General features: G+C 38.5%; 3 protein-coding genes and 1 pseudogene across 5 annotated transcripts; 2 read left to right on the forward strand and 2 right to left on the reverse strand.

The window, feature by feature from the left end:
• The first annotated feature begins 48,576 nt into the window (after window positions 1-48,576).
• Window positions 48,577-49,101, forward strand: LOC309835032 (polyadenylate-binding protein 2-like; annotated as a pseudogene). The gene has a single exon. The product of its transcript is annotated as a polyadenylate-binding protein 2-like (transcript).
• Window positions 49,102-52,739: 3,638 nt separating this feature from the next.
• CD53 (CD53 molecule) lies at window positions 52,740-84,089 on the reverse strand. 2 transcript variants are annotated; one of them, XM_082673877.1, is made up of 8 exons: window positions 84,001-84,089; window positions 67,176-67,255; window positions 66,095-66,283; window positions 63,944-64,018; window positions 63,277-63,372; window positions 55,569-55,649; window positions 54,456-54,539; window positions 52,740-53,595 (listed from the first exon to the last, which is right to left on the reverse strand). In XM_082673877.1, the coding sequence occupies exons 2-8, from the start codon at window positions 67,236-67,238 to the stop codon at window positions 53,524-53,526; spliced, it is 660 nt and encodes a 219-aa protein (XP_082530003.1). In that variant the 5' UTR covers window positions 67,239-67,255; window positions 84,001-84,089; the 3' UTR covers window positions 52,740-53,523. The 2 variants fall into 2 exon arrangements, with proteins under 2 accessions (XP_082530003.1, XP_082530004.1); XM_082673878.1 differs by lacking the exon at window positions 66,095-66,283.
• An 11,961-nt stretch (window positions 84,090-96,050) lies between these two features.
• LOC309827444 (olfactory receptor 11A1-like) lies at window positions 96,051-96,557 on the reverse strand (the record flags this gene model as incomplete). Its single annotated transcript, XM_082662087.1, has 1 exon — window positions 96,051-96,557. One exon carries the CDS (start codon window positions 96,555-96,557, stop codon window positions 96,051-96,053), a length of 507 nt encoding a protein of 168 aa, XP_082518213.1.
• Window positions 96,558-103,053: 6,496 nt separating this feature from the next.
• LOC309830575 (large ribosomal subunit protein uL13-like) lies at window positions 103,054-103,598 on the forward strand. Its single transcript, XM_082667185.1, has one exon. The coding sequence runs from the start codon at window positions 103,071-103,073 to the stop codon at window positions 103,572-103,574; it is 504 nt and encodes a 167-aa protein (XP_082523311.1). The 5' UTR covers window positions 103,054-103,070; the 3' UTR covers window positions 103,575-103,598.
• The last annotated feature ends 40,581 nt before the right edge of the window (window positions 103,599-144,179 follow it).

Below are 144,179 nucleotides of genomic sequence, written 5' to 3' on the forward strand. Positions count from 1 at the left end.
TTCACTGGAAATTGGGTAAATGCAAATTAACACCACTCAGCATTTTTCATTAGAATGGAAAATATTTATGAATGTGGAAACATTATTTTGGCAAGACTGTGAAGAAATAGACTTGTTTATACATTGCTGATGGCAATACAAATTGGTACGATTTTTCTGGAGGGAAATTTCATGGTGTCTAACAAAATTACATATGTATTTACCTTTCAACCAATGGGACCAGCAATTCTGTTTCTAAGAATCTATCCTGAAGATATACCTCCAACAATATTAAAATATATATACAGAAATATATTAATTACAATATTGTTTTTAATTACAAAGTATTGGAAACAACCTAAATACCCATTCATAGGAAAGTGGTTGAAAAAACCATGATATGTATACACAGTGGAATGAGGAAGAGCTTTATGAACTGATATGAAGTGATTTCTAAGACATACTATAAAATGAGAAATAGCAAAGCACAAAAGAGTATAGCATGCTACCCTTCATATAAGAAAGAAGAGCTATAAGAAAATACACAAACATCTGTTTATTTGTACAAAAAAAAATACAGGAAGGATAAACCAAAAGCTAACAAGTCTGATACCTAAAGGAAAGGGATAGAAAGAAGAGGGGAATGGCAATAGGTTAGCAAGGATGAAGTAGAGTAACATTTCTCTGATTATATCTTTTTGTAGAACTCTTAGAATGAGTAATGTCTTGCATACTCTTCACATACCCCTAAATAAGCAAATGATTAAAACCAAGCAGGAAATGATGACAACACAAACTGGAATGCAAATACTAACAAATGAAAGTAAATATATTGTGAAAGAATAACATGACCATACTTAAGGGAATGGAAAAGAAACAACTAACCTAAGTAACTTAGAAGCAGTATCTTCAGTGAGCACAAAGCTAAAAACTTAAGCACTGTAATCTAGTTAGTAAATGTTTTTCTCACAGGGATATGAGTTAGCAATCCTGAAACTACATTTGTGTGTATACTAGAATTGAAAAGTAAGTACATATATTGTAGATAGTGAAAGCCAGGCTTCTTACAATTGGAGAAAGACATAAGGAAAGGAAGAAGGCTAAAATAAACCCTGTGGTATTGGATTACAATAAGAGGCATCAGTATAAATTCATGGTTTTTGATATATATTCAGACAGATAAAGAAATATATATATATATATGGGGGGGGGTTAGTATACATTCATATATTTCCTAACTAACTCATTCAATGAGAAGACCTAGAGGCAGTGACACTCCAGAACAATGAGCACACTTAGCACCAGATCTTGGTTTCTAAACACGATTCTCTAACATAAGGAACCAGGGTTTCTTAGATAATTTGATTTCAGGGCAGGCTGGAGCAAAGAAAACACAAGGTGAACCTAAAACATATTGTGAGGTCAGAAGATAAGGAAATTCTCCCCCAAAAGTTGGAGGCTTATCAAAAACAGAGGAGCTAATCTGAAGGAGCATCTTACGGCCAAAACTGGAATAATGTGAATAATAAAAACAGTGTTTGAGTTTAACCCCTAGAATAATATATACCCAGTGAGTCTATGCAAATATAAAAATCAAATGCATAAATGAAGGAGAAGGGACAGCTTTTCCTCACAATTGAATATCAGTTAATAAATGTAGATGGAAAGGGGAAATAGAGAATCATCATTGTAAGTGCCCTAGTAATACCTGTTGCAGACAAGATTCACCAATGGATGCTAAAATGAGGGAGCAAAAGTTTGAGAAGAAACAGGATTTGCAGTCTCAAAGCATCTCCCCAAAGATACTTATTAACTATGAAGGGAAATAAAGTAACTTTATAGGGGAGAAGCCTAGCAGACACCAACCTATCCAAATGATCAAGATAAATATCACCAGTAATAAGACATATCAATATCATGAATCCCTTGATATGATGCATAAAGATATTTTTGTAGGTGGTAGTCTTTCCAAAAATACAAAACCTGTTATAGACTGAATGTTTGTGTCCCTTCTAAAATTCATACATTGAGGAGCTAACCCCCAGTGTGGAGATGGGGCCTCTAAGGAAGTAATTAAGGTTAAATGAAGTCATAAGGATGGGACTTTGATCCAATAGGATTAGTGTCCTTATGAGACTTCAGAATGGTCCCCTCCAACCACCCCTGCCAGCAAAATGCGCTGAGCCAGCATGCTCACACTGAAGATCAAATGAGGACATAGTGAGAATGCTGCCATCTGCAAACCAGGAAGAGAGCTCACACTAGAAACTGAATTGGCTGGAACCTTGCTCTTGGACTTTGAACCTCCAAAACTGAGAGAAATAGATATCTGTTATTGAAACCACCCAGTCTGTGGTATTTCGTTATGGCAGCCTGAGCTAATACTCTTTCCAATGATGAGAAAATATGAGACAAATCCAATTTGAGGGGCATTCTACAAAATTACTGATCAGTATTCTTCCAAAGTGTCAGGGTCATGAAAGACAAGGGAAAGAGTGAAAAACAGTTGCTGACTGGAAGAGACTAAGGAGGAAAAATCAAAACAAAACTGCATGTAATATGGGACCCAGAGCAGGATTCTGGAACAGAAAAAGGACACAGTGAAGGAAAAAATATGAAATTTGAATAAGACCTGTAGCTTAGTTAATAATATTGCACTAGTATTAATTTACCATTTTTGATGTAAAATGTTAACATAGGGGAAGTGGGATAAGGGATATAAGGGAACTCTTTGTACTATTTTTACAAGTTTTCTGTAAGTCTAAAATTAGGTCAAAATAAAAAGTTTATAAACAAGACAAAATATTTAAAAATTGTAAATCAGAACATTCCCTCCACTGTTCAAAGTCCTCTAGTGGCTTTCTATCTCACTCAAATTAGATGCCAAATTCTGCACAATGGTGGAAAAGCCCTACACTAATTGTTCCCCTCCTTCCTGTCTAATTTCATCTCCTACTAGTCTCCCCATCCCCACTGAATTTTAGCCAAACTAACTTTTTGGTGTTCCTTAGGTATAGCAGGTACATTCCCGGCTCAGGTCTTTGCATTTGTTTATTCCCAGATACCACTGGTTGTTCTTCCTTTAGCTAACTTCATGGCCTGCTCTTTCACATTTTTCATCTTTACTCAAATGTCATCTTATCAGTGAAAGTTTCCTCACAACCCTATTTTATTTTGCACCTACCAGCCTCCTGGAGTTCCATATTCTGATATTATTTTTCCTATAGCCCTTATTATCATCATCAATATTCTGCATATTTTACCTATTTAATTATATTATTACACATTGATATACAGCAGAGTTTAAGCTGCACCTAAGTTAAAGTTAGGAAGAGGTCTGACTATTTTGTTCACTGATGTATTGCCAGTGAACATGAAGAGAGAATGAATAGTCATGTGGAGGCTGCTCCATCTCCAATGTCTTATTCCAGTTTCAAGAGCAGGAAAAAAGTGGCAAAAAAGAGATATATTAGGAAAGCAAAAAAACTCTTCATGTGTTATTGGATCACTGGCCAAACTACGTTACATGACAACCTCTAACTGCAATGAAGGCTAGGAATTTTTTTATGGCTAGAAACATTACTGTGTATCTACCACATTTTGACAAAAGGTTTAGGTTAGAAAGACAGAATGAATACTATAAACTATTCAGACAAAAAATATTGCTTAAAAGGTAGCCAAAAACTTTCATAAATTTCTGCTTTTGTTTCAGGAATATTAAGGGAAAAATAAAAACAACACAAATTTTACAGTTCTGAGGGGAAAAATCGTAAATGAAGAATTTTCTACGAACCTAAGTTCTGAATGATATATGATATCAAGAAAAAGATATTCTCAAATATTCAGGAGCCCAGAAAATATACTTCTCATCTTTCCTTCTTGAATAAAACTACTTTAACATGTGCTATTACAGCTTATTTTGTCTTTTTTTTTTTTTTGGCCCCACATCTTGCAAGATCTTAGTTTCCTGACCAGGGGGTCGATCCCAGTCCCCCTGCATTGGAAGCACAGGGTCCTAACAACTGGACCGCCAGGGAATTCCCTGCTCATTGTGTCTTAAGAAAAATATTTCCACCTCTGGTGGCTTTGTACTATGTCAGCTTGGCTAGGCTAAACTACATTTCCCAGAATTCCCTTTTGTATATAGTATTTCTAGTTAGGGTCGACTACAAGAGAGACAGACTCCTGTAGGAGACTTGGAGGGCAAAAGCAAAGCAGCAGCCACTTTGTAGCTCACACACATTGTCTCTGATCTACTGGTGCATCTCATTGACATGAGGTGTGGCCCGATCTGGAACTACTTCATCTTCCCCTGGATTTCTCTTCAGCTTCTCTTATTTGTTGGCCAAGTAATTGTGTTTAGCTCTGTGACAAAGAGGACATGTGTAGCATCAAGGTCACAGACAACAAGAACTGACACAGGTTTCAATCTATCCTGTGTCCCTCAGCTTGGCCCTGGGTGTTCTAGATTGTTCTTCCTCTCCCTCATGCCACATTCATCTATTCTTCCTGATTTCCTGCCCTGTGGACTTGAAGATTCAGGATCAGATAGGGAGAAAATAGATCCTCACAAGGAGGCAAGAAAGTTAGATTCCTGGAACAAATCTTTTTACACATACACAAACACACACACATATTCCACATTCTACTGGTTCTGCTTCTCTGACTGAACTCTGACTTATATACTACCCTGAATTTATTTTTTAAATTCTCTAATAATTTCTGCTAAGAGTTTTAGAATTTTTCCTTTCAAAGACTGGTCTTTAATTCACTTCATATTGATTTTCGTGTATGTATAGTGTGAACAAGGAGTTCAATTCCATTTCTTTCCAAATGATTAACCAATTGTTTCAAGATTCTTAATTGACAAGTTCGTCTTTTCTTGACTAACATGTAATACCAACTTCATCATATAGCAAGTGTCCATATATGTATGGGTTTATCTTCTGGTCTTTCTCTTAGTTTACTTATGTACATATCTTAGTATATCTATAAGCTGTAACTAAGTTTAAGTGAGGGGATATCTATGTCCTAGTGAGTACTTGTGTCTAAATTATAATAGCTTTAATATAAATCTTGGCAAGTACCCTATCTTACTCTTCTTCATCGAGAGTATCTTGGCATTTTTGATCTTTTGCATTTTTATATAAATTTTAGAAATATCTTGTCAAATTCCATAATGTAATCTGTTGGACATGTATTCAGGTTGAATTAAATCAATAAAATGGAGATAATTAACATGTATACAATGTTAATAGATACAATCTCTAAGCATGGTGCCTTTCTCCATTTATTTAAGTCTTCTGTAATGGCTTTCAATTGAGTTTTTTTTTTTAACATCTTTATTAGGGTATAATTGCTTTACAATGGTGTGTTAGTTTCTGCTTTATAACAAAGTGAATCAGTCATACATAAACATATGTTCCCATATGTCTTCCCTCTTGCATCTCCCTCCCTCCCACCCTCTCTATCCCACCCCTCCAGGCTGTCACAAATCACCGAGCCAATATCCCTGTGCCATGCGGCTGCTTCCCACTAGCTATCTACCTTACTACGTTTGTTAGTGTGTATATGTCCATGACTCTCTCTCGTCCTGTCACAGCTCACCCTTCCCCCTCCCCATAACCTCAAGTCCGTTCTCTAGGAGGTCTGTGTCTTTATTCCTGCCTTACCCCTAGGTTCTTCATGACATTTTTTTCTTAAATTCCATATATATGTGTTAGCATATGGTATTTGTCTTTTTCTTTCTGACTTACTTCACTCTGTATGACAGACTCTAGGTCTATCCACCTCATTACAAATAGCTCAATTTCATTTCTTTTTATGGCTGAGTAATATTCCATTGTATATATGTGCCACATCTTCTTTATCCATTCATCTGATGATGGGCACTTAGGTTGTTTCCATCTCCGGGCTATTGTAAATAGAGCTGCAATGAACATTTTGGTACATGACTCTTTTTGAATTTTGGTTTTCTCAGGGTATATGCCCAGTAGTGGGATGGCTGGGTCATATGGTAGTTCTATTTGTAGTTTTTTAAGGAACCTCCATACTGTTCTCCATAGTGGCTGAACCAATTCACATTCCCACCAGCAGTGCAAGAGTGTTCCCTTTTCTCCACACCGTCTCCAGCATTTATTGTTTCTAGATTTTTTGATGATGGCCATTCTGACTGGTGTGAGATGATATCTCATTGTAGTTTTGATTTGCATTTCTCTAATGATTAATGATGTTGAGCATTCTTTCATGTGTTTGTTGGCAGTCTGTATGTCTTCTTTGGAGAAATGTCTATTTAGGTCTTCTGCCCATTTTTGGATTGGGTTGTTTGTTTTTTTGTTATTGAGTTGCATGAGCTGCTTGTAAATTTTGGAGATTAATCCTTTGTCGGTTGCTTCATTTGCAAATATTTTCTCCCATTCTGAGGGTTGTCTTTTGGTCTTGTTTATGGTTTCCTTTACTGTGCAAAAGCTTTGAAGTTTCATTAGGTCCCATTTATTTATTTTTGTTTTTATTTCCATTACTCTAGGAGGTGAGTCAGAAAGGATCTTGCTGTGATTTATGTCATAGAGTGTTCTGCCTATGTTTTCCTCTAAGAGTTTGATAGTTTCTGGCCTTACATTTAGGTCTTTAATCCATTTTGAGCTTATTATTGTGTACCGTGTTAGGGAGTGATCTAATCTCATACCTTTACATGTACCTGTCCAGTTTTCCCAGCACCACTTATTGAAGAGGCTGTCCTTTCTCCACTGTACATTGCTGCCACCTTTATCAAAGATAAGGTGTCCATATGTGCATGGGTTTATCTCTGGGCTTTCTATCCTATTCCATTGATCTATCTTTCTGTTTTTGTGCCAGTACCATACCATCTTCATAACTGTAGCTTTGTAGTATAGTCTGAAGTCAGGGAGCCTGATTCCTCCAGTTCCTTTTTTTGTTCTCAAGATTGCTTTGGCTATTTGGGGTCTTTTGTGTTTCCATACATTGCAAAATTTTTTGTTCTAGTTCTGTGAAAAATGCCAGTGGTAGTTTGATAGAGATTGCATTGAATCTATAGATTGCTTTGGGTAGTAGAGTCATTTTCACAATGTTGACTCTTCCAATCCAAGAACATGGTATATCTCTCCATCTATTTGTGTCATCTTTAATTTCTTTCATCAGTGTCTTATAATTTTCTGCATACAGGTCTTTTGTCTCCTTAGGTAGGTTTATTCCTAGATAGTTTATTCTTTTTGTTGCAATGGTAAATGGGAATGTTTTCTTGATTTCACTTTCAGATTTTTCATCATTAGTATATAAGAATGCCAGAGATTTCTGTGCATTGATTTTGTATCCTGCCACTTTACCAAATTCATTGATTAGCTCTAGTAGTTTTCTGGTAGCATCTTTAGGATTCTCTATGTATAGGATCATCATATCTGCAAACAGTGACAGCTTTACTTCTTCTTTTCCGATTTGGATTCCTTTTATTTCCTTCTCTTCTCTGATTGCTGTGGCTAAAACTTCCCAAACTATGTTGAATAATAGTGGTGAGAGTGGGCAACCTTGTCTTGTTTCTGATCTTAGTGGAAATGCTTTCAGTTTTTCACCATTGAGGATGATGTTTGCTGTGAGCTTGTCATATATGGCCTTTATTATGTTGAGGAAAGTTCCCTCTATGCCTACTTTCTGCAGGGTTTTTATCATAAATGGGTGTTGAATTTTGTCGAAAGATTTCTCTGCATCTATTGAGATGATCATATCGTTTTTCTCCTTCAATTTGTTAATATGGTTTATCACATTGATAGATTTGCATATATTGAAGAAGCCTTGCATTCCTGGAATAAACCCCACTTGATCATGGTGTATGATCCTTTTAACGTGCTGTTGGATTCTGTTTGCTAGTATATTGTTGAGGATTTTTGCCTCTATGTTCATCAGTGATATTGTCCTGTAGTTTTCTTTCTTTGTGACATCCTTGTCTGGTTTTGGTATCAAGGTGATGGTGGCCTCATAGAAGGAGTTTGGGAGTGTTCCTCCCTCTGCTATATTTTGGAAGAGTTTGAGAAGGATAGGTGTTAGCTCTTCTCTAAATGTTTGATAGAATTCGCCTGTGAAGCCATCTGGTCCTGGGGTTTTGTTTGTTGGAAGATTTTTAATCACAGTTTCAATATCAGTGCTTGTGATTGGTCTGTTCATATTTTCTATTTCTTCCTGATTCAGTCTTGGCAGGTTGTGCATTTCTAAGAATTTGTCCATTTCTTCCAGATTGTCCATTTTATTGGCATAGATTTGCTTGCAGTAATCTCTCATGATCTCTTTTATTTCTGCAGTGTCAGTTGTTACCTCTCCTTTTTCATTTCTAATTCTATTGATTTGAGTCTTCTCCCTTTTTTTCTTGATGAGTCTGGCTAGTGGTTTATCTATTTTGTTTATCTTCTCAAAGAACCAGCTTTTAGTTTTATTGATCTTTGCTATTGTTTCCTTCATTTCTTTTTCATTTATTTCTGATCTGATTTTTATGATTTCTTTCCTTCTGCTAGCTTTGGGGTTATTTTGTTCTTCTTTCTCTAATTGCTTGACGTGCAAGGTTAGGTTGTTTATTCGAGATGTTTCCTGCTTCTTAAGGTGGGCTTGTATTGCTATAAACTTCCCCCTTAGAACTGCTTTTGCTGCATCCCACAGGTTTTGGGTCGTTGTGTCTCCATTGTCATTTGTTTCTAGGTATTTTTTGATTTCCTCTTTGATTTCTTCAGTGATCACTTCATTATTAAGTAGTGTATTGTTTAGCCTCCATGTGTTTGTATTTTTTACAGATTTTTCCTGTAATTGATATCTAGTCTCATGGCGTTGTGGTCAGAAAAGATACTTGATACAATTTCAATTTTCTTAAATTTACCGAGGCTTGATTTTTGACCCAAGATATGATCTATCCTGGAGAATGTTCCATGAGCACTTGAGAAAAAAGTGTATTCTGTTGTTTTTTTGGATGGAGTGTCCTATAAATATCAATTAAGTCCATCTTGTTTAATGTATCATTTAAAGCTATTGTTTCCTTGTTTATTTTCATTTTCGATGATCTGTCCATGGGTGAAAGTGGGGTGTTTAAGTCACCTACTATGAATGTGTTACTGTTGATTTCCCCTTTTATGGCTGTTAGTATTTGCCTTATGTATTGAGGTGCTCCTATGTTGGGTGCATAAATATTTATAATTGTTATATCTTCTTCTTGGATCGATCCCTTGATCATTATGTAGTGTTCTTCTTTGTCTCTTTTAATAGTCCTTATTTTAAAGTCTATTTTGTCTGATATGCGAATTGCTACTCCAGCTTTCTTTTGGTTTCCATTTGCATGGAATATCTTTTTCCATCCCCTTACTTTCAGTCTGTATGTGTCTCTAGGTCTGAAGTGGGTCTCTTGTAGACAGCATATATAAGGGTCTTGTTTTGTATCCATTCAGCTAATCTGTGTCTCTTGGTGGGAGCATTTAGTCCATTTACATTTAAGGTAATTATCGATATGTATGTTCCTATTCCCATTTTCTAAATTGTTTTGGGTTCGTTATTATAGGTCTTTTCCTTCTCTTGTGTTTCTTGCCTAGAGAAGATCCTTTAGCATTTGTTGTAAAGCTGGTTTGGTGGTGCTGAACTCTCTCAGCTTTTGCTTGTCTGTAAAGATTTTAATTTCTCCATCAAATCTGAATGAGATCCTTGCTGGGTAGAGTAGTCTTGGCTGCAGGTTTTTCTCCTTCATCACTTTCAGTATGTCCTGCCACTCCCTTCTGGCTTGTAGGGTTTCTGCTGAGAGATCAGCTGTTAACCTTATGGGGATTCCCTTATGTGTTATTTGTTGTTTTTCCCTTGCTGCTTTTAATATGCTTTCTTTGTATTTAATTTTTGATAGTTTGATTAATATGTGTCTTGGCGTATTTCTCCTTGTATTTATCCTGTATGGGACTCTCTGTGCTTCCTGGACTTGATTAACTATTTCCTTTTCCATATTAGGGAAGTTTTCAACTATAATCTCTTCAAATATTTTCTCAGTCCCTTTCTTTTTCTCTTCTTCTTCTGGAACCCTTATAATTCGAATGTTGGTGCGTTTAATGTTGTCCCAGAGGTCTCTGAGACTGTCCTCAGTTCTTTTCATTCTTTTTTCTTTATTCTGCTCTGCAGTAGTTATTTCCACTATTTTATCTTCCAGGTCACTTATCCGTTCTTCTGCCTCAGTTATTCTGCTATTGATCCCATCTAGAGTACTTTTAATTTCATTTATTGTGTTGTTCATCGTTGCTTGTTTCATCTTTATTTCTTCTAGGTCCTTGTTAACTGTTTCTTGCATTTTGTCCATTCTATTTCCAAGATTTCGGATCATCCTTACTATCATTATTCTGAATTCTTTTTCAGGTAGACTGGCTATTTCCTCTTCATTTGTTAGGTCTGGTGCATTTTTATCTTGCTTCTTTATCTGCTGTGTGTTTTTCTGTCTTCTCATTTTGCTTAACTTACTGTGTTTGGGGTCTCCTTTTTGCAGACTGCAGGTTCGTAGTTCCCGCTGTTTTTGATGTCTGTCTCCAGTGGCTAAGGTTGGTTCAGTGGGTTGTGTAGGCTTCCTGGTGGAGGGGACTAGTGCCTGTGTTGTGGTGGATGAGGCTGGATCTTGTCTCTCTAGTGGGCAGGTTCACGTCTGGTGGTGTGTTTTGGGGTGTCTGTGGCCTTATTATGATTTTAGGCAGCCTCTCTGCTAATGGGTGGGGTTGTGTTCCTGTTTTGCTAGTTGTTTGGCATAGGTTGTCCAGCACTGTGGCTTGCTGGTCGTTGAGTGAAGCTGGGTGCTGGTGTTAAGATGGAGGTCTCTGGGAGATTTTCGCCGTTTGATATTATGTGGAGCTGGGAGGTCTCTTGAGACCAGTGTCCTGAAGTTGGCTCTCCTACCTCAGAGGCAGAGCCCTGACTCCTGGCTGCAGCACCAAGAGCCTTTCATCTACACAGCTCAGAATAAAAGGGAGAAAAAGTAGAGGGAATTAGTAGAAGTATGAGGAAAGAAAGAAGGAAAGGAGGGAAGGAAGGAAGGAAGGAAGAAAGAAAGAAAGAAAGAAAGAAAGAAAGAAAGAAAGAAAGAAAGAAGCAAAGAAGGAAAGAAGGCAAGAAGAAAAGAAAGGAGGGAGGGAGGGAGGAGGGAAAGAAGGAAAAAAGAAAGAAAGAAGATACAGTAAAAATAAAATAAAGTATAATAAAGTTATTGAATTAAAAAAGTCTTATTTAGAAAAAAAAAAAGGGACGGATAGAACCTTAGGACAAATGTTGGAAGCAAAGCTATACAGACAAAATCTTACACAGAAGCATACACATACACCCTCACTAAAAGAGGTAAAGGGGGAAAAAATCATAAATCTTGCTCTCAGAGACCACCTCCTCAATTTGGGATGATTCGTTGTCTAAAGGAGGGAAGGAAGGAAGGAAAGAAAGAAAGAAAGAAAGAAAGAACGAAGGTGAAGTATAATAACGTTATTAAAATTAAAATTGATTATTAAGAAAAAAGTTAAAAAAAAAACCATGGACGGATAGAACCCTAGGACAAATGGTGGAAGCAAGACTATACAGACAAGATCTCACACAGAAGCATACACATACACATTCACAAAAAGAGGAAAAGGGAAAAAATATCATAGATCTTGCTCCTAAAGTCCACTTCCTTAATTTGGGATGATTGGTTGTCTATTCAGGTATTCCACAGATGCAGGGTATATCAAGTTGATTGTGGAGCTTTAATCCGCTGCTTCTGAGGCTGCTGGGAGAGATTTCCCCTTCTCTTCTTTGTTCTCACAGCTCCCAGGGCTCAGCTTTGGATTTGGCCCTGCCTCTGCGTGTAGGTCGCTGGAGGGCGTCTGTTTATTGCTCAGACAGGACGGGGTTAAAGAAGCAGCTGATTCGGGGGCTCTGGCGCACTCAGGCCGGCGGGGAGGGAGGGACACGGAGTGCGGGGCGGGCCTGCGGCGGCAAAGTCCGGCATGACTTTGCACCAGCCTGAGGCCCGCCGTGCGTTCTCCCGGCGAAGTTGTCCCTGGATCCCGGGAACCTGGCAGTGGCGGGCTGCACAGGCTCCGCGGAAGAGGGGTGTGGAGAGTGACCTGTGTTCGCACACAGGCCCCTTGGTGGCGGCAGCAGCAGCCTTAGTGTCTCCCGCCCGTTTCTGGGGTCCGCGCTTTTAGCCGCGGCTCGCGCCCGTCTCTGGAGTTCCTTTAAGCAGCGTTCTTAAACCCCTCTCCTCACGCTCCAGGAAACAAAGAGGGAAGAAAAAGCCTCTTGCCTCTTCAGCAGGTGCAGACTTTTCCCCGGACTCCCTCCCGGCTAGCCGTGGTGCACTAACCCCTTCAGGCTATGTTCAAGCCGCCAACCCCAGTCCTCTCCCTGCACTCCGTCCGAAACCGAAACCCGAGCCTCAGAGCCTCAGCTCACAGCCCCGCCCACCCCGGCGGGTGAGCAGACAAGCCTCTCGGGCTGGTGAGTGCCGGTCGGCACCGATCCTCTGTGCGAGAATCTCCCCACTTTGCCCTCCGCACCCGTTGCTGTGCACTCCTCCGCGGCTTCGAAACTCCCCCCTCCGCCTCCCGCAGTCTCTGCCCACGAAGGGGCTTCCTAGTGTGTGGAAACTTTTCCTCCTTCACAGCTCCCTCCCACTGGTGCAGGTGCCGTCCCTATTTTTTTGTCTCTGTTTTTTCTTTTCTTTTGCCCTACCCAGGTAGGTGGGGAGTTTCTTGCCTTTTGGGAGGTCTGAGGTCTTCTGCCAGCCTTCAGTAGGTGTTCTGTAGGAGTTGTTCCACATGTAGATGTATTTCTGGTGTATCTGTGGGGAGGAAGGTGATCTCCGCGTCTTACTCTTCCGCCATCTTCAAGGTCCCCCCTCAATTGAGTTTTAATATATTTTTCAAGAAGCTCTTGCATAACTTTTTAGAAATTTATTTCTAGATACTTATATTTTTGATACATTAAAAATGGTAATTAAAAAATTTTGGTGTAAAATATAACATATAACTTTATAGGTGCTTAATAGAAATATACTGTATATATTTATCAGAGTGCTGTTTTTTCCATCCAATATTACATTTTAAAGAATCATCCTTTAGTTCATTTATTTTCATTGCCATGTAGTATTTCATTGCATGAATAGTCACAATTTATCCATTCTATTGTTGATAGACATTAGGAATTTTCCCAGTGTTTAACTGTTATAGACAATGCTTCTATAAAACAAAAATTTATACTATTTCCCTGTGCATGTAACTATGCATTTCTGTAGGATGCTTATCTAACAGTCGAATTACTGCATCACAGAAAGTGTCACACTGTTGTACAAGGGATTGTATTAATTTATGTACTCATCAGCAGCGTATGAGTTCCCAATATTCCATATCCTATCTAACACAGGAATTAGTCAACTCTAGTATTTATTTATTTACTTAGCCAAAATGATATGTATGCAGTGGTATCTTATTTCCCTGATTCCTAAAGAGTCTGAGTAATTTATCATGTTTACCAGTCATTTGAATTTCCTCTTTTGTGAAGTGCCATTTCAAGTCTTTTGTCCATTTTCTCTATATTGTACTTTTCTTGTCCATTTGTAGGAATTCTTTATCCATTCTGAATAGAAGATTTTTGTTGATTATCTGTGATGCAGATATTCTCTCCTCCTCTGTGGTTTGTCTGTTCATTATTTGGGGATGTTTTTTGATATGTGGAAAGTAATCAAATTCATCAGTCTTTTCTTTCTGTGATTATTGTCATGTTTTTGGAAAATTCCTTATCTACCCCAAGATCAAGAAGAAATTTTCCTATATTATCTTCTAAAAACTTTATATTTCTTTTTATTTCATAGTTAGGTATTTATTTCACCTGGAATTGATTTTTTAAAAATAATTTTAAAAAGTTAGTATAATGTTTATTTATGTATTATTGTATGCTCATTTATCTTTTTATTTTTAAACCATTTTTTATTGACGTGTAATTTGCAATGTTGTATTGGTCTCAAGAGTACAGCCAAGTGATTCAGTTATATATATATATTCTTTTTTCTTCGGATTCTTTCCCCTTATAGGTTATTACAAGATATTAAATATAGTTCCCTGTACTCTACAGTAGGTCCTTGTTGTTTGTCTATTTTATATATAGTAGTGTGTATATGTTAATCAAAATTCCTAATTTATCTCTCCCCCCACCTCTACTATCCTCTTTGGTAACCATAAGTTTGTTTTCCATGTCGAAGTGTCTATTTCTCTTTTGTAAATATGTTCATTTGTATCATTTTTTAGATGCCACATATAAGTGATATCATATGATGTTTATCTTTATCTGACCTACTTCACTTAATATTATAATTTCTAGGTCCATGCATCTTGCTGCAAAAGGTATTATTTCATTCTTTTTTATGACTAGATTCCATTGTATATATACATACACCACATATTTTTATCCATTAATCAGTCAATGGACATTTAGGTTGCTTCCATGTCTTGACTATTGTCAATAGTGCTGCAACGAACACCGGGGTGCATGTTGCTTTTTGAATTAGAGTTTTCTCTGTATATATGCCCAGTAGTGGAATTGTAGGATCATAAGGTAACTCCATTTTCAATGTTTTTAGGAACCTTCATACTGTTCTCCATAGTGGCTGCACCAATTTACATTCCTGCCAACATTGTAGGAGGGTTCCTTTTTCTCCACACCTTCTGCAGAACTTATTATTTGTAGACATTTTCATGATGGCCATTCTGACTGGTGTGAGGTGATACCTCATTGTAGTTTTGATTTGCGTTTCTCTAATAATTTGCAATATCGAGCATCTTTTCATGTACCTGTTGGTCATCTCTATATCTTCTTTGGAGAAATTTCTGTTTAGGGCTTCTGCCCATTTTTTGATTGGGTTGTTTGTTTTTTTGCATTTTAAGCTGTATGAGCTGTTTTTATATTTTGGAAATTAATCCCTTTTTGGTAGCATTCTTTGCTAATATTTTCTCCCAGTTTGTAGGTTGTATTTTCGTTTTGTTTGTGATTTCCCTTGCTGTGCAAAAGCTTTTAAGATTAATTAGGTCCCATTTGTTTATTTTCATCTTTATTTCCATTACTCTAGGAGACAGATCCAAAAAACTATTGCTGCAATTTATGTCAAAGAGTGTTCTGCCTATCTTTTCCTCTAGGAGTTTTAGAATATCCAGTCTTACATTTAGGTCTTTAATACATTTTGAGTTTATTTTTTGTATATTGTTTTAGAGAATGTTCTAATTTCATTCTTTTACATGTACCTGTCCAGTTTTCCCAGCACTGCTTATTGAAGAGACTTTCTTTTCTCCATTGTATATTCTTGTCTCCTTTGTCACAGATTAACTGATCATAAGTGCGTGGGATTATTTCTGGGCTTTCTATCCTGTTCCATTGATGTATGTGTATGTTTTTGTGCCAGAACTATACTGTTTTGATTACTGTAGCTTTGTAGTATAGTCTGATGTCAGGGAGTATAATTCCTCCACCTCCATTCCTCTTTCTCAATATTATTTTGGCTGTGTGGGGTCTTTTGTGGTTTCATACAAATTTAAAATGTTTTTGTTATAGTTCTGTGAAAAATGCCATTGGTAATTTGATATTGCTTGGAATCTGTAGATTGCCTTGAGTGGTATGGTCATTTAAACAGCACTGATTCTGGAACTGATTTTTGTAGGAGTACAATTATTTATTTCCATATTGGTACACAAATGTCACAGCACCATATATTAAGAAATCCATCACTTCTCCAGTGCTCTCTAGTGCCACATCTGTCATATATCAAGTTTTCATATATGCATGAGTGTGTTTCTATATTTTGTCTTCTATTCCATTGGTTGAACTATCTATCCCTATGCCAATATTATCTTCATTACCTTAGCTTAATAATGTGTATATTTCATAGATCAAGTCTCCTACCTTATATCAATAGTTCTTCAAGAGTATCTTGACTATTTCCAGTTCTGTCAACTTCCATTTAAATTTTAGAATCATTGTCAGCTCTTGTCTTACTCATACTCATACACTATTGTGCTTTTGATTGTATTTTTGATAATATAATATTTAAATTATAAATCAATTTTTGGGGAAATGACATTTTTGTCAGTCTTTTCAATCCATGAGATGGGGTGTCCATTTATTTAAACCTACCTTAATTTCTCTCAATAAAGTTTTGTGATTTTCTCCATAATATTCTTCACATCTATTATTAGATTTGTCATCTGATTTACTTAATTAAAAAAAGTTTTATGATATCTGATTAAAATTTCATTTTCTACTAGACACTATTGGTATATCAAGGTACATTTTTTATATTGATGGTATATCTTATTATTTCTAATAGTTTATAAGTAGATTCTTTAGATTTCCTACATACACAGTCACATATCATATGCCAATAATGGTGGTTTTATTTCTTCCATTCTCATCCATTTATTTTCTTTGCCTTATTCTCTTGCTCCAGAATCTCTGGTTTAATATGAAATAATTATTTTTTCTCAATATAAAAGAGAAGAAATTCAAAATTTTCCCATGCAGAATAATGTTTGTTTTTTGTTTTTGTTTGTTTGTTTTTTTTGGTAAATACTCTTTTGTAGGTATATCAGTCAGGGGTCTTAAGAGAAATCAATAGGGTGTGTATATGTGTACATATACATATATGTCTATATATACAGCTGACCCTTGAAGACATGGGTTTGAACTGCAAGGGTCCACTTATGAGTGGATTTTATCCAATAAATATATATTCACCCTCTATATTTACAAGTCTCATATCCATAGATTCAACCAACCACAGATTGAAATTTTCATCTCTAGTTCTTGAACATGCAGATGCATAACCTTCAGATACTGAGGGCCAACTATGAGACTTGAATGTCTGGGTATTTTTGTGTACATAGTGGCTCCTGGAACCAATCCCCTGCAGATACAAAGGGAGGACTGAAGAGACAGAGAGGAAGAAGAGGGACAGAGAGAGAGAGAGAGAGAGAGAGATTTCTTTTAAGAAATTGGCTCATGCAACTGAGGAGGTTGGAAAATCCACAGAGTAAGTTGGCAAGTGAGAGACCTAGGGGAGGTTTTCCATTTAAGTCTGAAGGCAGTCGGCTGGCAGAATTCCCTCTTCTTTGAAGGAGGGCAGTTTTCTTAAGACCTTCAACTAATTGAGTGAGGCCCATCCACATTACCTAGGGCATTCTGCTTTACTCAAAATATGCTAATTTAAATCTTAAGTTCATGCAAAAATGCCTTCACAGAAACATCTAGAATAGTGCTTTACCAAATATCTGGGTGCTGTGACCTAGCAAAGTCCACATAACATCATCCATCAAAATAGGTTACAAAAATTCCCTTCTAATTACTAGTTTATTACAAGGTATTTCATTTTTGTTTTAATACTTAGTGATATAGTTAAATTTTATGAAATGATTTTTCTACATCTATTGAGGGGATAATGTTTTTCTCCTTTACTTGGTCAGCATGGTGAGTTACATTGATTGTATCATTCCTAAGATAAACCTAACATGATAATGATGTTTTATCCAGAAATTTATTCCAAAATTAATTCTGTTAATATTTTAAGATTTTTGCATGTAAATTTATGACTAAGAATGTTTATTAATTTCCTTTCTCATATTGTTCTTTTAGATTTTGGTATCAAGTTTACCTTGAGGAGTATTCAATCTTTTTCTATACCCTGGTTTTTCTTTTGTTTTTGTTTTTTGGAAGATTAAAATAATTTCTTACTTAAATATTTGGTAAAACTCACCAGTGAAGCCATCTTGGCCTAGATTTTCTTTATGAGAATAATTTTTGACTATTGATTCAATTTTATAAACAGTTATTGACTCTTCATGTTTTCTACTTGAAATTGTTTTGATAAATTATTTTCTTAAGACTTTTCCCAGGGAATTCCCTGGTGGTCCAGCGGTTAGGACTTGGCACTTTCACTGCTGTGGGCCTGGGTTCAATCCCTAGTGGGGGAACTAAGATCCCATGAGCCGAGTAGTGCAGCAAAAAAAAAAAAAATTGTCTAAAACTTTTCCCATTTCAACTAGTGTTTTTAATGTATCATCATAAGTTATTCACAATACTCTTAATCTCTCTGGAATTTCTAGGGATAGCTCTTCTCATTCTTCATATTTTTCATTTATGCTTTTTTCTTTTTTTTCCCAGTACAATCTTACCAGAAGTTTTTCGTTTATACTAGATTTTTTCTTTTGGGGGGCAGGGACCCTGCACCATGTAGCATGTGGGATCTTAGTTTCCTGGCCAGGAATGAGCCCATACCTCCTGCAGTGGAAGCACTGAGTCTTAAATACTGAACTGTCAGGAAAGTCCCGATTTATACCAGATTTTTAAAAAGAATATTTCTAGTATTATTGATCCTACCTACTACATATTGTTGCATAACTAATTCTTGCTTATTTTTTATTATTTATTTTGCTTTACTTTCAGGTTATTTTTCTGTTCTGTTTTGACTTCCCGAGGTGAATACACAGATCTTAAATGTTCAATCTTTTTTATCTTCTAATATATGAATTTAGAAATTAAATCTCAGTATAACACTGTTTTAACTCCATCTTGTACATTTAATCTATTTTGAAAAATTCTCAACCACTATCCCTTAAGAGTATGTATTTTTTATTTTCAGTTTAAAAGTTTTCTAATTGTCATTGTTTATTTCTCTAATGCATGTCAGTTTAGGAGTCTACTTCTTAATTCCCAAATATATGGAGATTTTCTGGTTATCTTTTGTTATTTATTTCTAGCAAAATTGCATTATGGTAAAAGAATACCCTGTATGATTTTAATCACTTGATATTTTTGAGACTTGATTTATGATCGTTTATATAGTCAAATTTGGTAAATGTTTATTTATGTGGTAGACTAAATAATGCCCCCCAAATGTTGATGCCTAAATGCCCAGTACCTATAAGTTACCTTAACAATAAAAGGGACTTGGCAGATGTGATAAGAATCTTGAGGTGGAGAATTTATCCTGGATTATCCCTGTAGGTCCAATGTAATCACAAGAAGGAGGGAGGGGCAGATTTGACTGTAGAGGGAATAAGGCAATGTGACAATGGAAGCAGAGTTTGGAGCGATGTGGCCAGGAGCAAAGGAATGCCATAGGCTCTAGAAGTTAAAAGAGGAACATATTCTCTCCTAGAGTCTCCAGAAGGAATCAGACCTGATGGCATCTTGACTTTAGTTCCTTAAGGTCCATTTTAGACGTCGGATATCCAGAACTGTAAGAGAATAAATTTATGTTGTTTTAAGCCACTAAATTTGTGAAATAGAAATAGTAAACTAATATTATGTGTGTTTGAAAACAATCTGTATTGTTCAGATTGGTTGGATAGCATTCTATATGGGTCTGTTAGGTCAATTTTATTTATCATGTTTACTAAATCTTTACTGATTTTTTTAATGTTCTATCTACCACTGAAAGAAGTTTTCTAGAAAATTTCCACTATACTTATTTACTTGCCTATTTCTCCCTATGGTTCTGTCAATTTTTGCTTTTATATATTTTAGGGCTATGTAATTAGGTACATAAAAATATTTAATTTTTTTCTGGTGAAATGAAGTGATTCTTTACCTGTAATAATGTTGTTTTCCTTAAAGTACTTTCTGCCTGATGTAAAGACAGTTTTTGTTGTTATTATTGTTAGGTTAATTTTGTTTTTATCCAATTTAATGATTTTTTTAAAAAAATTGGACCTTTAATGATTTTACATTTAGTTTTTCTATTGAAATAGTTGGGCTTATATTTGCCATTTTATTTGGTGCTTTCTGTTAGTTCCACTAGTAGAAAGGTCCTTTCTTGATATTTTTGGATTGAATAAGTATTTTTTTTAAACATTTTATTTTTTACCTCTACTAGTTTGGCAGCTATTTGTGTTATTTCCGTACTTTCAGTGGTAACCCAACCAATGACAACATGCAAACTTAACTTACTAAAGTCTTAATTTAATTGAAATCTTTACTCATCTCCCAGATTATACAGATTTCAGAACACTTTAACTTCATATATGTACCTCTCATAATTTAAATGTTATTGTTGTCTGACAATTTGAGTATATCTTTTAAGTAAAATTTTAAAATTCCAATAAACACTAATATTATTGTTTCATATATGTTCACTTACATTTGCCCACCTTCTTTTCTCATTAACTTATGCATCTCAGATCTTCTGTCTAGCACCATTTTGTACTTGCTTTAAGCAAATACATCTTTAGAATTTCTTTTTTTTCACCTTTATTGAGGTATAAATGACAAATAAAATTGTAAGATATTTAAAGTGTACAATGATGATATGATATTAATATACATTCTGAAAGAATTACCCTCATCAAGTTAAGTATCACATCCAGTACCTCACATATTTATTTTTTCCTCTTTTAGTGAGAACATTTAAGGTCTACTTTCTTAGCAGTTTTCAATTATACAATACAGTTTAATCAACTATAGATACCATGTTACACATTAGATCCTCAGAACTTATTGATCTTATAACTGAAAGTTGGTATTCTTTTACCAACCTCTCCCTAATTCCCCAGCCTCCCAGACCCTGGCAACCACTTTTATATTGTATTTCAATGAGTTTGACATTTAAAAAAGAAGATTTCACATATAAGTGATATCATACAGTATTAATCTTTTTCTTTCTGTCTTATTACGCTTAACATAATGCCTTCCAGGTTAATCCATCTTGTTGTAAATGACAGGATTCCCTTCTTTTGAGACCAGTAATATTCCAATCTGTGTGTGGGTATCACATTTTCTTCGTCTATTCATTCATAATGAACACTTAGTACCTAGGTTATTCATATGCTTTTGCTATTGCAAATAATGCTGCAAAGAACATGAGAGTACAGATACTTTTCCAAGAGAGTGGTTTTGTCCCGTTTGCACATAGACTCAGAAGAGATATTGCTGAGTCATATGATAGCTCTATTTTTAATTTATTGAAGAACCTCCATACTGTTTTCCACCATGGCTCTACCAGTCTACATTCTCACCAACAGTGCACAATTGTTCCCTTTTCTCTACATCTTCATCAATATTTTTGTCTCTTGTCTCTTGATAATAGACATCCTAACAGACTTGAGGTGATAGATCATTGTGGGTTTTTTCTGTTTTGTTTTGTTCTTTTTTTGTTTTTTAAACAGCTTTATTGGAGTATAATTGCTTTACAATGGTGTGTTAGTTTCTGCTTTATAACAAAGTGAATCAGCTTTACATATACATATATCCCCATATCTCTTCCCTCTGCATCTCCCTACCACCTTCCATATCCCACCCCTCAAGGTGGTCACAAAGGACCTACCTGATCTCCCTGTGCTAAGTGGCTGCTTCCCATTAGCTATCTATTTTACATTTGCTAGTGTATGTATGTCCATGCAACTCTCTCACTTCGTCCCAGTGAATCAACCATATGCGTACATATGTCACCATATCCGCTCCCTCTTGAGCCTCCCTACCATCCTCCCTATCTCACCCCTCTAGGTCATGGCAAAGCACCAAGTTGATCTCCCTGTTATATGCTGCTGCTTCCCACTAGCTAACTATTTTACATTCGGTAGTGTATATATTCGATGCTACTCTCACTTCGCCCCAGCTTCCGACTCCCACCCCATGTCTTCAAGTCCATTCTCTATGTCTACATCTTTACTCCTGCCCTGCAACTAGGTTCATCAGTACCATTTTTTTAATTCCATATATATGTGTTAACATATAATATTTGTTTTTCTCTTTCTGCCTTACTTCACTCTGTACGACAGTCTCTAGGTCCATCCATCTCACTACAAATAGCTCAATTTCATTTCTTTTTATGGCTGAATAATATTCCATTGTATATATGTGCCACATCTTCTTTATCCACTCATCTGTCTATGGACACTTAGGTTGCTTCCGTGTACTGGCTATTGTAAATAGAGCTGCAATGAACATTGTGGTACATGACTCTTTTTGAATTAGGTTTTCTCAGGGTACACACCCAGTAGTGGGATTGCTGGGTTGTATGGTAGTTCTATTTTTAATTTTTTAAGGAACCTCCATACTGTTCTCCCTAGTGCCTTTATCAATTTACATTCCCACCTACAGTGCAAGAGGGTTCCCTTTATTCCACACCCTCTCCAGCATTGATTGTAGATTTTTTTTTTTTTTTGCGGTACGCGGGCCTCTCACTGTTGTGGCCTCTCCCGTTGTGGAGCACAGGCTCCGGATGCACAGGCTCAGCGGCCATGGCTCATGGATCCTAGCTGCTCCACAGCATGTGGGATCTTCCCGGACCGGGGCACGAACCCGTGTCCCCTGCATCGGCAGGTGGACTCTCAACCACTGCACCACCAGGGAAGCCCTGATTGTAGATTTTTGATGATGACCATTCTGTCTGCTCTGAGGTGATAGCTCATTGTAGTTTTGATTTGCATTTCTCTAATGATTAGTGGTGTTGAGCATTCTTTCATGTGTTTATTGGCTATCTGTATATCGTCTATGGAGAAATGTCTGTTTAGGTTTTCTGCCCATTTTTGGATTGGGTTGTTTGTTTGTTTGTTTTTTTGATATTGACCTGCATGAGCTGCTTGTAAATTTTGGAGATTAATCCTTTGTCAGTTGCTTCATGAGCAAATATTTTCTCCCATTTTGAGGATTGTTTTTTCGTCTTGTTCATGGTTTCCTTTGCTGTGCAAAAGCTTTTAAGTTTCATTAGGTCCCATTTGTTTATTTTTGTTTTCATTTCCATTACTCTAGGAAGTGGGTCAAAAAGGATCTTTCTGTAATTTATGTCATAGAGTGTTCTGCCTATGTTTTCCTCTAAAAGTTTGATAATGTCTGGCCTTACATTTACGTCTTTAATCCATTTTAAGTTTATTTTTGTGTATGGTGTTAGGGACTGTTCTATTTTATTCATGTAGCTGTCCAGTTTTCCCAGCACCACTTATTGAAGAGGCTGTCTTTTCTCCATTGTATATTCTAGTCTCCTTTATCAAAAATAAGGTGAACATATGTGCATGGGTTTATCTCTGGGCTTTCTATCCTGTTCCATTGATCTATCTTTCTGTTTTTGTGCCAGTACCATACTGTCGTGATTACTGTAGCTTTGTAGTATAGTCTGAAGTCAGGAGCCTGATTCCTCCAGCTCCATTTTTCTTTCTCAAGTTTCCTTTGGCTGTTCAGGGTCTTTTGTGTTTCCATACAAATTATGAAATTTTTTGTTCTACTTCTGTGAAAAATGCCAGTGGTAGTTTGATAGGGACTGCATTGAATCTGTAGACTGCTTTGGGTAGTATAGTCAATTTCACAATGTTGATTCTTCCAATCCAGGAACATGGTATATCTCTCCATCTCTTTGTATCATCTTTAATTTCTTTCATCATTGTCTTATAGATTTCTGCATACAGATCTTTTGTCTCCTTAGGTAGATTTATTCCTAGGTATTTTATTCTTTTTGTTGCAGTGGTAAATGGGAAGGTTTCCTTAATTTCTCTTTCATATTTTTCATCATTAGTGTATAGGAGTGCAAGACATTTCTGTGCATTAATCTTGTATCCTGCTACTTTACCAGATTCATTGATTAGCTCTAATAGTTTTCTGGTAGCATCTTTAGAATTCTTTATGTATAGTATCATGTCATTTGCAAACAGTGACAGCTTTACTTCATCTTTTCTGATCTTGATTCCTTTTATTTCTTTTTCTTCTCTGATTTCTATGGCTAAAACTTCCAAAACACTGTTGAATAATAGTGGTGAGAGTGGACAACCTTGTCTTCATCCTGATCTTAGTGGAAATGGTTTCAGCTTTTCACCACTGAGAATGATGTTGGTTGTGGGTTTGTCATATATGGCCTTTATTATTTTGGGGTACATTCCCTCTATGCCTACTTTCTGCAGGGTTTTTATCGTAAATCGGTGTTAAATTTTGTGAAAAGCTTTTTCTGCATCTATTGAGATTATCATATGGTTTTTATCCTTCAGTTTGTTAATATGGTGTATCACATTGATTGACTTGCATATAGTGAAGAATCCTTGCGTTCCTGGGATAAAACGCACTTGATCATGGAGTATGATCCTTTTAATGTACTGTTGGATTCTGTTTGCTAGTATTTTCTTGAGGATTTTTGCATCTATGTTCATCAGTGTTATTGGCCTGTAGTTTTCTTTCTTTGTGACATCTTTGACTGGTTATGGTATCAGGGTGATGGTGGCCTTATAGAATGAGTTTGGGAGTGTTCCTCCCTCTGTTATATTTTGGAAGAGTTTGAGAAGAATAGGTGTTAGCTCTTCCCTAATTTTTTGATAGAATTTGGCTGTGAAGCCATCTAGTCCTGGACTTTTGTTTGTTGGAAGATTTTTAATCACAGTTTCAATTTCAGTGCTTGTGATTTGTCCGTTTACATTTTCAATTTCTTCCTGCTTCAGTCTCAGAAGGTTGTGCTTTTCTAAGAATTTGTCCATTTCCTCCAGGTTGTCCATTTTATTGGCACATACCTGCTTGTAGTAATCCCTCATGATCCTTTGTATTTCTGCAGTTTCAGTTGTTACTTCTCCCTTTTCATTTCTAAATCTACTGATTTGAGTCTTCTCCCTTTTTTTTTTTGATGAGTCTGGCTAATGGTTTATCAATTTTGTTTATCTTCTAAAAGAACCAGCCTTTAGTTTTATTGATCTTTACTATTGTTTCCTTCATTTCTTCTTCTCTTATTTCTGATCTGATCTTCATGATTTCTTTCCTTCTGCTAACTTTGGGGTTTTGTTGTTGTTATTCTTCTTTTTCTATTTGCTTTAGGTGTAAGGTTAGGTTGTTTATTTGAGATATTTCTTCTTTCTTGAGGTAGGATTGTATTGCTATAAACTTCCCTCTAGAACTGCTTTTGCTGCCTCCCATAAGTTTTGGGTCATTGTGTTTTCATTGTCATTTGTTTCTAGGTATTTATTTCTAGGATGTCCTCTTTGATTTCTTCAGTGATCTCTTGGTTATTAAGTAGTGTATTGTTTAGCCTCCATGTATTTGTAATTTTAACAGATTTTTCCCTGTAATTGATATCTAGTCTCATAGTGTTATGGTCAGGAGAGGTACTTGATACTATTTCAATTTTCTTAAATTTACCAAGGCTTGATTTGTGACTAAGATATGTTCTGTTCTGGAGAGTGTTCCATGAGCACTTGAGAAAAATGTGTATTCTGTTGTTTTGGGATGGAATGGCCTATAAATATCAATTAAGTCTATTTTGTTTAATGTATCATTTAAAGCTATTGTTTCCTTATTTATTTTCATTTTGGATGATCTGTCCATGGGTGAAATTGGGGTGTTAGGGTCCCCTACTATGATTGTGTTACTTTCAATTTCCCCTTTTATGGCTGTTAGTATTTGCTTTATGTATTGAGGTGCTCCTATGTTGGGTGCATAAATATTTACAATTGTTATATCTTCTTCTTGGATTGATCACTTGATCATTAGGTAGTATCCTTCTTTGTCTCTTATAATAGTCTTTATTTTAAAGTCTATTTTGTCTGATATGAGAATTATTATTCCAGCTTTCTTTTGATTTCCGTTTGCATGGAATATCTTTTTCCATCCGCTCACTTTCAGTTCTGAATGTGTCCCTAGGTCTGAAGTGGGTCTCTTGTAGACAGCATATATCTGGGTCTTATATTTGTATCCATTTAGCCAGTTTATGTCTTTTGGTTAGAGCATTTAATCCACTTACATTTAAGGTAGTTATTGATATGTATGTTCCTATTACCATTTCCTTAATTGTTTTGGGTTTGTTATTGTAGGTCTTTTCCTTCTTTTGTGTTTCCTGCCAGAGAAGTTCCTTTAGCATTTGTTGTAAAGCTGGTTTTCTGATGCTGAATTCTCTTCACTTTTGTTTCTCTATAAAGATTTTAATTTCTCCATCAAATCTGAATGAGGTCCTTGCTGGGTAGAGTAATCTTAGTCGTAGGTTTTTCCCTTTCATCACTTTAAATATGTCCTGCCACTTCCTCCTGGCTTGCAGAGCTTCTGCTGAAGGATCAGCTTTTAGCCTTATGGGAATTCCCTTGTACGTTATTTGTTGGTTTTCCCTTGCTACTTTTAATATTTTTTCTTTGTATTTAATTTTTGATAGTTTGATTAATATGTGTCTTCAGGTTTTGTCCTTGGATTTATCCTGTATGGGACTCTCTGTGTTTCCTGGAATTTATTATCTATTTCCTTTCCCATATTAGGGAAGTTTTCAACTATAATCTCTTCAAATATTTTCTCAGTCCCTTTCTTTTTCTCTTCTTCTTCTGGGACCCGTATAATTCGGATCTTGGTGCATTTAATCTTGTCCCAGAAGTCTCTGAGACTGTCCTCAAGTCTTTTTATTCTTTTTTCTTTATTTGCTCTGCAGTAGTTATTTCCACTATTTTATCTTCCAGGTCACTTATCCATTCTTCTGCCTCAGTTGTTCTGCTATTGATTCCTTCTAGAGAAGTTTTAATTAATTTCATTTATTGTGTTGTTCATCATTGTTTGTTTGCTCTTTAGTTCTTTCAAGTCCTTTTTAAATGTTTCTTGTATTTTCTCCAGTCTATTTCCAATATTTTGGATCATCTTTACTATCAATACTCTGAATTCTGTTTCAGGTAGACTTCCTATTGCCTTTTCATTTGTTTCCTCTGGTGGGTTTTTTACCTTGCTTCTTCATCTGCTGTGTATTTCTCTGTCTTCTCACTTTGCTTCACTTACTGTGTTTGGGTTCTCCTTTTTGCAGTCTGCAGGCTTGTAGTTCCTGTTGTTTTTGGTGTGTGCCCCCAGTGGCTAAGGTTGGTTCAATGGCTTTTGTAGGCTTCCTGGTGGAGGAGGCTAGTGCCTGTGCTCTGGAGGATGAGGCTGGATATTGTCTTTCTTGTGGGCAGAACCACGTCTGGTGGTGTGTTTGGGGATGTCTGTGTACTTATTATGATTTTAGGCAGCCTCTATGCTAATGGCTGGGGTTGTGTTCCTCTCTTGCTAGTTGTTTGGCATGGGGTGTCCAGCACTGTGGCTTACTGGTTGTTGAGTGGAGCTGGGTCTTAGTGTTGAGATGGAAGTCTCTGGGATATCTTTTGCTCTTTCATTTGTTGTTGTTGTTGTTTGTTTGTTTTTGTTTTTGTTTTTTTGCGGTACACGGGCCTCTCACTGTTGTGGCCTCTCCTGTTGCAGACCACAGGCTCCGGACGTACAGGCTCAGTGGCCATGGGTCACAGGCCTAGCTGCTCTGTGGCATGTGGGATCCTCCCGGACCGGGACACGAACCCGTGTCCCCTGCATTGGCAGGTGGACTCTCAACCACTGCACCACCAGGGAAACCCAGCTTTTGCTGTTTGATATTACATGGAGCCGTGAGTTCTCTGGTGGACAATGTCCTGAACTCAGCTCTCCAACCTCAAAGGCACAGGCCTGACAGCCGGCTGGAGTACCAAGTCCCTGTTAGCCACAAGGCTCAGAAGAAAAGGGCGAAAAAAAGAAAGCAAGAACTAAATAAAATAAAATAATGTTATTAAAATAAAATTTAAAAATAATTATTAAAAATAAAAAAATTAAAAAGTAATAAAAAAGAGAAAAAATAAAAGAAAGAAGAGAGCAATGAAACCAAAAAACAAATCCACCAATGACAACAAGCGCTAAAAATGATACTATAAAAACAAAAACAAACGGACAGACAGAACCCTAGGACAAATGGTAAAAGCAAAGCTTTACAGACAAAATCACACAAAGAAATATACACATACATACTCACAAAATGAGAAGAAGGAAAAAATATATATATTGTGGCTCCCAAAGTCCACCACCTCAATTTTTGGATGATTCATTGTTTATTCAGGTATTCCAGTGATGCAGGGTACATCAAGTTGATGGTGGAGACTTAATCTGGTGCTCCTGAGGCTGCTGGGAGAAATCTCCCTTTCTCTTCTTTGTTTGCTCAGTTCCTGGGGTTCAGCTTTGGATTTGGCCCTGCCTCTGCATGTAGGTCACCTGAGGGTGTCTTTTCTTCGCTCAGACAGGACAGGATTAAAGTAGAAGCTGATTAGGGGGCTCTGGCTCACTCAGGCAGTGAAGGGGAAGGGATACGGAATGTGGGGCAAGCCTGCAGAGGCAGAGGCTGGTGTGATGTTGCAACAGCCTGAGGCACCATGTGTTCTCCCGGGGAAGTTGTCCCTACATCATGGGACCCTGGCAGTGGCGGGCTGCACAGGCTTCTGGGAGGGGAGGTGTGGATAGTGACCTGTGTTTGCACACAGGCTTCTTGGTGACTGCAGCAGCAGCCTTAGTGTTTTATACCCATCTCTGGTGTCCACACTGATAGCCGCAGCTCGTGCCTGTCTCTGGAGCTCATTTAGGCAGTGCTCTGAATCCCCTCTCCTCTTGCACCCCGAAACAATAGTCTCTTACCTCTTAGGCAGGTCCAGACCTCTTCCTGAACTCCCTCCCAGCTAGCTGTGGTACACTTGCCCCCTTCAGGCTTTCACGCAGCCAACCCCAGTGCTCTTCCTGGGACCCGACCTCAGAAGCCCGAGCCTCAGCTCCCAGCCCCCACCTGCCCGGTGAGCAGACAAGCCTTTCAGGATAGTGAGTGCTGGTCGGCACTGATCCTCTGTGCAGGAATCTCTCCACTTTGCCCTGTGCACCACTGTTGCTGCGCTCTCCTCCGTGGTTCCGAAGCTTCCCCCTCACCACCACCGTCCCCCGACCCCCCCACCCCACCCTAGTCTCCACCAGTGAAGGGGCTTCCTCGTGTGTGGAAACTTTTCCTCCTTCACAGCTCCCTCCCTGTGGGGCACGTCCTGTCCCTATTCTTTTCTCTCTGTTTTTCCTTTTTTATTTTGCCCTACCCAGGTATGTGGGGAGTTTCTTGCCTTTTGGGAAGTCTGCGGTCTTCTGCCATTGTTCAGTAGATGTTCTGTAGAAGTTGTTCCACATGTAGATGTATTTCTGATGTATTGTGGGGAGGAAGGTGATCTCCGTGTCTCACTCCTCTGCCATCTTGAAGGTCTCTCTAGATCATTGTGGTTTTGGTTAGAATTTTCCTGATGATCACTGATGTTAAACACTTTTTTCATGTACCTGTTGTATTTGTATTTCTTCTTGGGAAAAAATGTCTGTTCAGGATGTAGTACTACTTGCTTATTTTTGCCTTTGTTTGTTCTTTTTGTGTCAAATCCAAAAAGAATAATTATCAAAGCCAATGTCAAGGGGCTTACAGTCTCTTTTCATCTAAGAATTTTACAGTTTCAGATCTTATGTTCAACTCTTTAATCCATTTTTAGTTTAATTTTTGTATGGTGTAAGCCAGGGGTCAAGTTCTTCTCTTTTTCATGTAGCTAACCAGTTTTCTTAACACAATTTATTGAAGAGACTGTTGTTTCTCCTTTGTATATTTTTGGCTCTATTGTTGTATGTTAATTGACCACATATCCATAGGTTTATTTCTGGGCTCTCTATTCTGGTCCATTGGTCTACATGTATTTTTTATGCCAAAATCATTCTGTTTTGATGACCGTGCTTTGTAAAATAGGTTTTTAAAAAAATATTTATTTATTTTTATTTTGGCTGCACTTGGTTTTAGTTGTGACGTGTGGGATATTTGTTGCGGCATGTGGACCCCTTAGTTGCAGCATGCAAACTCTTATTTTCATGTGGGACCTAGTTCCCCAACCAGGGATTGAACCAGGGCCTGCTGCATTGGGAGTGTGGAGTCTTACCCACTGGAACACCAGGGAAGTCCCTGTAAAATAGTTTGAAATCAGGAAATGTGATGCCTCCAGCTTTGTTCTTCTTTCTCAAGATTGCTTTGGCTATTTGAGGTATTTTGTGGTTCCATATAAATTTTAGGGTTGTTTTTCCTATTTATGAGAAAAATGTCATTGGAATTTATAGGAACTATGTTGAATCTGTAGATTGCTTTGGGCAATATGGACGTTTTCTTTCTTTTTTTTTTTTTTGGCTACGTTGGGTCTTTGTTTCTGTGCGTGGGCTCTCTCTAGTTGCGGTGAGTGGGGGCTACTCTTCGTTGTGGTGTGTGGGCTTCTCGTTGTGGTGGCTTCTCTTGTTGTTAAGCACAGACTCTAAGATGTGCAGGCTTCAGTAGTTGTGGCACATGGGCTCAGTAGTTGTGGCACATGGACTCTACAGAGCAGACTCAGTAGTTGTTGTGCATGGACTTAGTTGTTCCACAGCATGTGAGATCTTCAAGACCAGGGCTCGAACCCCTGTCCCCTTCATTGGCAGGTGGATTCTTAACCACTGCACCACCAGGGAAGTCCCCAGTATGGACATTTAATGATATTCTTCCAATCCATGAACAAGAACATCTTTCCATTACTTTGGGTTTTCTTCAGTTTCTTTTAGTTTTCAGTATATAGAACTTAGAACTCCTTGGTTAAATATATTTCTAAGTATTTTATTCTTTCTGATGCTATGGTAAATAGGATTGTTCTCAGTTTCTCTTTCTGATAGTTCAATGTTGGTGTATAGAAACAATTTACATTTTTATATTAATTTTTATCCCGCAACTTTACTGAACTTGTTTGTTAGTTCTAACAGTGTTTTTGGTGGGGTTTTCAGAGTTTTCTATACATAATATTATGCCATCCACAGATAGAAATAATTTTGTGTGTTCCTTTCTTATTTGGATGTTTTTTGTTTCTTTTTATTGCCTGATTGCTCTGGCTAGGAATTTCACTACTATGTTGAGTAAAAGTAGCAAGAGTGGGCATCCTCATCTTGTTCCTGATCTTAGAGGAAATAAATTCAACATTTTACTGTTGAGTATGATGTTAGCTGTGGGCTTATAATTTATGGACTTTATTACTTTGTGATACATTCCCCTGTAGTCAATTCGTTAAGAGTTTTATCATGAAATGTTGTTAAATTTTGTCAAATGATTTTTATGCATCTGTTAATATGATCATATAATTTTTATTTTTCAGTTTGTTAATGTGGTATATCACCTTGATTTATTTGCAGATGTTAAATCATCCTTGTTTCCCTGGAGTAAATCCCACTTGGTTATGGTGTATGATCTTTTTAATGTAGTGTTGAATTTGATTTGCTAATATTTTGTTGAGGATATTTACATCAACGTTTGTCAGGGATTTTGGACTATAATTCTCTTTTCTTGTAGTGTCCTTGCCTAACTTAGGTATCAGGGTAATGATGACCTCATAAAACGAGTTTGGAAGTGCCCCCCCTCTTTTATTTTTTGGAAAAGTTTGAGAAGGATGTATAGTAATTCTTCAAATGTTTGGTAGAGTTTATCAGTGAAGTCTTCTGATTATAAACTTTTCTTTCTTGGGAGGTTTTTGATTACTGACTCAAGCTCTTTACTAGTAATTGGACTGCTCGTATTCTTCATGATTCAATCTTGGAAGGTTTTATGTTTCTAGGAATTTATTGCTTTCTTCTAGATTGTTCAATAAACAAGCATATACTTGTTTTTATGATTCTTTGTATTTCTGTGGCATCAGTTGTAATGACTCTTCTTCCATTTCCAAGTTTATTTATTTGAATCCTTTCTCTTTTTTTCTTGGTAAATATAACTAAAGGTTTGTATATTTTCTTTTTCTTTTAAAAAAACAGCTCTTGGTTTCATTGATTTTTTTTCTATTTTCTTTTTAGTCTCTATTTATTTCCACTCTGATCTTTATTATTTCCTTCCTTCTACTAACTTGGGGTTTAGTTTCTTCTTATTATTCTAGTTCCTTGAGGTTTACAGTTAGTTTATGTCAGATCATCCTTTTTTCTTAATGTAGGCATTTATCGCTCTAGATTTTCCCCTTAGAACTGCTTTTGCTCCATCCCATAGTTTTGGTATGTTGTGTTTCCATTTTTATTTGTTTCAAGTTTTTTTTTAAATTTTTATTTCGATTTCTTCTTTGACCCTTGGTTGTTCAGGAACATGTTTATTCTCCACATGTTTGTGAATTTTCTAGTTTTCTTTTTGTATTTGATTTCTAATTTCATACCATTGTGGTAGGAACAGATGCTGGATATAATATCAATATTCTTAAATTTATTAAGACTTTTGTGGCCTAAATTATGATCTGTCTTGGAGAATGCTTCATGTGAGCTTGAGAAAAATGTGTATTGTACTACTGTTGAATGGAATGTTAAGTGTCTGATATGACCATCTGATCTAATGTGTAGTTAAAATTGAATATTTCTATATGGATTTTCTGTCAGGATGATCTATCCATTATTGAATTGTGGTATTTAAGTTCTTTACTATTATTGTATTGCTGTCAATTTCTCTCTTCAGATCTGTTAATATTTTCTTTATATATTTATGTGCTTCTATATTTGGTTCAGAAATATTTACTACTTTTATATACCCTTTGGTGAATTGATCCATTTTTCATTATAGAAAAACCTTCTGTGTCTCTTGTAGCAGTCATTAGCTTAAAGTGTATTTTGTCTGATATAAGTATAGGTACCCCTGATTTCTTTTGATTTCTATTTGCATTGAATATCTTTGTTCCATCCCTTCACTTTCAGTTATGTGTGTCCTTAAAGCTGAGGTACATCTCTGGTACACAGCATATAGTTGGGTCTTGGTTTTTGTTTTCTGGGTTTTTTGAATCCATGTAGTCACTCTGTGTTTTGATTGGAAAATTTAGTCCATTTACATTTAAAGTAATTATTGATAGACGTGGACTTACTATTGCCATTTTTTTGTAGTGGTATTGTTTGATTCCTTTCTCTTTATCTTCTGTGTATCTACTATAAGCTTTAACTTTGTAGTTATTTTGAGACATATAAAATATATTTATAGCAGTCTCTTTTAAGCTGATCACTTGTCTTTGAATGCATACAAATGTTCTACATTTTTACACTCCCTCTCTCCACATTTGGTTTTGATATCACTAATTTATATCTTTTTACAATGTGTATCCATTAACAAATTGATGTAATTATAGCTGTTTTTTAATACTGTTTTTTATACTTTCATATATTTTTCTGTTATTAATTAGAGCCCTTTTGTTTCAACTTGGAGATGTTCTTTAACAATTCGTGTTAGGTTATTCTATTGGTAATTAATTTCATAAGCTTTTGCTTGTCTGGAAAACTCTTTATCCTTCCTTCAGTTCTAAAGGCACACCTTGCCAGGTAGTGTATTCTTGGTTGGCAGATTTTTGTTCAACACTTTGAATACATCTTCCTGTCTGCAAAGTTTCTGCTTAAATATCTGCTGAAAGTTTATGGGAGTTCCCTTGTAAATTATAAGTTGCTTTCCTCTGGCTATTTAAGATTTTCTCCTTGTTTTTAACTTTTTGGCAAGTTAATTATAATGTGTCTTGGTATGGTTCTTTGGGTTTATTTATTTGGGTCCCTCTCTGGGATTCCTGAACCTAGATATCTTTATCTTTCTCCAGGTTAGGGCAGTTTTCAACCATTATTTTTTAAAAATAAGCTTTCTGCCCCCTTTCTCTCTCTTGTCTCCTTGTGGGACCTCTATAATGCATATATTGGTTGGCTTGATGATGTCTTCTATCATCATCAGGCTATATTCACTTTTTTCATTCTTTTTTATTTACTCATCTGATTGGATGAACTCCACTGCCTTGGAATTCTTTCTTCTACTTGGTCTAGTCTGCTATTGAATGCTTCTAGTGAAATTTTCAGTTTAGTTATATTTTTCATCTCTATGATTTCTTTTTGGTACTGTTTAATATTTTCTATCTCTTCATTAAAATTCTCCCTTTGTTCTTGCATTACCCTACTGATATCAGTGAGCATCTTTATGACTATTATTTTGAACTCTCTATCAGGTAAGTCACTTATCTCCAATTCATTAAGATCTGTTTCTGGAGCTTTATCTTGCTTTTTTGTTTGGTACTTACTCCTCTGTTTCTTCATCTTCTTTGACTGTGTTTGTTTCTGTGCATTAGATAAAATAACCACCTCTCCCCATCTTGATAGAGTGGTCTTTTATAGGAGATTGAACCTCATTGATGGTTTGGCCTGAGCTCCTAGCTGTCTTTCAATCTTCTGTGACTGTCCAAGCCTCCTTCTCCATTTTCAGTGGCTCCCGGTAGTTTAGGGTATGTCAAGACATCTCAGTGTCCCAAAAGGGAGGATTTCAATCAGCACCTAGATGCAGGTTGATTAGAACCTAGATCCTCAGGTAGCAGCTGGGAAAGTATGCATTTAACCTCCTCCAAGGGAGAAACTGGGAGATGACCATTTTGCCTGTTCTGTCTGTACTGATCCTTGATGTACAGCCACAGAGAAGGGGATGCCCCTACACCTGTTAAGAAAGTGTTTCTATATTTGTTACAGTCCTGTGGGACTCATGAATGCAAGCAACACTGGCTATAGAGCCAAGTGATCCAGTGACCCATACCTCATATGGGACCTGCAAATCCTGGGGCACTATATGTGTGTACAAGCTCCTTTCAGGAAGACACTGTCAACTTAATCTTGTTATTGGATCAGGGTGTACATAAGCTTTCTTGGCCTCTGGGGAAGATGGCAGCCAGTCCCTAGTGCCTGCTAAATTAGAAGTCTGACCTTCAGACAATAGTTTTTAAGTATGCAAATAAACCTCTTTCAGGGAAAGATTTGGAGATGTATGATTTTGCCTGCTCCCTTTGCACTAAGCCTTGGAGGATAGCCTGTTAAGAATTGTTTCTTTATATGCTGTATGAGACCTGTGGGACTTTTGAAGGAAGTCTCTTTGGTTATCAGAGCCACGCAATCTGGGGACATTCCCCTTTTGTGGAAGCTCTAAAAACTGGGTTGCACACATGTGTACAATCTCCTTCCAGTCAGATACTAATAATTTGGAATGGGCTGAAGGAGAAGGTGGAATGGGTGTCTGCCATCTTCCCTGGTCTTTGGGGAGAATTGCAGCCAGTCCCTAGTACCTGCAAAACTGGAAGGCTGGCCCTCAGATAGTAGATTTCAAAGTATTCTGATAAGCTTCTTTCAAGGAAATACTAGGAGATGCGTGATTTTACCTGCTTCATCTGTGCTGAACCCTGGAGGGAGAGGCATGGTGAGTTCTCATGTGCCCATTAGGAATTGCTTTTTTGTGTTTTCCATTGTATTGTGGGTCTCTTGGACACAAGCCCCACTGGGTTTCAGAGCTAGGTGTTTTGGGAACCTGTCCCTCTGATGGGAGTCCAAAAGTTGGGATCCAAACTTTTGTGGGGTCCAAACTCTTCACTCTTTGAGAAGAATCTGGGAGTTGGGTGTTCCCTCCCAACTGTATGGTACTGTGCTAAAGGTGGGGTTTATGGTGTAAGAGAGTGTCTCAGTCTTTCCTACCCATTTCAGAGTCAGTATTTTCTCATTAGTCTGTTGTGTAGAAATCACTCAGCTAGTTTCTGGATCTCTTTCAGAGGGAATTTCTATGTGTGTAACTGTACATTCATTGCATCCGTGGGAGGAGGGAAACTCAGGATCCTCCTATGTCAACATCTTGTTGACTCCCAATCTAGAATTTCTTTTAATGAGGTTTTCCTGGTGATAAATGCCTGTATTATTTTTGCCTCAAATTGTCTTTGCTTCACTTTTATTTTTTAGATTGCAAACTTTATTTTTTAAGAGTAGTTTTAGATTCACAGAAAATTTAGCAGAAAGTACAGAGTTTCCATATACTTCATGTCCCCATACATGCACATCCTCCCCCCACTGTTGGCATCCTTCTCCACAGTTGTACATTTGTTAAACTTGATGCACCTACATTGACAAATCATGATCATCCAAAGCCCATAATTTACATAAGTGTTCACTTTGGTGAACATTCTATGGGTTTTGGCAAATGTATAATGACATGTATCAACCATTATAGTATCGTACATAATGGTTTCACTGCCCTAAAAATACTATTTGCTCTGCCTATTCATCCTCCTTTCCCCCAACCCCTGGTGATCACTAATCATTTTTACTGTCTCCATAGATTTTCCTTCTCCAGAATGTCATATAGTTGGAATCATACAATATGTAGCTTTCAGATTGGCTTCTTTCACTTTGAATATGCATTTAAGATTCCTCCATGTCTTTTCATGACTTGATAGCTAATTTCTTTCTAGCACTGAATAATATTCTATTGCCTGGATGTACCACAGTGTGTTTATCCATTCACCTACTGAAGGACATCTTGCTTGCTTCCAAGCTTTTGCAATTATGAATAAAATTGCTATAAACCTGTGCACAGGTTTATTTGTGGGCATAAATTTCAACTCCATTAGCTAGGGTGTCTGAGTGACTTCAGTGAGAAGTGGCCCTCTCCCAATAATAAATATGTAACACAAGCAAGAAATAAATCTGTGTTGTTTTCTGCTACTGTAGAATTATCTAGTTTATTCTAAAGATGGTGCTCTTATTATCTGTTTAATGTCATTGCAGCATCTGTAATGATGTCCCCTTTTCCATTCCTGTTATTTGCCTTTTCTCTCTGGCTTCTCTCTCTCTCTCTCTCTCTCTCTCTCTCTCTCTCTCTCCCCCCCCACCCTCTCTTTCTCCTTTCTCCCCACCCCACCCGAAGTCTCACCACCAGAAGTTTGTCTTTTCAAAGAGCATACTTTGGACTTTGCTTATGCTTGTTTTTTATTTTTTAACTTCTGCTCCTTTGTTTAATTTTCTTCCTTCTGCTTTAAAAAAATGTTTACGTTTAATTATTTTGCTTCTCTTTTTCTAACTTCTTGAGATGTTAGCTCATTAATTCTCATCTTTTCTCTTTTTCTAATATATGCATTTAAGGCTGTAAATTCTCTCCAAATTGCAGTGCCTTCCCATAGATCATGATATACAGTATTAGTGTTATCATTCAGTTCAAAATATATTCTAATTTATATTTAAAAATTTATATGTAATTTATATTTCTTCTCTGTTCTATGGGTTTCTAGGAAGTGTACTTCTTAAATTCTAAATGAATGCAAGTGCTTTTTTGTCTTTCTTTAGTAGATTTCCAGTCTAAATGGATTATGAGCAAAGGACATATCCTATATATTTTCATTCCTCTGAAATTTTAGATATTTCTCTTATAAACAATATATAGTTTAACGTTAAAAAAATTCAGTATGATAATTTGTCCTTTGACTAGTTAATATCATTCATTTACATTCAATTTAATTACTTATAAATTAGAGTTTCTTTCTACCCTCTTATTTTGTCCTTTACATTTATCATATATGTTCACTCTTTTTTTTCTTGACTTTGCTTTAATTGACTAAATATTATTTTATCATTATTATATTCTCTTGGAAGTTTTAAAATGTTATTTCTCCTCTTATGGTGCCTACTCTAGAAATTATAACATGTACACTTTACTTTTCAAAGTCTGAATTTAAAAAATATTTATCTACCTCTTTGATATACAATGAACATTTTAACTCCATTTATCCTCTTCTTGACTTGTTGTTGTCTAGTGTTTTAAATCCATCTCTTTTTCCACCCCAACAATACATTATTATAATTATTTTATATAGAATCAATGGTCATTTACATTTACCCACATATTTACTACTATTTTTTTCTCCTTGATTCTATTTGTATTTCAGACCTTCCATCTAGGATCACTTTCTTTATGCCTGAAATTTATCCTTTATAATTTTCTTTAATGAGCATCTGCTGATGAAAAATTCTCTTGACTTATTTCTCTAAGAACATTCTTATTTCAAACTCAGCACTTTGAAGTCCACTGTCTTTGGAGAGATTTATTACTGATCAATGGTCAATCTGTCATTTCTTCAGAAATAATCTTTCTTTGGCTGCTGTCAAGATTTTTCTGTCTTTGGTTTTCTTCAGTTTTCATATGATAGTCATGACTGTGGATTTATTTTTACTTATCCTTGAAATTAAATGGACCTTTTCAATCTATACATTGGAGCCTTTCAGCAATTCTTAGATATATTCTCTTCAAATATTTCCTTTGGCTCATTTCTCTCTATTCCTTCCAGGACTAAAATCAAATGAACTCAAACTGTATTTTATGTATCTCTTGTCCTCTGTACATTTTCTATATTTATATATATCTATGCCGCATTCTCAATATATTTTTCTCTTCTATCTTCCTGGTCACATATTTTGTCGTTTGTTTGTATTCAATCTGTTACCACATACATCTGTTGAGGTTTTTAATTTCAGTTATTGCCTTTTTTCATTTCTAGATGTTATTTGGTTCTTTTTAAAGTCTGTGTTTTTTTATAGTTTCCTATTTCTGGTAGAAATTTTAACATTTGTGACTTACTTTTATAACATGGTAAACACAATTGATTTAAAACATGTGTCTGAAAAGTTCAACATCTGAACTCTGTCTCTGCTGACTCTGGTTTATGTTGGTTCTTGCTCATGTTATATTGTTGCTTTCTTTTTTGGCTCAGAAACTTTGATTACTTGCTAGCCATTGTCCTTGAAAAATTATTTTGGGACACTTCCTGAGGCATAAGATGGATTTTCCCTCCTCAATATAGGTTTTTGATTTACCTCTCTTAGGTCTCTGAGCATGTTTAGTTGGGACAACTTCAAACCAAATTTAAGTTCTGTGAGTCATTACTCCACCTAGACCTTGCTTACCTAGTGTGCAACAACATGGGAGACTTGTCTGCTGTTATAACCACACAAGTATGTTTCTTTTTGATTTTCCTGTTCTTTTTCCTTTCCTACTTGGTTCAAAACCACAGCAGTCCATTCCACAAATAATCAGAGTTTGAAGGAAATATAGTGGGTCAACCTCTCTTTTGTTATGACTGAGGGTGTGGTTCAATATAAAGGTCTCCCACAAGACTTTTTCCCCACACCCAAAATATCAAAATGCAAGTACTTGTAGCATTAGTTCATACCTTTGGACATAGGCAACTTTGGTGTTCTAATATTATACTTCTGTTTGCCCATTACTAGAACCACAAATTCTATGGCTGTTTTAAAATTCTTTATTTTTACTGGGCGTCATCATGCTATGTCTAGGCATGAGTTTCTATTTTCCCTCATGAAAATAATTCATTGGACTTCTTATTTATTAATTGTATTTTCATCATTTCTGGAATACTCTCAGCTGTTATCACTTCAGGTATTGTGTCTACCATGCTTTGTATCTCCTCTCTCTGGAACTCCAGTTACATTTACGTTAGACTCTCTAATTCAGTCCTCATCATTTCTTAACTTCACTTTAATATTTTTCACTCTTTCTGTGTGATACTGTGTTCATTTGCTAGAGTTGCTGGAACAAATTACCGTAAATTTGGTGCCTTCAAACCACAGAAATTTATTCTCTCATGGTTCTGAAGGGTTGAAGTCCAAAATCAAGGTGTCTTCAGGGTTTGCTCCTTCTGGATGCTCTGGGGAAGAATCTGTTCCATGTCACTCTCTTACTTCTTGTGGTTGTTGGCAATTCTTGGTGTTCCTTGGCTTGTAGACCCATCACTCCATTCCCTGCCTCTGATTTTACATGATCTTTCCTTATGGGTCTTCTCATCTGTATCTGTGTTTCAAATCTTCCTCTCCTTTCTCTTATAGAGACAACAGACATTGGATTTAGAGCCCACCCTAAATTTAGGATGAACTCATCTCAAGATTATTAACAATCACATCTGCAAAAACCCTATTTCTCAATAAGGTCATATTCATAGGTGCCAAGGATTTTCTTTAAGATTTATTTATTCATTAATTTATTTATTTTTGGCTGTGTTGGGTCTTAGTTGCAGTGCACGGGATCTTCACTGAGGCATGCAGGATCTTTCATTGCAGCACATTGGCTTCTCTCTAGTTGTGGCATGTGGGTTTTCTCTTCTCTAGTTGTGGTGCACAGGCTCCAGGGTGCGTGGACTCTGTAGTGGTGCACGGGTTCCAGAGCATGTGGGCTCTGTAGTTTGTGGCACGCAGGCTCTCTAGTTGAGGTGTGCAAGCTCAGAGGTCGTGGCACGTGGGCTTAGTTGCCTCATGGAATGTGCGATCTTAGTTCCCTGACCAGGGATTGAACCCATGTCCCCTGCATTTTAAGGCAGATTCTTTACCACTGAACCACCAGGGAAGTCCCAGTACCAAGGATTTGAACATATCTTTTTTGGGGACACAATTTAACACACTGCAGCTACATTCTGATTAATCTACTTGTATAAATCTTCCTGTTTATTAATCTATCTTTAGTTGAATCAAATTTGCTGTTCAATGTATTCATTTATGTTTTAAAATTTTCAATTATTAAATTTTCATTATTCAAAATGCTTAGTCTTTTAGATTCTTCTCTGCACATTTTGAAAACCAGTCCTTAATTTTTGTAAATATATAATAACATGACTATCTATATTTTGTGTCAAGTTACTGCAATATCTGGAGTTTCATGCATCCTTTCCTATTTTGTTGTTTCTCTTGGTTAAGAGTGCCTTGTTTTCTCATGTGTTTAGTGAATTTTGTCTGAGTAGTTCAATTTCATTGAAAATTTGCTTTTAAAAATTCATGGAGACCTGGTATTATGTGGGTTCCTTCAGAAAGTGTGTGCATTTTGTTTCTGCCAGAGCTAAGGATAACATTTTATTTGGAGCTACATTAAATTTTTAGTTTGAGAGTTTAAGAATGATTCAGACACTATAAATTTGCACCTTAAGTGCAAATTTAATCTCACACCTTAAGCCAGATTATGAATTCAGTGTTTTAGGACTGTTGCTTTCCTCTGCTAAACTGCCAAGTTTCAGACAGATTTTCATGTAATCTTTGGTGAAAGTGAGCAGTATTTCTAGTTCTCTCTTACATTAAGGTGAAACCCTTTGGGGTCTTTGACTTAAATGGGGAAAGATCTCTTCTTATACTCTCCATTTTGAGCAGATCACAAAATTTTCCTCCTGTACTCCATGTGCCATGAGACTATGAAAACTGATACCCAAGTTCACCTAGTTTAGCAAAGGCCCTCAAATTCCTTTTACCTACCTGGTTCACACCATCACTATATCCCTGGATTGAGAATTTCTTACTTTCTTTGCTGCTCAAAAGTGCTTTTTTTTTTTTTTTAATATGGAATGCTTCACAAATTTGTGTATTATCCTTGTGCAGGGGCCATGCTAATCTTCTCTGTATCATTCCAATTTTAGCATGTGTGCTGCCAAAGCAAGCATTCAACAGTGCTCTTAATAAAACATTTTAAAGTTTTTATCTAGCAGCTTAGTTATTTAAAATAAGAAGTTTAGTCTAGTAATATTGTCTGTTGTCTTATCAGAAACAGAAATCCTCTTTTTCGTTTTAATCAATTTGGATGATTTCTATTATTTTAGAAAATTATCTCCACCACATACATTTAAAAAATTGATTGGCCTAATTTTTTTTTTTACTATATTCTCTCAAGGGCTGTAAAATTTTAACTATATCTTTGGTTATGGCCCAATTTTTATTTATAGTTAATTTTTACATTTCCCCTCTCTTTTTCTAATGTGATCAGGCCAATATAATTAATATAGACAAATAGTTGATTAAAAAATGTGATAAGAACTATGGAATTTCTATGAGTGTGTTGTGGAGGTAAACACAAGAGACATTTTGTCAAGACTAAATAGGAATATGTATGTAAAGTTCTTAGCACACTGTCTCATACTTGATAAAACCTCAATAGATATTGATGCTGAAAGCTCAGCCTCTGTGCACCAATGCCAAATCGAATCTTGGAGACAGAGTTTTGGTTGAAGTAGAAAAGAATAGCTTTATTGCTTTGCCAGGCAAAGGTGGACACAATGAGCTCCTGCCCCAACAACTATGTGTCCCAACAGGGAAGGATTTGATGAGGAGTTTTATAGCAATGGTTCAAGGGTGAGGTTGCTGATAAGATTAGTGTGTGTGCAGGGCCTCTACTCCTCTAATCTGATCTCAGGTAATCTTCTTGATGAGTTTCTCTGGTTCCTTTAATGTAGCCTCAGGAGGCCTTTCTCTGGTATGAAGAATAATGACATGTTAAAGAGCTTAAAGACATTGTTATGTGCATCCCTTGAGGTGGAACCAGGACCATGCCTTAAGGCTGCACTATTGTTTCCTGGCTGCCCCTCCCTTTTCTTTGCATCCCTTCCTTTCCCAGGTTAGCAACTGTTGGAATCTGCCCTTTGGAACTCAGGGAAGGTCATGGAGACAGAGTCAAGAAACAGGAGACAGAAAGGATTTTGTGCCCAGGAGCCCCTCAGGGGTTCTGCTCAATTTCAATATTAAACTTTACAGTATTAAGGAAAGCTTTCTTAGAGAAAGCAGAGGGTAAGAATTGTCCAGACAAAGGGTATCAGTGGATGAGTGGGAAAAGTTTAGTACTGATAAAACTTAGAGCAACTAAATAAATTTTAACATAATTAAAGCATAGAATAAAAGAGTGGCAATGGCAGGGGTTGAGGTTGAAGACCTAAGAGTAAAGCATATCATGTAGAGCCTGGTAGGCATAATAAGGAATCTGGACTTTATTCTAAGAGAAACATAGTTATTGAAGGGTTTCAAGCAGGAAAGTCTCCTGATTTTTTTTAAAGTAATTTTTTAAATTGTGGTAAAAGTCACATAATATAAAACACATGATTTTAACCATATTTAACTGTACAGTTCAGTGGCACTAAGTACATTCACATTGTTGTGCAAATCTCACCATCATTCATCTCCAGAATTTTTCAACTTCCTAAACTGAAATTTTGTCCTCATTAAACACTAAATCCCCATTCCCCCTCCCCAACCCACCCCTCACCCCTTGGTCCCTGGCATCTTTCAATGTACATTCTGACTCATGAATTTGACTATTATAGGTACCTCGTATAAGTGGAATCAAACAGTATTTGTCTACACCTAGTGTATATTAGAATGTATTTTTAAGGTTACCTTAAAATATGTCTAACAAACATATTGTGTCTTCTTTTTCTTTTCCCCTGTGCTATACGGGAGGTTCTCATTAGTTATCTATTTTATACATAGTAGTGTATATATATCAATCCCAATCTCCAAATTTATCCCACCCCCCCACCCTTTCCTCCCTTGGTGTCCATAAGTTTGTTCTTTATGTCTCTGTCTCTACTTCTGCTTTGCAAATAGGTTCATCTTTACTATTTTTCTAAATTCCACATATATGTGTTAATACGATATTTGTTTTTCTCTTGCTGACTTACTTCACCCTGTATGACAGTATCTAGGTCCATCCATGTCTCTGCATATGGCACAATTTTATTCCTTTTTATGGCTGAATAATATTCCATTGTATATATGTACCACAACTTCTTTATCCATTCCACTGTTGATGGATATTTAGGTTGCTTCCATGTCCTGGCAATTGTAAATAGAGCTGCAATGAATATTGGGGTGCATGCATCTTTTGGAATTATGGTTTTCTCTGGGTATATACCCAGTAGTGAGATTGCTGGGTCATATGGAAGTTCTATTTTTAGATTTTTAAGGAACCTCCATACTGTTCTCCATAGTGGCTGTATCAGTTTGCATTCGCACCAACAGTGTAAGAGGCTTCCCTTTCTCCACACCCTCTCCAGCACTTATTGTTTGTAGAATTTTTGATGATGGCCATTTTGACCGGTGTGAGGTGATACTTCATTGTAGTTGTGATTTGCATTTCTCTAATAATTAGTGATGTTGAGAATCTTTTCATGTGCCTCTTGGCCATCTGTATGTCTTCTTTGGAGAAATGTCTATTTAGCACTTCCACCCATTTTTTGATTGGGTTGTTTGTTTATTTGATATTGAGCTGCACGTGTTATTTGTATATTTTGGACATTAATCCCTTCTCAGCTGCTTCATTTGCGTATACTTTCTCCCATTCTGAGGGTTGTTTTTTCATCTCATTTATGGTTTCCTTTGCTGTGCAAAAGATTTTAAGTTTCATTTCATCCCATTTGTTTATTATTGTTTTTATTTTCATTACTCTAGGAGGTGGTCAAAAAGATCTTGTAATTTATGTCAAAGAATGTTCTGCCTATGTTTTCCTCTAAGAGTTCTGTAGTGTCTGGTCTTACCTTTATGTCTTTAATCCATTTTGTGTTTATTTTTGTGTATGGTGTTAGAGAGTGTCCTAATTTCATTCTTTTACATGTAGCTGTCCAGTTTTCCCAGCACCACTTATTGAAGAGGCTGTCTTTTCTCCACTGTATATTCCTGCCTCCTTTATCAAAGATAAGGTGACCATATGTGTGTTGGTTTCTCTCTGGGCTTTCTATCCTGTTCCATTGATCTATATTTCTGTTTTTGTGCCAGTACCCTACTGTCTTGATTACTGTAGCTTTGTAGTATTGTCTTAAGTCAAGGAGTCTGATTCCTTCACCTCCATGTTTGTTTGTTTGTTTTGTTCTGTTTTGTGTTTTTCTCAAGATTGCTTTGGCTATTTGGGGTCTTTTTTGTTTCAATACAAATTGTAAAATTTTTTGTTCTGGTTCTGTGAAAAATACCATTGGTAATTTGATAGGGATTGCATTGAATCTGTAGACTGCTTTGGGTAATATAATCATTTTGACAAACTTGTTTCTTCCAATCTAAGAACATCGTATATCTCTCCATCTGTTTGTGTCATTTTTGATTTCTTTTAGCAGTATCTTATAGTTTTCTGCATACAGGTCTTTTGCCTCCTTAGGTAATTTTATTCCTAGCTATTTTACTCTTTTTGTTGCAATGGTAAATGGGATTGTTTCCTTAATTTATATTTCTGCTAATTCATTGCTAGTGTATAGGAATGCAAGAGATTTCTGTGCATTAATTTTGTATCCTGCAACTTTACCAAATTCATTGACTAACATCAGTAGTTTTCTGGTGGCATCGTTAGGATTTTCTATGTATAGTATCATGTCATCTGCAAACAGTGACATTTTACTTCTTTTCCAATTTGTATTCCTTTTATTTCTTTTTCTTCTCTGTTTGCCATGGTTAGGATTTCCAAAACTATGTTGAATAATAGTGTCAAGAGTGGACATCCTTGTCTTGTTCCTGATCTTAGAGGAAATGCTTTCAATTTTTCACCATTGAGAATGATGTTTGCTGTGGGTTTGTCGTATATGGCCTTTATTATGTTGAGGTAGGTTCCCACCATGCCCACTTTCTGGTGAGTTTTTATCATAAATGGGTGTTGAGTTTTTTCAAAAGTTTTTCTGCATCTATTGAGATTATCATATGGTTTTTATCCTTCAATTTGTTAATATGGTGTATACGTTGTTTGATTTGCATATGGTGAAGAATCCTTGCATTCCTGGGATAAACCCTACTTGATCATGGTGTATGATCCTTTTAATGTGCTGCCTGATTCTGTTTGCTAGTATTTTGTTGAGGATTTTTGCATCTATATTCATCAGTGATATTGGTCTGTAATTTTCTTTTTTCATAGTATCTTTGTCTGGTTTTGGTATCAGGGTGATGGTGGCCTCGTAGAATGAATTTGGGAGTGTTCCTCCCTCTGCTATATTTTGGAAGAGTTTGAGAAGGATAGGTGCTAGGTCTTCTCTAAATGTTTGATAGAATTCTCCTGTGAAGCCATCTGTTCCTGGGCTTTTGTTTGTTGGAAGATTTTTAATCACAGTCTCAATTTCAGTGCTTGTGATTGGTCTGTTTATATTTTCTATTTCTTCCTGGTTCAGTCTTGGAAGTTTGTGTTTTTCTGTGAATTTTTCCATTTCTTCCAGGTTGTCCATTTTATTGGCATATAGTTGCATGTAGTAGTCTCTCATGATCCTTTGTATTTCTGCAGTGTCAATTGTTACTTCTTTTTCATTTCTAATTCTATTTTTCTGAGTCTTCTCCCTTTTTTTTCTTGATGACTCTTGTTAAAGGTTTATAAATTTTGTTTATTTTCTCAAAGAACCAGCTTTTAGTTTCATTGATCTTTGCTACTGCTTCCTTTGTTTCTATTTCATTTATTTCTCCCCTAATTTTTATGATTTCTTTCCTTCTACTAACTTTGGGTTTTGTTTGTTCTTCTTTCTCTAGTTCCTTTAGGTGTAAGGTTAGATTGTTTATTTGAGATTTTTTTCATATCTTGAGGTAGGATTGTATTGCTATAGACTTCCCTCTTAGGACTGCTTTTGCTGCATCCCAGAGGTTTTGGATGGTTGTGTTTTGTTTGTCATTTGTCTCTAGGTATTTTTTGGTTTCCTCTTTGATTTCTTCAGTGATCTCTTGGTTATTTAGTAATGTATTGTTTAGCCTCCAAGTGTTTGTGTTTTTTAAGCGTTTTTTCCCCCCTGTAATTGATTTCTAATCTCATAGCATTGTGGTCAGTAAAGATGCTTGATAAGATTTCAATTTCCTTAAATTTACCGAGGCTGGATTTGTGACCCAAGGTGTGATCTATCCTGGAGAATGGTCTGTGTGCACTTGAGAAGAAAGTGTAATCTGCTGTTTTTGGATGGAATGGCCTATAAATATCAATTAAATCTATCTGGTCTATTGTGTCATTTAAAGCTTGTGTTTCCTTATTCATATTCTGTTCAGATGATCTGTCCATTGGTGTAAGTGAGGTGTTAAAGTCCCCCACTATTATTGTGTTACTGTCAATCTCCTCTTTTATAGCTGTTAGCAGTTGCCTTATGTATTGAGGTGCTCCTATGTTGGGAGCATATATATTTAAAATTGCCATATCTTCTTCTTGGATTGATCCCTTGATCATTATGTAGTGTCCTTCTTTGTCTCTTGTAATAGTCTTTATTTTAAAGTCTCTTTTGTCTGATATGAGTATTGCTACTCCAGCTTTCTTTTGATTTCTATTTGTGTGGAATATCTTTTTCCATCCCTTCACTTTCAGTCTGTATGTGTCCTTAGGTCTGAAGTGGGACTCTTGTACACAGCATATATACAGGTCTTATGTTTGTATCCATTCAGGGAGTCTGTGTCTTTTGGTTGGGGCATTTAATCCATTCACATTTAAGGTAATTATCGATATGTATGTTCCTAGTACCATTTTCCTAATTGTTTTGGGTTTGTTTTTGTAATTCCTTTTCTTCTCTTGTGTGTCCCGCTTAGAGAAGATCCTTTAGCATTTGTTGTATAGCTAGTTTTGTGGTGCTGAATTCTCTTAGCTTTTGCTTGTCTATAAAGCTTTTTATTTCTCTGTCAAATCTGAATGAGATCCTTGCTGGGTAGAGTAATCTTGGTTGTAGGTTCTTCCCTTTCATCACTTTAAATATATCCTGCCACTCTATTCTGGACTGAAGAATTTCTGCTGAAAAATCAGTTGATAACCTTATGGGGTTTCCCTTGTCTGTTATTTATTGCTTTTCCCTTGCTGCTTTTAATATTTCTTTGAATTTAATTTTTGTTAGTTTGATTAATAGGTGTCTCAACATATTTCTCCCTGGATTTATCCTGTGTGGGATTCTCTGCCCTTCCTGGACTTGGATGGCTGTTTCCTTTCCTATGTTAAGGAAGTTTTTGGCTATAATCTCTTCAAGTATTTTCTCAGGTCTTTTCTCTCTTTCTTCTTCTTCTGGGACCCCTATAATTCGAATATTGGTGCATTTAATGTTGTTGCAGAAGTCTCTGTGACTGTCCTCATTTCTTTTCATTCTTTTTTCTGCTCCTAGACAGTTATTTCCACCATTCTGTCTTCCAGCTCACTCATTCATTCTTCTCCCTCAATTATTCTGCTATTCATTCCCTCTAGTGTATTTTTCATTTCAATTATTGTGTTGTTCATCACTGATTGTTTGTTCTTTAGTTCTTCTAGGTCCTTGTTAAACATTTCTTGTATTTTCTAGACCCATGCCTCCATTCTATATCTGAGATTTTGGATCATGTTTACTATCATTACTCTGAATATTTTTTTAGGTAGATTGCCTATTTCCTCTTCATTTATTTGGTCTTACAGGCTTTTGCCTTGCTCCTCTATCTGTAACATATTTCTCTGTCATCTCATTTTTGTTGATGGGTGGGGTTTTGTTCCTGTCTTGCTGCTTGTTTGGCTTGTGGCATCCAACACTGGAGTTTGCAGGCAGTTGGGTGGAGCTGGGTCTTGGTGCCAAGGTGAGGATCTCTGTGAGAGCTCACAGAGATTAATGTTCCCTGGTGTCTGAAGTTCTCTGTTAGTTCAGTGCTGCCACCACAGGCGCTCAGGCTCAACTTCCAGCCTGGAAACTAAGATCCCACAAGCCATGAGGTGCAGCAAAAAGAAACAAAAAAAGACAACAAGCAAAAAAGAGCAGAACAATAACAAAGAATGAAAAATAAAATAAGAAAAATAAAAAATATATTAGGAAAAATAAAAATAAAAATGAAACAACAAAACACAACAGCCAAAAAAATTTTTTTAACTCTAGGGTGATGGTGGTGGTGGTGGCGGTGGCAGCAGCAGTGGAGGCTGTGGGCGGTTGGGGCTCTGGGCTGGGGCGGTGGCACCATCTTTTGCCCAGGGCTGGTGGGGAGGCCAGGGAGGGGGTCCTGGGGGGCACAGGGTACTATGGGAACGGCTTGAAGTCTGAGGAACTGGAGCCTGAGGATCTGCTGCTGGAGCCTGAGCCAGAGCCCGAGCCCGAAAAGGAGCCATCCTGGCCCCGTGCCCCCCTGGGAGCTCCAGGACCTAGGCCCGGGTGGGGAGCCCCCAGCAGCCAGGAGGAGGAGAAGCCAGGACTGGTCGAGGGTGACCTGAGGGATGGCGCCATTGAGGACCCAGAGCTGGAAGTGATCAAAGCTCAAGTCAGGGAGATGGAGGAAGAAACTGAGAAGCTAAAGGAGCTACAGAACAAGGTAGAGAAGCAGATGAATATGAGTCTACCTGCAGGCAATGCTGGCTCAGTGATCATGTCCACTGAGGAGAAGATGGAGGCCGATTCCTGTTCCATCTATGTTGGCAATGTGGACTATGGTGCAACAGCAGAAGAGCTGGAAGCACACTTTCATGGCTGTGGTTCAGTCAACTGTGTTACTATACTATGTGACAAATTTAGTGGCCATCCCAAAGGGTTTGCATATATAGAGTTCTCAGACAAAGAGTCAGTGAGGACTTCCTTGGCCCTATTTAGAGGAAGACAAATCAAGGTGATCCCAAAACAAACCAACAGACCAGGCATCAGCACAACAGACTGGAGTTTCCCGCAAGCCTGATACCGTGCCCAGACCACCAACTACAACAGTTCCCGCTCTCGATTCTACAGTGGTTTTAACAACAGGCCCTGGGGTCATGTCTACAGGGGCCGGGCTAGAGCGACATCATGGTATTCCCCTTACTAAAAAAAAGTGTGTATTAGGAGGAGAGAGAGGAAAAAAAGAGAAAAGAAGGAAAAAAATGAATTAAGAAAAAAAAGAAAAGCAGAAGATGACCTTGATAGAAAAAAAATATTAAAAAAAAAGGATGGGGCTTCCCTGGTGGCGCAGTGGTTGAGAGCCTGCCTGCTGATGCAGGGGACGCAGGTTCGTGCCCCGGTCCAGGAGGATCCCACATGCTGTGGAGCGGCTGGGCCCATGAGCCATGGCCGCTGAGCCTGCACATCCGGAGCCTGTGCTCCACAATGGAAGAGGCCACAACAGTGAGAGGCCCACGTACCGCAAAAAAAAAAAAAAAAGATATACTGTGGAAGGGGGTAACTCTAACTGCTGAGGAGGGACCTGCTTTCGGGAGTAAAGGAAGGCCCAGGGAGTGGGGCAGGGGGCTGCTCATTCACTCTGGGGATTCGCCATGGACACGTCTCAACCGCGCAAGCTGCTCCCCCTGTTTCCCTGTCCCCCTTTGCCCCCTTGCGGGCTGCTCAAGGGTAGGTGGGCATGGGTGGTAAGAGGTTTTTTTTTACCCAGGGCTCTGGAAGGACACCAAACTGTTCTGCTTGTTACCTTCCCTCCATCTTCTCCCTAGCTTTCACAGTCCCCTCCTGCCTGTTCCTGTCCTGCCAGGTCTACCACCCACCCCACCCCTCTTTTCTGGCTCCCTGCCCCTCCAGATTGCCTGGTGATCTATTTTGTTTCCTTTTGTGTTTCTTTTTCTGTTTTGAGTGTCTGTCTTTCTTTGCAGGATTCTGTAGCCAGAGGATCTCCTATCCACTCCCAGTGGCTCCAGTGTAATTTCCCCTTTCCCCTGGGGAAATGCACTACCTTGTTTTGGGGGGTTTTGGGGGTTTTTTTGTTTTGTTTTATTTTCCTTTGCCTTTTTTCCCCTTTTGTTTGGAGGGAATGGGAGGAAGTGGGGACATGGAGGTGGGAGGTAGATTTTGTTTATTTTTTTAGCTCATTTCCAGGGTGTGGGAGTTTTTTTTAATATGTGTCATGAATAAAGTTGGTTTTGAAAAAAAAGTTTTTTTAATTAAAAAATTAAAATTCCCTGGTGCTTCTGCTATCAGTTTCATTGCCCCCACAGTGAGCTACATCCAACCCCTGCCTCCCCAGGAGGGCCTCCAACACCTTTAGGTAGTTATCTGTACCCTCTGTGTCAGCCCCACTTCTGCGTGTGTTTCTTTCACCAGTGTCTGCTCCTGAAGTTGACCCAGAGCACATGTGCTCATGCAAGCCAGCTTGGGGGCAGGTTTCCATGGGTGTGTCCACAGGGGCCATCATGGCTTGAGGAGGCTTTGGAAAATGGTGGTGCTCGACCTGCCTGGACCCTCACAGCCCTAGGAGGGGCTTTGTCAGGGGCGGCACATGGGCCACCAGGACCTGCGCAGCCTTTGTAGGCTTTGTGGGGGACAGTCCTCAGGTCCACCAGGACCCGAGCAGCCCCCAGAAGCCCTGGGGGGTGTTGTACTTGGGTCCATTGGGACCTGAGAAGCCAGAGGAGGCCTCAGCAGGGGCAGGGCTCAGGCATGGGACCTATATGGCCTGAAGAGACCTCCATGAGGTTAGGGCTCAGGCCCAGCACCCTAGCAGGCTTGCTGGGGCCTCAGTGGTGGGGGGAAACCCTGGTTTGAGGGGTGGTTGAGCCTGCTTAGGTGTGTGCCCCTGCCACTGCCCAAGGAGGCCAGGCTGGTGGGCAGAGAAAGGTGTTGCAATGGTGGCCTTGCCCTCTGTGCATCACTCAACAATTGCGTCCCACTTTCCTGGTGGCCTGGGCCTCCTCCACCAACCTTCCTGGCTGTGGAACACTTCCTCCTGCCACCCCACGTCATCTCCCGACCTCCCACAGTGGTCACCTCCCACAGTGGTCCCCTCCCTGGGTCCACCCTCCAAACCCCACTGTCCAGCACCCAGCCCTTCTCCCCACCAGGGGACACACAACCCAGGCTGGGGTGTGTAGGGGCCTGGCACAGACCACACACACACAGGCCCCACCCCGTCCCTACCCCCACAGACCTTTGCAGGGCACCCCTCTGACCCCCCACCCCTTGAAGGTCCCCCCTGTCCCTGCTGATCCCCCTGCCACTAGTGTGTCCCCCTGAGTGCTGAAACCTCTCTTCTCCCCCAGCCCCTCCCCTTAGGGGTGCCAGCCCTGTCCTGTCTCCATCACTCTTCCCTCCCTCCTTCCCTCTCTCCTCCCCTCCCATGTCCCACCCAGCTGCACAGGGACCCCTCCTGTCCCCCAGGTGTCCAAGGTTCCCCATCAATGCCTAGAAGGTGCTCGGCAAGAACTGTTCTGATGTACCCCTGCTGTACCTGTGAGGAGATGCAAACTCCACTTTCTCCTACTCTGCCATCTTGACCCAGGGTTCGAAAGTCTCCTGATTATATTTATGTTTTAGAAATATTATTTTGGCTACTGTATGGAGAATAGCTTAGATGGGGTCAATAGTGGGTACTAGGAGAACAGATAGTAGACAACTGAAGGAATATAGGTAAGAAATGAAATGGGGAGAGTGGATGAATTAGGTATTTTGTAGCTGAATCCTTAGACCTTTATGACTGACTGGATGTTGGGAGTGAAGGGCAGGCTAGAGTTAGGACAAAGCCCAGGTTTCTGGCTATGGCAACCAGAAGGTGGTCTTATCACTCACTGATATGGGGGAACAAAGAAGAGAAACAGGCTTGGAAGATATAATAAGTTTTATTTTGTGCATGTTGAATGTGAGACATGTTTGATACTTGTGATAATCATGAGAATGTCTCCTCTGCTCCTTTGCCTCAGGAAGGTGCAAAAGATATACATTTCCCTATAAACTACTATGAATTTGACCAATTTTCCTAAAAGAAAGTTGGAGATCCCACACAAATCTTTGAGAATAGAAACCAATTCTGTCACCCCTTTCTTTAACTTCTCTACATTTGACTCTGTATTAGATGTGGTCTGATCTTTTGCTTTCAAAGTATGGTTATCATATAGACAATTAAATTTAGCTTCTCCTGACCCAAGAAACATGGTGTAGTTGACCACCTCTAAGATAGCCCCCAGTGATCTCCACCCCATAGTATCTACACACTTGTGTAATTTCCTCCCCTTGAGTGTGAACTTTTCAACTTACTTCTAAGGAATAGTATACAGCAGGACTGATGTGATGGCACTTCTGAGTTAGGTTATAAAAGGAGTGTATGGCTTGTTTTGGGTGCTGTATTTCATGCTGTCTCTTGAATACGTTGCTATGGGGAGAATCAGCTTCCATGTCATAAGGCAGTGCTATGGAAAGGTGCATGTGGCAAAGAATTGATGTCTATCAGGAGCCATATGAGAACTTGGAAGTGTATCCTCTTCTAGTTGAGACTTGAGATGACTGCAGCTGACATCTTGATTGTAGTCATGTGAGCGATCACGAGCCATAATCACCCAATAAAGCTGCTCCCAGATTCATGATCAACAAAAACTGTCAGATAATAAATGTTCATTGTTCTCAGCGACAAGTTTTGGAGTAATTCATTATGCAGCAATAGATAACTAATATCCCTAACTTGCTGGCAGGGCAATTAGGCTGAGTCATGGAAATTATATTTGAGACAAAGGAATGAGAATGTAGTGATTGACAGAGCATAAGCTATTTTATTTATTGAAGAATTAAAACAGTACATTAACAAAACCTTATCTGAAAGAGAAATAACACCAGAACTCTTTTGAATGTAATTATTACCTAAACCACCAGAAATACCTATCCTGCTGAATTCCTTCATAGTTATGTAAATCAAAGGCTAAGAGATTGGCTGAAATCAGGGTGTGAGTCATTGGATAGTTTATTTTGGAAAGACTTAGATGAATCAATAAGACCCTTTAATAAAGAAATTGAAATGAAACCTAACCTTTGGAGAAAGGGTACTCTGTCATTCCTGTAGTCAAGGCCCCCAGTCAAAAGGAAACAGGATTGTGACAATGATCCAATGAACCTGGCCCCAGAGCTCCCTTAAGCTTATCTCTTGGTTGACTTTGGAGAGTGGACTGGGCATGATTTAGAGGCCAGAGACTTGTTTGACAATGGGAAGATGCAAAAACCCAAGCTGCAGACCCATCCTTTGATCTTGAGCCATTAGTACCACAGGTTCTCTTGGACTTTCATGTCTGACAAATGTTCAGTTATTAATGAGTGACAAGGCTGCTGCCATGAATGATAAAGGATTGTCTTGCTATCTGAGATGGGAAGTGCCTGACCAACACCCTCTTCTCTGGTTGTATGAGACAGGGACTCAACAGGGAAGAGGTGGGAGGGGGACAAAGACACCAGTTCAGGAGTTGGTCATTTAGAGCTTCATGTTACAAGTGGTTTTGGATTTCCAGTGATGAAACAAGTCTTTCCAGCACAAGGCAGCCACAGGTCATAATCCTAGGACCTGGCTGGTTTTGTCAATCTGGCAGTTCAACGTCAGTGCAAAGGACATCCCCAATACCTGAGGAAACAGTTGGGAAAGTGTGAGGTCTTTACAGGTGGAAACATCTCACCCACAGTCCCTGGAATCAGTCTCAGAGAAAAAGAAATTGTCCATCACACTGAGACTACCCTTCCTACTCTCACTTCTAATTCTTTCTCAGGAGTTTTCTCCTTTAGCTTTAGAATGGCAGTGGGGAGACAAGTGGGGGTAATGATGGCAAGACAGTAGAGTATAAAGTGTTGGGACATCTTTTGTCTCCTTAATAAATCACAGAAGTCCTGCTGCTGGTATAATCAAGCTCTGCTCATGTCAATACTTTGTGCAGTGAGTGATCTTTACCCTTGCCTTAGGCCTCCTTGGTTTTCAAGTAGAGAAAAATCATTTCTCTCTGAGCTTCTTGATTAGATCTTAGCTAATCTGTGATATACTCAAGAAACTTGGGTATAAAAATGGTAGAAATATCACATAATAATAATAATAAAAAAAAACTATCACCCATTCACCCCTGACTTGTCAAACTAAGCAGAGAAGCAATGAGGAAATTGATTACAGTTTTCATCACCAACTCCTGCTTAGCACACAAGGCCAATTTTTCAAGCAGAATGCTTTATTCATCACAGGCTTTTCCAGACCAGCTCTGTGAGGGACCAAAGTAAGGTTCTGCTTGGTGGCTTTTAATTTGACAATGAAACACTCATTTCTCTTAGGGATAAATTGACCAGATAGATCTTACAGCATATTTTCTGTATGCCTTAAACTGGAAATAACATCATTTTCTACTTTACTGGGGGAGCTCATATTTTTGTACCTGGTACCATTCTAAAAATTACATGACATCTCATTTAATCCTCAAAGTAATCCTCTGGTTAAGCTCTTACCTGGATTACACATACACAGATAGTGATGATTCCGATATACAGGAAATTGGAGTGAAACCACAGTTTTGCTTTTACATAGCAACCCTAGAAAAAATTACAAGTACAAATGACGCTACTATATTACTCAACTTTATCAGGAGGTTTATTTGGGAAGATAGTTTGTATTTTGCCTTATGCCAAGAGACTTAGGCCAGGCATTATATTTTTATTATTTTTATATGGATGAAGAAATGGGCATAAAATAGAAAACATTAAACTAGAGACTTTTCTGGTATTATTATCATTACAGTGTCATCTAAAGTAGAAGTCTTAGATCTTTACACACTGAGTTAAACTAGATCCTAAGAGGCAGGTCAACAACATATGTCTTTGTGTTTTTTGAATATTCATTAGTGTCTTGGGATTGGCAAATGGGAATATAGGCTATGCAATCCTAGGACTGGTTGCATTTCAGCTTCTGCTTCAAAAGCCAGTAAACATAATAGGCCTGCCAAGCTGCAGGGCAGTTGCTGGTTGGTAGGTGTCCCAGTCCTTCTTCACAGACCCTCCCAAATTCCAGAGATTTCCAAACAACCTCAAGTGAGGACCTTAGGGACTTAGTCTATTTGAAAGTTGATTTGGGCTTCTTCTCTAGGTCTAGTCAGAAGTTCTGTCAACTCTCTCTTCCCCAACTCCTCACTCCTTCACTTATGATGCATTCTGCTAAAGAGTTGGATGCTGCCATCTCCAAGGAAGGAGAGCAGGGAAACAGGTAGAGAGAAGCTTTTCTGCTTCAACCTTACAATTTCACTTTCAACCATAAGAAGACCTAATTCTTGCTCAAGAAAAATCTAGACATAGTCTTCTGCCACTATCACATAAATTTTCCCCTCTAATGTAATAGTTTAGAGTAGCAAGATTCTTCACGGCATCTCTAATCTAGATGAACTTATTTTTTTCTTGTTTGTTTTTCTTATTTGTCTAGTTATATGAGTTGTTTCCCTGGTCTCTCTTTTGTTTAAGGTTTCCTGTTTCTGGCTGGGAGGACTAGGTCCTGTACGACTGGAGTTTCTAAGGTAATTAAAAGTTTAACCACAGTGACCAATAGCAGAAAAGTTTCTGAAAATAAATTACCTTAACTTGTGGGTCTGAGGGACAAGATGCTGGTGGGCTGCCCATCCAATCACTTGTGCCATTTACACCACAACATTGCAGCTGAAAGCCAAACCCCAAACAAGTGTTGGTTAGTAAGATAACAGAAAGAAAACCATGGGCCTTGGAGAAACGGTAGGCCCTTCAGATCTGACTCTCTAGCAGAAAATCCAGAATTGGCCTGACTACTATGGCTCCTTAGAACTAAGTACTTTCAAACCTGTGATACCATTCCCTTCACACAAAACTTCTTGAAGTAGAGAGGGCATATTTAATTTATTCACATTTTACAAATAAAAAATTAGGCACACAGGAGACTTTATAATGGAGGGATCAGGCTGACCACACCTAGACCCACTGTATGGCTGTTAGCATAGCTGATGCTATCTTGGGCCCTTACAGTTTCTCCTGTCCTACCGCTGACCCTACCCAGGGTACAATAAATCACTTCTATGTCATAAAGAGCTTTGTAATTAATAGATATTGTGGCCTCTATGCTCTGTTAGTCCCCAAACAATGGTGATAACATTTGCTGATGTACTCCCAGTGCCCACAAGACTAGTTACCATTCATTCTGACTTAGGAATGAATGTCCTGTTTCCAAGCATCTACCTCCATACCCTAAGTTAACTATAAAATTGTCCCAACGGCTCCTTGGCAGTGTGGAGTGTAGCTGCGAATGCTTCCTGATCGTTGTCCTCCAGATCCTAATACTACCCTGTGAGTAAGTTACCCTATAATAAACTGATCCAGTGATTATACGGAGCTGCCTGCCTTGTTTTTTGGTCTCAAGATGCCTCCTCAGTTCACTGGGCACTTTTTGTTCCCTCCATCCTTGGACAATTGGCAAGCCAGGCAGGAGACTGAAAATAATGCAGGAATGGGTGAAGGGGCCAAACAGGGAAAACTTGTTGTCTGTGGGGGAAATTCCAGGCTGGCCAGCCATTTCCATGTGGGGTGATCTGGCTATATTTATGGAACACTTCAGGCTGGTGCAAGAGTAGAGGGATACCCTGAAAACACCAAAGGGCATACTAGATATATTAACCAAAGAGGTAGCAAAGCAAAAGTGGGGTGAAAAAAAAGTGAGCAAGCTATTGCAACTGTTGCATGGTCTTTGTTATGTACTCTAAATATTAGCACAGAAAAGAAATTACAGTTCACCTGGGAACTAGAGAAGACTAAAGAGGCGCTGGCACTAGAGAGGACCGTCTGGATGGCATGTTCTGCAACTTAGGACATTATGTCAAAGAAAATACAACAAGAAGAAGAACATATTGAAGTGACAAAATGTAAGATGGTTAATCTTGACTTAGGAATGCACGTCCTGTTTCCAAGTATCTACCCCCATACCCTAGGTTACCTATAAGACCATCCCAATGGCCCCTTGGCAGTGTGGAATACATCTGCAAATGCCTCCAAATCATCTGCCCACTCCCAATCCCACTCTGTAAGTTACCCTATAATAAGCTGATCCATTGATTATATGGAGCTGCATGCCTCACTTTTTGGTCTCAAGATGCCTTCTCAGTTTGTTGGGCAGTTTTTGTTCCCTCTGTCCTCCGACACTCACCAACAAGTCTTAAGATCACAAAAAGTAGGACAATCAGATATTCTGTGCCTGCTTACGTGATGCTGTAGGAAATATGTATGTTAGTCTCACCACAAATGGAAACTTTATCAAGCCTCTAGATTCACAAGTATGGGAGACAGAGACTCCCTGATGCTAAAATCCTTTGAGAAGCAAATAGCCAAATCCAGAAATTGGGGAATTCTATAGGACAAACAACCTAATTTATTTCCACAAGTAAATAGCACGAACACAGAGAGATATTATCATAAATTAAAAGAGATTTAGAAACGTATTATCCAAATATAATATGTGGACCTTGTTTGGATCTTGGTTGGAAGAAACCAATTAAAAATAATATTTTTAGATAAATGATTATAGACATTTATTAATGATATTAAAGAATTATTGTAAAATTTTAGGTGTATTAAATAGACCTTATTTTACAAGAAGATTAAACAACACACTTCTAAATAACACATGATCAGAGAAGAAATCTCAAGAGAAATTTAAAAATATTGGAAAATGTATACAAAAATGAAAACACACGTGAAAACACAACTTATAAAAATATATGGGATGCAGCAAAAGCAGTGCTTAGAGGGAAATTGATACACTGAATAAAAATATTAGAAAAGAAGAAAGATCAAAAAATCAATAATCTCAGTGTATATCTTAGAAAACTAGAAAAAGAAGAGCAAATTAAGTTCAAAGTAAGAAGAAAAATAAATGAGAATTAAAGCAGAAATCAATGAAATTGAAAATAGGAAATCAATAGAGAAAATCATCAAAATTAAAAGGTGGCCTGGAGAGATTGATCAAGATGGTGGAGTATGAGGACGTGAAGCTCACCTCCTCCTATGAACACATCAAAAATACATCTACATGTGGAAAAATTCTCACTGAGGGCTTCCCTGGTGGCGCAGTGGTTGAGAGTTCACCTGCTGATGCAGGGGACATGGGTTCGTGCCCCGGTCCGGGAAGATCCCACGTGCCACAGAGCGGCTGGTCCGTGAGCAATGGCCGCTGAGCTTGCGCGTCCGGAGCCTGTGCTCCGCGACGGGAGAGGCCACAACAGTGAGAGGCATGCGTACCGCAAAAAAAAAAAAAAAAAAAAAACTCACTGAAAACTAACTAAAAACTGGCTGAAGGAATCCTGTACAACCAAGGCTGTAAAAAAATACACATATAATTGGGTAGGAAGGGGAAAAAAGTGATTAGGTCAGGACCTGTGCCCCTGGGAGGGAACTCAGAGTAAAAGGGAGAATGCATGGGTGGGATACCGATGCTGGGGAGTGAGTGGTGAGAACCCCAAATGTGGAGCCCCAGTCGTGGGTTCCTATGCTTGGGAGAAAAGGTACCTTGTCTGACTGGAGTACTGGTTGGATCAACAGGAGGGCTGTGGAAGCCTGGACTCCACTCGTGAGGAGTGCATGCATGCTGGCTTGCCTCCAAGGCAGGGTGGAGAGATGTTTGCTTTAACAGCTGCCAGATTTCTTGCAACCACCTGCTCACAGGTCCTAACCCAAGCCAAGCAAATGCTCTGGCCCCATTCATTCCATGTCACAGTGCAGCACTTGATCTGGGGTGGCCATGACCAAGGAGAAGATGGAAACCATGGGACACAGAGGTGACCCAGTATCGGGGCGGAGCCTGGGTGGAGCAGCAGCTGCCATTGTTGGTGTTTACTCAAGCAGTGCATCAGAAACATCCTAGATCTCTGATGGAGGCTGTTCCACCACCTTCCCCCCGCCCACCATACACTGAGAGTTCATGCGGACCCCACCTGCCCTGAGGTGTGGCTCCACAACAGGGCAGGGGAAGCAGAGGCTGGGGGCAGTGATTGGCTGTGAGGGACAAGGGGATTTGCACCCAAGGCTGCTTCTGAGCAGAATGAGGGAAACAATTGCAGGTGTCTGTGAAGCAGCACATCAAAGACAGCTCAGAGGCCTGTCTTCAGCTGACATGAGCCAAGAGCCCACAGGGGTCCCATTTGCTTCAGCACTTCCTCTTTCTGGGTCAAGGGCCCCCGTGCAGGCAGAGGGGAAAACACACACTTAAAGGGAACAGAGCCAGTTCAGGTCTGACTCTCAGGGCTTTGGCTCCAGCAACTGGATTAGACCCTGCCACTGATAGGGCAGTGATGATCACTGAGCAGAGGGGAAGTTCCACCTTACATCTGGCTCTAGATCTAGCCCTTCCATCTCTAGCCCCACTCGCCACCAAGGTGATAGCTGTCAGCACACACTAAGGAAAGATGTGACTTGCATCCACATCAAATCCAGGTCTCCCACCAAAGGCTTTGGGCATGCATAGTCTATACAGGGACACTCCCACATAACAACACCCCTTCAAGACTGCAATAGGTAACTCTTTCACCTAAATTCATAGAGGCAGAGAAAGTTAAGCAAAATGAAAAGGCAGAGGACCTGCTCTCAATTGAAAGAGCAAAAGAAAACCTCTGAATAAATAAATAATGCAATAGAAATAATTTACAGATAAAGAATTCAAAATATTGGTAATAAAAATGTTAACTGAATTAGGGAAAATAAGAGATGTACACAGTGAAAACTTTAGAGAGGAACACAAAAATATAAAAAAGAAAGAAAGAAAGAGTATACAGAGTGGGAAGGAAGACATAAAACTGTTTTTGTTCACAGGTGATATGATCATCTATGAAGAGAATCTGAAAGAATTGACATAAAAAAATCCTGGGACTAACAAGCAATTATAACAAGGTTGCAGAATATAAAGTTAATATACAAAAGTCAATTGCTTTCCTATATTACAACAATAAATAAGTGGAATTTGAAATTAAAAACACAATACCATTTACACTAGCATCCCCCAAAACGAAATACTTAGGTATTCAATATAAATCTAACAAAATATGTACAAGATCTGTATGAGGAAAAAACTCATAAAACTCTGATGAACAAAATCAAAGAAGAACCAAGTAAATGGGGAGATATGCCATGTTCGTGGATAGGAAGACTCAATGTTAAGGTATCAGTTCTTCCCAACTTGATCTATAGATTCAGTGCTACCCCAATCAAAATCCCAGCCAGTTATTTTATGAATATGAACCAACTGATTCTAAAGTTCATATAGAGAGGCAAAAGACTGAGAATAGTTAATACAATATTGAAGAAAAAGAACAAAGTTGGGGGACTGATGCTACCCAGCTTCAAGGCTTACTATAAAGCTACAGTAATCAAGACAGTACGGTATTGGTGAAAGAATAGACAAATAGATTTACAGAGCCCAGAAACAGGCCTGCAAAAATATAGTCAACTGATCTTTGACAAAGGAGCAAAGGCAATACAATGGAAAAAAGATAGTCTGTTTAACAAATGGTGCTGGAACAACTGGATATTCACATGCAAAAAAAAAAAAAAGAAAGAAAGAAAGAAAGAAAATATCTAGACTGAGACCTTACACCCTTCACAAAAATTAACTCCAAATAGATCATAGACCTAAAAGTAAAACACAAAACTATAAAAATCCTAGAAGATAATACAGGAGAAAACCTACATGACCTTGATTATGAAGATATATTTTTAGAAGAAACACCAAAGTTATGACCCATGAAAGAAATAATTGATAAGCTGGACTCAGTTAAAATTAAAAACTTATATTCCGCAAAAGACAATATCAGGAGAATTAGAAGACAAGCCAGACTGGGAGAAAATATTTGCAAAAGACACATCTGATAAAGAATTTTTGCCTAAATATTTAAAAAAAAAAACCTCTTAAAACTCAACAATAAGAAAACAACCAACCTGATTAAAAAATGAACCAATGACCTTAACAGACACCTCACCACAGAAGATATACAGATGGCAAATAAACATATGAAAATCCGCATTATACGTCATCAAGGAAATGAAAATTAAAACAATGAGCTAGCAGTACACACCTGTGAAGGTGGTCAAAATCTGGAACACTGACACTAAATACTCATGAGATGTGGATCAACAGGAACACCCATACATTGCTGGTGGGAATGAGAAATGGTACAGATGCTTTGGAAGACCATTTGGAGGCTTTTTACAAATTATACATACTTTCACCAAATGAACCAGCAATCATGTTCCTCAGTATTTATCCAAAGGAGTTGAAAAGTTATGTCCACAGGAAAAAAACTGCTCATGGATGATTATAGCAGCTTTATTCATAATTGCCAAAACTTGGAAGCAACCAAGATGTCCTTCAATAGGTGAATAAATAAGTAAACTGTGGTATATCCAGAAAATGGAATATTAACATTAAAACTAAATGAGCTATCAAGCCATGAAAAGACATGGAGGGATCTTAAAAGTATATTAGTAAGTGGAAGAAGCCAGCTTGAAATGATTATATACAGTATGAATTCAACTATACGACATTCTGGAAAAGGCAAAACTATGGAGACAATAAAAAGATCAGTGGTTGCCAAGGATGAGGGTAGGAGGAGGTATAAATAGGCAGAGCACAGAGGATTTTTAGGGCAGGGAAACTACTCTGTATGATATTATAATGATGCACATATGTCATTATAAGTTTGTTCAAATGCATAGAATGTGCAACACCAAGAGTGAACCCTAATGTTAACTATGGACTTTGGATGATAATTATGTGTCGATGTAGGCTCATCCTTCATCTAAAAAAATGTACCATTCTGGTGAGTGATGTTGATAATGGGGGAGGTTATGCATTTGTGGGAGTATATGAGAAATCTCTGTACCTCCCTCTCAGTTCTGTTGTAAACCTAAGACTGCTCTAAAAATATAAAGTGTTTGGGGCGTCCCTGGTGGATCGGTGGTTGAGAGTCCGCCTGCCGATGCAGGGGACGCGGGTTCGTGTCCCAGTCCGGGAATATCCCACATGCCGCGGAGCGGCTGGGCCCGTGAGCCATGGCCGCTGAGTCTGCGCGTCCGGAGCCTGTGCTTCGCAGCGGGAGAGGCCGCAGCGGTGGGAGGCCCACGTACCGCAAAATAAATAAATAAATAAATAGTTTGTTAAAAAGGAAGTCATTATCTTTATATTTAATTTTAAATGATATAATATCTATTATTTGCTTTAATAAATACTAGCAAAAAAAAGTATAGAGGGTTAGCTAAAACAACATTGGCAAAATGTTGACTATTGAAGCTGGGTGATATGTACCCAGAGATACATTTTTCTATTATTCTCTTTTCTTTTGTATAAGTCTAGAAATTCTATAATAAGAAGGCTTCTAAACAGGAGTTTAAAAAAAAAAAAAGAAAGAATTGGGGATCCAGAAAGGTTAAGTGACTTTTCCAAGACTACCCAATCCTGGTCTCTGGGTTTTAATTTCTGTGCTATTTCTTTCTTTTTTTTTTTTTTTGCAGTACACGGGCCTCTCACTGTTGTGGCCTCTCCCGTTGCAGAGCACAGACTCCGGACGCGCAGGCTCAGTGGCCATGGCTCACGGGCCCAGCCGCTCTGTGGCATGTGGGATCTTTCCGGACCGGGGCACGAACCCGTGTCCGCTGCATCGGCAGGCGGACTCTCAACCACTGCGCCACCAGGGAAGCCCTGTGCTATTTCTTTTACTCCACACTAAGCAGGCATAGCAGGGCCACAGGCGGCTCCATGTGGTCATAATGGTATTGTCTGAGACACAAGCTATGCCAGTGTCATGCTGACCCCCTGACCCCAACACACCAAGGCAGGAATACCAAGTTAATATATATGTTTGTTGGTGGGTTAGGGTATGAGGAATGGGGTGCTGGTGAGCTAGATAACAAGAATGGTTTGGGCTACTCAGGACTTCAAAAGAGATTTCTTGCATTAACCAATTTCTGTTTTCAGAAAAATTTTGGAAAATACATAAACGAATCCAGTATAACATGTTTGGGTCTTTCGTACATCTTAGTAGGGCTTAAAAAATGAGCCTGAGTGGATGAAGTGTAAAAGAGAATGTAGACAACTTTGTACCAATCAAGCTGATTCCTGTGCTCTCCTGTTTGTGATAGCCAAGCATTATTCTTAACCTAGGAGCTGTGGACCTTAGATTCTGAAACTTTCATGAAAGGAAGACCTGTCTAGTCCCCAGGGACTGAGGTTGGAAAATTATGTCTGGGCTGAGCCGAGGAGGATTCCACTTGTACTCACAAATGACTGGATGGAGTCCCATGCCGCCTTGGTGCTGTTGTCTGAGTAATATTTCTGGATGCTGTCAGTCAGACCCTCAGCCACATAGTCATTCAGCTGGGTGGGGCACATTCCAGCAGAGAAGACATTGTAAAAAGCAAGTGAGTTCAAGGAACAAGGAATTTCTAATGTAGGCTAATAAAATAGTTCCATCTGCTCCTCCCTTCCAAATGGTCTCCTCAGAGCTAGGAAGTGAGGGGAGGGAGCTTATATATAGGAAGAAATGCTGAGGATGAGATGGCATTGAAGGAAGAAGTACACAGTGGTCTCTTGTCCTTCCAGAACTCTGGTTTTACAAAGGAGGAAAATGGACAATCAAAGCATGAGTTCTCTTAGGCACTGAGACAGATATTCTGTACTGCCAAACACATGGAGAAAAGTAAATAGGTAAATAAGAGGAAGATAAACTTGCTTTTTTACTGTTCTTCCTATTCATCCTTCAAAACACCATTCAAATGCAATCTCCTTCATGATTTTTTTTCTCTCCCCAATTGCAATTAATCCTTCTTTCCTTCATCCTTCTACTTTGATTCTAACTCTATTATAGGATTTATTTTGTGCCAATTTCTTCTCCACTGCACACTACCCACTCTTAGCAATACAACGAGTTTGATTCTCTATAACTTACCTTCTGTTCATACACGAAGAGCAGGATGGCCAAGGTCACCTCAGCAAGGAGGATAATCAGCAGCAGGACAAAGAACTGGGGCAAAGAAAAGAGATGCTCACAGCACTGATCCTCATTCCTCCCCCACTTCTACTCCATCCTGGGAGCATCCAGGCATGTCTCTGCACATGTGCAGGAGGTTCTGTTCCTGCCTGTTTGAGCCTTCATAAGCTTTCTCTTGTTTTGTGAGGAATATTTGTTCTTTTCCTACAACTATACTCCAAGACTCTAGAGGGCAGATCAGCTGTCTTCTACCTTTGTTCTCTTCTTCGCATTGTGCTTCTACCCATTGTGCCCACTGAGCTCCATGTGCATAATGAATAGGCAATACCATTTGTTGACTCAATGAAGAAGTTTTAGCATCAGCCTATTGAAACAACTGAGCAAAAACTAGTAAACTGAACCATGTGTCTTTAGAATTTGGGGCCTGGTCCTTTCTGCAAGCAAAGGGCTATTTTAGGGTAGAGGAAGGTAATGGTAGAGGTTGAGAGGAGCCCTGTACAGATGGGGAGAAAAGGTGCTCTAATTATGATCTTAACTCATATTTATCTCCAACTCTAGGTGCTTATGCCAATCACAATTAACAGAAAACACATTTTCACTTATTCACTTTCCTTCATTTTTTACCCCAACACAAATTTTGACTACTTAAAACCTTTTTCCCAAGTCTATAATCTTCCATCTTTTGCCACTAGTCTGGGAACTATCTGAGAACAAGGACTTTCTTATTCTATCCCCCCTTTTTATTCTTTTTTAATTAATTTATTTATTTTTGGCTGTGTTGGGTCTTCGTTACTGTGCACCGGCTTCTCATTGCAGTGGCTTCTCTTGTTGCAGAGCATGGGCTCTAGGCGCATGGGCTTCAGTAGTTGTTGTTCGCAGGGCTCTACAGTGCAGGCTCAGTAGTTGTGGCACATGGGCTTAGTTGCTCTGCGACATGTGGGACCTTCCTGGAGCAGGGCTCGAAGCCATGTCGCCTGCATTGGCAGGTGGATTCTTAACCACTGTGTCACCAGGGAAGCCCTCTTATTCTATCTCTTGACTCCAGTTTAACAGTTGACCCATAATGGAAAGAAGATTAACCACATAACTTGAGGAAAAAGAAAGGTGATTGGGAACCCATATTTATGGATAGAGTGGCACTGTTATACCAAGCTCTGTTCTGAGCACACCAGAGGAATGAAGAGCTCTTCCTCCATAGATCTTACAGGAAAAACCTAAGTCTAAAGGTGCTCCTTAGGATAGGTAACTGACAGGGAGCAAGTGAAAAGCTCTAGCATCTCTCATGTTAGACCTCAATAGCTGCAGCCTAGGCCTTCACCCATTTGGGTCACTCAAACTATGGTGTATCTAGTGCAGATATCAGATAGGTAAGCATCCTCTGCCATTTTAGGAGGGTTACAGCACTCAGAAGAATCTAGAGACTATATTTTCCATCAGTTAGTGACTCTGAGTCAGATCCTGGAAATATATACTAATGTGAGGAGGATTTAGGCAGATGGATGACAGTTGATTTCAACCAGATATAAATAAGAAATGGGGGGAGATAAATTGGGAAATTGGGATTGACATAGAAACACTACTATATATAAAATAGATAACTAATAAGAACCTGCTGTATAGCACAGGGAACTCTACTCAATACTCTGTAATGGCCTACATGGGAAAAGAATCTAAAAACAAAAAAAGAGTGGATATATATTTATGTATAACAGATTCACTTTGCTGTACACTGGAAACCAACACAACATTGTTAATCAACTATACTCCAATAAAAATTTTTAAAATAAAATAAATGATGAAATCTATAGGAAAAAGAAAGAAGAAATAAAAGTTATGAAGGCAAATTATAATGATAAGTTCGTCATTAACAGTGTAAAATGGATGTCAAGGAGGATAGCAATGCCCTCTCTTATCTATCCCTAGGACTGCAGTCAAGAACAAAATACTACTGGTCTAGACAGAGTGGACTGACCTGAGGTGCCAATTTTATGTTCCTATGATTTCCCTGCACTAATAGGTGAGTTGCCAGAAAATATCTTGCTTGTGGCTTAAGCCAAGGCATCATGTCGCCCCACTTAGGGCACCACATCAACTGTGAGAGTAACTCACCGACATAAGCAGGCACTTATTCTCCTTGATGGATCCCATGCAGCCCAGGAAGGCAACCACCATGATAATGGAACCCACGATGACAAGCACATTGCCCAGCGTGAGAGAGGGGAGGTTATGGAAGAGCACTCCAAATTTGTTATGGATCAGGAGGTAGATCCCAAAGCCCAAAATGCAACAGCCACAGAGCTGAAAGGAAGAATCACATAACATTCTGAAATAAAATGTGGTCCTTGAATATCTCCTCATACTCACTTACATGAGATTAGAATCACCTTTTTCTATTGGTTCTACACAACAAACTATTTACCCAGATTTCCCCATGCCCTTAGAAAAAAAGTTATCATCTCCTGTGATGTCCCACTCATGCCTCATCCTACCCATATCAGATACCAGGGAAAGCTCATTCCTATGGGTAACACAGTATCTTCATGCTTCAGATTCCCACTCTTGCTTCCAGATCTTCATGATTCAGATCCCTACTCCTTGTTCCCTCAACTACTTATATATGGTCTTCCCTTTGGAAACCACAACCATGTAAAGGGAATACCCTGGTTGAGAAGTTCATCTTTCTTGGCAGAAAACTAGAGAAGCCAAACTTTTAAGAATCTTCTCATAGAAACATGAGTACCAACCTATCCTATGTCTGAAATTCAATTGCTTAATCTGGTATAGTGACACCTCCCCAGAAAAGGTGACTTCCTTTTCAATCATCTATTCTTTCCAAGGGGTTAGGTTTGGGCATCGGGGGAGCAAGAAGAAAAGAGCCATTAAATACAGGGAATGTAGAGTCTTAGGTTTCTGACCCATAGATGTCAGCAGTGAGCAGTAATAGCCTAAAGCTCCCAGAGAAACAGTATCCTCTACTGCACTGGTATCTTTCAATTTTGCAGGCTTATATTATGGCAGGATGGAAAGAGGGGAGAAAATTATCATCCCCTTCTTCTTAGGCTGTGTATACTGCACCTGACCTGGGCATGTGTGGGTTCCACTCCACACCAGGCTCTTCAGGAGAGGAGAGAGAAGTAGAGTGTAGCTAGGAAGAGGTGAGTTCAACCATGCTCAGAAGAGACAGACTTACCCAGAAGATCAAATTGAAGAAAAACAGGACATACTTCAGCAATTTCAAGCTACTTATGCCCATGCTGAGATATTCTTGCCCTAAAATGTAGAAGGAAGAAAAGAGGACATAAGTGACCTGGCTCTGCAAAGTGGCACCAGAGATCAGAGGACACATATGTCCAGGGTTCAAGGATCTCCAGCATCACCTTGGGTTTGAGCTGTGAATCTTTTCTGGAAAGTTTCCCCAAACTTCTTGCTCTTTTAGTCTCTGAACTGAGGAACCAATTGGTTCATCTTGGACACCACATTTGTTTCAATTCAGCAAGCTAAAGATGCTTAACATTGAATTAAGCACTCTAGAAGTAAGTAATAGAGCCATTCTTAGAGGAGGCTGAGTCAGTGACACATACCATGTCAGTGCTCAGGGACTGAAGGAAGCCCTGGGATCAGGGATAGGCTGGTCAATCAGCTGTGGAGAAGGTCAGTGACTTGATCTACCAGTTTCTTATATACCCTGAGTTGCATATACACTCTACATTTGGTCTATGAACTTCTCCACATGAAAATGTGGGAAACATATCTATGCCTCATTCATCCTTCTACTGAAGAAACATATATGGTGTTTTCTGTTCTAGGTGCTGTGGGAGATATAAACATGACTAAGCAATAGCAATCCTCCAGAAAATGTCAACCTTACAGCAGAGATAATATTGAGCAACAAATATCCAGTGAAGAAACAAAAAGAGATTACAATGAGAGCTTGAAATTTTTAAAAATATAATTTTGTTTTTCAGTGAGGACATCAGTATCCACAGTCTGGTCCTCAATTCTAGAGATCCAGATACACAGTTTTGAATTTTCTCTCAGGAGTAATGAGTTTCTGTATAGTGACTCATATTTTAAAACTGCACATAAGACTGATATACAAAGCAATAAAGTCAATTTTTGTTTTTTCTCCCATTAGAACTATGCTTTTTCTAGTGCATAGATTGCTTTTATAATCCATCATACCCTCATTGCAGTGTCAAGATACCCAGAAACCAGATGGTCTTAAGTGATAGTTCATTCAGGCTATAAATAAGCCTGATGTACTATTGTGTTGGCCAAAAAGTTCTTGCGGGCTTTTTTATAAGGTTTTATCCAGATCAATACAAAGTTACAGTAATCAAAACAACATGGTATCAGCCCCAAAACAGATACATAGATCAATGGAACTGAATAGAGAGCCCAGAAATAAATCTATGCACCTATGATCAATTAATCTATGGCAAAAGAGGCAAGAAAACACAATGGAGAAAAGACAGTCTCTTCAAAAAGTTGTGCTGGGAAAACTGGACAGCCACATGTAAAACAGAGAGGTTAGAACATTCTCTCACACCATATACAAAAATAAATGCAAAATGGTTTAAATACCTAAATGTAAGACCAGAAACTATAAAACTCCTAGAGGAGAACATAGGCTGAACACTCTCAACATAAATCATAGCAATATTTTCTTGCATCAGTCTCCTAAGGCAAAAGAAATAAAAGCAAAGATAAACAAATGAGACCTAATTAAAGTTTTTGCACAGCAAAGGAAACCATCAACAAAATAAAAAAACAACCTATGGGATGGGAGAAAATATTTGCAAATTATGCAACCAACAAGGGGTTAGTATCCAAAATATATAAACAGCTCATACAACTCAATATCAAAAAACCAGATAATCCAATCAAAAACAGGCAGAAGACTTGAACAAATATTTTTCCAAAGAAGACATGCAGATAGATGGCTAACAGGCACATGAACAGATACTCAGCATCATTAATTATTAGAGAAATGCAAATCAAAACCACAGTGAGGTATTACCTCACATCTGTCAGAATGGCTGTCATCAAAAAGTCTACAAATAACAAATGTTGGTAAGGATGTGGAGAAAAAGGAATCCTTGTACACTGTTGGTGGGAATGTAAATTGGTGCAACCACTAAGGAACTATGAAGGTTCCTCAAAAAACTAAAAATAGAACTACCATATTATCTAGCAGTTCTACTCATGGTTATATACTGAGAAAAACCAAAAACTCTAATCCAAAAAGATAATTGCACCCTAAAGTTCATAGCCTATTGGCTATTGAAAATAGCCAAGACATGGAAGCAACCCAAGTGCCTATCAACAGACAATTGAATAAAGAAGATATTGAATTGAATAAAGAAATACATATATAAATATATATATTAGCCATAAAAAAGAATGAAATACTGCCATTTGCAACAATGTGGATGGACCTAGCGAATATTGTGCATAGTTAAATAAGTCAGAGAAAGTCAAATACTATATGATATCACTTACATGTGGAATCTAAAATATAATAAAAATAAATGAATATGCAGAACAGAAACAGATTCATAGATATAGAAAATAAACTTGTGTTTACCAAATGGGAGAGGGAAGATGGAGGAACAAATTAAAGGTATGGGATAACAGATACAAATTACTATATATAAAATACATAAGCAGCAAGGATATACTGCATAGCACAGGGAATTATATGCATCATCTTGTAATAACCTATAATGAGTATAATCTGCAAAAATACTGAATCACTATGCTGTACACCTGAAATAACACAATATTATAAATCAACTATACTTAAATAAAGAAAGAAAATCCATAGTTCTTCTGTGTATTAGCAACAAATATTCAGAACTCAATTTTTAAAAAATATATTTACAATAGCATCAAACTATGAAATATTTAAGAATTAATCTTACAAAAGATGTGAAACACCTACACACTGAAAACTAAAAAACAAACATAAATAAACAAAAAAACATTGCTGAGAGAAATTGAAAAAGATATAAATAAATGGAGAGATATACCATGTACATGGGCTAAGAGACAATGCTGTTAAAATGTCAATTCTTCCCAAATTTATCGATAAATTCATTGTAATTGCAATCACTGTCACAGCAGACTTCTTTGTAGACATTTGAATATTGATTCTAAAATTCACTTGGGAATGCAAAGGTCTTAGAATAGCAAAAACAAATTTGATAAAGAACAAAGGTGGAGGACAAGCACTACCTGATTTTGCTACTTTCTATGAAGTTACAACAATAAAGAAGGCACAGTATTGGCATGAAAATAAACAAATAGATTAATGGAACAGAATAGAGAACTAGACATATATGAACAATTGGCTTGCAACAAAGATAAAAAGTTAATACAACAGAGAAAGGATATTTTTTTCAACATGATACTGGAAAAATTGGATATTGCAAATATGCAAGAAAATGAATTTGGATACATATATCTCAAAAATTAAGTAAAAAATAGGTCATAGACCTAAATATAAAACCTACAACTATAATACTACAGAAGAAAATATAGGAGAAAATATTTGCAACCTCGATAGGCAAAGAATTCTCCGATAAGGCACTAAAAGCACAATCCATAAAAGAACTGATAAATTAGATTTCTTTAAAATTTTAAAGAAATTCTGCTCTTCAAAAGATACTGTTAAGAGAAAGAAAAGACAAGCCACAGATGAGGAGAAAATATTTCCAAATCACATATGAGATAAAGGGCTTCTATCCAGATTCCAAAAAGAAGTTATGGGAACCTCTGACTTATAGGAAGGAGGTCAGAAGCACAGGTTACAACCTGGGCTTGGGACTGGTATCTTAAATGGAAGGAAGTCTTGTGGGACTGAGCCCTTTACTCATGGAATATGATTCTATCTCTGGGTAGACAGTGTCAGAATTGAGTTGAATTCTTGGACACTCTGCTTGTCTCCAAGAATTGCTTGTTAGTATGGGGAAGCCGCCTCACACACATATGTTGGAATTAGGTCCAGGAAGCTAATTTAGAACCTAGAGCTCTAACAACAGGTGAATGGATAAATAAAGAGTGGTATAACTATATAATGGTATACTACTCAGCAATAAAAAGGAATGAACTGTTGGTACACTCTAGAGCATAGATGAATCTCCAAATGATTAAGGTGAGTGAAAGAAGCGAGACAAAACAGAAGTACCTAATGTGTGATTACAGTTATATAACATTTTAGAAAATGAAAACTATAGCAACAGAAAGCAGATGGATGATTGCCTGGAGACTGGGGTAGAGGAGTATGGCATGGGGTAAATAGAGGGGGAGCAGGGAAGGACAGGAAGAAGAGATCACAAAAGACCATGAATAATATTTTGTGAGTGATGAATATGTTTGTTACTTTGACTGTAGTGACGGTTATTTTATTTTATTTTTTTAGGTAGCTACTGCATGCGGTTGGTATTCTTTTCCTATTGCTGTCACAACTTAGCATCCTTCTTTTAATTTTTGAATTTTATTTTATCTTTTTATACAGCAGGTTCTTATTAGTGATCAATTTTATACACATCAGTGTATACATGTCAATCCCAATCACCCAATTCATCACACCACCACACCCACCCACCCGTGGCTTTCCCCCTTGGTGTCCATCTGTTTGTTCTCTATATCTGTGTCTCAATTTCTGCCCTGAAAACTGGTTCATCTGTACCATTTTTTCTAGCTTCCACATATATGCATTAATATACAATATTTGTTTTTCTCTTTCTGACTTACTTCACTCTATGACAGTCTCTAGATCCATCCATGTCTCAACAAATGACCCAATTTTGTTCACTTTTATGGCTGAGTAATATTCCATTGGATATATGTACCACATGTCTTTACCCATTAGTCTGTCGATGGGCATTTAGGTTGCTTCCATGACCTGGCTATTGTAAATAGTGCTGCAGTGAACATTGGGTTGCATGCGTCTTTTTGAATTGTGGTTTTCTCTGGGTATATGCCCAGTAATGGGATTGCTGGATCATATGGTAATTCTATTTTTAGTTGTTTAAGGAACCTCCATACTGTTCTCCATAGTGGCTGTATCAATTCACATTCCCACCAACAGTGCACGAGGGTTCCCTTTTCTCCACACCCTCTCCAGCATTTGTTGGTTGTAGATTTTCTTATGAAGCCAATTCTAACTGGTGTGAGGTGATACCTCATTGTAGTTTTGATTTGCATTTCTCTAATAATTAGTGATGTTGAGCAGATTTTCATGTGCTTCTTGGCCATCTGTATGTCCTCTTTGGAGAAATGTCTATTTAGTTCTTCTGCCCATTTTTGGATTGGGTTGTTTGTTTTTTTAATATTGAGCTGCATGAGCTGGTTATATATTTTGGAAATTAATCCTTTGTCCATTGATTCATTTGCAAATATTTTCTCCCATTCTGACGGTTGTCTTCTCATCTTGTTTGTGGTTTCCTTTGCTGTGCAAAAGCTTTTAAGTTTCATTAGGTCCCATTTGTTTAGTTTTGTTTTTATTTCCATTACTGTAAGAGGTAGATCAAAAAAGATCTTGCTGTGATTTATGTCAGAGTGTTCTTCCTATGTTTTTCTCTAAGGGTTTTATAGTGTCCGGTCTTACATTTAGGTTTCTAATCCATTTTGAGTTTATTTTTGTGTATGGTGTTAGGGAGTGTTCTAACTTCATTCTTTTACATGTAGCTGCCCAGTTTTCCCAGCACCTCTTGTTGAAGAGACTGTTTTTTCTCCATTGTCTATCTTTTCCTTTGTCATAGATTAGTTGACCATAGGTGCATGGGTTTAAATCTAGGCTTTCTATCTTGTTCCATTGATCTATATTTCTGTTTTTGTGCCAGTACCATATTGTATTGATTACTGTAGCTTTGTAGTATAGTCTGAAGTCAGGGAGTCTGATTCCTCCAGCTCTGTTTTTTTCCCTCAAGACTGCTTTGGCTATTCAGAGTCTTTTGTGTCTCCATACACATTTTAAGATTTTTTGTTCTAGTTCCATAAAAAATGCCATTGGTAATTTGATAGGGATTGCACTGAAATTGTAGATTGCTTTGGGTAGTATAGTCATTTTCACAATATTGAGTCTTCCAATCCAAGAACATGGTATATCTCTCCATCTGTTGGTATCATCTTTAATTTCTTTCATCAATGTCTTATAGTTTTCTGCATACAGGTCTTTTTTCTCCCTAGGAAGGTTTATTCCTAGATATTTTATTCTTTTTGTCACAATGGTAAATGAAAGTGTTCCTTGATTTCCCTTTTAGATTTGTCAGCATTCGTGTATAGGAATGCAAGAGACTTCTGTGCATTAATTTTGTATCCTGCAACTTTACCAAATTCATTGATTACCTCTAGTAGTTTTCTGGTGGCATCTTTAGGATTCTATATGTATAGTATCATGTCATCTGCAAACAGTGACAGTTTTACTTCTTCTTTTCCAATTTGTATTCCTTTTATTTCCTTTTCTTCTCTGATTGCCATGGCTAGGACTTCCAAAACTATGTTGAATAATAGTGGTGAGAGTGGACATCCTTGTCTATTTCCTGATCTTAGAAGAAATGCTTTCAGTTTTTCACCATTCAGAATGGTGTTTGCTGTGGGTTTGTCATATATGACCTTTATTATGTTAAGGTAGGTTCCCTCTATGCCCACTTTCTGGAGAGTTTTTATCATAAATGGGTGTTGAATTTTGTCAAAAGCTTTTTATGCATCTATTGAGATGATCATATGATTTTTATTCTTCAATTTGTTAATATGGTGTATCACATTGATTGATTTGTGTATATTGAAGAATCCTTGCATCCCTGGGATAAATCCCACTTGATCATGGTGTATCATCCTTTTAATGTGTTGTTGGATTCTGCTTGCTATTATTTTGTTGAGGATTTTTGCATCTATATTCATCACTGATATTGGTCTGTAAATTTCTTTTTTGTAGTATCTTTGTCTGGTTTTGGTATCAGGGTGATGGTGGCCTCATAGAATGAGTTTGGGAGTGTGCCTTCCTCTGCAATTTTTTGGAAGAGTTTGAGAAGGATGGGTGTTAGCTCTTCTCTATATGTTTGATAGAATTCACCTGTGAAGCCATCTTGTCCTGGACTTTTGTTTGTTGGAAGATTTTTAATCACAGTTTCAATTTCATTACTTGTGATTGGTCTGTTCATATTTTCTCTTTCTTCCTGGTTCAGTCTTGGAAGGTTATAACTTTCTAAGAATTTGTCCATTTCTTCCAGGTTGTCCATTTTATTGGCATAGATTTGCTCGTAGTAGTCTCTTAGGATGCTTTGTATTTCTCCAGTGTTTGTTGTAACTTCTCCTTTTTCATTTCTGATTTTATTGATTTGAGTCCTCTCCCTCTTTTTCTTGATGAGTCTTGCTAATGGTTTATCAATTTTGTTTATCTTTTCAAAGAACCACCTTTTAGTTTTATTGATCTTTGATATTGTTTTATTGTTTCTATTTCATTTATTTCTGCTTTGATCTTTATGATTTCTTTCTTTCTGCTAACTTTGGGTTTTGTTTTTTCTTCTTTCTCTAGTTCCTTTAGGTGTAAGGTTGGACTGTTTGTTTGAGATTTTTCTTTTTCCTTGAGTTAGGTTTGTACAGCTATAAACTTCCCTCTTAGAACTGCTTTTGCTGCATCCCATAAGTTTTGGATTGTTATGTTTTCATTGTCATTTGTCTCTAGGTATTTTTTGACTTCCTCTTTGATTTCTTCAGTGATATCCTGGTTATTTAGTAACAGAGTTTTTAGCATCCATTTGTTTGTGTTTTTTATGTTTTTTCCCCCTGTAATTCATTTCCAATTTCATAGCATTGTGGTCAGAAAAGACGCTTGATATGATTTCTATTTTCTTAAATTTACTGAGGCTGGATTTGTGACCCAAGATGTGATCTATCCTGGAGAATATTCCGTGCACACTTGAGAAGAAAGTGTAATCTGCTGTTTTTGGATGGAATGTCCTAGAAATATCAATTAAATCTATCTGGTCTATTGTGTCATTTAAAGCTTCTGTTTCCTTATTTATTTTCATTTTGGATGATCTGTCCATTGGTGTAAGTGAGGTGTTAAAGTCCCCCACTATTATTGTGTTACTGTCGATTTCCTCTAACAGTTGTTAGCAGTTGTCTTATGTATTGAGGTACTCCTATGTTGGGTGCATATATATTTATAATTGCTATATCTTCTTCTTGGATTGATCCCTTGATCAATATGTAGTGTCCTTCCTTGTCTCTTGTAACATTCATTATTTTAAAGTCTATTTTATCTGATATGAGTATTGCTACTCCAGCTCTCTTTTGATTTCCGTTTGCATGGAATATCTTTTTCCATCCCCTCACTTTCAGTCTGTATGTGTCCCTAGGTCTGAAGTGGGTCTCTTTTAGACAGCATATATATGGGTCTTGTTTTTGTATCCATTCAGCAAGCCTGTGTCTTTTGGTTGGAGCATTTAATCCATTCACGTTTAAGGTAATTATCGATATGTATGTTCCTATGACCATTTGCTTAATTGTTTGGGGTTTGTTTTTGTAGGTCCTTTTCTTCTCTTGTGTTTCCCACTTACAGAAGTTCCTTTAGCATTTGTTGTAGAGCTGGTTTGGTGGTGCTGAATTCTCTTAGCTGTTGCTTTTCTGTAAAGCTTTTGATTTCTCCATCGAATCTGAATGAGATCCTTGCCAGGTAGAGTAATCTTGGTTGTAGGTTTTTCCCTTTCATCACTTTAAGTATATCATGTCACTCCTTTCTGGCTTGTAGAGCTTCTGCTGAGAAATAAGCTGTTAACCTTATGGGAGTTCTCTTGTATGTTATTTGTCATTTATCTCTTGCTGCTTTCAATCATTTTTCTTTGTTTTTAATTTTTGCCAAGTTGATTACTATGTGTGTCAGCATGTTTCTCCTTGGGTTTATCCTGTATTGGACTTGCTGCGCTTCCTGGACTTGGGTGGCTATTTCCTTTCCTATGTTAAGGAAGTTTACGACTATAATCTCTGCAAATGTTTCCTCTGATCATTTCTCTCTCTCTTCTCCTTCTGGGACCCCTATAATGCAAATGTTGTTGCATTTAATGCTGTCCCAGAGGTCTCTTATGCTGTCTTCATTTCTTTTCATTCTTTTTTCTTTATTCTGTTTCTCAGCAGTGAATTCCACCATTCTGTCTTCCAGGTCACTTATCCATTCTTCTGCCTCAGTTATTCTGCTATTGATTCCTTCTAGTGTAGTTTTCATTTCAGTTATTTTATTATTCATCTTTGTTTGTTTGTTCTTTAATTCTTCTATGTCTTTGTTAAACATTTCTTGCAGCTTCTCGATCTTTGCCTCCATTCTTTTTCCGAGGTCCTGGATCATCTTAACTATCATTATTCTGAATTCTTTTTCTGGAAGGTTGCCTATCTCTGCTTCATTTGGTTGTTTTTCTGGGGTTTTGTCTTGTTCCTTCATCTGGTATATAGGCCTCTGCTTTTTCATCTTGTCTATCTTTCTCTGAATGTGGTTCTTGTTTCACAGGCTGCAGGATTGTAGTTATTCTTCCTTCTGTGTCTTCCCTCTGGTAGATGAGTCTATCTAAGAGGCTTGTGTAGGTTTCCTGATGGGAGGTACTGGTGGTGGGTAGAGCTGACTGTTCCTCTTCAGTTTTTTTTTTTTAGAGGAAAATTTACAACTTTATTTATTTATTTATTTATTGTATTGTTAATTTACAGTGTTTGTAGTTAGGTTTTATGCATGTATACATATGTTAAAAGGTCCTTCCTAATTTCCTCCTGTCCATCTCTCCAAATTCATAGCAACGTTCTTGGTCTTATACTTTAAAATCTAGCAAGTAACATTGAATACTTTTCTCCATTCTTCCTTCCTTACCTTTGCTCAGAGGTCCTTTGCTGGAATTTGCCCCTTTCTTTCCCTGTGACCCCTTAATTAGGTTAGCTACTAATCATCCTGAGTCTAGGCTCACTAGACTGTCAGCTTCTTGAGGGATTCATCTTTGAATCCTCGAGGCCTAACACAGTACCTAATTACACTAAAAAAGTAAGATGGTTGAATGAACAAATGACTGGAACTTTGTTCATTAACTCTAAATTATCTTGTGTAGTGGAATGAACATGACACTGCAAAGTGAGGAGCTTCGGGCTTGAGATTTATTGTGCCATTAATCTAATCTTTTAGACATTGAAAATAACTGACCCAGAAGAAGACTGGGCCAGATGCCTCCTAGAGTCATCTCATGTCCAATATCTTCAGATCCTGTGACAGCTGCTTCAGGACCCTGTAATCTAATTGTCCACAGAGCACCAACTAATGAGGTGCCCACAAACCTGCGGATAGCCCCACTGATTCTTTCCTTCACAGACAGGAAAAAGAACCTCTTTCTCCTTCCTGATTTTCCACTTAGACTTGCACCAAACGGAAGGAGAAAAGCCGCCCATTTTGTGAAGATCATTACTACTTTTACCATATGCAACAATGAACCCAGTTTTTACATAAATCAAGAGAGAATTCCCCTTTCCTTTCTTCACTGTAGCTGGTCAGTTATTGAGTTTCCACCCCTTCCAACCCCACTGGAAAAACTGACACCCCTCTGCAGTCAAAATCTGTGACTAATGTGGCCCTGTGAAGAAAGCCCCTGACGTCAGTTTCCAGGAAACCTCCGTGACTGAACTGCAGTTAATTGCAGCACCTCCCACACCCAACGTGGAGGCCAGGGAGGAAGTTCACCCTTTACTAATTTTCCTCCAAGCAAAGAGCTCAGGCTGATAAGCTGTCTCATGGATTTCTAGTTCAATCTCTTTCTTTTCTTTAACCCATACTTGCAGGTCATCTAATACAGTGTTGAAGGTAATCAAGCTTAGAAGTGGCTAAAGTTGGACAGAAGTTTCAAGAAACTATCAATTCTTGCTCTCCAGCCTTATCTGATCCAATTTTAGATTTGGAGCCACAGCAAGACAGCTTTGGTGTTACACGGACTATTAGATTTATGAGATGTTAATAAATATTCCTCAAACAAACAAACAAAACCAAACAAAACCATAGGGAATGAGAGATATCCATGGTCAATAATTTTGGAAGTGAGATTAAATAAAAATAAAACATAAAATAATGAACAGTTTTTTTAATGAGTGACTTCTGTGAAAACTGATATGTACTAATGTACATTGTGGGTGTCTAAGAGAAAAGTCTACTTATATAACTACAAACCTATTCATATATTACAGGTTACTTATTAACAGCTCAGAGAACATAGTGTTCCATGGAACACAGTTTGACAAACACTAGTAACGGATGCGGGCAAGTTTAGTTTTGAATTCTAGCAGTGGTACATACCAGAAGTATGGCCCTAGGCAATTTCCTTAATCTCTCTAACTTTTCCAATTTCCTCATCTTTAAAATGGTGATACATTAATACATACCTCATAGGTTGTTCTGAGAGTTAAATGAGATAATATTTCCTGGATGGTTCAGTATCAGAGTGCCTGGTTCAGTGAAAACTGAGGAAAAGATCAAGTTCAGAGCTTCCCTAACAGTCAATTCCTAAGGGTGACTCTGAAATTTCTGCTAGATTTTCAGGAATAAAATACATTGGGTGCCAGAACACCTTTTTAGTAATCCTTTGCTTGTTTCATTTTTTGTAAATATCTTTTTTAAAAAGTTTTGTGTGTTCTTGTGAAAAAATTTAAACCATAAAGAGAGTACAAAGAAGAAAACATAAAATCTTCTGAAACTCCACATCCCAGAGATAACCACCATTAACATTTTTGGTGAACATCTTTCCAGACGTTTCTTGATATACAGATCTATTTGGTAATTTACATAGAAGAACATGTAATGTTCTTACATCCAGCAAGGTAAGTATTGGCTTCCCATTTATTCCTACACAGAGTCTGTGGAGGTCTTTAATTCATCACTGAACAATATTGGGGCCATTATTAACATAAGTTTTTTTCTAAATAGGAAAGGAAATCTGTTCTCCATGAGGGTTCCCAAATTATGGCTGTCTTGACAAATTAATTTTGATAAATGATATAGTTCACTGAACTCTGCAAAATGCCAAGCTCTTCGTAAATAAATTTTATTTATAATCCTCATATCAACCTCATAACTTAGGTGTCAATAGCCCCACTTTTCAAACAGGAAGTCCAAGACTCAGACAGCCTATGTAACTGGCACAAGATCACCCAGCTAATAATCAACAACGACAGGGCACAGGCCAAGGTCTTTCAGTCTCCCAAGCCTACGTTCCTTTCATTGTCCCAGGTTCTGAGTTCTTACCTCCCACTTCCCAACTCAACTCCCCCCACTGCAACGTGATGAGCCTCCAGGAGGACTCCTTCCATCTTTCAGTCTGAACCCCTGTGAGCAGTGACTGAGGTAGGATGTGGGTTTTGCATTTCTGTCTATTCATGGAGTAATAAGTAGTTACAGGGGAAAGGGTGATACTAAAATTAAACCAAATCAAACCATCAACTCTCATGTATTAGTTTCCTCTCACCTCTCCATCACTTTGTCAAAGGAATGTGTCTGTCATCTTATTCTTCCCTGAAATTGTGTTCAGGTGAAAATTTCCTTTCAAGGCTGTCCTCAAGGGAGAGGAATTGGTGATTTATAAAAGAGAGAAAGAAACAAGAAGCAAAGAGAAGAGAAGAAATTGAGGAAAAATAAATCCAGATTATCTTGGGGGTCTCATTTTCCTCCATTTGGGAGCTTAGGAAGATCATCACTCAACAGAAAAATCATAGATGCTCTTAGCAGCTGAGCTGAGACAGGGACTTATATAACAAGGGCTCTCTGTAAATCAGGAACAGTTACAAAAAACAGTTACCATTGTTCCAGAGTCAGTGGACTAGTGGTTCTCTTTCCTTAGCATAAAATATGTAGAATTTTGCTGTGGAGGGTCCCTGTCCTAGAGACCTGTCCATGGTGTGTTCAGGCAAGCTATGCCCATGGTGGACAAGGCTCTCTGTGGGATAATGAAAGCCGTTTCTGTGATATTCCTAACAAAAGTTGGAATAGCCTGAATCTAGTCACAAGGAAACATCAGAAATACCAAAATGGAGAGACAGTCTAGAAAATACTTGCCTGTACTCTTCAAGAATATCAGCATCATGAAACACAAAGAAAGACTCAGGAACCGTTCCAGATAGGAGACTAGAGAGACGATGGTGTAAAACAATGTATGATCAGAGATTTCCCTTTGCTGTAAAATATATTAGTAGGCAATTGGTGGAATCTGAATAAAATCTATAGAGTGGTAATAGTATTGTATCAGTGTTAAAATCTTGATTTTGATATTGTAAAGTGGATATATAGGAGGATGTTTTCGTTTGTAGAAAATACACACTAAAACACTTAAGGGGAAAAGATATCACGTCAGCAATTACTCTCAAATGAGAAAGCTGGAGAAGGATAAAGAAAATGTGATAAAACGTTAATATTTGAGAAATCTGAATGAAGGGGGTTCAGAAATTCTTGGTATTGTTTTTGTAACTTTTCTGTAAGTACAAATTTTTGTCAAAATAAAAAGTAAAAAAAAAAAAAACAGTTGAACATAAGTAAATGATCTGAAGGATACCTATCTTGAAATCATTACGATTTAAGTCCCTCATGGTATAAATACTGTGATTCTACAATAACTATGTTTAGAAGAATAAACCATGGGATAATTCTTTAAGGCCTCTATTTGTTTGTAATATAGAGTAAATATTAAGCCATGAGTTCAAATTTACTTGAATAAATTTTAAAAGATGTGAGTTATCAAAATCATTTCTCACCTTTATTCTTTAGTTCTCCTGAAATATAAAATGTCAAACAAAAGTTTGACAAATTAAATAGATATTAAATACTTGATTTGTTAGCATATTGATTTCAGATCATCTGGATTTATAGTTAAGTGTATTTTCTGTCTACCTATGTTAAAAAACACTGGAAACTTCTTTATGTGAACAAATAACACAGTTTAATGATGCCTATTTAAAAAGAAGTCTATAAGAAAAGGTGTATAATGTAGTGTGGAGAAAAGAACATTTCACAGAGACTCAGGAAACATTCTAGATAACTAGTTAAGTAATTTTATGACTTTGGACAAGTCATCTGACCTGAAAAATATACAGATTGGAATGTTATAATAGCAAAACAGGGCTCCCACTATGAGTTGGACAATTTATTTAAGCTTAAATAATCTCTAAGTTCCCTTTAAGTGTCAACATTCTAACACTTGGAATATAGTGCATTTATTTTAAATGTTTGTGGAAATGTATCCTTGTGGCTGAACAACTTTTGGCCATAGCTAGGATGTATTGTTGCTACTGCTTGGGTAGGAACTCTACTGTGAAATGGGAAATGAATAGAGGAATTGCCTCTATATCCCAACACAGAGATGGATGGCCTGAGGGCTCACCCACTGGCTTTGGAAAAATGTTATCTTCCTCTTTCAGAAGGCCTACTTCCAGACGGCCTTCCCAAACTGACCACCCAAGCACCAGTTGCAATCCTCTCCTCCTCTGTCCCAGCAGCCACCCTGGAGACCCACTCTGCAGAGCTGTCTAATGTCTCTGCATTAGACATTCAGTGCTCTGCACCTGCAGTGGCAGCTGGGTCCTGGAGGTTCCTGAAGGCAAGTGTCCAGTCTCTAGGCCCATGGTGATCTGCACACATTGGATGCTCACTCGGTACAGGAAGTACTGTAGGCTGACTATTTCAGGAACATAAACCAAACCACCATGACTAAATCAACAGAGCATTTCCGGAAACAGAAGCTGAGGGAAAGAGAATGTCTGTAACCTTGCAAAAAGCTCCACCTTTCACTTAAATCTAGGGGGAAAACCTAGGTTGAAGAAGAAGAAATCTGACTCTCACCCTCATTTCAAGCCACATTCCATCAAGCCTGTCAAGTGGAGGTTTCAGGCGTAGCTCCATCCAAGGCTGGGCTTGGGACCCTCCTGGTTAGAGATCTTGTCTTCCACTTTCAGGTGTTGGGGTTCTAGAACCAAGTAGGAGAAATTTCCTACTTCCTGTGGTCCTGCAACCATGGTTTGTTATAGTCCAATCTCATTTTCTTACTCTCATTTCTAGCATGCCTGGGTGTTCACATTTCTTTGAGTTTGCATATACTGTGTCTTGTCTGAAATGCCATTACCCCCAGTCTCCATAGCAAACTCATCCTTCCCTGAAAATGAACCCAAGCAGTCACCTCTCCCAGGGAGTCTTTGGCACACTCCTGAACTCCTACATTTTGTGCACACACTTGCTCCATTATAGAAAAGTTCACATTGTGTCATATTTTTGTATTGCTGTGTCTGTCCTTCATGTTACTCTACAAATGCTTTGAAATTGATAACCACATCAGTTATCCTTGGGTCTCCAGTGTTTAGCATATGCCTAGCTGCTGGCATGTTGCAAAGTAGGAGTGAGGAAGTTTAAACAAACCTCAGGTCCTAGTCTGAAGCCCTCTGCACGGTCAGAAGCAACCTGAGGACATAAGAAACTAAAGACCAACAGAGTTTGAGGTTTCCAGCGTGTGTCTCTTGTCAATTACCAAATGCAAGGTCACTTAGATAGTAGTAGATGTAAAAGGCTGGGCTTTGAATCATTCCTTGCTGGTATAAAGGTGTCCAATCCTTTCATTTAAAGGTTAAATACTCTAACTGGCCTACACAGGAAACATCACAGGAAATCATGTTTCAGTTCAACCTCTGCTCTAATTCAACCACAATTTCAAAATAGTGCAGATTCTGGTAGAGATTGAGAAAGCAAAACTTCTTTGTTTAGCCAGCAGCTAAGATTCTGCTTTTGTTCAGTTTTCTTCCAAAGCCCTTGCATACATATCTGATATTTCTTATCTCCCAAGGGAGTTCCTTAAGGGCAAGATTGTTTTTTGGACAAATATCTTCCTTCTACTTTGCCCCTTCCTCCCAGGCACAGTGCCTGGCCCTAGGAGGTACTTAACATCTGATTATTTTTTAAATTCAAAGTGCAATAGTCCCTGAGGTGCTTTGGGAATCTACAGCCCTTTTCCCCATTCCCATGCCTCATTGTTAGGTGGGTGAGTGTGGTTCTAGGGGACTTTCCTCTCCATTCCCAGTAAGATCCTTGCAAATATTGGAAGGAGAAAGCTTTCATCTAGAGTTCCCTGTGGTAACCTTACCCCCAGTGACTATAGTGGTTACAGAAAGCCAGGACCAAAGCTTAGCTATCACTTTCTGAGTCCGTAAGACCTCAGTTATTAGTTATGGGGCCTGAATTAGAAATCATTGCAATATCAAGTTTGTTTTGCAAGTCATGCAAAGTTGGTGCACGTCATATTATATTTATCAATATTCTTGTTTTGAATACTAAGGATACTTTTATTTGGGGGAAACCTGAGGATCACAGTGGTCTTCCTGCCCTTTAAAAACAACAAATCTAAGCATCTCTTAGTGGTGTCTAGCTTTTACTTCTCGAAATACAGGTTCTGAGCATGTCCTGTGTCCTTGACTCTGAGTTGGGTATTGTGATTTATATCAGTCCTTCTGTTTAGTGTCTCTGAGGAATCACAGTGGGAGTCACTAACTTTACTTTTGAAAATTTCTCAGATGAAGAAGATCTGCATCTCCCAGCTACCTTTTAAAATAACTATGACTGTTGGTTCTCTGCTCACTTTAAAATCACAAGACAAATCTTCTGAAGATCAGCACATGTAGGAAATCTCCCCAGCTTCATCTTGTACAGATGGCTCTGGTCAACAGAAATGACCAGACCCAAATTCAAGTTCTGAAGCAATTTAAGCACATAAATGCCCTGACCCAAAGTGATATCAGATAATGGGAATCCAGTTAATTGAAACTCCTTCCAGCCTGATTGCCTTTTGAGGGTCACTAGAATCTTGTTCATAATTTTACTACCTGCAGTAAATATTTGCAAAAGTTTCAGGAAATTGTAGTTACTAGAGAGGTATATAGAGACTTCTGAGAAGATACCCTAGCCCACATAATATGGTTCAGGTCTCTGCTCTCAAACAAGGTTAAAATATCACCAATCTTACCTTTTGCAGGCTCTTTTCCTCAGTCCTTTAGGCAGAATTGGTGATTATCAATGAGGCGCCGAGACAAGGCTGGTAACACGGAAGTTGGGGCTATTTGTGTAAAAGGAGAAGTGAAGGGGGAATAAATGTGATCACACTGTGATGACAGGAAGCCCAGATGAGGAGACAGAGGAAGTGGGGCTGGGCCTGCCCTCTTTAGCCTCAAAGATACAATCCTTCCCCTGAGGCTTTTTAGAAGCTTACTCCACAACCCACCCAAATGTCTAAACCAGTTTCTCTGCAACTCAGGAAAATCTCAACGACCAAGTTGGTTCAGGTAGAAATCCGTGAGAACTGGTGGGTTCTGGGGAGATTTTGACATTGTTTTTTGTCTAGAAAAGGGCAGTGCTTCTCAATCAAGGTGACATCTCAGAATTACCTGTGGATCTGTTCAAGGATAAGTAGGCCTGACCCCACCATACTTCTCCAGTCCCATTCAGGTAGACAGACTGGAGTGGAACCCAAGAATCAATATTTTAAGAAGTTTTCTAGGACTGACACTTAGGAATGTCCCTTAAGCCATTCCACCTTCTCTCCACCCTCCCTCCAACTACCTTCCAGAAGATCTGTAGTCTCCAGTTTGATTGGGTCACTATTTTCAGATTTCCATGTCTCAAAAGTTGGACTGTCCTTATATAAGGGTACTTTCAGGAGCAAACTCCAAGGCACAATCCAGCGGGAACTAGTAGAAATGATTTGGTTAGTAGAGGGAGCTCCAGGTTTAGAGTCCCAACATCTGGGTTTCAGTCTAACCTTTATTTCTGTTAGCTGTGAGATACTGAGAAACTCTCAACCTCTCAGCTTCAGTTTATTAATAGTAACATCCAATAATAATTCTACTATCTTCCTTTGCCCTGAGACATTAAGATTCTGGAATAACTTCTGGCCAGGGTTGGCTCATGGGGAAAGCTGAGTTAAACAAAGGAGAAAATGTTCTTTATTGCAGACTGTGCTGTGTCAGTCCTTAATATTCTCTTAACATTCCCTAAATATGTAGCTTTTCCCAAACTTGTTAGATCATAGAACAATGTGTGTGTGTGTGTGTGTGTGTGTGTGTGTGTGTGTGTGTGGTATTTCTCAGGGAACAATTTTTCAGTGTAATTGTACTTCAGGAAATGCTGTTATAAACTTTCCTCTCTTCAGCTGGCATCACTCTGAGAAATCACTGCCCCTCACCCGAGGCTGCTGAAGTGGAGTAATTGAGGAAAGACTTCTTGATGAGTTTGATTACTATGTCTCTGTGTCAAAGATTCACATCTCTATGTGCAACCTGGTCTCTCACTTGAGCACCACACAGGAACCTCAAGTACAGTATCCAAAATTCAGCTTAGTAAACTCAACTTCCTCCCAATCAGCCTGATTTCCACCCCCTCACCCCCATTACCATCTCAGGGAAAGATTGACTAAACTCTCAGTTGCCCAAGTCAGATTCAAAGCATCCTTTTAGGCTACTCTTTCTCCCACACTACCACATATTATTGCTAAAAAATGATTAAAGAAGACAATTTTGGTGACAGGAGCAAATTTTATTTAACACTTCTTGAAGTAGACAGTCTCCATTCAGAGAACTGCAAAGTGGGGCAGAAAGCAGGAAGCTTTTATAGAATAGAAAATAAAGAGCAAAGAAGAGAAAAAGAGAAAAATATCTGGTTGACTGGGGCCACATAGTCAAACTTGCTTGGGGTGAGAAGGAACAAGGAAATAAGTATAGAGCCTAGAGTTGATGTGTTGACCAGTCAAGCAAAGCATTTACAAGGACACAAAAGTTATAAAAAATTTCAGTTTGCTGACATGGCACCTGGGGCAGGAGCATCTCCATCTTGGGCCTAAAGAGTTATGTCAATGTTATCAACCAAAAAGTGTTTTAAATTATACCTTTGCCTAAATGTTTTTCAAATCAGGCTACTTCTTATCACTCCAGGGCCATTACACTAATCCTTATCTCTCTCCTGGGTCACTGGATACCAGCCTCCTTCAAGATCAGCTTGGATGTTTTCTGCCTCAGTCCTGAACAGCGCTTTTAAAAATGCATATTTAATCATGTCACTCCCCACTTTAAAACTCTTCAATGGGACAGACTCTGGGAGGGCTCACACCAAGGAGTACATCCCAGAACTTCTGCTGCCAGTGTCCTTGTCCCACAGTGAAACAGAGCCACTCCCGGCCTCTGCAGGAGACCCTCCAACACTAGCAGCCATTTCAGGGGAAATGTAAGCAATCTGTCCTGTTCCTCTGATCTTAGCCTGGAGTTCTGGTGTCTGCAAGCACTTTTCATCTCTTAGAAAGCTGCCCCTCCAAGAGCAGAGGCAGCAAGAGGATGTGTGTGCATGGGTCCGCATGGGGAAGCAGTAGAGACAGAGCCTGGAACCACCTCCTGGTTCTCCCTCCAGAGAAACAAGGAAAACAAGAACTAGCAAGAGCTTGACAAACGCCTGGCTTTGAATTGGAGACAATTCACCTGCCTATTGCTTCATTCCTGGATTTCACTGCAACTAAGTAAGGAAAAAAAAATACCTGAAAGAAAGAAAGCAAAGAAAAATATACCCAAGAAATCCTAAAGAACACCGTGTGGATGAAAGGCTCTTGGTGCTCCAGCCAGAAGTCAGTGCTGTGCCTCTGAGGTGGGAGAGCCAACTTCAGGACATCAGTCCACAAGAAACCTCCCAACTCCACTTAATATCAAATGGCTAAAATCTCCCAGAGATCTCCATCTCAATGCCAAGACCCAGCTTCACTCAATGACCAGCAAGCTACAGTGCTGGACACCTTATGCCAAACAACTAGCAAGACAGGAACACAGCCTCATCCATTAGCAGAGAGGCTGCCTAAAATCATAATAAGGCTACAGACACCCAAAAACACACCACCAGACGTGGACTGGCCCACCAGAAGGACAATATCCAGCCTCATCCACGAGAACACAGGCACTAGTCCCCTCCACCAGGAAACCTACACAACCAACTGAACCAACCTTAGCCAATTGGGACAGACACTAAAAACAAAGGGAACTAAGAAACTGCAACCTGAAAAAAGGAGACCCCAAACACAGTAAGTTAAGCAAAATGAAAAGACAGAAAAACACACAGCTGATGAAGGAGTAAGTTAAAAACCCACCAGACCTAACAAATGAAGAGAAAATAGGCAGTCTACCTGAAAAATAATTCAGAATAATGATAGTGAAGATGATCCAAAATATTGGAAATAGAATAGAGAAAATGCAAGAAACATTTAGCAAGGGCCTAGAATAAATAAAGAAGAAACAAACAATGATGAACAACACAATAAATGAAATTAAAAATACTCTAGAAGGGATCAATAGGAGAATAACTGAGGCAGAAGAACGGATAAGTGACCTGGAAGATAAAATAGTGGAAATAACTACTGCAGAGCAGAATAAAGAGAAAAGAATGAAAAGAACTGAGGACAGTCTCAGAGACTTCTGGGACAACATTAAACACACCAACATTCGAATTATAGTGGTCCCAGAAAAGAAGAGAAAAAGAAAGGGCCTGAGAAAATATTTGAAGAGATTATAGTTGAAAACTTCCCTAATATAGGAAAGGAAATAGTTAATCAAGTCCAGGAAGCACAGAGAGTCCCATACAGGATAAATCTGAGGAGAAACATGCCAAGACACATATTAATCAAACTATCAAAAATTAAATACAAAGAAAGCACATTAAAAGCAGCAAGGGAAAAACAACAAATAACACACAAGGGAATCCCCATAAGGTTAACAGATGACCTTTCAGCAGAAACTCTGCATGCCAGAAGGGATTGGCAGGACATATTTAAAGTGATGAAGGAGAAAAACCTGCAACCAAGATTATTCTACACAGCAAGGATCTCATTCAGATTTGATGGAGAAATTAAAACCTTTACAGTCAAGCAAAAGCTGAGAGAGTTCAGCACCACCAAACCAGCTTTACAACAAATGCTAAAGGAACTTCACTAGGCAAGAAACACAAGAGAAGGAAAAGACCTTCAATAACAAAGCCAAAACAATTAAGTAAATGGGAATAGGAACATACATATCAATAATTACCTTAAATGTAAATGGATTAAATGCTCCCACCAAAAAACACAGACTGGCTGCATGGATACAAAAACAAGACCCACATATAGGCTGTCTACAAGAGACCCACTTCAGACCTAGGGACACATACAGACTGAAAGTGAGGGGATGGAAAAAGATATTCCATGCAAATGGAAATCAAAAGAACGCTGGAGTAGCAATTCTCATATCAGACAAAATAGACTTTAAAATAAAGACTATTACAAGAGACAAAGAAGGACACTACATAATGATCAAGGGATCAATCCAAGAAGAAGATATAACAACTGTAAATATTTATGCACCCAACATAGGAGCACCTCAATACATAAGGCAAATACTAACAGCCATAAAAGGGGAAATCGACAGCAACATATTCATAGAAGGAGATTTTAGCACCCCACTTTCACCAATGGACAGATCATCCAAAATGAAAATAAATAAGTACACACAAGCTTTAGATGATACATTAAACAAGATGGACTTAATTGATATTTATAGGACATTCCATCCAAAAACAACAGAATACATATTTTTCTCAAGTGCTCTTGGAACACTCTCTAGGATAGCTCATATCTTAGGTCACAAATCTAGCCTTGGTAAATTTAAGAAAATTGAAATCGTATCAAGTATCTGTCCGACAAAAACACTATGAGACTAGATATCAATTACAGGAAAAGATCTGTAAAAAATACAAAAACATGGAGGCTAAACAATACACTACTTAATAACGAAGTGACCACTGAAGAAATCAAAGTGGAAATTAAAAAATACCTAGGAACAAATGACAATGGAGACACGACGACCCAAAACCTATGGGATGCAGCAAAAGCAGTTCTAAGAGGGAAGTTTATAGCAATAGAAGCCCACCTTAAGAAACAGGAAACAGTTATGGGGCAGAAACTAACACACCATTGTAAAGCAATTATACCCCAATAAAGATGTTAAAAAAAAAAAGAAACAGGAAACATAAATAAACAACCTAACCTTGCACCTAAAACAATTAGGGAAAGAAGCACAAAAAACTCCCAAAGTTAGCAGAAGGAAAGAAATCATAAAAATCAGATCAGAAATAAATGAAAAAGAAATGAAGGAAATGATAACAAAGATCAATGAAACTAAAAGCTGGTTCTTTGAAAAGATAAACAAAATAGATAAACCATTAGCAAGACTCATCAAGAAAAAAAGGGAGAGGCCTCAAATCAATAGAATTGAGCTATTTGTAATGAGGTGGATAGACCTAGAGTCTGTCATACAAAGTGAAGTAATTCAGAAAGAGAAAGACAAATACTGTATGCTAACACATATATATGGAATTTAAGAAAAAAAATGTCATGAAGAACATAGGGGTAAGACAGGAATAAAGACACAGACTCACTAGAGAATGGACTTGTGGATATGGAGAGGGGGATGGGTAAGCTGTGACAAAGCGAGAGAGAGGCATGGACATATATACACTACCAAACGTAACGTAGATAGTTAGTGGGAAGCAACTGCATTTCACAGGGTGATCAGCTCGGTGCTTTGTGAGCCTGGAGGGGTGGGATAGGGAGTGTGGGAGGGAGGGAGATGCAAGAGGGAAGAGATATGGGAACATATGTATATGTGTAACTGATTCACTTTGTTATAAAGCAGAAACTAACACACCATTGTAAAGGAATTATACTCCAATAAAGATGTTAAAAAAAACCAAACAAACTCTTTAATGGCTTCCCATAGGTTTTAAGCAGGTCCTATTAACTCCTCACACTCAGCTGGCCAGTTCTTCCCCACACCCACCCCCACTGTACTGCCATACTGGTTATTGAATTCCTTTTAATTGCTTGAACAAATCACTCTAGTTCTCTCTCTTTCTCTCTCTCTCTCTCACTCTCCCTCCCTCCCTCCCCTCTTGTCTTTGGAATATTCTCTCACCTGTAGACTCAAAGCTCTGTAAACCTCTGTGTTGCTCTGTGTATGTTGAACAATTGTGTCTGGAACATAAGAGGTGCTCTATAAATGTTTGAATAACTTCAGGCCTGAAACTTAGGAGAACTGGAGATTTGGGAAGGGAGGAGAAAATAAGAGAAGGATAGAGAGATAAGTAGAGTGAACATCTGTGGAGAGAGAAGTGGTTATTAGAGAGAGGATTTTAGGAATATCAGGAAGAATACCTCAAGACAAGAGTTCCTCATAGCAGAAATGAATGATCATTTTGATGGAGAAAATTTATTTAATGTACTCCTCTCCTTCATCCCAATTGCTGATCCAAGTGCTTGACAACCAGAGGCAGCTGTGTCCTGGGAGTCAGGGAAGGGTAGAGAGCTCTATACCCACTCACACCCAAACCTACAAGATTTCATTGAGAACTTAATGTTGTTTCTGACCATTAGATATTTACAATCCATTTGGAGGAAGAAGAAAAAAAATGGAGAATAAGACAATGTCAGGGCAGCCCATGTTTTTGAATAATCCAGAAGAAAGCTCAAAAACTATGAGAAAAACTAAATTAGAAAAAGGATATAGCAGAAGGTCAGACCCATGGTTTGGTTTTCTCAGTGCATGTTATTGATCAAGTATGGTAGGTGATAACAGAATCTGGGTGTTTAGGAGACCTGAAGTTGGCCAGATAAGGAGTGGGAACACAAAATATTGATGCTGCGTTATCATGCAGTAGTACCTGCCAAAATGCCTCCTGAATGGACAAAACCTCACATAGACATGGAGAAATCACTGGGTTCCCATTTAAGCCTTCTTTTTTTTTTTTTTAAGATGAGTGAGTCTGTTTTTATTATTGGAAAATATTGAAATATGAGAAGAATACAGATAAAATTCCAAGCTGAGGGTAGAGAGCATTTTTTTTTAATTCCAGCTATAATAACCAACAATGATACTGCCTTGCTTTTAAGGCATAATCCAATGTGACATTGGGATTGGGAAACCTGCATCCAAAGCAGCCCCCTACTCGCATCATTGTCCCAGATACCATACTGCCAAAAAGTTTGGCACTTTTTTTTTTTGGCTGCGTTGAGTCTTCATTGCTGCATGCGGGCTTTCTCTAGTTGTGGCGAGCGGGGGTTACTCTTCATTGTGGTGCACAGGCTTCTCATTGTGGTGGCTTCTCTTGTTGCAGAGCATGGGCTTTAGGCACGTGGGCTTCAGTAGTTGTGGCATGCAGGCTCAGTAGCTGTGGCTCGTGGGCTCTAGAGTGCAGGCTCAGTTACCCACGGGCTTAGTTGCCCACGGCATATGGAATCTTCACAGACCAAGGCTCCAACCCGTGTCCCCTGTGTTGGCAGGCGGATTTTTAACCACTGTGCCACCAGGGAAGTGCCTGGCACTTTTTAACATAATGTCTATGATATATTATGCCTACCTGATTTAGGCCCTAGGAGTGATACGGGCTGTAGAAGTACAAATACAGTGCTGTACGCTGAAACTTATAGTGTTATAAACCAATGTTATCTCAATAAAAAATAAATTTAAAAAAATTAAAAAGTACTGTCTTAGTATGTTCAGTCTGCTATAACAAAAATACCATAGATTGGGTAGCTTATAAACAACAGAAATTAATTTCTTGTAGTTCTGGAGACTGGGAAGTCTGAGATCAAAGTGCCAGCAGGTTTGGTGTCTGGTGAGAGCTTGCTTCCTGGTTGATAGAAGGTCGTTTTCTTGCTGTGTCCTCACAAGGCACAGAGGAGAGATGGAGAGCTCTGGGGTCTCTTTTATAAGGGCACTGATTCCATTCATGAGTGCTCCACCCTTATGACCTAATTATTTCCCAAAGGCCCCACCTACTAATACCATCACATTGAGGATTAGGTTTCAACATATGAATTTGGGGAACACTTTCAGTTTATAGCACATACCCAGAAGAGAAGAACTGAATTATGGAAGTCAGAGCTAGGAGTACACTGTAAAGGAAATAACAGAGGGTTGGAAATCAAAAGGCATTCAGAGAGATACTTTAAGGAAGTCATTTAATATCTTTGAGTCTTAGTTTCTTCATCTGTGCTGTGGGGATCGTTTCTACTTTATAGCCAAATGAGGACCAAATGAGAAACTATGTGAAAGAGCTTTATAAAATTTAAAGTATGATATGAATGTTACTTGTTATCCTCAGCATATTCCTTGGAAAACACTTAGCCAATCTTCCCAATTTTTCAGATTCAGAGCCTAAAACCTAAAGTGCTGAAGAGACTTGCCTCAGGTCAGCTAAGAAAGAACTAAGCAGATACCACAACCTTCTACTCTTTCAGTGGTTAGGGGTGTGGTCAGACCCCAGGAGCATGCACAAGGAGTGGACCCCTTGTGCTGAAGACTCTTGATTTCTGCCTGAAAGTTGTGACTCTCTCTTACTAAGGTCCCAAATTCTTTGAGCTTGAGCAGGTGTGGACCAGTGAGAAACCACCAAGATTGTATATGGGTTTTCTTGCCCTCCTGCCTGAGATCAGAGAGAGCAGGGTGGCAGGTCTCTGTGGAAACACAGCTACTCCCTATGATGGCAGGAGTGGCTATGACCTTTTCTTCTGACTCCATCTAGTTGGTTGTACATCTATATCCCTCTCATCTACCAGTAAAGGCCTGCACAGCCCTGGGACAAGAATCAGAAATTTACAGGTCATCGTGTAACCTTCCCTTCACTTCTCCTAAGAAGGAATCTAAGTCTGTGAGTGACAAAAGGTTTCTTTTGCAGACTAACCCACTTCTGAGCCTAAAGGCACAAATATGTCAGGGTGTGGTCATGCTACCTGGAGGTGTCCAGTGTCCCCCAAGGACAGGCATCCCTGATAAACCTGGGAAAGTCACTGACAAGTGTTGCTTCAACCTGGTAGAAGTCAGTTACAGAGATTCAGAGGCTTAAAAAATACAGTGCAGGTAATTGACATACAAAATTTCCTGCAGAAATCATCATCCTAGAAGCTGTGGTCTTCTCTAAATACTTTCTATGTCTTGTCCTCTTAGTCAGGGTACACCAACTGTCCTTGACTTTATGGGACGTAAACTAATCCAAACATGACCTTCATGTTTTTGTATGTTTTTCCAGCAGTGAAAATAAGGGAAGCTATAATGGAAGGAAAGGTCTAATAAAAAAAAAAAGTGTGTGTGTGTGTGTGTGTGTGTGTGTGTGTACACATATTTAGCAGCAAAAGTCTTTATTCAAATGAAGTTTTAAATGGAATAAATAAGATACATCAAAACAGAATTGCTTAGTGAGTGCAGGAATGGGGCTTAGAGACTGCTCAACCTCTTCCTCACCTTTGGTGGCTTCTCAAGCACCTTTGCCCAGCTCTAAGGTCAGAAAACCACTGGTTTGGGTGAGATGAGACTCCTGGGTTCTTTGGCAGTATTGGGGCTTATTTTCAGTTGTGGGAGCAGGGCTGTGGCTGCTCCATTCCTGCAGCCCTCACTAACTTGGAAGAGACTCCCCAGGCTTCATGTTTCATTGCCATGTCTCAGTGGAAATAGGAAGCCAGTTCTACCCGCAACATGTCCCCTTCCCCATTTGAGAGGTTGAGAGCTGTGGCTTCCTGCAGAAGGAGTAGTGGAGAAGTTTCTCCCAGTTGATGGCAATTGTGCTGGCCACAAACATTCTGAGGCTTTGTTACCTGAGTGGAGCTGCAGGCTTGTAGGAGATGGAATGTAAGACTTGGGGCTGGAGGGGGAGTTCCATGGCTCTGGCATGTGCTGTGATACACTACACTCTCTCCTAGCCAAGTATAACCAGTGATGCCGGCATATACAGAAATGTTCCTTATGTGTCCCTAGGCAAGGAGAAAACCTACTGAGTTGGTAGGTGGTGTGGTATAGGGGAGAGAGGACAGGACTCAGATATAGAATTTCTGGATTCTAGTCTGTGTTACCTGGGGAAAGTCCACTTAATCCCTTAGGAGATCACTTCTTGTGAAGAAGATGTTGTGTAATCCATACATTCTCTCTGGGCCTTAAACATTCTGAATATTTATTACTTTGTAATGTCAAAATGAAATTTGACTACATAATAGTTTTGGCTGGGATTTGGTACAGAAGGTGGAACCTAGAAGAAGAGTTACAAGAGCTACCATTTACTGAGCACTTGCTATGGGCCAGACAGGCAGTGCATGTTCTCACTTAGGGACAGTGTGAGATGGGCATGGCATGTCCTCCTTTACAGATGAGAAAGACTAAAATTGGTGAGTTTAGGTAACTTTCCCAAAGCACATTACAAGAAAGTGGCAGAGCTAAAATTAAAAACTTTCCCATGACACAAAAGCCTGCTCTCCTATCCAATTTCCTGCAGAGCTAGTCTGACATTAACCCTGGCTCCCAATGAGCCACCTGTGGATAAATGAAAGCTGACAAGTTTTACTTTTACTGGGAGTACCCTAAGATGATCACACAATATTTTCCTAGTTTACAAGAGGAGCAAGAAGAGGGCAATTCTCTCTTCATAAAGCAAGGTCTGAGAATGTTTTCAGATACCCAGCATAGTCTCATATGTGCTGTTTCCAATCCAAGGTTCTGAGTAACACCCACGCATGGTGAACATAATCTCTTTGCTTAACTCAAAAAAAGAATGTTTCAGAAGAAAGTTTAGGCAAGAGATAATCCTAACCTCAGCACTAGGGGCGCATAATTTGTAGGAGCCAGAAAAGAAGTCAGGCAGCATCTGAATGTGCAATGTTGACCTCAGCTTTTCTACTCAGAAGTCAACTCAGCTCTTTAGAGTTGCAAAGAGCAAAAAACACATGCCCACCACACCCTATGCTCTAACTTACTAAGAACATGTGCCAGTAGGAGAGGGAGCAAGTGCAGGCAAGAGCCTGGTAGAGGGCCTGGCAGGAAGAGGTGGAACTCAATAAATACAATGTCCCAGCTTCCAACTGAGCCTGCTACCATAATAGCAGGGGAGATAGAGAATCATAGATTCATCATGGGTCCTCTGCCTAGCCCTCATTTCCCCAAATCTTTGTTTCCCACTTCTAAGTCTTGAGTGCAAGACTGGCAACCACTGATCTTTTTACTGTCTCCAAAGTTTTGCCTTTTCCAGAACATCATATAATTGGGATAAAACACTATATATCATTTTCAGATTGACTTCTTCCACTTAGTAATATGCATGTAAGTTTCCTCCATGTATTTTTATGGCTTGATAGCTCATTTCTTTTTAGTGCTGAATAACATCCCATTGTCTATGTAGCACATTTTATTTTTCCATTCATCAGCCGAAGGACATCTTTGTTGCTTCCAAGTTTTGGCAATTATAAATACAATTGCTACAAATAGGTGCAGTTTTTTGTGTGAACATACGTTCTCAACTCATTTGGGTAAATACTAACTGGTGTGATTGCTCAAACATATGGTAAAAGTATGTTCAATTTTGTAAGAAATGCCCAAAATGTCTTCCAAAGCATTTGTACTGTTTTGCATTCCCACTAGCAATGAATGAGTTTCTGTTGCTCCATATCCTCACCAGCATTTGGTGTTGTCAGTATTCTGGACTTTGGCCATTCTAATAGGTGTGTAGTAGTCATCTTATTATTTTTAATTTTGAATCACAAGTGTAATTTTATATGTGTAGTTTTACACTAGTTATTTGATTAACGTTTGTCTTCCCCCATGACTGTGAATTTAGTGAGAGCAGGGACTTCCTCTGTTTTTGTTTATTTTGCACTTATATTTTGTACAATGCCTTGAACATAGTAGACCCTCAATGAGTATTTGAACAAATGAGTGGCCAGCATTACCAGTTCATTTTGGAGATGAGCTTCTACACAAGGATCCTGGAGCAGAATGGAGCAGAATCTGACCTGCTTAGACCGTTCCTGGAACACCAGTTCACTGTCAGAATTCAGCAGTGTCCACAGCCATACTCATAGGCATCTGGTCATCAGTCTTTGGTAGCTAATAGTTTAGGTAATTGCCTTTTATGTTAACTCTAAATTACTCAATCCAGTTTATGAACCATTGAACAAATATAGTTCTTTTCCTTTTTGCATCATCTAAGGAAACCTGGCTTCTTACTCAAACACTTCTTCAGGGCTTCATGGATATCTCTGTTTCTCAGGCTATAGATGATGGGGTTGAACATGGGTGCTAGGATGGTATAAAGTAGAGAAAATCCTTTGTGCAAGAGTTGGGAAGAGTTGGCTGAGGGCATGAGGTATGTGGCAATCAGTGTCCCATAGAACACCATGATCATGGTGAGGTGAGAGAAGCAGGTGGATAAGGTCTTTTGCCAGCCTGTGCCAGATGGAATTCTTAGGACAGCAGCAAGAATGAAGGAGTAGGAGGTTGTGATGAGAGGAAATGGGATCAGAGTCACTGCAGAAGAGGTGGCATAGGCAATGGTCTCGGTCAGTGAAGTGTCCATGCAGGAGAGATGGACCAGAGGTGTGAAGTCACAAAAGAAGTGATCAATTTCATTGGGTTCACAGAATGTTAGTCTAGACAGTAGGACCATCGTGATTGCTGTGAGAAAGAAGCAGCAGAGAAATGTGGCCATTTCTTTTGCCACATCCTGCAGTGTGTGAGCATGTAATTGTGTGAGTAGTTAAGCTCGTCCTGCTATCACTTATCATACAAAAGCCTTCAATACATTAATCCCATTTTAAAATTGACCCAGTGTCCTAGGTACCATTTTGTGGAGATCTGGTTCCAGCTTTTCAAAGGGGCTCACAGAACTAACCTGGAATCTGTACTGACCAAAATTCCTGGTGCCCAGAAGATGTCCAGCAACTGGCCAATCAGACTGAGCTCATTCAGTGGAGCATGGAGAAGGCACAAAGAGAGAACTTCTCTCAATCCCCTGCAAAGTGCAAATAACAACCTGAGATCTCAGAGAGAAGGCTTCGGTCTGACAGAATACAACCAAACTCCAGAATGTTACTGCTTGTTTCTGCTAATGATGATGTTAGGACTTGATCCCAGGTACTGTCCTAAGTGCTGAAAATATGTAACCCACTTAATCATCACAACAACCCTATGTAGTGAGTACTCTTATTATCTTTACTTTCCAGATGGAGTCACAGAGAAGCTAAATAACTTAACCATGGTCATCAGCTAGAAAGTGGAAGGGGTGAGATTCAGACTTGCTCTGGATCTCTCACTCCTAACCATGAACACTGCCTCTCATGGGGCTTGGGTACATGGCTAGTTTGCATTATCTCACAGAGGTGGGAAGGAGAAGGGTTCCACAAGGAAGCCTCTCATCCAAGTTTTAACTTCAGGGAAGGTGAGACTTGCTTTGTCAGTTGGTGAGGGAACAATTCCATAAAGGGTTACAAACTCTGACAACCTTCTCTACCTGTCTCCTGTACTTGTTTTCACACTACTACTTTTATGTCCTTTCTTTATTACCTTAAAAATAAATCTAACATTTTTTGGATATGTGCATAGGAAATTACTACTTTCCCTCTACCAGGCAATTATAGAGCTGCTGCACTACCTTGATGCAGTACAGGAAGGCATGATAGAGAATAGAAAGCAGGTGAAAGGTATGAGATAACTGACTAGAAAGGCAGTGGAGCCTGGTTAAGAGCACAGCCTCTAAAATTAAACTGGCCTAGATTCAAATTCCTGCTCAACCACGAATATATGTGAGCGAAACCATTTTATAACCTTTAAGGGAAGAGCAACTCTGCTGCCTCTAGGTCTGAGAAGATGAATCTTTTAAGGGCAGCAGAGAGGTTGATGATACTAATCCCCCACCTCTGACCCTAATATACAACTACTATCTCTCCCTCTATCTCCCTCGCAGAAGCGAGGAAATCAAAAAAGGATATTATTAAAAAAGATAGAGATGTGGACTCTGCTAACACGCTCCTGTGTTAACTCTGCTCATGCACACTGCTGGACTATAGAGCCACAACCCCAAATCACATGATATGTCTGTGCTTCATGTCTGCACAGAGCTGGGTCCAGAGTAAGGGCTCAATAAATTGTAGCACATTCCACCCCTCCTCTCTTCTTCATCTCTTTCTCTTCCACTCCTTCCTTCCTCCCAAGTATGCCAGCCCATTTAATGCTATCTATAGGTAGATGAGCTCTTATGCTAAAAGAAAAGCATCTGCTTCCCTTCATTGGAGATATTGAGAGGACAAATTATAAAGACAAAGAGACTAAAGCACTGGAGAGTTATTTGGATTTGATGATTTTTAACATCCCTTCCAAACTTGAATGTTTTTCCTAATTGGGACACATTCCATTCCCTCAGGACACACACATAAAGCAAGCTTGTGGGAAAGAGAAGAGACATCACAAAGCAAAGTAAAAACACAAATACTCAGTAAATAATCAGAGGTTTTATATCTTCCACTAACAAAAATCAAGGAAAGACATGAAATGACTCAGGTGCTATCTGAAAAGGAGCCATTCTCTTAACTGAATTCAGTGGTTAATGAATTAACCAATCAAGTCAGCCAACATTTGGCTTATTGATAAGGGCTGTTGTCTCTTGCCAGCTGCTGGTTAATTCAGCTGAACAATTGGTCTACCAGACAGACAAATAATTTGATTTTCTCACTAAACTGATAACTGATTTAGTATGCCAGGGAATTGTATCTCTCTGACCTCATCTAGTAAAGGACAGATTTAAAATAGGGAAAACTGAAGCATACACCAGCAGAATAGATAAGTTCTACTTGTCAGTGCCTCAGAGGGGTCCACATCAAATTTGGGGAGTCAGGCCACAGAGACAATGCATGTAAATCTCCCCTTGATTCATAGAACTGGGCTAGACAGCTGGAATCCTGCTTTTATCCAAAAATACACCTCCCTGTGCAATTGACAAAAACAAAGTTGGAGCTGTCTTTCCACATGAACCTTAGGAGGCCAGTTGACTTTTGGCCCCATCTTTCAACCTCCTTCCTCTGTGTAAACTTAAGTCCCTCTGTGGGCAAAGCCATAACCTCCTCTGATATTGGTGCTCATGGGCATTTCCCAAGTGACATTTGTGGGGAATTGTTCTTATTTTGGAAATAATATGAAACCAAGTTACCTTAGAGGAAATATCTTTTTCCCCTTGCTTTGTGTTAAGTTTCTACTTTAATAATGACTCTGTATTTATATGACCTTTGTAAAGAGCTTTAATTTGTAAAGAGCTATTGAAAATGTATCATTATGTTATGTTTTGGTAGAATGGATTAAAGTAACATTTTGAAGGAAATATTCAATTTTTTTCTATCCTCAGGAAGAAAAATTACTGTGCACATCTTTATTGTGTAGGTTTGGTGGAAACTGAAGCAAGTATCTGTGATAGTAAACATTTATCACCAAAGCCATTAATTAGGATTCTAAAGAACTTGTGTTGTCTTGGATTCTTGTTATTGATTAAAAATAGTAAGCAAGGCTAGTCCTGTTCTGGGAAGTGTACATTTGTGAGTGGAAACCTTACGGAATTAAAGTTATCATTTACTGATAGACATTAACAAACTGGAGAGCTATTAGCTCAAACTAACATATTAATACAGCTATCCAATAAGTGTAACAAATGAAACAGTAATAAAATAATCAATGAATTGAAACTACCTCATTTGTTCTTTAGAACTGAAATATTTTCCTCTAATGAACTATCTGAATACATGAGGCCTCTGGGTAGGATATCCTTACTGAAATCTACTAAGTAACCACCATATGCCAGACATTGTGCTAAGCCTATGCTATTATCTATATTCCGCACAACGCTTCTTACATATTGCTTATTTTACTCATGAGGAAATCCAGGCTTTTAGAGGTGATATGACTTGTTCAGAATTACCCAGCCAGAAGAATGTGAGGGAACTGGAAATGGACTAAAAGCTCCATGAGGACAGAGAATGTCTATTTCAGCCACTACTCTATCTACCTCAGAGCCTGGCACATAGTAAGATTTCTAATAAATATTTATAAATCAATGAATGAATAAATACGTGAGCAAATATCTGACTTCATATAAAGTGTTCTTTCTGTTTTATCAAGCCCCTTCCTCCAACCTTCACAAAATGATACTGTAGCCCTGTTAAGTTAAAGGAAGGGCTCTAAAACCTGAATTGAAGTTGACTAGGTAATGGAAGCAGTTACTGATGCTAAAAAACTTTTAATGGCAAATTATACCTTAAAAAAAAAGCAAAGATTATTTTATTTACAGCAAAGTCATTTAGGAGAAGCCTGATTCAGTAATTAAGCCAGTTAGTTATTTTTCAGAAAGGCTACTTCTCAATTTCTAAGAGGTTGTGAAACCATTTTCTACTCTTAAAAATAAAAGATATTTATTTTTTGGAAACCAAGCCACTGATGCAAATTTATTTAAGATTACATGCTTCAGATATGTTCTGCAGCTGGTACATATTCCAGGTAAACACTTTGGACTCTCAAGCCATATACCACAGTGCAACAAGCAATTATAACTCTGTTCCTTTGGCTTCAAGAAGAATTTAAATTATAATGTCTACATACTGTAAGTCTAAAAAAGGTAAAAATTTCTAAAAAGAAAATAAAAAGTGTTAAAATAATAGCATGTTTGAGCCTAATGTGTTAAGTTCAGTTATTCAAGACGATTGGGAAGGTGACTTTGTGGATATAATGGAAAGTTCACTGTATGTTTGCCTATTACATCTTCTCTTTTACTCCCTTGTCCCCAGCCCTTAAGAACCTCAAGCCCCCTTCTATCTCAGAGACTTTGTAATTGTTGACTCTGTCTAGACTATGCCCTGTTTCTATTTCTTTGTGTCAGGTATCACTATTTCATTTCATTTTACTTGTTTACTTGGTTGTTGACCATCTCCCCCTTAAGACTATAATCCTACAAGAGCAGGGATGTTTCTATCTTGTCTGCTACTATATCCAGTGCAGATAGTCTGTGTGTCTCCACACAGTAGGTAATAACTGGCACATAGTAGACAATAACTTTGCAGGAAATAATGAAAACAAAAATCTATAGTGTTACCATGAAATTTGCAGTTATTCTAAGTGATTGGATTTTCAGCCCCTTTAGGGACTGGTTATTTTCTTTAGGGACTTTGCCTTCAGGGGGAAAATGGTACTTGTGTGACTATTGTGACTTTGTTAAATGAGCATTTGTTAAGTAGAGCCCTGGGTATCTGGTTGCTGAGCCATAGTTCAAGAAAAGGAATTGAAATAGAGAAGTTTATTACTCAGAGGTCCTGGAGGAGGTGCACTGCATGCCTCATGGGGCCATGAGAGGTCAAGGCAGGGTACAGGCAGAGAGAGCATGGCAGGACCTGGGGCATATGCCTTTATTAGGGTCTACAGGTGGAATACGTTGGTGTTCCCTGGCTAAGTCCAGATTGGTTAATTCAAACCAAAAAGAGTGGGATTTTGGTGAACTTTGTGGGGCATCTTATTTAAGGGGTACGCAAGGAGAAGGCCTTGGCAGGCACGGGAGAGTAATTATCCAAAGGTGGCTGGGGTAGTCATATCAGGATCTTACATTTACTTATGACTGTAATGGTGTTATCTAGGGCATGCACTCACAGGATGGGAGCCAGTCAGTTCAAGTCCCCTGCAGGCTGCTTGGCCACACAAATGGATGCTGGGGCAGCAATATTATCGAGTAGTCTAGCAAAACTCTCAACAATGACTAACCAGTCAAGATTCTTCACATGCAGACCACAGACAGAGGAAATGTCGACCACACAATCCTACTCCTTAGCCATATTTTAAAATAGACATGTGAATAGTAAAGAAATAAATTACTTGCATTGAAAAAAATTTAAGTGAAGATAAAGATTTTAAAAATATATATATAAACTCCAGCTCCAGTTCCTCATAGGTTATTTTATTTATTGTCTGAGCCTCATATCAAGGTGAATTTTTGCGTAAGACCAGAAGCACTGTGGAGAATGTGGACTGCTCCAGAACCTGAGCTTCAGGGTCTGTTGATAGGTGGCTCTAGTCCAGTCTTACTTCCCTGTTCATAACCTGTGAGAAGAGAAGATATTAATTTACCTTCTTAGGACTTTTAAGTGACTTGTGAACAATAGTTAAAAGATGGGAGGGGCATCGCTTTTTGCTTTATAAGGTTTTATTTCAAAGTTCCTCTTCATCTTTATTTCCTACTATTTTTCTTATAAAATGGAAGAAGAAACATAACTGTTTCTCAGAGTGACTTCTTGAGCCTACATAAATTGTTTGGTGGTTCCCTTCCAATCATGAAAGGCTTTCTTGGCAACCATGGCTCTAATTCACTCATTCCAAAGTTGTCTTGCTCAAACTGTTTTCCAGATATCATGCCTGAAGGTTCAGAAGGAAGGGACCTATTTACCTACATAATTACTAGGCTTCCTGGTTCCATTTGGTTTATGTCTTTGTTCATTAATTGACTATGTATTCTGTGCTAATTTGGTAATGCAGACTGGAAATTATGAAGGTACACGCCCTGCCTTCATGTTATTTTGAGTCCAATTAGGGAGGTTGAGTACAAACAGATAATGTCAATAAAATGAGATATAAATAAAACTACTTTAAAAGAAGACTGAGGGAAAGAGGGGTCAGCTGAGATGATGACAAAGGAGGCTTCTAACCCCACTTCTCCCATGGACACAATGAATGTTCTGCTACTACACAGAGAGCAATTACCTCTGAAAGAAATCCAGAAGCAAGTTGTGTGACTCCTACATATTGGGTGAATAAGAAAATACCCACAGCAAAACAGGTAGGAAAGCAGAGTGAGACATGTTTGGCATAAGCCCCATGCTCAACACAGTGTCATACAATTGGGAGGAAATGCCCAATTCCAAACTTCTACATGAGGAATTAAAGTTTGGACCCCATATTTAGGGCCCCAACTTTTAAGACTCCAACTTGAATGACAGGCTCCCAAAACACCTAGCTCTGAAAGCCAACAAGGTTTGCATCTGCAAGACCCACAAAACTATAGCAAAGAAAGAGTTGTTAGCAGGTGCAGGCACACATCATGGCTGTCTCCCCAGGGTTCAACAGAGAGGAAGCAGGCAAAATTGCTTCTAGTCTTTCCCTGAGAAAGTTCTATCTGAATACTTTTCCCAGGCGGCTGCCGAAGATGGCGGAGGGGCAGGTCCTGGTTCTCGATGGCCGAGGCCATCTCCTGGGCCGCCTGGCGGCCATCGTGGCTAAGCAGGTGCTTCTGGGTCGAAAGGTGGTGGTCGTGCGCTGTGAGGGCATCAATATTTCTGGCAATTTCTATAGAAACAAGTTGAAGTACCTGGCATTCCTCTGCAAGCGGATGAACACCAACCCCTCCCGTGGCCCCTACCACTTCCGAGCCCCCAGCCGCATCTTCTGGCGGACAGTGCGAGGCATGCTGCCCCTCAAGACCAAGCGAGGCCAGGCCGCTCTGGACTGCCCCAAGGTGTTTGATGGGATCCCGCCACCCTATGACAAGGAAAAGTGGATGGTGGTCCCTGCCACCCTCAAGGTTGTTCATCTGAAGCCTACATGGAAGTTTGCCTACCTAGGGTGCCTGGCTCATGAGGCTGGCTGGAAGTACCAGGTAGTAACGGCTACACTTGAGGAGAAGAGAAAGGAGAAGGCCAAGATCCACTAGCGGAAAAAGAAGCAGCTCATGAGGCTATGGGTCAGGCTTCTAATATAGCATGCATCTGGGAGCTGGCTGTGGTCCTCTCCAGTTTCTGTGGAAGATACTGGACACTCTTTTCCCTTTAGCCCACTCCAAAGTCACAAGTATCTCCCTGGAAAGAGCTTGTACACATATCTGGCACCTCAGATCTTGTGGCTGCTGAGGGATGGGCCTCTGGATTGCCTGGCTCTGATAGCCAATGGGGTTTGAATTCACAAGTCCCATAGTACTATAGCAAAGAAGCAGTTCTTAACAGGTGCAGGAGAACCCCTCTGCAGCTATACACTTGGACCCAGCACAGAGAAAACAGACAAAATCAACTATCTCCCAATTTCTTCTTCCTTGGAAGGAGCTTAACTATATACTTTCTCAGTTGCTGTCAGAGGATGTGATTTCCAATCAGCCTGCATCTAGGTGCTGAATGTAATCTTTCCTTTGGGATGCTAATGGGCCTTGGTACACCCTCAGGTATGGGGAGGTATTAAGAATAAGCTTGGACAATCAAAGATTTGAGAGGTAATCAGGAGATTTGGCTGGACTGATAGATAAAGTTCATCTCCTACACAGGACCACTCTGTCGAGATGGGGAGAGGTGGCGTTTTAATCTGATGTATAGAAACCAACACAGAGAGTTGAGGAAAATGAAGAAAAAAAAGAAATATATCCCAAATAAAAGAACGAGGTAAATCTACAAAAATATATCTTAATGAAACAGAGATAAGCAATTTACATGATAGAGAGTTCAAAATAATAGTTGTAAAGTTGCTCACTTAGGTCAGGAGAGTAATACATGAATAAAGTGAGAATTTTGATGAAGAGATAGAAAATATTTAAAAGTACCAAAGCAGAAATCACAGAACTGAAATATATGATAACTGAATTGAAAAATTAAATAGAGGGGTTCAATAGAAGACTAGATCTAGAAGACTAGATCAAGCAGAAGAAAGGATCAGTAAACTCAAAGACAGGACAGTTGAATTATCCAATCAGAGGAGAAAAAAGAAAAAAGAATTTTAAAAAGTGAAGGTAGCTATCAACAATAGAGACAGAAAAATCAATTTTTCCATACAGAAAAATCAATAAGGAAACATTGGGTTTAAACTACACTTTAGGGACTTCCCTCGTGGCACAGTGGTTAAGAATCCACCTGCCAATGCAGGGGACACGGGTTCAAGCCCTGGTCTGGGAAGATCCCACATGCCATGGAGCAACTAAGCCCATGCACCACAACTACTGAGCCTGTGCTCTAGATCCCCTGAGCCACAACTACTGAAGCCCATGCACCTAGAGCCCATGACCCACAAAAAGATAAGCCACTGCAGTGAGAAGTATGCACACTGCAACAAAGAGTAGCCCCTGCTCACCGCAACTAGATAAAGGCTGTGTGTAGCAAAGAAGACTCAACACAGCCAAAAATAAATAAATAAAAATAAATAAATTTATTTAAAATAAATAAACTACACTTTAGATCAGATGGACCAAAAGACATTTACAGACCATCACATCTAACAGCAACAGAATATACAATCTTCTCAAGCACACATGGAATACTTTCCAGGATAGATTATATTTTAGGCCACAAAATAAATCTTAATAAATTTAAGATTGATGTCATATCCAGCATCTTTTCTGACCAAAACAGTATGCAACTAGAAATCAATTACAAGAAGAAAACTGTAAAATTCACAAATATGCAGAGATTAAACAACATGCTCCTGAATAACCAATGAGTCAAAGAAGAAATAAAAGAGAAGGTAAAACTATCTTGAGGCATATGAAAATGAAAATACAGCATACCAAAACTTTGGGATGCAATGAAAGAAGTTCTAACAGGGAAGTTTATAGCAATAAATGCCTACATTAAGAAAAAAACCCTAAATAAACAAACTACCATTCTACCTCAAGGAACTAGAAAAAGAACAAACTAAACCCAAAGTTAGTAGTAGCAGGAGGGAAATAACAAAGATCAGAGTGGAAATAGAGACTAAACAGATAATAGAAAAGATCAAGGAAACTAAGTGTTAATTTTTAAAAAAGATTAAAAATGTAGACAAACTTTTGATGGATTTACCAAGAAAAAGAAGAAAAACTCAAATAAATAAAATTCTAAATGAAAATTAATATAATTGATCCCCACAAGTTTGAAGATTATAGAGATTACTCTGAACAATCATATACAAATAAATTGAACAGCCTAGAAGAAATTAACAAATTCCTAGCGATGTACAACATATCAAGATTAAACCATAAAGAAATAGAAAATCTAAAACTCCAATTACTAATAAGGAGATTGAGTCAGTAATCAAAACCTCTCAGAAAATAGAAGTCTGTGACCAGATGACTTCACTGGTGAATTCTACCAAACATTTAAAGAACAATTAATATTAATCATTTTCAAACTCTTCCAAAAAATGAAGACCAGGAAACATTTCCAATCTCATTTTACAAGACCAGTATTAATTGATACCAAAGCCAGACAAGGACAGTACAAGAAAATTTAATTACAGACCAATATCTCTGATCAACCTAGATGCAAAAATTTATTAAAATATTAGCAAACTAAACTAAACAATACTTAAAAGAACCATATACCATGATCAAGTGGGATTTATTCCAGAGATGCAAGGATGGTTCAACATCCACAAATCAATTAATGTGATACACCACAGTAACAAAATGAAAGATAAAAATTATATGGTTATCTCAATAGATGCAGAAAAAGCATTTGTCAAAATTCAACATCCACTCCTGATTAAAAAAAAAAAAACTCCTAAAAAACTGGGTATAGAGGGAATGTAACTCAGCATATTAAGGCCATATATGAGAAGCCCACAGCTAATACCATGCTCAATAGTGAAAACCTAAAAGTTTTTCCTCTAAGATAAGGAACCTAGCAAGGATACCCATTCTTGCCTCTTTTATTAAACATAGTACTGGAAGTCCTAGACTGAGCAATTAGGTAAAAAGGGGGGAAAAAAAAAAGACATCCAAATTTGAAAGGAAGAAGTAAAACTGTCCCTGTTTGCAGATGACATGATATAATAGATAGAAAACGTTAAAGACACTACACAAAACAAAACAAAACAAAAAACCTGTTAGAACTAATAAATAAATTCAGTAAAATTGAAGGATATGAAATCAATTTACAAAAAAAAGTTGCTTGTCTATACACTAAAAAGAGCTATTGCAAAGAGAAAATAAGAAAACAATCCCATTTATACTTGCATCAAAGGAATAAAATATCTAGGAACAAATTTAACCAAAGAAGTGAAAGACCTCTACACTGAAGATATGGAAGAAGGTACAAATTGATAAAAGAAATGGAAGAAATAAATACAAATAAATAGAAAGATATTCCATGCTTTTCTGATATACTACAAAGCTACAGTAATCAAAGCAGTATGGTATTGGCACAAAAACAGACACATAGATCAATGGAAAAGAACGGGGACCCAAGAAATAAACCCACACACTTATGGTCAATTAATCTACAACAAAGGAAGCAAGAATATACAGTGGAGAAAAGACAGTCTCCTCAATAAGTAGTGCTGGGAAAACTGGAAAGCTACATGTAAAAGAATGAAATCAGTACATTCTCTAACACCATGTACAAAAATAAACACAAAATGGATTAAAAACTTAAATGTAAAACCAGAAACTGTGAAACTCCTGGAAGAAAACATAGGCAGAACACTCTGACATAAATTGTAGCAATATTTCTTTGGATCTGTCTCCTAAAGTGAAGGAAATAAAAGCAAAAATAAACAAATGGGACCTAATCAAACTAAAAAGCTTCTGTACAACAAAGGAAGCAATCATCAAAACAAAAAGCAATCTACTGAATGGGACAAGATATTCAAAACATTATATCTGATAAGGGGTTAATATCCAAAATATATAAGCAGCTCATACAACTCAAATGAAAACAAAAACAAAAACACCCTGATTAAAAAATGGGCAGAAGACCTGAATAGACATTTTTCCAAAGAAGACATACAGATGGCCAACAGGCCCATGAAAAGATGCTCAACATCATTAATCATCAGAGAAATGCAAATTAAAACCACAAAAATATATCACCTCACATCTGTCAGAATGGCTATCATCAAAAAGATCACAAATAACAAATATTGGTGAGGATGTGGAGGAAAAGGAAACTGCGCACTGTTGGTGGGAAATATAAATTTGTAGAGTCATTATGGAAAGCAGTATGGAGGTTTCTCAAAAAACTAAAAGTAGAACTACCATATGATCCAGCAATTCCAATGCTAGGTATGTATCCAAAAGGAAACCAAAAACACTAATTCAAAAAGATACATACATCCCGATGTTCACAGTAGCATTACTTACAATTGCCAAGCTATGGAAGCAACCTAAGTGTCCATCAACAGATGAATGGGTGAAGAAGATGTGGATTCCACATACAATGGAATATTACTCAGCCATAAGAAAAGAATGAAATTTTGCCATTTGCAGCAACATGGATGGACTTGGAGGGCATTATGTTAAGTGAAACAAACCAGATGTCAAATACCTCTCTGACACTCCTTCCTGTCTCCTCCTTATAAGGAAATTGTGATTACATTGGATCCACCTGTATAATTGAGGATTTTTCCACCTCAAGATCCTTAACTTAACCACATCTGCAGAGTCTCTTTTGCCATTTATGGTAACATATTCACAGGTTTCAGGGATTAGGACATGGCTGTCTTGGGGGTTTGGGGGAGACATTATTCTACCTACCACATGATTGATGAAAGGCTGTGGTTAGGAATTTTAGATTACCCTACTTTCCACTCAGATAGTCTTTGCTATCTCTTTTTGACAGAATTGCGTATTTTCTAATCCACTCTTTCACTGAACATATAGGACATGTAGAGTCTCGGCTTTAAACTGAGGCTTAAATTCAACTATACGGCATTTGAGCCCAAAGCTTTATTCCCTGGCCTCATGTAGCCAGTTAGAAACAAGTGTCGGGCTTCCCTGGTGGCGCAGTGGTTGGGAGTCTGCCTGCCGATGTAGGGGACACGGGTTAGTGCCCCGGTCCGGGAGGATCCCACGTGCAGCGGAGCAGCTGGGCCCGTGGGCCATGGCTGCTGGGCCTGCATGTCCGGAGCCTGTGCTCTGCAATGGGAGAGGCCACAGCAGTGAGAGGCCCGCGTACCGCAAAAAAAAAAATAAAACAAAAAAACAAGTGTCTTGTCTTCTGAGATTGGTAAATGACCCAAAGGTGACTGTGACTTCAGCACTCACTCACTCCCCTAGTTTTTGCCTTCTCTGCTTTTTTCCTCTTCCTCTCTTTGAGCTCAGTCACGCATCTGAAAGACATTGTTGTTTTAATCTAGAATTTAGGCATTTCTAGACATTTTTAGGTAGAAGATCTTTCAGATTACCTACTCTACTATATTTCCACTTCTTTAATGTGTTATTAGTTAAGATATTGGAAGTGGAATTTCTGATAATTACAATCAAAAGTGTCTTAACTTAATCGCCATGTCCTAAGGTGATCATATCTATCTTTGTAGATGTTTGATCTCAGCTGTTTAAAAATTTCTGGCAGTTAGTAACTTCAGGGGGGATAGTGGTACCTATCCCGAACTTCCCCAAAATAACCAGTGTAGAGATAACCTGAGTTACTATCTTCTTTTCTAAGTGAACAAATTCTTTATCCTAACATAGTGCTGTAATTTGTGTCCTGGCTATTCTTTTTTCTTTTTTTTTTTTTTGGCTGCACCACATGGCCTGAGGGATCTTAGTTTCCCGACCAGGGGATTGAACCTGCATTGCCTGCAGTGAAAGCATGGAGTCTTAACCACCAGACCACCAGGCAAGTCCGTGGCTATTCTATTTTAGTCCTTGAATCTTGGTCTGGCCACTTGATTTGCTTAGGCTCATGAGTTGTTAGCAAATAGAGACTTCAAAAGTTTTTGAGCACTTGAGTTTACCCTTGCTCTTGTATCTCTGCAACTAACATGAGAACATTCCAAAGCTATTGTGTTGGAGGATGGTAAACAGGTAGAGACTCACCGAAGCCAACCCATGTGAGGCGTACTAGATCAGCCAAGAAACAGCCCATCCTTGGATATGTGAGCAAGCCCAACCAAGATTAGCAGAGCCACCTAGCCAAATTCCAGTAGGCTCCAGATTCATAAGCAATAAATGTTTCCTATTTAATGCCACTGAGGCTTTATTGTCATTTGTCATACAGCATGTTTATAATAGCAATAGATAAATAATAGGTAGCAAAATCTGTTTCTGCTGAAGGAAGTTTATCTTGTCTCTTTTTCCTCAGTGAGAGTTACCTTCTCTTTGCTCTTTCATGAATCAGTTAGGAATAGTGTTTAACTATGAGTAACAGAAAAGTTATCTATATAATGGTTAAACACATTTTGGATGGTAATTTTCTCATGTAACAAGAAGTGTTAGTTAAGCAGATACTGGCATAGGTTTGATGGCCCAGAATCTTAGGACTGAGGTTTCTGTAATGATCTTGACTTTTCCCTCATTATTCCAAGGTGGATATGTAGCCCAAATCCTCACATTCATAGTCTTGAAAAAAGGAAATAGGAAAGAAGAGGGAGAAGGAGAAGGTAATATCAGGAAAAGGAGAAAGTGAAAGCAAGCAATTTCCTTTTAATAATTTGACAAGGAAATTGAACACATTACTGCACTTACATCTTTGGAAATGTCAACTCTAATTTGATAGTCGTTTGTCCTGCTGAAATTTTTTTGGCAGGAGAGAAAGTTCTGTAATTATTAGGAAAAAAGGGAGAATGTCTACTAGGAGACCTATATTTGACACAGCAACACTACTAGTTGAGCTGTTTAACTTCATCTTTTAATTCTGAGCATCCAACAAAGTAGATCCAACTGCTATTTTATCTTCTTTATTGTGCATTATTCTTGTTTCCATCCTTTCCAATAGAATTTTTTTTAACATTGGGAGATAATCTTGAAAAGCTAATCATTAAAAGACTGGTGAGAAAGAACATTTTTCAAGAACAGAGGTGAAAACACTACACAAAAGACATTGTGGATAAGATGTTAAAGTGAAGCATAATAAGTTGAGCAACAAGATAACAATTGAAATCAAGGCTGTCATCATGTCAAACAGCAGTCAACATCATTATATTCAAAATCACTACCAGTAATCAAGAGCATCAAACTACAACATCCAAAACCAAGCATTATTGAGTGTTTACTATGTATCTCGTTCAAAAGAAAATTTTAAAAATTTATAAATAAAAAATTAAAATTTTATGCCCCCAATAGAAAACTATTGACTAAAGGAAAGCATTAAGATATATTTAACTGCCTATAGAAACTAAAACTCTGAACACCAATGTTGTGTGAAGAGTTAAGCTCTAAATATTGTTGAAGATTTTTACAGTGTAAATTTTATTAAGTCATTAAAGTTTTTCCTTTGTTTTCCCAATGGAAAAATGAAACAATACAGAAGAAGAGCTTTGTAAACTATAAAGCAATGCAAATTATGATGATAATGATGGTGAGGATATGCAGAAATCAGGTGACAGTAGAAAGTCTGAAAGTCAGAACTGAAGCTAGGGGGATTCAGAACTTAGCATTGGCTTGACCTGTGTAACACAAAGTTTCACCCCATCATTATGCAAAATAAAAAATAAATTGTGAAGTCAAAGATCGACTGAAAACAGACTGTTTTTAAAATGTTTATTTTTAAGAAGAAAATAAATTTACTACATCCCATCACCTAAAAATAACTGCTATTAATATTTTGATGTATATCTTATCATATTTTTTCCCCTTTCTCTCTCTTCTCCCTTTCTTAGCTCACACACACTCACATACACACCTCACATTCTTTTTTTTTTTTTTAACATCTTTATTGGGGTATAATTGCTTTACAATGGTGTGTTAGTTTTTGATTTATAAAAAAGTGAATCAGTTGTACATATACATATGTTCCCATATCTCTTCCCTCTTGCATCTCCCTCCCTCCCACACTCCCTATCCCACCCCTCCAGGCAGTCACAAAGCACCGAGCTGATCTCCCTGTGCTATGCAGCTGCTTCCCACTAGCTATCTACCTTACGTTTGGTAGTGTATATATGTCCATGACGCTCTCTCGCTTTGTCACAGCTCACCCTTACCCCTCCCCATAGCCTCAAGTCTGTTCTCTAGTAGGTCTGTGTCTTTATTCCTGTCTTACCCCTAGGTTCTTCATGACATTTTTTTCCTTAAATTCCATATATATGTGTTAGTATATGGTATTTATCTTTCTCTTTCTGACTTACTTCACTCTGTATGACAGACTCTAGGTCTATCCACCTCATTACAAATAGCTCAATTTCATTTCTTTTTATGGCTGAGTAATATTCCATTGTATATATGTGCCACATCTTCTTTATCCATTCATCCGATGATGGACACTTAGGTTGTTTCCATCTCCAGCCTATTATAAAGAGAGCTGCAATGAACATTTTGGTAATAACTCTTTTTGAATTATGGTTTTCTCAGGGTATATGCCCAGTAGTGGGATTGCTGGGTCATATGGTAGCTCTATTTGTAGTTTGTTAAGGAACCTCCATACTGTTCTCCATAGCAGCTATACCAATTCACATTCCCACCAGCAGTGGAAGAGTGTTCCCCTTTCTCCACACCCTCTCCAACATTTATTGTTTCTAGATTTTTTGATGATGGCCATTCTGACCGGTGTGAGATGATATCTCATTGTAGTTTTGATTTGCAATTCTCTAATGATTAATGACGTTGAGCATTCTTTCATGTGTTTTTTGGCAGTATGTATATCTTCTTTGGAGAAATGGCTATTTAGGTCTTCTGCCCATTTTGGGATTGGGTTGTTTGTTTTTTTGTTATTGAGCTGCATGAGCTCCTTGTAAATTTTGGAAATTAATCCTTTGTCAGTTGCTTCATTTGCAAATATTTTCTCCCATTCTGAGGGTTGTCTTTTGGTCTTGTTTATGGTTTCCTTTGCTATGCAAAAGCTTTTAATTTTCATTAGGTCCCATTTGTTTATTTTTGTTTTTATTTGCATTTCTCTAGGAGGTGGGTCAAAAAGGATCTTGCTGTGATTTATGTCAGAGAGTGTTCTGCCTATGTTTTCCTCTAAGAGTTTGATAGTTTCTGGCCTTACATTTAGGTCTTTAATCCATTTTGAGCTTATTATTGTGTACCGTGTTAGGGAGTGATCTAATCTCATACTTTTATATGTACCTGTCCAGTTTTCCCAGTACCACTTATTGAAGAGGCTGTCCTTTCTCCACTGTACATTCCTGCCTCCTTTATCAAAGATAAGGTGACCATATGTGCATGGGTTTATCTCTGGGCTTTCTATCCTGTTCCATTGATCTATCTTTCTGTTTTTGTGCCAGTACCATACTCTCTTGATTACTGTAGCTTTGTAGTATAGTTTGAAGTCAGGAGCCTGATTCCTCCAGCTCCGTTTTTCGTTCTCAAGATTGCTTTGACTATTCAGGGTCTTTTGTGTTTCCATACAAATTGTGAAATGTTTTGTTCTAGTTCTGTGAAAAATGCCAGTGGTAGTTTGATAGGGATTGCATTGAATCTGTAGATTGCTTTGGGTAGTAGAGCCATTTTCACAATGTTGATTCTTCCAATCCAAGAACATGGTATATCTCTCCATCTATTTGTATCATCTTTAATTTCTTTCATCAGTGTCTTATAATTTTCTGCATAGAGGTCTTTTGTCTCCTTAGGTAGGTTTATTCCTAGATATTTTGTTCTTTTTGTTGCAATGGTAAATGGGAGTGTTTTCTTGATTTCATTTTGATATTTTTCATCATTAGTGTATAGAAATGCAAGAGATTTCTGTGCATTAATTTTGTATCCTGCAACTTTACCAAATTCATTGATTAGCTCCAGTAGTTTTCTGGTAGTATCTTTAGGATTCTCTATGTATAGTATCATGGCATCTGCAAACAGTGACAACTTTACTTCTTTTCCGATTTGGATTCCTTTTATTTCCTTTTCTTCTCTGATTGCTATGGCTGAAACTTCCAAAACTATGTTGAATAAGAGTGGTGAGAGTGGGCAACCTTGTCTTATTCCTGATCTTAGTGGAAATGGTTTCATTTTTTTCACCATTGAGGATGATGTTGGCTGTGGGTTTTTCATATATGGCCTTTATTATGTTGGGGAAAGTTCCCTCTATGCCTACTTTCTGCAGGGTTTTTATCATAAATTGGTGTTGAATTTTGTCAAAAGCTTTCTCTGCATCTATTGAGATGATCACATTGTCTTTCTCCTTCAATTTCTTAATATGGTTTATCACTTTGATTGATTTGCGTATATTGAAGAATCCTTGCATTCCTGGAATAAACCCCACTTGATCATGGTGTATGATCCTTTTAATATGCTGTTGGATTCTGTTTGCTAGTATTTTGTTGAGGATTTTTGTGTCTATGTTCATCAGTGATATTGGTCTGTAGTTTTCTTTCTTAATGACATCCTTTTTTGCTTTTGGTATCAAGGTGATGGTGGCCTCATAGAATAAATTTGGGAGTGTTCCTCCCTCTGCTATATTTTGGAAGAGTTTGAGAAGGATAGGTATTAGCTCTTCTCTAAATGTTTGATAGAATTCACCTGTGAAGCCATCTGGTCCTGGGCTTTTGTTTGTTGGAAGATTTTTAATCACAGTTTCAATATCAGTGCTTGTGATTGGTCTGTTCATATTTTCTATTTCTTCCTGATTCAGTCTTGGCAGGTTGTGCATTTCTAAGAATTTGGCCATTTCTTCCAGGTTGTCCATTTTATGGGTATAGAGTTGCTTGTAGTAATCTCTCATGATCCTTTGTAGTTCTGCAGTGTCAGTTATCACTTCTCCTTTTTCGTTTCTAATTTATTGATTTGAGGCTTCTCCCTTTTTTTCTTGATGAGTCTGGCTAATGGTTTATCTATTTTGTTTATCTTCTCAAAGAACCAGCTTTTAGTTTTATTGATCTTTGCTATCGTTTCCTTCATTTCTTTTTCATTTATTTCTGATCTGATTTTTATGATTTCTTTCCTTCTGCTAACATTGGGGGTCTTTGTGCTTCTTTCTCTAATTGCTTTAGGTGCAAGGTTAGGTTGTTTATTCGAGATGTTTCCTGTTTCTTAAGGTGGGCTTGTATTGCTACAAACTTCCCTCTTAGAACTGCTTTTGCTGCATCCCATAGGTTTTGGGTTGTTGTGTATCCATTGTCATTTGTTTCTAGGTATTTTTTAATTTCCTCTTTGATTTCTTCAGTGATCACTTTGTTATTAAGTAGTGTATTGTTTAGCCTCCATGTGTTTGTATTTTTTACAGATCTTTTCCTGTAATTGATATCTAGTCTCATAGCATTGTGGTCGGAAAAGATACTTGATACGATTTCAATTTTCTTAAATTTACCAAGGCTTGATTAGTGACCCAAGGTATGAGCTATCCTGGAGAATGTTCCATGAGCACTTGAGAAAAATGTGTATTCTGTTGTTTTTGGATGGAGTGTCCAATAAATATCAATTAAGTCCATCTTGTTTAATGTATCATCTAAAGCTTGTGTGTACTTATTTATTTTCATTTTGTGTGATCTGTCCATTGGTGAAAGTGGGGTGTTAAATTCCCTTACTATGAATGAGTTACTGTCGATTTCCCCTTTTATGGCTGTTAGTATTTGCCTTATGTATTGAGGTGGTCCTATGTTGGGTGCATAAATATTTACAATTGTTATATCTTCTTCTTGGATCGATCTCTTGGTCATTATGTAGTGTCCTTCTTTGTCTCTTGTAATAGTCTTTATTTTAAAGTCTATTTTGTCTGATATGAGAATTGCTACTCCAGCTTTCTTTTGGTTTCCATTTGCATGGAATATCTTTTTCCACCCCCTCACTTTCAGTCTGTATGTTTCTCTAGGTCTGAAGTGGGTCTACTGTAGACAGCATACATATGGGTCTTGTTTTTGTATCCATTCAGCCAATCTGTGTCTTTTGGTGTGAGCATTTAGTCCATTTACTTTTAAGGTAATTATCTATATGTATGTTCTTATTCCCATTTTCTAAATTGTTTTGGGTTCGTTATTGTAGTTCTTTTCCTTCTCTTGTGTTTCTTGCCTAGAGAAATTCCTTTAGCATTTCTTGTAAAGCTGGTTTGATGGTGCTGAACTCCCTCAACTTTTGCTTGTCTGTAAAGCTTTTAATTTCTCCATCAAATCTGGATGAGATCCTTGTTGAGTAGAGTAATCTTGGTTGCAGGTTTTTCTCCTTCATCACTTTAAATATGTCCTGCCAGTCCCTTCTAGCTTGCAGAGTTTCTGCTGAAAGATCAGCTGTTAACCTTATGGGGATTCCCTTGTGTGTTATTTGTTGTTTTTCCCTTGCTGCTTTTAGTATGTTTTCTTTGTATTTAATTTTTGATCATTTGGTTAATATGTGTCTTAGCATATTTCTCCTTGTATTTCTCCTGTATGGGACTCTCTGTGCTTCCTGGTCTTGATTAACTATTTCCTTTCCCATATTAGGGAAGTTTTTAACTATAATCTCTTCAAATATTTTCTCAGTCCCTTTCTTTTTCTCTTCTTCTTCTGGAACCCCTATAATTCGAATGTTGGTGCATTTAATGTTGTCCCAGTGGTCTCTGAGACTGTCCTCAATTCTTTTCATTCTTTTTTCTTTATTCTGCCCTGCAGCAGTTATTTCCACTATTTTATCTTCCAGGTCACTTATCCATTCTTCTGTCTCAGTTATTCTGCTATTGATCCCATCTAGAGTATTTTTTATTTCATTTATTGTGTTGTTCATTGTTGTTTCTTTCATCTTTATTTCTTCTAGGTCCTTGTTAAATGTTTCTTGTATTTTCTCTATTCTATTTCCAAGATTTTAGATCATCTTTTCTATCATTTTTCTGAATTCTTTTTCAGGTAGACTGCCTTATTCCTCTTCATTTGTTAGGTCTGGTGGGTTTTTATCTTGCTCCTTCATCTGCGGTGTGATTTCCTGTCTTCTCATTTTGCTTATCTTACTGTGTTTGGGGTCTCCTTTTTGCAGGTTGCAGGTTCATAGTTCCTGTTGATTTGGTGTCTCTCTCCAGTGGGTAAGGTTGATTCAGTGGGTTGTGTATGCTTCCTGGCGGAGGGGACTATTGCCTGTGTTATGGTGGTTGAGGCTGGATCTTGTCTCTCTGGTGGGCAGGTCCACGTCTGGTGGTGTGTTTTGGGGTGTCTGTGGACTTATTATGATTTTAGACAGCCTCTATGCTAATGGGTGGGGGTGTGTTCCTGTTTTGCTAGTTGTTTTGCATAGGGTGTCCAGCACTGTAGCTTGCTGGTCGGTGAGTGAAGTTGGGTGCTGGCGTTGAGATGGAGATCTCTGGGAGATTTTCGCCATTTGATATTATGTGGAGCTGGGAGGTCTCTTGTTGACCAGTGTCCTGAAGTTGGCTCTCCCACCTCAGAGGCACAGCACTGACTCCTGGCTGCAGCACGAAGAGCCTTTCATCCACACGGCTCAGAATAAAAGGGAGAAAAAGTGGAGAGAAAGAATTAGTAGAAGCAGGAAGAAAGGAAGAAAGAAAGAAAGGAAGGAAGGAAGGAAAGAAGGAAGGAAGAAGGAAGGAAGGAAGGAAGGGAGGAAAAAAGAAAGAAAGAAGAAAGGAAGGAAAGAGGGAGTGAGGGAGGGAGGGACAGTGGGCGGAAGGAAGGAAGGAAGGAGGGGTGAAAGGAAAAAAGGAAGAAAGAAAGAAGATAAAGTAACATAAAATAGAGTAAAATATAATAGTTATTAAATTAAAAAATAATTATTAAGAAAAAAAATTTAAAAAAAAAGGACGCATAGAACCTTAGGACAAATGGTGGAAGTAAAGCTATACAGACAAAATCTCATACAGAAGCAGACACATACACACTCACACAGAGAGGAAAAGGGGAAAAAATCATAAATCTTGCTCTCAAAGTCCACCTCCTGAATTTGGGATGATTCGTTTTCTATTCATGTATTCCACAGATGCAGGGTACATCAAGTTGATTGTGGAGCTTTAATCCACTGCTCCTGAGGCTGCTGGGAGAGATTTCCCTTTCTCTTCTTTGTTCTCACAGCTCGCAGGGGCTCAGCTTTGGATTTGGCCCCACCTCTGCATGTAGGTCACCGGAGGGCGTCTGTTCTTCGCTCAGACAGGACGGGGTTAAAGGAGCAGCTTCTTCGGGGACTCTGGCTCACTCAGGCCGGGGGGAGGGAAGCGTACGGAGTGCAGGGCGATCCTGCGGCGGCAGAGGCCTGAGTGACTTTGCACCAGCCTTAGGCGCGCCATGTGGTCTCCCGGGGAAGTTGTCCCTGGATCCCGGGACCCTGGCAGTGGCGGGCTGCACAGGCTCCCTGGAAGAGGGGGGTGGATAGTGACCTGTGCTCGAACACAGGCTTCTTGGCGGTGGCAGCAGCAGCCTTAGCGTCTCAAGCCCGTCTCTGGGGTCCACACTTGTAGCCGCGGCTCGCGCCAATCTCTGGAGCTCCTTTAAGCAGCGCTCTTAATCCCCTCTCCTCGCACACCAGGAAACAATGAGGGAAGAAAAAGTCTCTTGCCTCTTAGGCAGGTCCAGACTTTTCCCGGACTCCCTCCCGGCTAGCCGTGGTGCACTAACCCCCTGCAGGCTGTGTTCACGCTGCCAACCCCAGTCCTCTCCCTGCGCTCCGACCAAAGCCCGAGCCTCAGCTCACAGCCCCGCCCGCCCTGGTGAGTGAGCAGACAAGCCTCTCGGGCTGGTGAGTGCCGGTCAGCACTGATCCTTTGTGTGGGAATCTCCCCGCTTTTCCCTCCGCACCCCTGTGGCTGCGCTCTCCTCCGCGGCTCCGAAGCTTTCTCCCTCCGCCACCCGCAGTCTCCGCCCACGAAGGGGCTTCCTAGTGTGTGGAAACCTTTCCTCCTTCACAGCTCCCTCCCACTGGTGCAGGTCCCGTCCCTATTCTTTTGCCTCTGTTTTTTCTTTTTTTCTTTTGCCCTACCCAGGTACGTGGGGAGTTTCTTGCCTTTTGGGAGGTCTGAGGTCTTCTGCCAGCGTTCAGTAGGTGTTCTGTAACAGTTGTTCCACGTGTAGATGTATTTCTGGTGTATCTGTGGGGAGGAAGGAGATCTCTGCATCTTCCTCGTCTGCCATCTTCCCCTCGTCTCACACCACACATTCTTACAGGAATCAGGTAGTACTGTTCACTCTTCTTTATAATTTAATGTAACACTTATAACCTACATATTAATAAATATATTTCAACTATATTCTTATTGTCTGATTTTATTTCATTGTATGTCTTTGGGAGGTGATTAGGTCATGAAAGAGGAGCCCTCATGAATGGGATTAATGTCCTTATAAAAGAGACCCCAGAGAACAAACTTTCCCCTTCTACTGTGTGAGGACACAGCCAGAGATGATCATTTATGAACCAGGAAGTGGGTCCTCACAAGACACTGAATCTGCTAGGGCCTTGATCTTGGACTTCCTAGACTCCAGAATTGTGAGAAACAAAAACTGTTGTTTATAAGCCACTCAGTCTGTGATATTTATGTTATAGCAGCCCAAATGGACTAAGATAACCACAGTAAGCATGGCATTAGTAGAGAACCATATTTTGCTTAGAGAAATTCACAATGATTTAAAGCATGAGTCTAAGGTCTTGGGAGAGAAATATTTTCCTTAGGAAATAGCTGAAGATGAGACATATGTCTCAGGATAGATTACCAAAAAATAAATAGAATAATTGACAGGAAACTAATGGTTTCCAGAAAAAACTAGATGGAGTCTCCAATGAAAATGAGGTTTATAAAATCCTTTTGTACATCTGGCCGTTTCAGTTTGCATACTCATACCCATAAAGTATGCAATCCAAATTTTAAAAAACAAATTATAATTTTATAAGAATCTCCAATAGCAACCAATATTATGGTCTCTTTGTTTTATATGAACTTCCTAATCTTACAACATTAAACCATGAGAAGTTCAGAACTAAGTGTAGTGCACTCCTCATTTCCATTTCTTTCTCATTGTGTAACTGTAGTATGGTTAGAGAAAGTAGTTCTACTCTGGGACTGGGCCCTGATTAAGTCAATCATGCTTATTTCCCTAGGTTGGAATCGTCATGTAAGTCACTTATTCCAAAGCATTCTCTACTAACAGTTTTTGGTCCAGGGGTAGGCGTAGGACTTAAGTTGGTCCAGACTGGAGAGAACAATTCTTGTTGTATGGTGTAGGTAAAGTTACTCTTCCTCTGTCCCTCTGCATGCGTACAAAGAAGCACATTATGGCTATCTTAAGCCTGTGAAGAAAGTCAGTCTAAAGATGGAAACAACACTGTGTACAGCAGATCCATGGACAAAATTACTCTGAATCTTTGATGCAATCACAGTACCACTAAATCAAACCACCCTGAAAATTGTCCAACCTCTGTACTTCCTGTTATGTGAGTTTATACATTGTTTTTTAAAGAAAACTAAAATATATGCATATATATACAGATATTAACAGGAGCATTTTGTAAAGTAAAAAACAAATAATAACAATAGGACATTATTTAAATAAGTCTCTATTTGTTAACAACTCATGAGCCTAAGCAAATCAAATGGCCAGGCCCAGATTCAAGGACTAAAATAGAACAGCCACGGACTTCCCTGGTGGTCTGATGGTTAAGACACCATGCTTCAAATGCAGGGAGCACAAGTTCGATGCCCTGGTCAGGGAACAAAGATCCCACTTGCCACATGTTCCATTTTTTAAATGTGAGTAGTTCTATGGGTTATCTATTTCCATCCTTGTATTTTTATACTTTCTGTTTCTAATGTATCTCATAAATAGAATTCCATTAAAATTCTTCAGTCTACCACAACAAACTGTTTTTAGCTTTACCAAATTTGTAATTAATTTTTTTTTGGATTTAAATCTACTATTTTATTTTGTTTTTGTATTTGCCTTTTGGTCTAGGTTTATTTTTCTCTCCTTTCTTGGCTTCTTTTGGACTTTCTGACTTCATATTTCCATCCCCCTCTTACTAGATTACAAGTTATGCTTTCTATTTCTACTCACTTAGTGATTGCTACATAAATTAAAACATCCACATTTAATTTATTCAAATATAAAAATTTTCAATATCTTTATCCACATCTAGGTAATACAGAAGTCTTAGAACATTTTAACTTCACTTTTTCTCATTTCAACTAATACTTATTTTGATTATCTTAGTTCTATTATTTTAACTCCATTAGAAGTTTTATATAGTCAATATTTATTTTTACTCATACACATATTTACACATTTTTGGCTCTTTGTTCCTTCTTGAATCTCAAACCACCAAACTGCCTAAACTGAAGTATAGCCATAGAGTTTATTCTAGTAAAATACTTCTGGTGATAATAATCCCAGTTTTTATTGTTTGAAAATGTTTATTTCATCTTCATTCTTGAAGAATATTATTGCTGGGTATAGAATTATAGGTTGACATTTTTTAACCCATTAAATATGTCATTAACATTATCTTCTTGATTTCATTGTTTTTGCTGATCTAACAGCTGTCAGTTTAACTGTTATTCCTTTTGGTACTCTGAATTTTTCTCTCAAAGCTTTTAGGATTTTATGTTTGTCTCAGATTTTCTGCAAAAAAAAAAGTAGTGATGTATCTAGGTGTGGATTTCTTTTCATTTGTAATAACTGGAATTTGTTGAACTTCTTGAAGATCTGTAGATTGATGTATTTTTCAGTTTGAGGAAAATTCTCAGCTTTTATCTCCTCAGATATTACAGAGTCCCTATTATCTACCTCCTCTTCACCTGGGACTCTAATCAACTATAGATTTCATCTATCATAATTCTTAATCTCTCTTTCCTACCTTCAATATCTTTTTGTCTATATATGCTGCCTTTTGCATAAGTTACTTCAACTCTGTTTCAATTTATCAATTATTTCTTGATCTATCCTAATCTGCTGTTGAGTACCTGAATTTTAAATTTGGTTATTATTTGTTTCTAGAAGTTTTATTTAGTTCTTTTTAAACAGTTGAATTAATTTTGATAGTTTCTTCTTCCCTAATGTTATTTTCAGCTCTTCTTTTATTTCATTAAACACAGTTTTATTAAATTTATTTATTTATTTATTTTTTGGAGGTGGGGAACTGCGTTGGGTATTCATTGATGTGCACAGGCTTTTTCTAGTTGCAGCTAGTGTGTGCTAAACTTCATTGCCGTGCATGGGCTTCTCATTGCGGTGGCTTCTCTTGTTGCAGAGCATGGGCTCTAGGCGTGCAGGCTTCAGTAGTTGTGGCACAAGGGCTCAGTAGCTGTGGCTTACAGGTTCTAGAGTGCACGCTCAGTAGTTGTGGCACACGGGCTTAGTTGCTCTGTGGCATATGGGATCTTCCCGGACCAGGGATTGAAACCATGTCCCCTGCATTGGCAGGCAGATTGTTAACAACTGTGCCACCAGGGACGTCCCCAACACTGCTGTTTTATACTCTGGGTTGAATGATTGCAATAACTGATGGCTTTGTGTGTCTTTTCCCTTTGTTTACTGTTTTTTTCCTATTTTTTTCTTTATGCATTGTTTTTCTTTTTTTAACATCTTTATTGTAGTATAATTGCTTTACAATGGTGTGTTAGTTTCTGTTTTATGACAAAGTAAATCAGCTATACATATACATATATTGCCATATCTCCTCCCTCTTGCGTCTCCCTCCCATCCTCCATATCCCACCACTCTAGGTGGTTACAAAACACCAAGCTGATATCTCTGTGCTATGTGGGTGTTTCCGACTAGCTAACTATTTTACATTTGGTAGTGTAGATAGGTCCACACCACTCTCTCACTTCATCCCAACTTGCCCTTCCCTGTCCCCATGTCCTCAAGTCCATGCTCTATGTCTGTGCCTTTATTCCTGTCCTGCCCCTAGGTTCATCAGAACCTTTTTTTTTTTTTAGATTCCATATATATGTGTTAGCATACAGTATTTCTTTTCTCTTTCTGACTTAGTTCACTCTGTATGGCAGACTCTATGTCCATCCACCTCATTACAAATAACTCAATTTCATTTCTTTTTTATGGCTAAGTAATATTCCATTGTATATATGTGCCAAATCTTCTTTATCCATTCATCCGTTGACAGACACTTAGGTTGTTTCCATGTCCTGGCTAGTGCAATGAGCATTGTGGTACATGACTCTCTTTGAATTAAAGCTTTCTGAGGGTATACGCCCAGTAGTGGGCTTGCTGGATCCTATGGCAGTTCTATTTTTAGTTTTTTAAGGAACTTCCATACTGTTCTCTGTAGTGGCTGTATCAATTTACATTCCCAACAACCGTGCAAGAGGGTCCCCTTTTCTCCACACCTCTCCAGCTTTTATTGTTTGTATATTTTTTGATGATGTTCATTCTGACTGCTGTGAGGTGATACCTCATTGTAGTTTCGGTTTGCATTCCTCTAATGATTATTGATGTTGAGCATCCTTTCATATGTTTGTTGGCAATCTGTATATCTGCTTTGCAGAAATGTCTGTTTATGTCTTCTGCCCATTTTTGGATTGGATTGTTTATTTGATATTGAGCTGTATGAACTGCTTGTATATCTTGGAGATTAATCTTTTGTCAGTTGCTTTGTTTGCAAATATTTTCTCCCATTCTCAGGGTTGTCTTTTCATCTTGTTTATGGTTTCCTTTGCTGTGCAAAACCTTTTACGTTTCATAAGGTCCCATTTGTTTATTTTTGTTTTTATTTCCCTTTCTCTAGGAGGTGGATCAAAAAGGATCTTACTGTGATTTATGTCATAGAGTGTTCTGCCTATATTTTCCTCTAAGAGTTTTATAGTATCTGCTCTTACATTAAGGTCTTTAATCCATTTGGAGTTTATGTTTGTGTATGGTGTTAGGAACTGTTCTAATTTCATTCTTTTACATGTAGGCATCCAGTTTACCCAGCATCACTTACTGAAGAGGCTATCTCTTCTTCATTGTACATTCTTGCCTCCATTATCAAATATAAGGTGACCATATGTGCGTGGGTTTATCTCTGGGCTTCTTATCCTGTTCCATTGACCTATATTTTTGTGCCAGTACCATACTGTCTTGATTACTGTAGCTTTGTAGTATAGTCTGATGTCAGGGAGCCTGATTCCTCCAACTCCATTTATCTTTCTCAAGATTGTTTTGGCTATTCGGGGTCTTTTGTGTTTCCATACAAATTGTGAAATTTTTTGTTCTAGTTCTGTGAAAAATACCATTCGTAGTTTGATAGAGATTGCATTGAACCTGTAGATTGCTTTGGGTAGTATAGTCATTTTCACAATGTTGATATCTCTCCATCTATTTGTATCATCTTTAATTTCTTTCATCAGTGTCTTATAGTTTCCTGCCTACAGGTTTTTTGTCTCCCTAGGTGTGCTTATTACTAGGTATTTTATTCTTTTTGTTGCAATGGTAAATGGGAGTGTTTCCTTAATATCTCTTTCAGATTTTTCATCATTAATGTATAGGAATGCAAGAGATTTCTGTGCATTAATTTTGTATCCTGCTATTTTACCAGATTCATTGATTAGCTCTAGTAGTTTTATGGTAGCATCTCTAGAATTCTCTACGTATAGTATCATGTCATCTGCAAACAGTGACAGTTTTATTTCTTCTTTTCTGATTTGGATTCCTTTTATTTCTTTTTCTTCTCTGATTGCTATGGCTAAAACTTCCCAAACTATGTTGAATAATAGTGGTGAGAGTAGGCAACCTTTTCTTGTTCCTGATCTTAGTGGAAATGGTTTCAGTTTTTCACCATTGAGAATGATGTTGGCTATGAGTTTGTCATATATGGCCTTTATTATGTTGAGGTAGTTCCCTCAACATAATAGGTAGGTAGTGCCTACTTTCTGGTTTTTTTTTTTAATCATAAATGGATGTTGAATTTTGTTGAAAGCTTTCCCTGCATCCACTGAAATGGTTTTTCTCCTACAATTGTTAATATGGTGTATCACATTGATTGATTTGTGTATATTGAAGAATCCTTGCTTTCCTGTGATAAACCCCACTTGATCATGGTGTATGAACCTTTTAATGTGCCGTTGGATTCTGTTTGGTCGTATTTTGTTGAGGATTTTTGCATGTATGTTCATCAGTAATATTGGCCTCCAGTTTTCTTTTCTTGTGACATCTTTGTCTGGTTTTGGTATCAGGGTGATGGTGGTCTCGTAGTTTGAGTTTGGGAATGTTCCTCCCTCAGCTATACTTTGAAAGAGTTTGAGAAGAATAGGTGTTAGTTCTTCTCCAAATGTTTGATAGAATTCTCCTGTGAAGACCTCTTGTCCTGAGCTTTTGTTTTTTGGAAGATTTTTAAACACAGTTTCAGTTTCAGTGCTTGTGTTTGGCCTGTTTGTGTTTTCTATTTCTTCCTGGTTCAGTCTTGGAAGGTTGTGCTTTTCTAAGTATTTGTCCATTTCTTCCAGGTTGTCCATTTTATTGGCATATAGTTGCTTGTAGTAATCTCTCATAATCCTTTGTATTTCTGTGGTGTCCATTGTTTCTTCTCCTTTTTCATTTCTAATTCCGTTGATCTACATCTTCTCCCTCTTTTTCTTGATAAGTCTGGCTAATGGTTTATTAATTTTTTTTATCTTCTCAAAGAACCAGCTTTTAGTTTTATTCATCTTGGCTATTGTTTCCTTCATTTCTTTTTCATTTCTTTCTGATCTTTATGATTTCTTTCCTTCTGCTAACTTTGGGGTTTTTTCGTTCCTCTTTCTCTGTTTGCTTTAGGTATAAGGTTAGGTTATTTATTTGAGATTTTTCTTGTTTCTTGAGGTAAGATTGTATTACTATAAACTTCCCTCCTAGAACTGCTTTCGCTGCATCCCATAAGTTTTATGTCATCATGTTTTCATTGTCATTTGTTTCTAGGCATTTTTGATTTCCTCTTTAATTTATTCAGTGATCTCTTGTTTATTTAATGGTGTATTGTTTAGCCTCCATGTGTTTGTAGTTTTTACATTTTTTTTCTGTAATTGATACCTAGTCTTATAGCATTGTGGTCGCAAAAGGTAGTTGATATGTTTTCAATTTTCTTAAATTTTCCAAGGCTTGATTTATGACCCAAGACATGATCTACCCTGGAGAATGTTCCACGAGCACTTGAGAAGAAAGTGTATTCTGTTATTTTTGGATGGAATGTCCTATAAATATCAATTAAGTCCATCTTGTTTGATGTGCCATTTAAAGCTTGTGTTTCCTTATTTATTTTCATTTTGGATGATCTGTCCATTGGTGAAAGTGGAGTGTCAAAGTCCCCTACCATTATTGTGTTACTGTCGATTTTCCCCTTTATGGCTGTTAGCATTTGCCTTATGTATTGAGGTGCTGCTATGTTGGGGTCATAAATATTTACAGTTGTTATATCTTCTTGGATTGATCCTTTGATCATTATGTAGTGTCCTTCTTTGTCTCTTGTCATAGTCTTTATTTTAAAGTCTATTTTGTCTGATATAACAATTGCTACTCCAGCTTTCTTTTGATTTCCATTTGCATGGAATATCTTTTTCCATCTCCTCACTTTCAGTCTGTATGTGTCCCTAGGTCTGACGTGGGTATCTTGTAGACAACATATATACAGGTCTTGTTTTTTATCAATTCAGCCAGTCTATGTCTTTTGGTTGGAGCATTTAATCCATTTACCTTTAAGGTCCTTATTGATATGTATGTTCCTATTACCATTTTCTTAATTGTTTTGGGTTTGTTTTTATAGGTCTTTTCCTTCTCTTGTGTTTCCTGCCTAGAGAAGTTCCTTTGTCTTAGAAGTTCCTTTTTTGTAAAGCTAGTTTGGTGGTGCTGAATTCTCTTAACTTTTGCCCTCTGTAAAGGTTTGAATTTGTCCCTCGAATCTGAATGAGATCCTAGCTGGGTAGAGTACTCTTGGTTGTATGTTTTCCCCTTTCATCACTTTATATATGTCCTGCCACTCCCTTCTGCCTTGCAGAGGTTCTGCTGAAAGGTCAGCTGTTAACCCTAAGGGGATTCCCTTGTATGTTATTTGTTGCTTTTCCCTTGCTGCTTTTAATATGCTTTCTTTGTATTTAATTTTTGATAGTTTGATTAATATGTGTCTTGGCATGTTTCTCCTTGGATTTATCCTGTATGGGACTCTCTGTGCTTCCTGGACTTGAATGAATATTTCCTTGCCCATGTTAGGGAAGTTTTCAACTATAATCTCTTCAAATATTTTCTCAGACACTATCTTTTTCTCTTTTTCTTCTGGGACCCCTATAATTGTAACATTGGTGCATTTAATGTTGTCCCAGAGGTCTCTGAGGCTGTCTTCATTCTTTTTTCTTTATTCTGCTCTGCAGTAGTTATTTCCACTATTTTATCCTCCAGGTTACTTATTTGTTCTTCTGCCTCAGTTATTCTGCTACTGATTCCTTCTAGAGAATTTTAAATTTCATTTATTGTGTTTTTCATCATTTTTTCTCTTCAGTTCTTCTAGGTCCTTGTTAAACGTTTTTTGTATTTTCTCCATTCTGTTTCCAAGATTTTGGACCATCTTTACTATCATTACTCTGAATTCTTTTTCAGGTAGACTGCCTATTTCCTCTTCATTTGTTTCATCTGGTGGGTTTTTACCTCGCTCCTTCATCTTCTGTATATTTCTCTGTCATCTCATTTTTTTTAACTTACTGTGTTTGGGGTCTCCTTTTCAGAGGCTGCAGGTTCATAGTTCCCATTGTTCTTGGTGTGTGACCCCAGTGGGTGAGGTTGGTTCAGTGGCTTGTGTAGGCTTCCTGGTGTAGGGGGCTGGTGCCTGTGTTCTGGTGGGTGGGGCTGGATCTTGTTTTTCTGGGGGGCAGGGCTGTGTCCGGTGGTGTGTTTTGGGGTGTGTATCAAATTTTTATGATTTTAGGCAGCCTCTCTGCTAATGGGTGGGTTTGTGTTCCTATCTTGCTAGTTCTTTGGCATGGGGCATACAGCACTGGAGCTTGCTGGCCATTGAGTGGAGCTGGTCTTAGCACTGAGATAGGGATCTCTGGGAGAGCTCTTGCCAATTGATATTACATGGGGCTGGGAGGTTCCTGGTGGTCCAATATCCAGAACTCAGCTCTCCCACCTTGTAGGCTCAGGCATGACACCAGGCCAGAGCACCAAGACCTTGTCAGCCACACTGCTCAGAAGAAAAGGGAGAAAAAAGATAGAAAAGAAATTTTTTAATAAAATTTTAAAAATTATTAAAATAATAAAAATAAAAGAAGGGAGCAACCAATCAATAAAGAAATCCACCAATGATAACAAGTGCTAAAAACTAAACTAATATAAACATAAAAATCAGAAAAAAATCAGTCACAGACAGCAAACCCCAAGTCTACAGTTGCTCCCAAAGTCCACTGCCTCAATTTTGGGATGATTCGTTGTCTATTCAGGTATTCCACAGTTGCAAGGTACATCAAGGTGAATGTGGGGATTTAATCTGCTACTCCTGTGGCTGCATGGAGAAATTTTCCTTTCTTTTCTTTGTTCTCACAGCTCCAGGTGTTCAGCTTTGGTTTTCGCCCCACCTCTGCATGTAGTTCACCCTCAGGCATCTGTTCCCCGCCCAGACAGGAGAGGTTTAAAGCAGCAGCTGATTAGGGCACTCTTGCTCACTCAGGCTGTGGAGAGGGAGAAGTATGGTAATCATTACTGGAATGTGAGGCAAGCCTGCAGCCGCCCAGGCCAACATCACGTTGCAACAACCTGAGGCATGCCGTGTGTTGCCCCCAGGAAGTTGTCCCTGGATCATGGGACCCTGGCAGTGGTGGACTGCACAGGATCCTTGGGGGGGGTGGTGGGGGTGGGGGTGTTGATAGTGACCTGTGCTTGCACACAGGATTCTTTGTGGCAGCAGAAGCAGCATTTGCATTTCATGACCATCTCTGGGGTTCAAGCTGATAGCCGTGGCTCACGCCTGTCTCTAGAGCTCACTTAGGCAGTGCTTTGTCTTCTGTGGGCATATGGGGAAGGAATCCCCTCTCCTCACACACCCTGAAACAATGGTCTCTCACATCTTTGACAGGTCCAGACTTTTTCTCGGACTCCCTCCCAATTAGCTGTGGTGCACTAGCCCTCTCAGGCTGTCTTTACGCAGCCAACCCCTGTCCTCTCCCTGGGGTCTGACCTCCAAAGTCCGAACCTCAGCTCCCAGCCCCCACTCTCCCCAGCAGGTGAGCAGACAAGCATCTCAGGCTGGTGAGTGCTGGTCAGCATCAATCCTCTGTGAAGGAATCTCTCCGCTTTTCCCTCTACACCCCTGTTGCTGTGCTCTCCTCCATGGCTCTGAAGCTTCCCCCACAGCCACTCCCCATCTCCACCAGTAAGGGACTTCCTAGTGTGTGGAAACTTTTCTCCTTCACAGCTCCCTCCCAGAGGTGCAGGTCCCATCCTATTCTTTTGTCTCTGCTTTTTCTTTTTTCTTTTGCCCTACCCAGGTACATGGGGATTTTCTTGCCTTTTGGGAAGTCTGAGGTCTTCCGCCAGCGTTCAGTAGGTGTTCTGCAGGAGTTGTTCCACATGTAGATATATTTTTGATGTATTTGTGGGGAGGAAGGTGATCTCCATGTCTTAATCCTCTGCCATCTTGAAGGCCCCCCCATGTCTTGTTTTCTTGTATGCCTTGTTATCTTTTACTGTGTGCTGGTCATTGTTATTGAATAAATATTTGTAGAAATAATTTTATGTATAGGATAAAGTTGCCTTCCTCCAGAGAGAATTTGCATTTGTTTCTGCCTAGTGCCTGGGTGTATTACCAGTATGGGGACTACCTTGAACCAATTTCAAATATTTATATTTTCCTGACCAACTGAAGTGATGTGAAGCCAGCTGAAAAAAAAAAATCTGTGTAAGGGCAAATTTTCTTCTGGTTTGGTCTTTCCCAGAGAATTGTACCTTTTGAAATCCTGACTCATTGAAGAGAGGGTATTTGTAAGACTTCTTATTGGTCTAATCCTGGAAATGGATTTCTGTATCCTCTTGCCTCACAAGACTCCTAAAGTTAAAGTTTAAATTTGCCAGGGTTGGCAAGTATTTTCAGGGTAAAAGAGGATTTAATGTTCTGCTTAATTCTATGAGTTCCCTTTTTCCCTTCACTTTTGGCTCTTCAGTGTTTTTCTTAAATTAAAAAATATTATTCTGCATTTTTAGTTATTTTCATGAGGGAGTTTGATCCATATAACCTAAACCACCACTATGAGAAACTATTAGTCTTTTTCATATGTCATTGTGCATTTTGCCTGATTACTTGGTTTGGATATGTTCCTAATACTAAAATTTCTGGATGAAAGGGAAAACATATTGTTAAGACTTCTGATACACATAGATACAAAATAAAATGAAAACATCTTTCCTTGTCTTATAACTCTTAGTATTTACTTGCTTAACAACTTTCATATATAACATATAGCAGTGTTAATTATATTAATTAGGTTGTACATTACATCCCTAGTACTTATTTATCTTATAACTGGAAGTTTGTTCCTTTTGATCATCTTCATCCAATTCCTCCTCCCCCCACTCCCCACCTCTGTAACCACAAATCTGATCTTTTATTCTATGAGTTCATTTGTTTATTTGTTTTTGAAGTATAATTAACCTAAGCCACTATGTTAGTTTCTGGTACACAGCATAGTGATTTGATATTTCTATACGTTATAAAATGATCACCTCTGTTTGTTTTTTTTTTAATGTTTTCTATCTCTTTGTTGAACTTCTCATTTTGCTCTTGTATTGTTTTCCTGATATTATTAAATTGTTTATCTATGTTCTCTTGTAGCTCTCTGTATCTTTAGAGAAATTATTTTGAATTCTTTGTATGGAAATTCTTGGATCTCCATTTCTTTGGGACCAATTATTGGAGGTTTGCTATATTCCTTTGGTGGAGTCATATTTCTATGATTCTTCATGATCCCTATAATCTTGTGTAGGTGTTTGTGCATTTGAAAAAGGAGTCACTTCTCCCAGACTTTATGGACTGACTTTAAAGGAAGACTTTCACCTGTGGTTGGGGGCATGCTGGATCAAGAGTCTAGTGGTACAGGGTACCAAATGTGGAGTTTTTTGGTGGCCCTTGGTCCTGGGGGCATGATATCTCTTTAGCTCAAGTCACTGGAGTCCACAGCATCAACAACTGTGTGGTCCTTGGTAAGCACTGCAAAGTGTCCACTGTGGCTGCAAGGACTGTTGGGGTCCTCAGTAGTACCTCCTGGTCCAGTAGCTAGGGACCTGGGTAAGTAGCAGTGGTGGCCAGCAGTATACACATACTTGGCTCTGGGGACCAGATGCAGATTCCTAGTAGTTGCACAGGCCAATTGCTGACACACACAATGGGGGCCAGGGCAGGTGGTAAGGGCCAGGACCAACAGTGGCAGCTGCAAAGGCCCTGGCTATAGGCATACTCTTCCTGTGGCTGCACACTCTCCCCCTGAGTGTATACAACACAGTGAAAACTAGTGATAAGGGTCAGGATGGGAGCATGAGGTGCACAGCTGGTGAGACTTGCTACAGGTGGGCACAATGGTACCAGCCAATGACAGAAGACAGGAACTGATCTGGGACCACAAGCAGCTGTGGGCAACCTGGCTGCTGGTGTGTTAACCTGTGAATACACACTCTCTTCCTGGGCATGCATGCTGCAGTGGAGGCTAGTGACAAGCCAGTGGGTGCAGGTGTCCAGCTGGAGGGGCTATCCAAGAGCGTGACCATGAGCAAAAATGTGAGGGTCAGCTTGGGGAATCCTGGCTGAAGTCTTACATTCATGCAGTCACAGAGGCCTTGGATGGCTGCTGGTGTGGTTCCTAATGTCCAGCAAAGGCAAGGAGGGGAGAAAGCGAGGAGGGACTCAGGCAGCTGGCATCAGCAAGTGTGAATACCTGTGGGGCAAAAGCTGGTGAAATCTGCAGGGGATCTGTGGTGGCTGTGTTGGCCATTGCTTTGTCAGTGGCAAAATGTTCCGAGTTTGTCTGCAGAGCAGGTCTCTCTGAACTGCAATCACTCCCACTGTGTGTCTGCTAATAATAGCCTCTGCTTTTCTTCCTTATTCCTAGCCAGCTTTGTATGTCTTAGCTTTGACAGTCTGGGTTGGGTGAAACCAAAGTGGGATTTTTACATAGTGCCCTGAAAGGCTGGAGAAGCTGGTCACTATTCCACTCTTCCTTTCCTTGTGAGAGAAATTCTTTCTAGCTGGGAAATTAGTTCTTGGTGCTGAACAATGCTGACTTGTGGAAAGGGGTGATCAAGACAAAATGAAGCTGTCTTCCTTCTCTTCTGTGTAATTATTCTGAGGTTTTTTTGTTCCACTTTGTTGCTAAAACTTCTTAAGTGGACTCTGGAGATCTTCCAGAGCTCTTTTATTTGTGGATAGCTGTCCAATTTTTCATCTTTGTCAAGGAAAGGGGAAGCTAGGTTCTTCTACATCACATTTTCCCTGCCTCCACAATCTTCATCTTAATTCAAGTTTCAAAATATGTCTGTGTGTGTTTCTGAGTTCTTTCTCTTGTTCTGTTAGTCTATTTCTCTATCTATGACCCAATATCAGGGCCTTATCGACAGTAGATTTATGATAAATCTTGACATCCAATGGAGCAAATTCTTCCACCTTATTTCTATTCTTTAATAGTGTCCCAGCTATTGTTGGCCATTTGCATTTTTGTTGAAAAATACATACATAATTATATTATCTATGAACAAAGACAAATTGTTCCTTTATTTTTATATACACTTCAATATTCTCCCTCTCTCTGTCTCTCCCTTCCTCTCTCTCTCTTTACCTTTTTGTAATGGCTTGGATTTCTGGTACAATATAGAAAATACTGATGTTAGCAGGAGCCTATTTTGCTCCAAATCTCAAATGGAAAAATATTAATATTTTTCAATTAAGGATGATTACAGTAGATTTTTGAGGCTATCTTTTTCAGAGTAAGGAAATTCCTTTCTTTTTTGAATTTACTTAAAGTTGTTATAAATGTTAGTTGAATTTTGTCAAATGTTTTTTCTGCATCTATTGAGATATTCATATAATTTTCCTCTTTTTAACTATTAAATCAGCCTTCCATTATTGAAATAAACTCAACTTGATTGTTATCTAATATAATCCCTTATATTGCTGTATTTGGTTTACCAATATTTGTAAAAGATGTTTGCATCCATATTCATAAGCAAGATTGTCCTTTCATTTTCCTTTCTTATATTTTCTGAAGGAGAAATGTTAATAAAAACTAGTCTAAAGTCTGTAAGTTCTCTAGATATTCCACACTCTACCCTGGATTGAACCATACCAGCAAAGCATTGTTTATCTGACCCTCCTTCAAAACTTTGACTTTGCATTTTGGTGTGTTGTCATTGATCTCTCATAAATAACAAACCTTCATTGTGTTTATTATAAAGATGGTGCTAAGGACATGGTTCATCATGTTGGTTTTAGTCTCCTTTTGAGGACCCTCAGGAGAAATTTCTCTCATACCTTAACATTAGAATGGTATTGCTTTTCCTGAACTATTTGTTTTTTGTCAAGGGTCACAGTTTTCCAGGACTATGCATTTTTATCAGGTTTAAAATTGTTATTTCTCTTAGCAAGTGACTGCATAGAATGCATTTTCAGTTCTCTGTCCTAAGGAAACTATACTAAATATTGGATATTGAAAAAATATTTAGTACAAATCTATTTATTATACAGTAGTCTCCCTTTGCTCATAGGGGATATGTTCCAAGACACCCAGTGGATTCCTGAAACTGTGGATAGTAGTGAATCTTATATATAGTATGCTTTTTCCTATACATACATACCTATGATAAAGTTTATAATTTATAAGTTAGGTATAGTAAGAGATTAACAACCATAACTAATAAAATGGAACAATTATGGCAATAAACTGTAACAAAGGTTATGCGAGTGTTGTGTGTGTGTGCCTCTTTCTCTCTCAAAATGTCTTATTGTAGAAATGTAATGTCTTTTCCATCTTAAATAAGCACTTACCACACACTATGACTGTAACTTTTTCAGTTTGAGGTGCAACAGCAAAACTAACATGAATTTCTTTTTCCTTATTCAAAATTTCATAAAGATTTGTTCCTACCATAGATCTTAGCAACGTCAGCATACAATTTTTTTTCTTTCCTTTTTAAGTCGAGAACTTTTACCTTTTCGCTTAAAGAAAGCACTTTATGGTTTCTCTTTGGCATATACTAAATTGCCAGCATCATTTCTCTTGTGCTTTGTGGTCACTATTAAGTAAAATACATGTTAATTAAACACAAGCACTCTGACACTGCAACAGTCGATCTGATAACCCAGATAGCTACTAAGTGAGTCATGGATGGAATACTCTGGACAAAGGAATGATTCATGTCCCAGGCAGGACAAGTCCGGACAATGAGGATTTCACCATGCTACCCAGAACAGTGTGCAACTTAAAACTTATGAATTGTTTATTTCTGGAATTTTCCATTTAATATTTTCAGACCATGGTTGATTGCAGGTAACTGAAACCGTGGAAAGTGAAACCACAGATAAAAGGGAGGTCTACTGTAGTTCTATAAATAATATTTATGATAACAAATAATATCCAATTACACCAGGATGAGTTGGTCAATTATGGACCAGAACATGATGAAATGTTACACATCTACCTAAAAAGGTGAATTCAAAGAGTTTAAAATAACAAGAAATACATGTGCCACTATTAAAAAAAAAACAATGTGAAGATGTGTATCGTATATTCAGAATAGCCTTAAATATGTAAAGCTACATATTCTACATATGAATGTAGAATGTAGAAAACTGCAAATACGTAAAACCAGATATTATTCATAACTGGAGGTAATGGATTTATGGGTGATCTTTTCCTTTTTTAATCTTATAATCAGAAGACAAACTTTACCTTAAAAGTTTTTTTTTTAAATTCAATACTGTATCTTCGTGTAACTAGAACAAGCACAAAGATGGAAGATTCTGCTATACTGTATCACAGAGAATTAAGGGAAGAAGAATTTCAGTACCCTGGACAGCTCACTAGAAGTGCGGCTGTTCTGGCTGTGTAGAAAACAGCCTTCATCCTAAGAATGTGAAATATATGTAGTTGGCTATATCTAAGTAAAACTTTATTTTGAGCATTCTTGCCTACTTTTTGCCAGCTTTTGCCCCTTGGAGCTATGGAATCAACTTCGTATTTTCAAGCTCTGCTTGGAAGCCGGGGCCAATTTTGTAGACAATAAACGTCAGAGGCAAGGACATTAAACCAAAGGAAGATGTTGGAAAATATCAGCTATCATCTTGGAGAGTAGGGTAAATTTGCAGGAATTTATCTCACTTGCCTTAGCCCAAACACACAGCTCAGATTTGTTGTTTTTAATCAGAAACTATTCTAGATGTCATAAGCTAGTTTAACCTTGGTTATTTATGATCTTAGAATGTTATTCAGACTTCAAAAACAATTTTAATTAAGATTTACTTTCTTTTGTTTCATAATAAATACTATTTATTAAAAGACATACAAGTGAAAATACAAGTTACAGATCAGAAGAGAATTTTTGTAACTAATTGTACTCAAAGTATATTAAAAAAAAAAAACTTTTAGAACTTAGTAAGAAAAAACCCCATGAAGTAGGAAAATGGGCAAGAGACTTAACAAGCAATTCACAGAAGAAACCAAATTGGGAATCACAAGATATTCAGCATGATTAATAATTGAGGAAATGCAAATAAAGACCACAGTACCTTTTTATACCCCCTAAATTGGTAGAAATTTAAATGTCAGATACTACCAAATACTAATAAGAATATGAAGCAGTGATAACATTCATACTCTGCTATAGGAGTGTAAATTGCTGCAACCACTTTGGAAAACAATCTGGTATCTTATGAAGTTGAAGTGTATACACCCCATGACCCTACTCCTAGGTCTTGTTGCATGTGTGTACCCCCAACTCCAGCCATAGGCAATCACTAATCTACATTCTGTTTCTATAGTTTTGCCTACTCTGGACATTTCACGTAAATAGAATCATACAGTATGTGAACTTTTGTGACTGGCTTCTTCACTTAGCATCATGTTTTCAAGGTTCGTCCATGTTATCGTGTGTATCAGTACAGTTGACACTTGATCAAGGTGGGTTAGTGGTGCTGACCCTCCATGCAGTCAGATCTGCCTATAAATTTACAGTCAGTCCTCCACATCCTTGGATACACCATGTATCGTGTAGTACTGTGAATATTTTAATGGAAAAATAAATCCATGTATAAGTGGACCCATGCAGTTCAAACCCACGTTATTCAAGGGTCAATTATACTTCATTCATTTTTTCATTATTATTTTTTTTACATCTTTATTAGAGTATAATTGCTTTACAATGGTGTGTTAGTTTCTACTTTATAACAAAGTGAATCAGTTATACATATACATATGTTCCCATATCGCCTCCCTCCTGCAACTCCCTCCCTCCCACCCTCCCTTTCCCACCCCTCCAGGTGGTCACAAAGCACCGATCTGACCTCCCTCTGCTATGAGGCTGCCTCCCACTAGCTATCTATCTTACGCTTGGCAGTGTATATATGTCCATGCCACTCTCTCGCCTCATCACATCTTACCCTTCCTCCTCCACATATCCTCAAGTCCATTCTCTAGTAGGTCTGTGTCTTTATTCCTGTCTTACCCCTAGGTTCTTCATGACATTTTTTCCCTTAAATTCCATATATATGTGTTAGCATACGGTACCTGTCTCTCTCTTTCTGACTTACTTCACTCTGTATGACAGACTACAGGTCCATCCACCTCATTACAAATAGCTCAATTTCATTTCTTTTTATGGCGGAGTAATATTCCATTGTATATATGTGCCACATCTTCTTTATCCATTCATCTGATGATGGACACCTAGGTTGTTTCCATCTCTGGGCTATTGTAAATAGAGCTGCAATGAACATTTTGGTAATAACTCTTTTTGAATTATGGTTTTCTCAGGGTATATGCCCAGTAGTGGGATTGCTGGGTCATATGGTAGTTCTATTTGTAATTTTTTAAGGAACCTCCATACTGTTCTCCATAGTGGCTGTACCAATTCACATTCCCACCAGCAGTGCTAGAGTGTTCCCTTTTCTCCACACCCTCTCCAGCATTTATTGTTTCTAGATTTTTTGATGATGGCCATACTGACTGGTGTGAGATGATATCTCATTGTAGTTTTGATTTGCAATTCTCTAATGATTAATGATGTTGAGCATTCTTTCATGTGTTTGTTGGCAGCCTGTATATCTTCTTTGGAGAAATGGCTATTTAGGTCTTCTGCCCATTTTGGGATTGGGTTGTTTGTTTTTTTGTTATTGAGCTGCATGAGCTGCTTGTAAATTTTGGAAATTGATCCTTTGTCAGTTGCTTCATTTGCAAATATTTTCTCCCATTCTGAGGGTTGTCTTTTGGTCTTGTTTATGGTTTCCTTTGCTATGCAAAAGCTTTTAATTTTCATTAGGTCTCATTTGTTTATTTTTGTTTTTATTTCCATTTCTCTAGGAGGTGGGTCAAAAGGGATCTTGCTGTGATTTATGTAAGAGAGTGTTCTGCCTATGTTTTCCTCTAAGAGTTTGATAGTTTCTGGCCTTACATTTAGGTCTTTAATCCATTTTGAGCTTATTATTGTGTACCGTGTTAGGGAATGATCTAATCTCATACTTTTATATGTACCTGTCCAGTTTTCCCAGTACCACTTATTGAAGAGGCTGTCCTTTCTCCACTGTACATTCCTGCCTCCTTTATCAAAGATAAGGTGACCATATGTGCATGGGTTTATCTCTGGGCTTTCTATCCTGTTCCATTGATCTATCTTTCTGTTTTTGTGCCAGTACCATACTCTCTTGATTACTGTAGCTTTGTAGTATAGTCTGAAGTCAGGAGCCTGCTTACTCCAGCTCCGTTTCTCGTTCTCAAGATTGCTTTGACTATTCAGGGTCTTTTGTGTTTCCATATAAATTGTGAAATTTTTTGTTCTAGTTCTGTGAAAAATGCCAGTGGTAGTTTGATAGGGATTGCATTGAATCTGTAGATTGCTTTGGGTAGTAGAGCCATTTTCACAATGTTGATTCTTCCAATCCAAGAACATGGTATATCTCTCCATCTATTTGTATCATCTTTAATTTCTTTCATCAGTGTCTTATAATTTTCTGCATAGAGGTCTTTTGTCTCCTTAGGTAGGTTTATTCCTAGATATTTTGTTCTTTTTGTTGCAATGGTAAATGGGAGTGTTTTCTTGATTTCACTTTCAGATTTTTCATCATTAGTGTATAGGAATGCCAGAGATTTCTGCACATTAATTTTGTATCCTGCTACTTTACGAAATTCATTGATTAGCTCTAGCAGCTTTCTGGTAGCATCTTTAGGATTCTCTATGTAACAGTGACAGCTTTACTTCTTCTTTTCCGATTTGGATTCCTTTTATTTCCCTTTCTTCTCTGACTGCTGTGGCTAAAACTTCCAAAACTATGTTGAATAAGAGTGGTGAGAGTGGGCAACCTTGTCTTGTTCCTGATCTTAGTGGAAATGCTTTCAGTTTTTCACCATTGAGGATGATGTTTGCTGTGGGTTTGTCATATATGGCCTTTATTATGTTGGGGAAAGTTCCCTCTATGCCTACTTTCTGCAGGGTTTTTATCATAAATGGGTGTTGAATTTTGTCGAAGCTTTCTCTGCATCTATTGAGATGATCATATGGTTTTTCTCCTTCAATTGGTTAATACGGTGTATCACGTTGATTGATTTGCATATACTGGAGAATCCTTGCATTCCTGGAAGAAACCCTACTTGATCATGGTGTATGATCCTTTTAATGTGCTGTTGGATTCTGTTTGCTAGTATTTTGTTGAGGATTTTTGCATCTATGTTAATCAGTGATATTGGCCTGTAGTTTTCTTTCTTTGTGACATCCTTGTCTGGTTTTGGTATCAAGGTAATAGTGGTCTCACAGAATAAATTTGGGAGTGTTCCTCCCTCTGCTATATTTTGGAAGAATTTGAGAAGGATAGGTGTTAGCTCTTCTCTAATTGTTTGATAGAATTCACCTGTGAAGCCATCTGGTCCTGGGCTTTTGTTTGTTGGAAGATTTTTAATCACTGTTTCAATTTCAGTGCTTGTGATTGGTCTGTCCATATTTTCTATTTCTTCCTGATTGAGTCTTGGCAGGTTGTGCATTTCTAAGAATTTGTCCATTTCTTCCAGGTTGTCCATTTTATGGGCATAGAGTTGCTTGTAGTAATCTCTCATGATCTTTTGTATTTCAGCAGTGTCAGTTGTTACTTCTCCTTTTTTTCATTTCTAATTCTATTGATTTGAGTCTTCTCCCTTTTTTCTTGATGAGTCTGGCTAATGGTTTATCTATTTTGTTTATCTTCTCAAAGAACCAGCTTTTAGTTTTATTAGTCTTTGCTATCGTTTCCTTCATTTCTTTTTCATGTATTTCTGATCTGATTTTTATGATTTCTTTCATTCTGCTAACTTTGAGGTTTTTTTGTTCTTCTTTCTCTAATTGCTTGAGGTGCAAGGTTAGGCTGTTTATTCGAGATGTTTCCTATTTCTTAAGGTAGGATTGTATTGCTATAGACTTCCCTCTTAGAACTGCTTTTGCTGCATCCTATACGTTTTGGGTCGTCGTGTCTCCATTGTCATTTGTTTCTAGGTATTTTTTAATTTCCTCTTTGATTTCTTCAGTGGTCACTTCGTTATTAAGTAGTGTATTGTTTAGCCTCCATGTGTTTGTATTTTTTTACAGATCTTTTCCTGTAATTGATATCTAGTCTCATAGCGTTGTGGTCGGAAAAGATACTTGATACAATTTCAATTTTCTTAAATTTACCAAGGCTTGATTTGTGACCCAAGATATGATCTATCCTGGAGAATGTTCCGTGAGCACTTGAGAAAAATGTGTATTCTGTGGTTTTGGATGGAATGCCCTATAAATATCAATTGAGTCCATCTTATTTAATGTATTGTTTAAAGCTTGTTTTCCCTTATTTATTTTCATTTTGGATGATCTGTCCATTGGTGAAAGTGGGGTGGTAAAGTCCCCTACTATGAATGTGTTACTGTCGATTTCCCCTTTTATGGCTGTTAGTATTTGCCTTATGTATTGAGGTGGTCCTATGTTGGATGCATAAATATTTACAATTGTTATATCTTCTTGGATCGATCCCTTGATCATTATGTAGTGTCCTTCTTTGTCTCTTGTCTTTATTTTATAGTCTATTTTGTCTGATATGAGAATTGCTACTCCAGCTTTCTTTTTGTTTCCATTTGCATGGAATATCTTTTTCCATCCCCTTACTTTCAGTCTGTATGTGTCTCTAGGTCTGAAGTGGGTCTCTTGTAGACAGCATATATATGGGTCTTGTTTTTGTATCCATTCAGCCAATCTGTGTCTTTTGGTGTGAGCATTTAGTCCATTTACATTTAAGGTAATTGTCGATATGTATGTTCCTATTCTCATTTTCTTAATTGGTTTGGGTTCGTTATTGTAGGTCTTTTCCTTCTCTTGTGTTTCTTTCCTAGAGAAGTTCCTTTAGCATTTCTTGTAAAGCTGGTTTGGTGGTGGTGAACTCTCTCAGCCTTTGCTTGTCTGTAAAGGTTTTAATTTCTCCATCAAATCTGGATGAGATCCTTGCTGGGTAGAGTAATCTTGGTTGCAGGTTTTTCTCCTTCATCACTTTAAATATGTCCTGCCAGTCCCTTCTAGCTTGCAGAGTTTCTGCTGAAAGATCAGCTGTTAACCTTATGGGGATTCCCTTGTGTGTTATTTGTTGTTTTTCCCTTGCTGCTGTTAGTATGTTTTCTTTGTATTTAATTTTTGATAGTTTGATTAATATGTGTCTTGGCATATTTCTCCTTGTATTTCTCCTGTATGGGACTCTCTGTGCTTCCTGGACTTGATTAACTATTTCCTTTCCCATATTAGGGAAGTTTTCAACTGTAATCTCTTCAAATATTTTCTCAGTCCCTTTCTTTTTCTCTTTTTCTTCTGGAACCCCAATAATTCAAATATTGGTGAGTTTAATGTTGTCCCAGAGGTCTCTGAGCCTATCCTCAGTTCCTTTCATTCTTTTTTCTTTATTCTGCTCTGCAGTAGTTATATTTACTTTTTTATCTTCCAGGTCACTTATCTGTTCTTCTGCCTCAGTTATTCTGCTATTGATCCCATCTAGAGTATTTTTAATTTCATTTATTGTGTTGTTCATCGTTACTTGTTTCATCTTAATTCTTCTAGGTCCTTGTTAAATGTTTCTTGCATTTTGTCTATTCTATTTCCAAGATTTTGGATCATCTTTACTATCATTATTCTGAATTCTTTTTCAGGTAGACTGCCTATTTGCTCTTCATTTGTTAGGTCTGATGGATTTTTATGTTGCTCCTTCATCTGCAGTGTGTTTTTCTGTCTTCTCATTTTGTTTATCTTACTGTGTTTAGGGTCTCCTTTTTGCAAGCTGCAGGTTCGTAGTTCCTGTTGTTTTTGGTGTCTGTCCCCAGTGGCTCAGGTTGGTTCAGTGGGTTGTGTATGCTTCCTGGTGGAGGCTACTAGTGCCTGTGTTCTGGTGGATGATGCTGGATCTTGTCTTTCTGGTGGGCTGGTCCACGTCTGATGGTGTGTTTTGGGGTGTCTGTGGACTTATTATGATTTTAGACAGCCTCTCTGCTAATGGGTGGGGTTGTGTTCCTCTCTTGCTAGTTGTTTGGCCTAGGGTGTCCAGCACTGTAGCTTGCTGGTCGGTGAGTGAAGCTGGGTGCTAGTGTTGAGATGGAGATCTCCGGGAGATTTTCTCCATTTGATATTATGTGGAGCTGGGAGGTCTCTTGTTGACCAGTGTCCTGAAGTTGGCTCTCCCACCTCAGAGGCACAGCACTGATTCCTGGCTGCAGCACCAAGAGCCTTTCATCCACACGGCTCAGAATAAAAGGGAGAAAAAGTAGAAAGAAAGGATAAAGAAAGAAAGAAAGAAAGAAAGGGGGAGGGAGGGAGGAAGGAAGGAAGGAAAGAAAGAAAGAAAGAAAAGAAAAGAAAGATAAAATAAAGTTATTAAAATAAAAAATAATTATTAAGAAAAAAAATTTTTTAAGGGAAAAAAAAAAAAGTGACGGATAGGTCCCTAGGACAAATGGTGAAAGCAAAGCTCTACAGACAAAATCTCACACAGAAGCATAATCATACACACTGACACAGAGGAAAAGTGGAAAAAATCATAAATCTTGCTCTCAAAGTCCACCTCCTGAATTTGGGATGATTCGTTTTCTATTCATGTATTCCACAGATGCAGGGTACATCAAGTTGATTGTGGAGCTTTAATCCGCTGCTCCTGAGGCTGCTGGGAGAGATTTCCCTTTCTCTTCTTTGTTCTCACAGCTCGCAGGGGCTCAGCTTTGGATTTGGCCCCACCTCTGCATGTAGGTCACCGGAGGGCGTCTGTTCTTCGCTCAGACAGGACGGGGTTAAAGGAGCAGCTTCTTCGGGGACTCTGGCTCACTCAGGCCGGGGGGAGGGAAGGGTACGGTGTGCGAGGCGATCCTGCGGCAGCAGAGGCCGGCGTGACTTTGCACCAGCCTGAGGCACGCCATGTGGTCTCCCGGGGAAGTTGTCCCTGGATCCCGGGACCCTGGCAGTGGCGGGCTCACAGGCTCCCCGGAAGCGGGGTGTGGATAGTGACCTGTGCTCGCACACAGGCTTCTTGGTGGCGGCAGCAGCAGCCTTAGTGTCTCAAGCCCGCCTCTGGGGTCCACACTTGTAGCCGCGGCTCGCGTCCGTCTCTGGAGCTCCTTTAAGCAGTGCTCTTAATCCCCTCCTCTCGCGTACCAGAAAACAAAGAGGGAAGAAAAAGTCTCTTGCCTCTTAGGCAGGTCCAGACTTTTCCCGGACTCCCTCCCGGCTAGCCGTGGTGCACTAACCCCCTGTAGGCTGTGTTCACGCTGCCAACCCCAGTCCTCTCCCTGCGCTCTGACCAAAGCCCGAGCCTCAGCTCGCAGCCCCGCCCACCCCAGCGGTGAGCAGACAAGCCTCTCGGGCTGGTGAGTGCCGGTCAGCACCGATCCTTTGTGCGGGAATCTCCCCGCTTTTCCCTCCGCACCCCTGTGGCTGCGCTCTCCTCCACGGCTCCGAAGCTTTCCCCCTCCGCCACCCGCAGTCTCCGCCCGCGAAGGGGCTTCCTAGTGTGTGGAGACCTTTCCTCCTTCACAGCTCCCTCCCACTGGTGCAGGTCCCGTTCCTATCCTTTTGTCTCTGTATATTCTTTTTTCTTTTGCCCTACCCAGGTACGTGGGGAGTTTCTTGCTTTTTGGGAGGTCTGAGGTCTTCTGCCAGCGTTCAGTAGGTGTTCTGTAGGAGTTGTTTCACGTGTAGATGTATTTCTGGCGTATCTGTGGGGAGGAAGATGATCTCTGCATCTTACTCTTCCGCCATCTTCCCCTCCTAAAAGTCTATTTTATGGTTTTTGGTCCCTAACTTTATCTTAAAATATTTTCTTAAATGGCTTTATAGTTTATAATTCCACTTTATTTCACATCTGCATCAACAGTTCTTTCTTCCCTCTTGTCTTTTCAGAATTTCCTTCACAAGGAGCTGCTAATTAGATGGACCATATTCTCAAAAGTACACCCAGGAATTTCACTTGTTAGCACTAAATGAAAGAGAGAAAGTTTAAGGAAAACTAAACACTTAAAAATAAAAAGAAGAAAATAAGGTTTAGAATGTGGTGCAAATAATATTCCACCTCGTCAGTAGGGTCAGGTCTGGGAGCAATGAAAAAGAAACGGGATTCAAGGAGAGGGTGGAAGAATGAGCAAGTTTGGGGAAGATGAAGAAGGACAGAGAACGTTTTACAAGATGGGTCTAGGATGATAGCTACACCACCCTAAAATATTTGGGGAATGAGACAGAGCATATATAATAGTTGAACTTTACATTTGCTTTTCCTCTTGAGAATCTACAATTCCATGAGATATTACATTCTGACTGTGAGATCAGCCAGGCATTAGGAGTCCTAGGTCATGCTCAGACAGGAAAGGGCAGAGAATGGTCAGGAGGATGCCCAAACAACAACAATCTGTCCTTTCCCTGCCACAGGTGAACTTTTTATGGAAGAGAATAATTAACCATTGGATCAAACTCGTTAGTTTGTACTCCTTGGGTTTTCTTCTCTTCTATGAGTATACATATATATATTATATATATATATATATAATGTATATATATATATATATATACACACATATATATACTCATTCATTCATTTCCTTTATCTCCATGACCCACTCCATTCTCCTCCTCTCATAGGCAACTACTCTAACACATTTAATGAGTATCTTTTGCTTTTATGACCTAATGCCAAATGTTTTAACTTACCTAAATGATGCTGCTGTATTATATAAAACAAATGCATATGTACTATTATGTATATTATATATAATACATACTATATATATTTATAGACATATAATACATACTACATATATATTTAAATATAAAATATTTCTATAATATTTTGTACTTATTTCACTCAAGATTACGTTTTTAAGATTCATACTTTTTACATATGTAGAAGCAGTTGCTTCTAACTGCTGCTGAG

This window comes from Grampus griseus (genome assembly GCF_964374135.1).
Source record: "Grampus griseus genome assembly, chromosome: 1".
NCBI lineage: Eukaryota > Metazoa > Chordata > Mammalia > Artiodactyla > Delphinidae > Grampus > Grampus griseus.

What these genes read in the sequence shown, in the direction of transcription:
- CD53 (XM_082673877.1), bottom strand. Translation starts at nt 67,238, where the DNA reads ATGGGCATAAGTAGCTTGAAATTGCTGAAGTATGTCCTGTTTTTCTTC. An exon ending in GGGACTCCATCCAGTCATTT is followed by an intron (nt 55,650 to 63,276) that starts GTGAGTACAAGT and finishes TTTGGCTTTCAG; the next exon opens with CTGCAATGTTGTGGTGTAAA. An exon ending in TCTGTGTATGTGTAATCCAG is followed by an intron (nt 53,596 to 54,455) that starts GTAAGAGCTTAA and finishes CTGTTTCCTCAG; the next exon opens with GTATTGGGGATGTCCTTTGC.
- LOC309830575 (XM_082667185.1), top strand. Translation starts at nt 103,071, where the DNA reads ATGGCGGAGGGGCAGGTCCTGGTTCTCGATGGCCGAGGCCATCTCCTG.